The following is a 117,306-nucleotide window of genomic DNA, read 5'->3' as shown; positions in this document are numbered from 1 at the left end:
TATCCCTTTCCCAACTACCCCTGTGAAGTGAGGCACTATAAACATTCTGCGGCTCTTATGTCCGAAGTTTGAAGGAGGTTTGAATAGACCCTTTCCGAAATTCAGTGCCATCTGGTGGCTGAAATGGCGGCTTAACTTTTGCCATACGAATGGCGGCAATGAACCCGTAGCCTGCAGTATTTTATCAGGCACCGTCACTTTTGCATGTCAACGGCAGACGAGAATAAACTTTTCGCTATACAGGTTTTTCTGGATCATCTCTTCCAGTGTCGATTCCCACAACGATGCAACCAGTCAGAACGAAGTGCCAACCCAGACAGACGCCTTGATAAAGTTCTATAAGTCAATGGGTTTCGAAGTCAATTTTGTGAAACTAACAGGTTCACTGGGCTCGAATTAGAGAAATGAACACTTACGCAGCGCTTGCATTCAATTCCGGCTTCGCAACGTGCTAACGTCTAGAATGTATAGGCCTCGAATCCTCAGCTTAGGAGTATCTTAAACATGTTCCTTCATCAGTAAATCGAAAGCCGCCATTGGTATGGCACATATGCCATTCTTCAGATGATGATGATAGTGATAAAAGTGGCCAGACTGAATTTCGGAAAGGGTCTATTGGAAAACGGGGGGGGGGCAACTGCTCTCCCTCCCTCCCTCCCTCCCTCCTCCTCTTTCCTCCTACCCCTGCCATTTTGAAAATTTAATGTAAGCAATAGGAGAGAAGAGTAGGAGTGACTCGCTCACTCACTTGCATTGCCCCCCATTTCCCGAATATTTTCGACGGCTCTGGGTTTGAATCACATACAAACTCTCACTGCACAAAAAAAACTTTTTTTTACTATTTTTTAATTTTTAAAAATAAGCTTTCTATACTGCAGCCTAGATGTACAGTAATCCCTCGTTATAACGAAATCGCTTTTTTCGAACTACTGCTTTTATCAAAGCTCAGTGTGGTCTCGACCGAAACTTTTAACCGGAAGATTCTAGGTGTATCGGTAGATTGTGTACTATATTTCTCTATATTATTAGCGCTCTTTGGACGGATGTCGTAATGGTCACAGATGGCTTGAGTTCATGCGTGCCGCTCTTGAAGGTGTTCCAGCTGCTGAAAGGATACTCAACTCTCAGCAGGCGGCTATAAAGTATTCCGAGCAAAAGTGAGAATGGTTCACGTGACACTATAATTCTTGGCGCACAGCTCTTGCAAAAGCACCTTGACATGGCTGGCCTCCATTGCTGCCGGGGAACGCTTTTCTTTTTCTCTCCCACGAAAACAAGGGTTAAAAAAAAAAAAGCTTTTTCCCGGCACTGTTTCTACAATCTATCGCGGAGCGCAGATTGCTACCCATTGCAAAGGAACTTTCAACCTTGAAGCTGCGAAAAAATTATCTCGATCGCAGGCATCCGGAAAGCCACTTCGCGGCTGCCTGAGTCGCTCGTCTGCCAGCACATTCGTGACGTACGCGGGTAGGGAAAAGTAGAGATTTTTCATTGTTGCCAGTAGAAAGTTGCCTCCTGGAACCCTCGCAGCCGGCGTGACTTGAAAGTTCAATAACTTCACGGAAAATATTTATTTTTTAAAAATATTTTGGTTATCAGTTGAGAAAGGGTCATTGATGCGGTCTGCAAATTTCCAGCCAAATCGAAGTCTACCAAAAAGTCGGCGGAGTTCCCCTTTAACTGGCCTCTCAGGATAAAAAAAAAGAGGATAATTAAAATAATAAAGGCTCCAAAGAGGATCTGCCACTCTGAAATTAATGAGGCAATGGGTATGGCTCAAATGGGGTCAAAGAGGGAATTCATGAGCAACTGCTGATCAAAGAGAGCATGTGTTGTTCAATGCTAGACAACCTAATCTTGCTTTCTGACGCAAGGGGAGCCACCAGGGGGCACAACAAAGCAAAGGTAACAAAACAAAGCCAGAGCTGTGGCATACGAAGACATCAAGACGGGGTAGAACGCATCCATCAAACGGATGCGTATAACCGAGCCAAAAACGACAGCGATCGTTCAATGACGCTGGACAGCTCGGAAGAAGCAGACTCCTCCACGCACCCAAGAGGTTCTTGCGGAACGCAGCCTTACGAGACTGCAGGTCTCTCTTGGCAGCATCGACGTCTTCGAACATCAGTTTTGGCACCTGGAACATTGCAGAAGGCCACCCCGTCTCGTACTATAACCTCCTCGTTGGTGCTCGCACCGAACCTTCAGTAAATGAATCAATTCATTCATGCAAAACTCATTCCATCCTCATCTTCAATAGGTGCAGAGCCTCACGGTATGGTTCACCACCCTTCGTGGGATGTCATACACTGGTTTGACGTATGTAAAATTATTCCTATCAGTATATTATCAACCAGTCAGCCAATTAATTAATGTGTCAATCATTCGATCAAATGATCAATCTTATAGATACTTAAATTAACACTGTCAAACAATCAATGCATCAGTTATACCCATTAATTAACCAATCAATCTGCAAACTATTACTCAATCACCCAAATGATAAATCTACCAATCACTTTTATTTGTGGCCATCAACAGCAGCGACCAACAATACAATCTTGTCACGACTGCCTTACAGTTTGTGCAGAAAATCAATGCAAGATGTAATTCTCTTCTTATCAGCAAGCTCAAATAAAGCATAGATGTTTTAGAGATAATTTTAATTCCCAAATTATTAATAAACTGTGAAATGTTGGGGAGAAAATAAATTTCAGTTGGTCGAGCTCCATTACAAAAAAGAAAGTATGGTTATAAGAAGGTAAAATACAGAATGGGGTTGGACTTTAATAAACCAAAAAGATTTAATGCGACAAGCAACTCGTGCGACATAAACTGATAAGGTTTAGTTTCAAGTTCTCTAATGCTCAAAATAAGAGTAATGCACAAACAGCTTTTGTAGACAATACATTAGGACCTCTCTATAGTAAAAAGAGTGCCTCAAATGCCTGTGGTAACAGTATTACAATCATCCTTTAACTTTGCTTTACTTCATATACTTTGCTATATTAGACTTTATAAACAGGTTTCGCTGTCCTGATATTTAAAAAGACTTGTGTCCCAAAACACTTAATTTCTGAGCCTGACCAAAATACTATTTACAGTTATTCACATTCTCATATTACCAAAAACATTAGTTATGCTACATATGACAATTATTAAAAATGCAAAAAAAATAAGAAACAAAAATATTTTTTGATGAAATAAAAGCTTTACAGCGATGCATGAAGCACTTGGAGCATCAAGAATGCATAATCTAGGGAAATTACGCAAGCAGCACATGCAAATTTATGCTTTCTAAGATAGAACCTCAGGCTGCACATTTCTGACATTCTCGCACTACGATATGTAAAAAGGTTTCTAAAAAAAAATGAGTCTTGCAAGAAGCACCTCCCCCCCCTTTACTGTGTCATGGCGTCAGCATAAACAAACATGGCAGCGCCCATGGAACAGAGCAGATGCTCTTTTGAATGTGTCTGCTCTCTTCCATGGGCACTGCCATGTTTGTTTATGCTGACACCCATGACACAGTAGGGGGAGGGGGGGATGCACTTCTTGCAAGACGGTTTTTTTTAGAAACCTTTTTACATATCGTAGTGCAAGAATGTCAGAAATGCAAAGTCCCAAAGCTCCAAGAACAGACCGATGCCAAGAGTGCTGTAAAAAGCAAAAATCTTGCTTTATGCGCAGCCCCTCTCTTCGCAAGAGCTTGTGTTTGAGATTATTATTCCCCATTTGTATTGCTGGGGGCTAGGATTTCGGACACTGGTCTATACTGACCTGAGGCTTGGCACGCTTCCGCACAGGCTCGGAGCTGAAAGAGAAGGAAAGGAAGAGGAAGCCCAGGTAAGGCCTTCAGAAGAGCCCACCTCTAAATGCAGATTTCTAAGCACTCGCTCTAAAAAACAAATTGCCACAGAACAAGAATCTCCGCGAAAAACGGTATAAGCATGTCTCACAGATGTCATCCTGCCGACATGAGTTCAGAACTGAAACTGAATGCCATCAAAGTAACTCACTTCTGTCAATAAAATTCACGTGCAACTTTCAAGACATCAAGCTCCGAGTTGACAGCCAGTTGAAGGTAGTAAAAGCCGTCGTGACAATAAGCAAAATTTCCGCGCCAACGCGTAAACTGGATTTCTAACGGCTGTGGTGGCTGCACTTCCCGACAAACTTTTTTTTTTTTCCCACAGGAAGTAAATTTCCCGCCGCTGCAGTGTGCTGCCATCTGGGGAAAAAACCGAGTGACGCCGCAAAATAAAAAGGCGTCTTGACAGCAGGGTTGTTAAGAGTCTCCCTTTTCCGCTACTTTTCTCCCAGCACGTACCTTCCTTATTAATTTTTAGGAAGACACACAAAAGACTCACTCAGTTCATGCAACTATTTTGAGTAAACTCTTTTGAGTAAACCGTCCGAGTGCACACCTAATATAGCTCATTTGGACAACACGCTAAAGTATAAGGTACGTTTCGGAGTCACACCTCACTCAAAACGAGCCTAACAATGTAAATATTGCGCTAAATGTTTTTTGAAAGGGGGGAAGGGAATTTTATTTTGTAAAAATTTTTTTTGCAATCTAGCTATATAAAAAAAATTGTTTCACATTTTTGTGTTTTTAGAAACGATTCTCAAGCATGTTTTTATTGTGGATTAACGTGCCAGAATAGGAGAATTGCTCCTAACTGAAGCAGCTGCATTCACCAGTCGTGACTAACTAGCTTTGTTCTCAAGCTAGTGGCATGTATAAGTAGCGACAAGCTAAGCGTAAAATCGGCGACTAAGGAGCGGGCGACTAGCTAGTCAGGAGTAACTAACAGAAGTGACATAAAAAGGTAGGTCCCGTATGCACATACTTAAACCCCAGCGCGTGAATGGGATTTTATAGTGGAAAAACTAATATTTAAATACCCTATTAGCAAAAATAAAATGTTATGTTCAGAGACTGATTTTCTGGGACAGGGTTTCACAAAGAAAATGAAAAAAAAAAAATGCAAGGCAGAAAACACGAAAGCAGCATTGCCAGCGACATAAAGAAATACGGAAGAGCACGTAAATGCAGGCTTTCTTGTCCTCCTACGCCTTGCTGAGATTGCTTTAGCAGTATCTCTGACCTGTGAACACGTCCGTTCCCACAGTATTTGCTGCTCCGATTCCTTCTGGATCTGTCCCCCAGCGTTCCAAGAAAGCAAGTGCTTCACTAGCACTGGCCGTCAGCCGTGACAGCAGTCGGCCATGGTGCCGATCCGCTAGTCACCCGCTAAACACCGGCTAAACTAGCCGTACGCCCCGATTAAGACTTTTTTTAGTCGCCTTCGAAGTCGCTTATGGTGCCTAACCCCTAAACATGGCTGGTGAATATGGAGTGCTTACGTAGCTGCGATTACCACCTGCCACGTGATCATTTTAATCAATCACATAGATAATCGGCAATTGAACAGGTGTTAAACACATCTGATGAATACGGCTGAAGATGCGTCCTGCAACTTAAATATTGTGCTAAAAATTGTTTTGGGGGGAAAGTTTGTTTCGTGACGTACACGTCGTACCCAGACACTTAATTAACGAAAAAAGTTTCCTGGGCGTTTGGTGTTGCTCTAAAGTGAAACAGAGTAGACCCCCCCATGTGTAGTCAGTACAGAAACCTACGTTACACCAAAACGTGGTCCATGACGCGAGTCGTCCGAAACGACAACACAAATGCGAGTACTTCGCCCAGTTCGAAACTTGTGTCAGTTTAGCCGGGTATCCATATTGACGGGGTCCACGTTAAAGGGATACCGAAATAAAAATTTAAAAGTACATCTCATAGCTTGGAAATGAGCTGAAGCACGATCGACGACATCTGCAAGCAAACATCGCGAGCCCGTATTTTGAACAGGTGGCTATATTTTTCGTTCGAAACAGCCGATTCTAGCGAATGCTCGAAGAGCGGCCGTCGGAGAGCGTGATGCATCATGGAAGACTCGGCGCCGCCTGACGACATTTCGCGTAGCTTTGGGAACATCCACCGGAGCGCAGCCCGGTAGTCGTTTTAAATAAAGTTTTGATGTCTTTTCAAGCAACCGGCTGGTGTCTCTGCGGTGCTGCCGGAACATAGCCAACATTTAGACATTGAAATAGGCCCTGGAATTTTATTTCGGTACCGCTTTAACGAGACGCGACAGCATATACAAGATCATTTTTCCGAACGGTTCGGTCAGTTGGGACACGAGAACAAAGGGACTCACGACTGCGGAGGAGCTTGAGGCGTACTGTCCGTCGTCGCCTCGTCTTCCGTGGCCGCATCCACCAGCTGGCTGTTCCCCTCTCGGATCGCACAGACAAAGCTGTGCGTGCGGCGCCGCAGCAAGGGCGACGTGGCACTCGACGCAACCGCCGCCGGTGTCTTTGATTGGACCAGTGGGACGGGTCCGTTGGGGATGAGCGGAGGGACGGACCGAGGCTTGAATCGAGGCCCGGACTGAGGCTCGGAGCGATCCGTCTGCGACTCGCGCGAAAGCACAAGGGTCTGCTCTGTCTGCGTGGCCCTCGCGATGGTGGCGTCGCGCCCCGGCAACACCGGGCAGGAGAATGTGCTCGACAACCGAGGACGGTTGTCGTGGGAGGGAGGACGGTGCTCGGAGGACCTGTGGATGCATACGGGGAACTTCGTGAAGCACCGAGGTGCGGGCAACCGGGAAGACCCGCGGTTGTACGTGGGGGGCTTTGTAAGGCGCCGAGGCACAGGCCCTTTACAAAAATCACAAAAGCCCGCACGCACCACGCGACGAATAATGGGAAGTTCTTGGTACGGCCCTCCCGTCGTCTTTCCTCCCGCTACCACAAGATCTACGCGAGCAGGCGCAGGTTACCGAGGCAACAACTTTCGAGCAGCCGAGTCGGACGAGCCGACGAGTGCGCGGAAATGGGGGAGAGGTTTGTCTGGCTTGTGAGGCTACCCCTTGCTCATCCCTCTCCCCTCGTACCGGCTCTGTCGTCTGCTACACAAACGCTGCGTCGAACCTGGTCAAACCCTGGCACGGTTGCGGTGCAAAACATCTGGATTCGGTAACACCGCAAAATGTGTAGGTAAGTTACGATGCATTACGTATTTAAATAAGTGAATTGCTTCCCATGCAGCAATGCGCTTACGCTGCCAAAAACACGGTACATCGCCAACGACGTGCGATGTACCGGCGGACGGCCGGGATGGCGGATGGCTGTGACGGCTGCTGGCGGTAGCTGCTGCAACTCACGCACAGTTGCGGAAGTGCATAAAGAAAGTGTGTGATATGTACCGAAGGTTCCCAAAATACCCTGCCGTACGTTTTGCAACAGGTTTATTGGTAACTAGGGGGTGTTATTTTTACTGGAGATATCGGCACCTGCACGCAGCAACCTCAAATCCTCTTGATGGCAGTAGATTTCACAGCAAAAAATTTCGAGGCGTAGCTCCTTTCTTGTGAGAAAAACAGTGCAAAGGGAGAGAAACGCTCGCTCGAAATTACACTGGGCAGGGGGCAAAGCGAAAAACAAGCACAAAATTTAACCGCGTTTAGCAAAGCCTTTGCAGCAACACGAGTACAGCAACTATAGCCATGTGAACCAAAGCCGTCCCCGACCAGTGCGACTCACAATAGAAAACCTGATTACTGAGAAAGATGTAGGCGATTCGATTCCCTTCGGGCGACACACAGTCTTTCAAAAAGACACCTCGTGTCACCCTATATTCCTATCTCGTGTCACATTTCGTGGTGCTCCAGGCTCAAAGACTAGCCCTAGAACACGTTTTGTGCTAAAAGAAGACCAACACCTCTACATTGGTCAATAGCGGTGTCGGTCCCATCTTTTGCACGAAGGGAGCTGCACGTTGAAATTTCACGAGGTAAAATCTACTGCTAAAAGAATTCTTTGGAGAAAAGTTTTAATCCCTGCGTGTAGGCGCCAACATTTCCAGCTGACTTTAGATCAAACTCTGGAGATGTTAATGGCCTATACATTGTAGACCACTTTTCGGCCCAATATTGTAGAGGCTAATGGCAGTTTTCACAGTGCTGCAGCCCTGTACTGCTGCACGATGACGCGCTGCGTCTCATTCGCAAGGGCCCTCGTCCATGGGGTACGCCAGACGAGGCCACGCGCTCGCGTATGTACCTAGCCTCAACGCTGAACGGAGTCGCAGCACTATGAAAACTACAATAGCCTCGAAGGTTTGAAACAAAAATGTTTTATGCCCATGCTCGTCGTTGTGGTGATAGAAATACTTCAGGTGGCATAACGCTGCGCCTCCACCAAAGAGCCGTCGTCGCAAAGATCGGCATGAGGCTGTCTATCCTGCCGGCAGGGCACACCCACCAAAGCCATCCTTTCACAAGTGTTAGCGGGCGGCGGTATGCCCCAGGCTACAACGGAGCACAATTTTCTGTGGTTATGAATTTGTTTTTTGTCAGATTTGGCTTCCGGAAGCTGCCGGCAATGGAGAAGTGCTTCGTGCCACGGTGAAACGCGGGACACAGAACGTGAACGGAGGGGCCTTCCCCTTTTTGCTAGTCCCAAAGAAGAAGGCCGCCTTAAGGTATGGCGTAGTGTGATTTCGCGCAAGGACCGCCTCCTGCAGCCGACAGACTTCGTCTGCGAGAGACATTTTGAATCGAGGATTGTGAGAATATCACAGAAAGCCGTCTGCAAGGGCCACATCCTTGTAGGTGCCCCATGGAAAGCTGCTCTGGCGAAAGACGCAGTTCTAACAAAGTTTCCGGGCTACCTTGAAACACCACCCCTGCCCGTTTCGATGTGGGTGTGCATCGTACCGGCGTGCGGTCGTGTATCACTACTGCGTGGTGCACGTTGAAGGCCCCAAGGCTAGCGGTTGTACTGCACTGGCTAAATTGCTCATCTACAGCTGGGAGACTAGTCGCCCGTTGAGGCAGACCAAGTTCTAGGCTCTATAAACATACACACAACCCAATTTTTTTTTTTCCGGGCTATCCCTGCAATTTGACGAAGACTGAGAAAAAAAGAAAAGGACTCGCAGACTGCCAGTACCCTCCTTCTAGCGAACGGCCCTATTTATAGCGCATTCAGTTTTACTTTGCCTGGAAGCGCAAGAGTAGTGCACTGTTAGTTGTTGTTCACCAAAAGTTGCTTGGCCCTAAAGTAAGGGGGTGTTTACATTCTGAATGATATTAACAAATTAGTTCTCTGTTCAAAAACCAAATCCAAAGATTGAACCACATTTTTGCTGTGCCTCTGCCTCGTTGCATTTGTGCACCAAAACTAACGTTCAACGAGTTCTGTCATCAGATCAACTTGATTGGAAAGTTTTGCTAGGGATTTGGGCTTAATGACGCGAAAGAAAAAAAGTATCACGCCACCTAAAAGCGCTTTTTGCAGCGTGTAAGCGTGATCCACGGACATAAGTATTATTATATCCTGAAAAGCATGCCAAAACGCATATTTTTTTCTTTACTTTAAACTAGACTCCTTTGTGCAAACGAGGGAAGCGTTTTGCCTGCAGTGGAGTCGGGGTGTACGTAAGAAGCAAATAGCATACCGTCGCCACAACAGGGCTTTGGCGTCCCATCCAGTGCTGCCAACCTTAGGGATTTTCCCCTAGATCTAGAGATTTCCATCATCATTTAGGGGCAAAGGGAAATTTGTTCAAATCTAGGGATTGTTTTTTTAATGGGTTTCAGAGGGCTTTAGAGACACGTTCCTTCCCTTTTTCCTCCCCGTACCGACTGAGTGCAGTGAGGAAAACGAAAAAAGGCTTCTTTGTATATTGTCGAGATCAGAGATCATCTCCAGGGGTAACAACAACGATTCTGGGGTGGCCACACAGGGCCAAAGAAACAAACTTTAATGATGTAAAAAGGTTTTACAGAAGCAAATTTAACGTTTAAATAGCCACCCAACTACACAAATCTATTTTTAAGCTATTTCATGACGATAATCTATATATCGATGCAAATTAACACTTTTTCTGAAAATCTAGGGAATTTTCCGATAAAAAATTGGGGAAGAAACAGTCGCGGAGGCTGGCAACACTGGTCCCATCCCTCACGATCGATTCTGAGCACTTTGCATGCTGATAGTGCTTGCCTGCTCTGTAAACATTCCAACGTTTATATTGTTTCATAGTCCAGTGCAGGATCTGAACAGCCCAGCTCGTAAAAGTCACTCGTTTTACGAAGAAAGAAGGCACATGCCATACACAAAAACGTTGAAAATGATACCGGCCAGAAGCCCTTTTCTGAAACGGTTAACAGCCTTACATAACATCAAGAGCGTCCACCGCTGCTTCGAAGTGCTTGGTTTAACTGTTGCATTCAGTTTAAAACGAGCAAAGCTTCGCTGCAGTCGCTGAATGGTTCACCGCCCATGTAGGAGACGGCATTCGTAAACCTCGATGACCATGGCGCCCATCTGGTGGCACGCACGAGAAACGAGTGGAGTAACGCCTCCGGAGACGGCGTTACTCCACTTGAGCCTTCTTACACCACTCACAACTTCTTGTTTATACTACACTACAGGTAAACGTTTGCAAGTACGGTCAGAGCACTACCATCTTGCTCGCATGGGGAGTGCTTGGGCGCGTCATAATCCGATTATGATGCCTTGTTAAGGCGTCGTAGTCGAATTATGACGCGCCCAAGCACACCCCACGCAAGCAAGATGGCGGCGCCCCAAGGCCGTACTTCCAAACGTGTATGCAGTTACAAATACGAAACAGTGTCTTTTTGTGCTGTTTATCATTTTAACCATGTAACAACTAGTGCATCTTCATGCCTTACTGTCTGTGAAACTTACAAATTTCCACGGTGTGCGGTGGAGCACCTTGGCTTGGTGGTGCCCACAGTGTCGTACACTTGGTCGTCTGGGTGAGGCCCTGTAACGCAAAAGCTAATATCATGATCTGCATGTCACCGTCAAAATGTAACACCACTTCTGTCAAGGCTCAGAATGACATTGCTGCTGGAGCTGGATAACAGGAAAGCTTGACAAAAGCATAGCTAAATTAAACAACAACTATGAGAATAATGATTTGCGTGAGAACAAGAGAGTCAAGTCATGAGCGATTACAAATACTAACTAGTCATAAAAAATGCTCTTCCAGATACCTGACTACTTTTGTCTTTTCCTTACTCTGTTTTCGGGATCTTCAGTCTTTAACTGGGGATGACTTTGTCTTCGAATTTCTTTAATGTCTTATTAACCTTGGAATGTCAGTCTGGATGTCTTAAACAGTGGTACCTTAGACTATAAAGGTCATTGACCTCATTTTTTTTTTTTTTAATTGGACATTTTAAACTTTAGGTTTTTGATTCTGGGCATCTGGTTGGATGTCATTGACTTGGAACATCTTTGACTTTAGATGTCCCAGACTTCCGATGTCTGAGGCTTTGAACGTCTCAGACTTTGGACATCTCAGACTTTAGACGTCTCAGACTTTGGACATCTCAGACTTTGGACGTCTCAGACTTTGGATGCCTCAGATTCTGGGTGCCTTAGACTGTGTGCATCCTACACCTTAGTCGCCTAGTATTTTTGGCATCTCATATTTTGGTAGGCATGTGCAAATAGTGAATTTTGAGTTTCGGGCAAATTCGAAACAAATAGTGTTTTTGGCCGAATATTTTACATAGAATATAGACTAGCTTCTCCAAGTCTTTCACTAGAGTGTGCCATGCTTAAACGAAAATTCGGCTGAACTCATGAAGGTTGTTTCCGACCTTCCACTCATTCACTTCTAAGCTCAGTTAATTTTAATATAACTATAGTAGTTATGAAGTGTGACAGGTACACGACGGATTTGTCACATCTATCCTAATCTAGGGGTTTATAAATCTGCTTACTACATGCAAATATTCATTCCACTATTAAAAATATGAAAAAAAACACAAAAAAACATGAATGATGAATGTGGGCTGTCAAGACATCGTTGCCTAACATACTTTTTCATAATCGCGACATGTTAGCCCCGTTGAGTGCGCTTCTTGCCAAGCACCTGTGAAATGCGGGGAAGCAGTACCCACGGAGCCCACCAACATTGCTTTTCCACAGTGCACACATGCTTCGCGAGAAGCACTCAACGGGGTTAGCCCGAAGCAATCGGCACTTAGAAAAGTATGAATATCGAAGTTCACCTCAAAGCGAATATTGAGTAGCACATTATTTGAAACTACTATTCGAAAATTCGAATATTCGACACTACATTTTGGGCAAATCAGACCTTGAAAGTCTTAGCGCTTCTGCAGCTCAGCCTTTGCATCTCTCACACTTTGCACATCTTAGACGCCGATCTCAGATGCATCTCCGACGTCGACGTCTTTGACTTCGGATATCCTTTACTTTTCATGTGTCTGACATCTTCTTTCTAGATACCCATTTTCCCACTTTGCACAGAGTCCATCCTCTGAGCAAGGTTGTCCGATACCTCCTCCGCAAGTATCCTAAACTGTCCAGAGAGCCGAGGCCAGACGAACAAGAGAGAGAGAAAGAAACAAGCGGTTTCCCAACCGTCTTCAGAAAATCCACGCCGGTAGAACGCTGCCCTGCGGTCCGCGGCCGAGCTCGACAACGCCGGCCGAAGTGGAAGCCTGGAGCTTCTTGCGTGCTGCAACATCAAACCAGAGCAAAGAATTATGCCTCTGCAACTTACATCGAGCTGCCAACTATTTCATTCTAAATTTAGAAGTGTGGCGTGCATCAATACACACAAAGGGCAGGAAAGTGGGAACGTCTGGCAGCATGCAACAACTACGCTTCAACTGCGAAAAAAAAAAAAAAGAAACTACTCCACTTAACAGGGCCAGACAATTTGCAAAAATTTGGGCTCTCAAAAATCCCTAGGCAGTGCTCAATAAATTAGCAGGATCCCAGCAATGCTGCCCAAGCATCTAGTGCCTTGAACCGATCCCACACTACACCGCATCTTCCTCAGCTTTCCCAAGTTCCAGAGTTGTGGTTAAAACAGTTTTCTCGTTTGCGTTTACCTCTAAGTGATCTTTGCTTTGTGTCCCATATCTACAAAGGTATACTAAAAAGACCAGCAATATGTTACAAACAAAAAAAGCAACCAACGAGCAAAAAACAATAATACTGATCCTCTTACAAGGTAAGTGAGCACCGCCTGGCTCTTGGTGATCTGGCTCCGCAACGCCTGCAGCTCCAGCTCAATCTGCTCACGAACCACATCTTCGGGAAACGAGTACACCTGCGTGTCGTCACATTGGCAGCCGCGGCGATCAGGAATGTGCAGCACATCGAGGTCTCAAAAAAAAAAAAGAAATATGTCAACACAAGTGGGACAGCTTACCGAATCCGGACTGACATCCTCGAGCACGCTGACCAGCCGATTGTCCTGAAACGCGAGGCAGTGCGTTCGAGTCAAGATCTTGTGGGAAACGCTTTCATTGTGCGAGTGTGCAGTGCGATGCAACAGACCTTATGCGAAATTAGCTGCGTCATCCCGTGAACAGAAAAAGAAGCTCGCCCACCGTCTTAATATTAATAAGAAGCGGAGCAGATCGGGTCTGCATGCGTACACGATTGTTCTGTTCATTGCCGGCAAAATGCCCGTCTGCTGCTGCGTGCCATCATGTAAACAACGCGGAATCACAAACAGCAATGGAAACAAAGTATGTGGCACAAAGTTTGCTTTCTTAGTGGTAAATAAAGCGGACAGAAAGTGTCAAAGTCGCCTTGTGCTGCTTGTCCGGCGGACTGAGTGTTTGCAGGCACGCCAATGGAGGGTCTTTAATAGTGCGCGGGGCATAGTGCTTGCACGGAGTCTGCCTAACTGGATGAACGCACGGGTGGAGTCGTGATCCTTATTGCAACGAAAGGCCACAAATAATAGTCCATGTTTTCTCTGTGCTGGGCGACCTCGCGGCTGAGTTAGATGTTTTCAACTGGCTCCCGCTCTTGTCAAAATGGGTATGCTCGCAAAGTTTGATGGGGAATGATATAAATTTTTAATAACTTTGTGTGCCACACATGCAAACTACTACAGTGGAATCTCGTTAATTCAAACTCGCAGATAATTCAAACTAACATGCGGGTCCCGTCCTATTTGTTTCTAGGAAGGTAACTCCAGGTAATTCAAACTTTGCACATTATTCTATCTTTCCTAGGCTACCGAGGGAAGATAGAGTGACCAACGCTCGTGACCCCACGTTCAAATTGCACCTGATTGTATTATCGGGGACAACACGAGCTGAAACAGCCCTTCGTGTTTCTTTTGCCTACCTGCCAGTTCTTGAGGCAGCTGTGGTTTCAACTAGAAATTAAACGCATAGACGCCATACTTTGAACTGTTTGACAAATTTAGAAATTACAAAGCTCATGTGGACCGCAGAATAAGGCCGGATAGGACGTTTCAGCTCGCAGTGCCTGTGTAAGTTTCCATAGCGAAGGCGTAGGACTTGCACCGGCGCTTCGACGAGGTTGTCGCCAGCGGGCACGGGCCTCGAGAGCTTCGTCAGACGTTGCGGTAGGTTGTTTAAACTCTTCGTCCACGTTCCATGGTCGGAAGGCGGAAAACACAGCTGCTGCGCCATCCCCCGTATGGTTCTCTCCGATGCCTTCATCGTGCTTCGGTACCGACGACGCTTGCCAACGTTAAAATGGCGATGCTCTCGGTGTTGTCAGACCACCTAGCAATTTCACATAAAGTCTATTACCTTAAGCTTTTTTTTTTCTGTTTTTGTTTTAGAACTGATGAAGGCTGTTGTCAGAAACTACTGGTCTGGTGGAAAGTGCTCGTTCTGGGCATCGAAGTGGTGGGCGAAAAGAATGCAGAACCGCGACATGCAGTGTATAGTTACGACACTTGCCTGCTGCACTTGAGCCGATATGGAAGCCGGACCTGAAGATAAAAGTTCTATGAGAGAAAACAAAACTACCTACCCCAAAATAAAAAAATAAAAGTGCGGTAAAATGTTTCCTGACGAATGGAAGCCCATTTTCTGAATGCGTGCTCTACTAATACACAGCCATTTTTAAGGCTGCATGAAAAGTGTCTCGATTTATAAGTTCATTACCTCTAATGTCGAGTTCGAGTCTTACGTCAAAGGCTCTTCTTCACGTGGGAGCATGATGTTTACACTGACTGCCCGTCCCTCTTTTCAATTGAAACATTTGGTAAGAAAAGCATGTTGTCTGTGAGCTACTCGAACACAGTCCCCCTGAGCCAAATCCAAGTTTTAAGACCTTGACCCTGACCCAACACAAGGTGAAAGTGCCTACCAGTATGCGACTCCAAGATTCTGACAGCCGCATCATTCAACCTGCAAGCAAAAGAGACGACAGTTGCTAAATTGTCAAGTAATTTGGACTAGAGAACAAACCGACTATAGGGTTCCGTGCTTTCTGAGTTAATTTTCCGTCAAATTCAGAAGGTGTTTTTTCGAGTTCACTTTTTGCCAAAAATTTGGACTTGACAGGAGTTTATCTTTGTTACATTCCCCATTCTCTGAAGCTAAAAAAAAGAAATACATGATATTTGGGTCAAACGTCTGCTAGGTTTACAAGAATGCGCAACTATCAAATAATATTTCTTATGCTAGATTTGGCGTTGGCGCCCTTATCAATACTAATCTGTCTCGGGACAAAACATGCAAACAAGTGTTGCTTCAATAAGTGTAGAAACCTTAAAATCACTAAACTTCCAAAAGTAGTCGAGGAAAAGCTCGTTTTCGTCCCACCTTATTCCATCACCCTACCCCCGCGGCTGCACAGCTTGGAGTTACGAAGGGTTCAACTGCCCCCTTCCCTCCCCCTTTAAAAAAAAAAAATCCCCATGGGTCATAGCTTTTACCACCGTAACAAAAACACAACCCTCCGTTCCTCTAAGAAGCGCGAAAAGTATGGTTTAAACTGGAAACTCAAACAGTGACCTCCGTCGTGACCGAAAAGTATGATGATCTGCTGTCCCAAACGAACCATGACGAGATAAACGGTAAGATTCCTTTGTCCATGATCTGAGATGAGAAAGGAAACTGGGGTGGCACTTTTGAGGACCTTAACCCTTTGCACTGACCAAACTTAACTGCAGAATACTACAGTCTTCTTTCTTTTCTTTCTTTTTTTTTTCGCATTGAGACAACAAAATTTGGAGCTGTTTGGGAATGGCACGCTAACACTCTAAGATTTAGTGGCTCCAATTGGGACTGATAAATATTGCACACTACTTTTTCTGGTGCTTGGCAAGAAAAAGTAATTTAGGTAAACTTCATTTTGAAAGTGACACCAAGTATACTTGCATGATACAATGTTTAGTACAATGTGCATAGAACAGAAACACACTAGAAGCCACATGCCTAGCGTACAACATACTACAACACAGATCAGACGGCATGCATCGTTGGGCATGTGAAGCATGAGATTCCAGAAATCAAAGTGCATGATGGAAAGGCAAAGTGTGTGTTAGAGGCGCTGCTCATTACTGTGCATGCTACCGCATGCTCGGAGCTTGCTACTATAATGTAAAACCTTGCTAATGGCAGAAGTGCAAAAGTGGCACGTCTGGCAGTGTGCATCGAGCATAAAAGAGGTCTCAACAGGGCCCCACAATCATGTTGCACATGAAGGAGAATGAACAGTTGTCAAATGCCCACAAGGCTGACCTGTGTGTCCATAAATCCTAACTTCACAAGAAGTAAAGTACAGAAATACATTCTTTAAAACAGTTACTAGTAAGCAAGAACTAGTGTAAGGTTCTAAACTAGCATACCATACTTTCTTTCGACATTGCTCAACTGTGCATAGGGCTTGAAAGACTTCTAACTTCCCTCTACAAAAGCTCCACTTCAACCCTTGAAGCACGAGGCTTTGCTCGCAATGACAGAAAAAATAAACAAATAAAATGTACCTTTACAAATATGTTAGGCATTGCAAGTGATTCAGCATACATGCAAGGGCAGATTGATAGATTAGCATTCCAAGCTGCAGACTATTTCTTATATTTGTCACTACAATAGGGTAATTTATGAGGCCTTCATAACAACACAAAGGGAAGAGATATCAGTACTTCAAACATACTGTAATTTTCAACACAAAATTATTGTTCCAGTGCTTGAGGATTGGAGACCTGAAAGATGGCTTTGAACTTATTGATACGCAATGCTATATACATTTACAACTGTTGAGAAATTGTGATAAATTTAAGCAATGCAAAGAGGTATACAGGATATTTACCCGATTCAAATGTGACCTCCGTTCTATTGTGCACCCAGTTTGTATACCCAACAATAATGATTCTAGCACGACCACGATAACAGTTTCGCACCCGATTCTAATGCGCGGAAAGTTTCTAGGTATATCTAAAAAAAAAGAAAAGGCGCACATTAGAATCCGGTAATTATGATAAATGCATACCTCAATAACATATTCAATCACACAGTTATACACAAAGCACTCGTGCTGTGCCACATTAAAATTTCAGCGGTTGAAAAAAAAAGGTTTCAAGGGGTGCTTTGGTGTAAAATTCGAATGAGTTAGTAGTCTTATTGCAACACAAATTGCAAAGAATGTCTAGTCACAGTCATAATCCCATTCGGAGACAACTCAGTAAATACAAGAAAGTGCAAACAACAAATAAGTTTAGAGTACAAAGAAATGATGGCAGTCTCAGAAAAAGTGCAGCTATCATCCGCCAAACGCGTGCATGTAGCACGTGCAGCATCAATGTGCAACGACGACCGTGTCCACTAGAAGCGTGCGCACGTAAAACATGTGCAAATGCACACCTCTGAGGCTGACGAGCGCCGCACTGCGAGACGCAGCTGCCCATTGGCTAGCTCGCAGGGTGGCGACATTCATACTTGTCCCAACCCGTCGCTCGGACTCCGGTGGCCTTGACTGGTGCAAGGCAGGAGCACCTGATTGGCTGTCGGCGGTGGAGGGAGGGGCCTCTAAGCAAGGCTTGGAATGCCTTGAACACGGCTGGTGCGCAACCAGTGAGCAACCAGGTCCCAGCTTGCAACACAATTGCTTAGACACGAAGGTTGTAACTTTGGACCAAATACTATACCAATTGGCTTAGCAAGATGAAATAATGTTTTATCTACAGACTCAATGAAAGTGAACATCGCCAGAGTAAAAAGAGTCACGATATAGTAGAAATTAATAGAGTGGAAGAGTGCTTGCAATGTTGGCGCAGACACCTGAGATGCTGATTGAATGAAGGAACTGATAATAGCGAAAATTTTTCCTGAAAATATGACTTCACTAGGGAGATTCTATAGTACTGTGACTGCAGATCTTAATATTAATTAGAAATACATATACCGTATTACCGAGTACATAAAAAACAGAATATAAAGTGAGATAATGTCATACGAAATTTCTGACAAGTGGTTTACACGAATGGTGGAATCGATCAATACACACAGATTATTCGCTAAACAGTAACACTAGCATAATCTTAACATTCAATGCCACACAAATGTGGATTTCGATCAAAAACCAAAAACTGGCAATCACCCGTACATAGGAAAAAAAACACTGATCTCAACCGCCCTCTAGCGGTACAAAATTTGTCTGCTTTCTGCCTTCCTTCGCCCATAGGCAACCCAAACAATACTTATGAATATGCACGCGATAACCTAAACGAGAAATCGGGCCACATAAATTAACCGGAGTGGAACGGCACAACTCCTAGAGGCATCGTCGAAGCAATCTCAGACTGTAGCTTTAACCCCCTAATCCTGCCAAGACACGGTCCCCTGGTCCAAGCTAGCACACAAAGAATCAAGCACATCTCAGGTCAATACATTGAAAAGGAAAACACTACATAAACAAAGAACACCGAAGAAAGAAGCCAGAGAAACAAACACGCGCAGTTCTTCCCAAAACCCAAAAACAGGGCCCGAGACAATCTCCCCTCGAAACGACTCACAGCACCGGCGTCGCGCGCCAAGAGTTGCATCCGTCACTGAGGTCGCCGCCCGCTCGTGACGAGTCGTCCAATCCCCCGAGCACCAGTCTGACCAAGCGTGACCGTCGTGCCGCGTCCTCTCCGTCTTTCCTCTCAATGCTCCCGATGCGCTAACAGCCCGGAGAGCTACACAGACCGCCGACCCACATCCCGGAGCAGGATGCAGGAAGCCCAGATCCCTCGCTCCCCAAAATCAATACTGGCCGCTTTCCCCTCTCCCCTTTTGGAGGAGAGGAGCTGCCGGGAGAGACTGCCACTCTCCCTTTTCCCTCCTGGGGAAAAAAGCACCTGGAAGAGGGAGAACTTCTCCCCCTCTTGGGAAAGAGGAGATGAGGAACGCTGCCGTTCCTCCTCTCCCATTTTAGGGAAAAAGAAGCAGCCGAAGGAGAGGGAGCTCTGCTCGCCCTTTCCCCTTTTGGAGAAAAGAGGCAGCTAGAGAAGTTCTTCACCCTTCCTCCTGCTGGGGAAAAGAAGCAGCTGGGGAAGGGAGTGCTCCTCACACTTTTCCCTTCTGGGGAAAAAAAAGCAGTTGGGAAGAGAGAGCTGCTCTCCCTCAACCTGATACAGAGGAGTCTACTTCCCTTTTCCCCAGACTTCCTCCCCTCCCAACACGGAGCAGAAAAGGAGAATCCTCCATTTCTCCCCAATCCCTTTCCCCAGCAGTCTCGCAGTGTGAAGAGAAGAGGCAATTTCTCCCTTCCTCTCAGTACATGTTCCTTTGTCCTCTCTTTTCTTCCCTTCCCAAGAAAGAGGAGTGCCTTCCCTTTCGCACCCATCCCCCTCTTCCTTCAAGCATTGCATGTGGAAAGGAGGACAACCCTCTCTCTCCCTCTTTATTGATTAAATAAAAACAGCTTTGCTCCCGAAAAAAAAATGAGGTTGCTGCGTGGGACAGCTCCTGTGCCTAATGTCCCGTGCGCCGGAAAAAGGGATGTTGTGGAGCACTCTTTGGGAAGTCTTGATAACAGTTTGGGAAATAGTGTGCAGAGGTAATAACAACATTAATTAATAGGTAATACAGCAAATGTCAAGGCAAGTGCGAGCAGAGACATGCAATTATAATATTCAGAGGTTACTGCAGTATACTATCTAATTTACTAAATGACTGAAAAAGGCTGTTACTTTTATTACAATTGTAATGATAAAACGACGACGATAATAAGTCATCAGTGAAAACGAACCCAAAGCAACATTTTATCTTAGGGTGACAGGAGAGGTGTCTACAACAATTGCTTCCAAGACATTTGAGACTGCATACAAAATTTCTAATAACAATCGAACAGCGAGAAAAAAAGCATGTGGTTTCTTTATACAAAAAAAGATGCAGAAAACACGACATAAAGTTTAAAGAGAAACATATTATGAATAACACATTTACAGAGAATCATGTATTGAACGCCAATTGCATGCAATAAAACATACAAAAAAAGACAGAAAAAGAAATTAGGCTTTTGCCTAGCTTCGGTATCCTGTAAAAACAAGCCATTTGTGGGTAGCATCCAACATTTTCTGCGTTTGCTTTTCAAAACTCCATGGTTTAGTTTGGTTCCCACTTTTTCACACATGTATGCAATACTTCCAGAGACCTACTATCAGAGGTGCGTGCAAATCAAAGCAAATTCCACCTGAATAGAAATAACCCGTATGGGTGTTTCCAAGACATTACAAAAAACATTTTAATTAGTAATAACATTACTAGTACCATAGTTAAGTAGGTAGGACAGATCTTGCCATTCCGGCAACTCACTGCCCTTCCCTTACAGTCACTTACAAACAATCTTGCTAAACGCCAAGAAATACCTTTAAAAACTTATCGAGACATATTAGGAAAGAAACTCAGACTAACTTTGGGGATGGTCACAGACAAGTAGATTCATTTTGAGTCAGAACAGGTAAGGGGTGATAACCACAGAGAATGTCGCAGCGCCGTAAGAAGATAAGACGGCTCACCTTTTGAGGACTTGTCTGGCTTCACAAAGCCCAACGAGCAGCAAGCACAACATGCCGGAAAGGAACCTGAGATGACGCTCCAGGCCATTCTGAAGTTCCTCTTTTTCACGGAGCTGGAAGTAGGTGGACGTCGTCGTCGTTGGCACACGAGAGTGCGAAAGTCAGAAATTTTGGTGTCACGCAGTGTGTAAGTCAGGCGATTCGAATCATTTCGAATTCACCGGGGTGTTTTTCGACAAAGGAAGAGGAAAACGGGATCGTGGGTTGCCGCGGGGGAGTTTATTTCTGACAGATGAACGGTAATGAAAGTAATAAATTAGGGTGGTTTGTGTTCTTAGCAGCTCTTACGTTTTGTAACGTGTCCATAGACTTGCCGAATCGTGAGCACGAGTCAAAATGAACTTATCGGCGACCCAAGGTGCCACTTATTGAGTAGCAAAAGATACGGGAAAAGAACCTAACTGCAGAAAAATAAGGATTTTTCTTTTTGGTCCCAGTAATTTCACACGTTGAAATAGTGGAAAAAAACAAAAAACATGCACCAACCATCAAATTACACCTTCGTAAAATCTTACCAGCTTGAAGAGTCAAGAAACGGAAGAACGCTGCAAACCAATATAGTAAAGCGAGGAAAGAAAAGACGACCGACCGAGCCTTAAATTCGAGGGTCCCAACACTTTTAGACCGACTTGACCTCTTCTTCAGTTGGCACTGTTCTATTAAGAAACACGGCTTACTCATATTTATGGAGGCAAACTGTATTTTTCTATTCATCTCTGTCACTTGATGCAGCTTGTTGACATAAAACTAAAAAGCAAAGTGCCAAGGGGCCTATTGACGGTTCTTAGAGTGGCCCATAAGTCTATAGTAGTTGGCACATAGAGAAATTTTGTTTTCTTTTGACATCTCTTGGTACAGGTAATGTCATGTGCTTCAACTTTTGCCTTTCACCACCACCGCTAGCGCTACATCCTCACAGTCAACTTTCCACAATGCGTGGTTTATTTATGCGGGCCGAAAAACCAGCGATGGGTTCCCACGTGGATGAGCGGCCGGTCAGTCCCGCTCGTCCACGCGGGAACCCATCGCTCGCGAGTGGCTAACGAGCGCTGTCCGTTGTTCGACCGTATTCAGCAAGGTTCGGTAGCGCCATCTGTCGTTCTGCGCCAACGGTAAGTGTTGGGGTCTTTGATCGCGGTTTTTATTAAGCAAATCTGTGACGCATGAATGTAATTTTGGGTTTTTTAGGATGCTTAGAACTTGTAGATTGAGCTATGACCATAAAATGAGGAACTCAAGAAACACCGTAGTGCCCCTTTAAAAAGTTTTATTTGATTTCTCTTTCGCGTTCTTACACAATTGCAATCGGACATTACTATTCTTCTAGTCTTCGTTTATTTTGCGTTTGGATTTTGTTGCAATAGGATGTTACATAGCTGACTAGTGGAAGGTAGAAATCAAGCTTAACGCTCTGTACATCGTTTAGCTCTCCAATTCAGCCTTATAAAAATCTTCTTGATGATTCTTAGGTTTAAATCCAAAACAAATGAACATAGAGTAGACAACCAGAAAATATATATACTTTCATGATTGCTTTGGTGGAAAAGGTTTGATTTCAATCGTCACGGTAAAACTGGTTTCATTTAAATCACGATTTAAACCGATTTAATCTACAACTTAGATTATATTGATTTTTAATGTCCACCCTGTCTGCCGGTGACCTTATGGCAGAACCCGCTCACCTGAGACTCAAGCTCTTGTATCCGAGCGTTGCTCAGCTCCACCTCTGCCTCTAATTCCTGGAGACGGTGCCGGTAGTCTGCCCCTGAATCGTGGAGCAAAATGCGACGAGAAAACAAAGTTATTATAGGGAACATTCCCATTCGGTTGAAGATGTGTCAACGGTTATGAGATAAACAAGCTGTTCTCACAAGACGTCGCACAGGTTTCATTAGAAGTTACAACATCTGTTTGCATGAGCTGCGTATAAGTTGCCAGAGTTGCATCAATAGCTGAGCGAGTTGAACCAAAAGGCACTTCTAATGCAATCACGGTGCATTACAACTTGCAAGTTGCACTAGGAGTTGTACAAGTTGTACAAAAAGGTGCAAGATGCACTAGAGGCTACACCAAAGATTACAAAGTTGAACTATACGTTGCACAAACATCTCGACAGGGCAAAATAGAAGTTGCAAGAACACTGCATCAGAGGTTCTACCAGAGGTGGCAATAGAAGTTGGACTTCTATTGCACCCTTTGACAGTAAATGTTGGACAGCCATGTTTGAGTGAAAATATCGGTGTGCTGGACTTGGATGCAGTGTAGCTATCTCTGATCCTGACTTTTGTACTCTATGTATCGATGAGTCTGTGTTTCCTTAGTTGTCGTGCCTTAAAATCCGAAACGTTGCGAAAAAATCAGTTTTTGTCAAAACACTTCTTTAGGTTTGTTGTATACTCCATATATTACCTCCTCCGTAATTACGAGCACCTGATTCACTGAGAAAATATGTTTAGAAAAATCTTTAGTGGGTCTCGGCGGCTTCCAAATCGCGCTCAATCCGCGAAATCGAGCCGGACTTGGAGCAATTGCCGCTCCCATTGAACTTGGCGGACGGTTGCCATTTTGGTGTTGTTTGGAGTGGAGTTCCTTTTCTTCCATTTACCGCCCCTTAAAGGGGTACGGAAGTGAAATTTGAGCACCTACCTCTCTGTGTAGACACGGTCTCTTTTAAGACAGCAGCTCACAAACAGCAGTCTTTCGTCCGTAAATGCGAGAAAAGCAATTTTAAAACAAATAGTAAAACAATTTCCCAGCACCACCTGGTAGTTGGGGGGCCCAGCTTCGTTAGAATGTCTGACGTCACGGGTGCTTGGCACACCTCTCGGTTCTAATACACCATAGCTCGAGTATTCCAACTTAAAATAAAGTAGAATATTCCTCCCAGGATTTCTTTGGAGTTGACAAAACGTCATTTTGCGATACAAATTTAATGAGCCCAAATGAGGGTAATGTACTTTGAAGTCGGGAGCTGTACTTTCCTCAGAAAGTACCAGAAAAAAAAATACTTCAAGTAAAGTACAAGTTTATACTCGGAGAATGTACTTCAAGTAAAGTGAGTTTCCTAAACCTACTTGAAGCAACACCTTTAAGTACAATGTGCTTAAGGTACCTCCCAACACTGACAACTGCTCCTAACATAGTGCAAAACCTGTCACCTTTGGTGTCCACCATGTTTTTCGGAACAGCAACGATTCTTGAGGGCAAACTGCAAAATATATATAGAGTCGTGCCCATGTAGCAACCAGTAAAAGATTGATCCTATTATTGTTTACACACTGCCATATTATAACTACTATACCAGGTTTCCAGTTCCTGCAATCTACACTTTATACAATTAGGAGTCAACCATTGGCATTTATTTCAGTGTTACAAAACCGGCATCTGTCAGGTCAGCACGAGCAACACAAAAGACGAGCAAAAAACATTTTAATAAAAAACCAAGAAAGCAGCATATAAAAAAATAAAACCTTACTTGTATTGTGATGTTTATCCCTTTCCCAACTACCCCTGTGAAGTGAGGCACTATAAACATTCTGCGGCTCTTATGTCCGAAGTTTGAAGGAGGTTTGAATAGACCCTTTCCGAAATTCAGTGCCATCTGGTGGCTGAAATGGCGGCTTAACTTTTGCCATACGAATGGCGGCAATGAACCCGTAGCCTGCAGTATTTTATCAGGCACCGTCACTTTTGCATGTCAACGGCAGACGAGAATAAACTTTTCGCTATACAGGTTTTTCTGGATCATCTCTTCCAGTGTCGATTCCCACAACGATGCAACCAGTCAGAACGAAGTGCCAACCCAGACAGACGCCTTGATAAAGTTCTATAAGTCAATGGGTTTCGAAGTCAATTTTGTGAAACTAACAGGTTCACTGGGCTCGAATTAGAGAAATGAACACTTACGCAGCGCTTGCATTCAATTCCGGCTTCGCAACGTGCTAACGTCTAGAATGTATAGGCCTCGAATCCTCAGCTTAGGAGTATCTTAAACATGTTCCTTCATCAGTAAATCGAAAGCCGCCATTGGTATGGCACATATGCCATTCTTCAGATGATGATGATAGTGATAAAAGTGGCCAGACTGAATTTCGGAAAGGGTCTATTGGAAAACGGGGGGGGGGCAACTGCTCTCCCTCCCTCCCTCCCTCCCTCCTCCTCTTTCCTCCTACCCCTGCCATTTTGAAAATTTAATGTAAGCAATAGGAGAGAAGAGTAGGAGTGACTCGCTCACTCACTTGCATTGCCCCCCATTTCCCGAATATTTTCGACGGCTCTGGGTTTGAATCACATACAAACTCTCACTGCACAAAAAAAACTTTTTTTTACTATTTTTTAATTTTTAAAAATAAGCTTTCTATACTGCAGCCTAGATGTACAGTAATCCCTCGTTATAACGAAATCGCTTTTTTCGAACTACTGCTTTTATCAAAGCTCAGTGTGGTCTCGACCGAAACTTTTAACCGGAAGATTCTAGGTGTATCGGCGGCCGACCACACTTATTACGAAGGCCGCGCCGTTGAAAGCACGCAAGCTTACACAGAGGTGCATGGGAGGCCCTTGCATTCCCTCCCCCTTCTCCACCGAGGCAAACAGACAAACAGAGAAAACAGAGTAGATACGTAACGGAGGGCAGAGCACGCAGAGCTGGCAGAGTGCCACTTCGGTGTCGATGCGCTGATGCAAGGACGCGGGCAGAGAGCATCGTCAGCGTTCCGATGCTACTCACGGCGCCCGCGGTAAGTAGTACGCTGCCCGACTCCTGTAGTGAATCGGATCAAGGGAGCATAAACCATGGATGAGATCATCCCTTTGAGAGCCCCCTACGCACATGCCTGTAGGTACTACACGCACACGTGCGTCGTATGGGAGACTGGGAGTGTTTACCAAAAGTCGCTCGAGGTTCAGATAAGTGGCCGGCCCAAGTCCGAAATTGCCAAAGAATTCGACATTCCGTCATCGGCTGTTCGACACTGTCCACTATTTTGCAGAACAAGCAGTTTCTCATGCAGAAGAAAGCGCAGCCGCGAACCGAAGATGAGAAAACGCCAACTACTTTGCGCACGTCGGATTTTCTCTCACGAGCATGCTTGCCGAGCTGGCGCACGATTTCGATGGCTGCAACAATCTCTACAGGAGTGTGTGAAAACATGTCGGCAAAGCCACCGAGAATAACTTTGATCCTTTTGCGCTTGTCAATGCGGACATTCCCGTTGTTGCTCCTGTCACAGATGCTGCGACCGCAGATCTTGCGTGCAGCCAGAGTAAACTTGAAGCAACTTCGGAGAGGCATTTTGAGAAACTCCAATGACTGCGGAGACGCGAAACATGCTACGGCTACTTCGAAACAAAGCGGAGTGCAGCAGCAGCGACAGTGTTCTTCCTATGCCTGGAGCAGTTCGAGAAAACTGATGCCCGGATGAAATCATTAGCAAACTCAGCTTAATTATTTTTTCACTCGGTAAAGCTGCCGTGGGATGTTCATAACCAAACTTTCTTTAATTAAATACACGTTCAGTGTTCCGCAGCATTCCCATCCCCCTTCAAAACTGCTAACTTCTTTTTTTTTTTTTCTTTATTGTTTTTATTGAATTAGTGCTTATATCAAATTTTTTCGCCATCTTGTTGACTTCGTTATAACGAGAGATTACTGTACGTAATACCTTTCAAAATAAAAAAAAAGAAGAACTTCTATAAAGAGCAGCCAAAATACCTATGTTCAGGCTCCATCCACGTATCAAAATCAATACTAGCCATACTTGCTAAAATGACGAAGCATCATAAACAGGAAGCAAAAAAAGAATTCACCTGCTATGAGCCGTTGGACACGGCAAGATCCCGTCTGTCACGTCCTCCTAAAAGATGAATTGCAATTGATCTTTTATGCAATCACCATCTATACCGTGTCAACGGTGATTACAAAAGTCGTTTACAGGGATCCAACTGCCAACTCAAGCCACCAAAAAATTCATCATAAATAAGTGTTGACAGACGATGAAGTAGGTGCCTTTTCTTCACACGCAAACTACATTAACCTACACACATTCAGAAAAATAAAATAACTTGCAGTAGCACCTTTAAACATGTCTTCAATCCCGTCTTCACTCCTAAAAAAGTTGCATTTCAAACTGCTCCCCCCCCCCCCCTCTTCCCAAAAGTCATTTCTCCGTGTAATGCACTCAGTGGCGTCACAAGGGGGGAGGCGGGGGAGAGGGGGGGGGTTCGTGGCAGATTACCGTTTTGGGTGCCACTGAATGCACTGCAACATGCCATCGAAACAATGTGCAATTAATTTTTTTAGATGATTAGCCGAGAAAAACCGAGTCTCTCTCAGCAAACACATGGCAGAGACATGCAATGGAGGAAAGTCATGCGAGTAGCATCACACACCGCAATTACTAAGCATTCTAAGGTTTTATTTTTCTTCGGATCAACGTGTTCTTTGGTGTTTGGGCAATCACGCAATGACATCTTGCAGATTCTGACATTATTACGAACAAAGGGGTGGCTCAGAGAGCTCGCAACTTTTTAAACGTTCCAGTCTATTGGCGTCGTCGCACGTAAGTGAGAAAACGAGAGGCGGGAAGCTTCGAGCAGTCCCTTCTAAAACCTATGTATTGTTTTATGCAAGATACGATGCAATATTGCGGCGCAAATAATTCTTTTCTTGGCAGTCAAGCTCTCGTAGCTAAGCTTTTGTAAAAAAGCTAGCACCATTCATAAATACCTCCTTAGAAGCCCTGTAACACATTGTGCACCGACTTAAATTAAACCCTCAGTTAGATTTAAACGAAACAAAAAATAAAAGTGTATGTTAAGTATGCGAGGCCTGAAATTCCCTACCTCGTCCAGGGCAGACACCATGTCCCAGGACTGAGCCCTCAGAATCCCGCGAAACGGAGTCCTGAGCACAGCCCCTCTTTGCATCAGCTGCAGTGACAATAGCATAAAACAAAAATTACGAAGACATCATTACTACAGAATTAGAAAAGACATAAAAACCCCGAAGAGTTAGTACGCAGGTTCTTCTCTCTTTTCTTTTCTTCAGACACTTCATTTCTATGTCAAGTGTAATATGATCCACAAGGATATTACAAATACACAGTATGATTTCTTGGAGCCGAGCTCCAAGAGACAAGGAAAGAACTGTTCCAGATACTTAAAATTCTACTGATCAGAAAGCAACAAGTCGATTCAAGGACTCATTATGAACACTATACTCCGTTTCACCTTCAGCCCGAGCGCAGCGGACTGAAGCGTGGAGAGAGTGTCATGTGCCCTTGAGCTCCCTGTGTCCCTCTGCCCAACCGGCAGGTCACGCGATTTTCTCCCGGCGCTGGATCGGCTGGGATAGCCTGTGGCGTCCACTGCACTCAGACTGAAGGTGGAACGGAGTATAATACTAGAGATCCACCATTCCAAGAGTTCTTTGATTCCAAAAGTTCCACTTATCAGAGTTCCAAATTAATAGGATTCTACTGTAGCTAAGGCTAATAAAGATCTCTGTTCAATATTAATTTAAAACAACAATGTTTAATTAACATCAACAGCTACAAGTGAACTGATTCTGTCACTAGCTTCAATCCTCCAACAAATATAACGAATATCCAAACCAGGTCAACAGTAGATAGACTGACGTCCTTGTTTCATGGTTAGTATGTAACTGACATCATAAGACAAATACGGGTCCGTGGAATTTTATGAAGGAGTAGACGCGACGCATTCGGCGGCTTTTTCCATGGCGGCTTCTCCAAAACCATGTTCCGCTCCCGTTCTTACCCCCCCAGGGCGATCCGTTTGGTTGACTCCTGACGTCGGCAGTGTGCCTATAGTGTTTTGGTTTGTCATTAGGGGAAACTTGGATTTCGGTCCCTAGAAAAAAGGGTGCTTCAGTTTATCCCTAGGAAAAACGGGTGCTTCAGTTTGTCCCTAGGGAAAAATTTCCCCATAGCACGACTAAGTACAGTGGTACCACCAGAGAACAAAGGAGACTCGCCAGAGTGCTGCTGTTGGTGGAATCCTGGCAACGCTTGCTTCCCAGCATTGCCTCTTGGCAAATAGGCAATGACGAAAGACCCCCCGGCGACGCACACCGCTCGTCGAAGACCCCTTCGTCGCTCTCGAAAGCTCCCTCGCCGTTGCAGCCGCACGCCGAGCCAAGGAGGGGATCCGAAGGGGACGACGAAGAACTGCCCGTTAGGGTCGCCGAAGTCATCGAGGTGGTGAGGGAGGCTTCCAGGGACAGCAGGTTGTCCCTCAGGCTGAGCGGAAAAAAAAGGTATCGGGGGAAAAACTTGTTAGCAGCCCTTACCCGCAAAGTGCTGCGATGCATGAAATGCAGTGGAATGAAATACCATTTCAACAATTTTCGAGGGGCCACAAGAAAAAGTTTGCTTCGGTGAAAGTGCGCTCGACTGCGTGCACTGGACACAATGGGGGGAATTTTACGAAAGTTTTGTTCATCCGAATAGTTTGTTAAACTGGAGTTTGTTCAAATGATATTTCACGGTTTAGAAGACGTCGAACATATGTCTCGGCAAGTGAACGAGAACCAACGTTACTAAAACACTCAGTTGGGAAACTCGCCGTCGAAACCTGGGCCGCTGGCGTCCACCGAGACCGAGCTAAATGCGACAACAGCGCCACTCTTTATCATATGTCTGTACTGTGGTCACCTCGAGCTTTTTGAAAGCCTGTTTTTGCGTAAAAACAAACGGAAAAGACTCTTTTTGTATGAAATTTATTGGAGATTAGTACCAAATGATGGGCGCGTGATGTTTTTATCATCTTTAGTTCGCAAGGTTTTGCGGAACAATTAATATTGTTTTTATACAACCATGCCTCAGCGGGCCTTTCAGGTAGCACGTCCCGCCCTAGGTGCATTTTAACTTCAATAGCTCAACGCGGCGCGTCCGCCGGGGAGACGGGGGTGGCACCCCTGTAACCTCTACCGCTGTATCTGTTCTTAAAGCCAAAATAGAAGTCACGTGCAGTTCCTCGAGTGGCCGCTGCGGGAGAAATGGTGGCGTTGTGTTCGTCATTAGCTCGGTTCTCGGAGACAGTTTGGGGCCACTTTTTCAAAGCTGCCTCTATGGGAGTTTCCCAACTGAGTGTTTTAGTAACGTTGACGAGAACACATAGTTTGTCGATCGACACCACGTGATTGCGTCGCAAGATGCCAGGTCGCACGATGTGACATCACGGCGTCAAGTCATAGTGTCGGATGATGTCCATTTCCCCGGAAAACTTAGTAGAGAACTTGACATCCTATTGTTGCAGTTGGAAAAAAGGATGACAAACATAAAACTAAAATAAAGGGTTTAATTGGCAGACTTGTGCCAGAAACAAAAGAATGAACGAGCGTCGAGGAAACAGCAGCAAGCGTCGAGATGACAGCTGGCTACGCGAGAGCCCGAAAATGAGTCGGCGAGGCTGTCTGGGCTCCTTATCTATAGCATTCGGTATATCAAACATTCTGCCTAGAATGTTCAAGACTGATTCGGCAAGGCCATGTTGGCCTCTTATCTTCTACACTCAACATCTTGAACCTAGAATGTTTCAGTGTTGATCGCTTCGAGCAAGAGTAAGCATGAATCATCCAGAGGTATAAAGCGTTCCTCTTGACCATCCACGTGGCAATGACATACACCGATTCAATTTTACAATTAGATTTAGCGGGGAAACGATTCCCACATGACCAATAACAGGTGACGCGACCTGAATGGGCGTATAATTGAGCACCGATCAAATTTCTCGCTAACATTTAGCAGGGAATCACACGGACAGATGGATGACGGACGGACAGACCACATTCTGGGAGTAAAAAAGTTCCTTTCAAAATCTTTTTTTTTTTTTTTTTAAAGGATTTTAGTCAGAATTTTTACCTTAACCTTGCTTTTGAAGTATTCCAACTTTTTTCAGGTTTTCTATCTGAGCCATTTTGGGTGAAACTCCTGAACCAATTAGGTACTCGAAATCCAAAATGCCTGATAGTTGTCAATGATGGAAGTAGGCAGGATCTGTTCATAGAGAAGACTGATTTTAAGAGAAAAAAAAACATTGAGGTACACCTAAGCATTCCTTATGAGTTGTGAATGCGAAAGCATGCAAGCCGTTCATCCGCTCCCTTTTTCGTCTGCTGCGTACTCTTCGTCGTTGGTTGGCGCGTGTGCTCCCCTGGTGACCTTGGACGCTCCGCGCTGGTGGACACACAGCGCCATGGGGTGAGCGGTCATGGAAACTGATGAGCGCAGCGGCCAATGGAAGCCCCGTCGACGCGTGCCAGCCAATGAAACCGAAGGAAACTATGTGCCGTTTTCGCGCTTCAGACTGATGACGTCAGCTCGCTCCATGAGACAGTTAATGCTTTCGCATTAATATAAAGGTATATAGTGAAGCAAGGTTGAAGTATGTCTGTAATAACTGGCACATCTCTTTGAAGTGTTAATACAGTGAATATAATCATATTGAAGATTTTCTCCCACCAGTAAAAAAGCTACATTCATTATAGAGAGGTTTCACTGCAGTCACATATTGCAAATGCTACTTTTAGTTTTGGCACACCTGCTTTTTACACCACAAATGACATGTATTTTGGAAGTCACAGAATCTTCCTCAAATACGACAACTTGTAAGGCCAACAATTAAGGCGTACCAGCGAGTGGCATACAAGTGGGACGCTGTCACCATTACTACCAGATTAGCAGTACCTACCGCGAGTTCTCGCTCTGAAGTTTGCACAGTTTTCGCTCGAGTTCAGCCTTCTCTTGCTTCAGAGACTGTAAAGCACAGGCAAATGTATTTGAGCCAACAAAAAGAAATTTATTCAAATAATGCAACGAAAAGAATTTAATACTAATACTACCTTGATAGACTTAGAGATCTCGACCACGGTCAGGGCAGTGCTCTCAAGCTTGGAAGACTCCTGCGCAAACAAAGCAAAGATGTTCCCCGATGAGCATAGAGGAAACATGAGCCTGGGTGGCATGAGAACTGATGACGGCAAAAACAATAAATGAAAGATAAACGGTCGATAACATTCGTAGGAAAAACAAAAAAGCGATTGGGCTGTTATCGTTGAGGTGTACAACCGATTCGACACCGTGTGTGGGTGCAACATTGTAAAGCTCGGATACTGACCCAAGTCAATCTGAGCAAGTACCTCATAGATAAAATAGTAAGGGTGCAGGCCAGCTGGTGAATGTTAACCATGTTGATGAACATAAAAGTCGAAGGAACAGAAAGGGACAGGACGACGTCTCAAACTCATAATTTCTGCCCCAGTCTTAGGTTTATTCAACATGGTTAAGTCCCTCATTGCTACTTAAATAAAAATACAAAAGTATTACCAAAATGATGACAAGCAGACAGAGCGGTAAAAAGTCCGTCAAAAATATGGCGAAGCAAAAGGTATCCATAACGACGAGTGATGCAGCAAAAATAGAAATACAGTGAAGCAAAGTTGAAGCATATGCTTCTAATACAGGGATAGGCACTTGAAGTGCTAATATAATTACACGAGGGCACTTTAGACGGCTTACATGTAGGAAGGCGAAAGCAATATAGTCGCAGAGGAGAAAGTTTTAGAGTAATGTTTCTACACGTATTAAAGTTTAGGACGACGTATAGGGCGACGTTGACGACTAAGTAGAGATCGACGACAAGTATGGCATCTAGGACGACCTCTAGGACGACTTCTGGGACGACGTGGAGGTTTTGACGTCAAGACGGCGTCTAGGACGGCCTCTCGGACGACATCAAAGACGATGCCTCGGACAACGTCTAGGACGGCATCTAGCACAACCTCTAGGATGACCTCAAGGACGATGTTGAGAACGATGTCTAAAGGACGACGTCTAGGATGTCGAGAATGATACTTAGAGGACGATGTAGAGGATGACCTCTAGAACAACGTCTAGGACGACTTCTAGAATGACTCCAAGAATGACGTCTAGGATGAGATCTAGGACGACCTCTAGGACAAATTTACAGACGACGTCGAGAATGCTGCATAGAGGATGACGCTGAGAACGAAGCCTAGAGAAGGACACTTAGGGAGGCTGTGGCATATTTGCGTGGGCGGCAACGTTTGCCTGGAGAAGCCACCGTAGATGTAGATGCTGTTGCCAATGTCAAGGCCGGAGACAGAGACGCAGTCGCCTCACAGTCCATTGCAGGAAGCACACAACGAGCACAGATGAAGTCCGAAGTGCACATTTTGCACACGGCGTTCCGGTGGTGACATCGCGCTCATGACGTATGATGACGCTTGATGACATCATGCTGATGACGACTGATGACATTTTTATGGCCATATTTCGGTCACAACGCCGACGACGCTAGTTTTTCACATAACGTGACAAGTGAGGTCGTCCTAGAGGTCTAGGGCTCCTAGGACGACCGCAAGGACGATGCCAAGGGAATGGGACAAGTAGGGTCACCCATTGTGCGGCACATGCCACTCAATCGTATTCGTATCGCTTCATACGTTTTTTCCCACAATGGGGCAAGTAAGGCTTCTGCCCTAATAACTGATAATACTGATATAGCAAAAATATATCAAAAAAAAAAAAATGGGCCCTAGATTAGGGATGCCGCGTCTACTTTGTTTAAGCTTAATTAAGTCCAGATGCAGCCGACGCCATGAGGTAAGGGGACCAATCAAGCAACGTCAAAAGTGCAAGTCATCAAGCCTTTACTGTTTACGATTTGTTGAGCGATGATAGAAGATGTAGAGAAACGTCAGCTGCGTCTGGACTGAAGGTGAAATGAAGCATACTAGTACCGTTACCGGAAGTAGAAAACAAAGAGAAGAGACAGACTCACATCGCTGAGGAGTTCCTGCAGCTTGGTGTTCTCCTGCTCCAACCTCATCATACACTCCCTGTTTCTGAGGGCCTCCCGCCGATGCTTTGACTCGCGCTGCTCCGAGAGCGAAAGCTCGTTCTTCAGCTGGTTCACCTGCGACAAAACCACATGCGTAAAAATCAGTCTCGAAAGGTCACCTGAGCCGCGATAAAGTTAAATTGCAAATGCAGCCATCCTCTCGCAAATGTTTTTAGTTTTTGTTAGGGTCCCTCGCAAAGAATCACCAGTTTACATTCCAATGAATTTCCGAATGTCAGACGTCGAGGCGAGCAGAGATTGTCGACTGACGGGTCGGTTCTTGAGGCCGGACCGGTATTGGCACAGGCCTCTCTTGATTCGGTGCTCTCCTCAAGGGAGCAATTGCAAGTGCGAACTCGTGTACCTGTCAATGCAATTTCAGTAAATACTTACTGCGAGAGAATTTACCAGTTAGGCCAGAAACGTAACTCCGCCACTGTTACAGTTCCTGAATCTTAACTGCAAATTAAAGAGTACATTGTAGTTACACTGAAATTTGAACTATAATTATTATTTACTGTAAACTTCGACTCATAATTTTGTTATTTTACAGTCAGTCCTCAACAGAACCCCTCTCACCATCATTTATGTTAAAATCCTAAAAGGGGTACCTGAGATATGCGTACTATTGTACCCGTGCTGCTACCATGTACTACAGGTGTGGTAGCAGTATGGATACAATAAGTATGGTAGCCAAACCAGCAAAACTGCGAGCATGGTTACAAGACAATGCTCTGCTTCCCCTTAAGTCGGACAGCAGACGAAGCTACGGGGCGTACCAGCCAATCCAGGGCTGCGAAGGTGTTGCGTGACTATGCGCCCCATGCAACGCTGTGTTAACCCCGAAGGTCACGCAACACACTCACGCAGCACTGGATTGGCTTCCGCAGCTCCTAGCATCCTTCGCGGCCCATCGTAAGGTGAAATAGGGTATAGCAAACTGTCGACGTACAACAATCGTCTGTCCCTAGAAACTGACTCAAATATCTCACAGCACCAGCCCAAAGCCAAAAAAAATTGCGCAGGCAGTCAGACGGCGTCGGCTGGTGCGACATTTCAGCGATACTGTGTCGCAATTGACTGGAAATTATGGCGACGTTCTGTCGCGCTGTGTCCTGCATAAACCATGACCAATCGCACACGGAACGGCTGGCACCAAACACGCCCTCGCGGACGCGCCGCACAAATCGCTCGGAGGCACCAACGTGTCCACTCTTTCCTCGGTGACGTTTTCTCCTGTGGGCCACTTCACGTTCATGCACAGCACCATCTTGACATAGAATGCGTTCCATCCTAACACTCGGGGTAAGAACGTCGGCACCCACACGTCGAGGACGTTCTCTTTCAAGGACACGTTTACGGCGTCCAGCAGCCACCCGTTCTTGCGCGCATAGGCTTAGGGCACCAAGGGAACGGGCGACCGAAGGCGAGAGACAGCAGGTGGCGAGGAGCGCTGCGCCTCACCTGCGACTATTATCGAGGAAAGGGCGAGGGTACCGCTGTTATACTCGCCCTCTCCCGGCCAAAGCCACCTGCGACAGACGCGCGCCGTGGGAAATTTTTGGGGGAACAAACTCACTTCCAGGATGTGCTTCTTGAGCTCTTCCTCAATGACGGCCTTGGCTGCGTTCGTGCGCTGGACCGCCCTCTCGGAACGCTGGCAGGCGGCGTCGCTGGCCGCCAGGGAGGCCCTCGTATCCTCCAGTTCGGACGAACTCACCTTCCAGCGCTCCATCTCTGCGCACAGGCTGCGGAACGTGGAAAATCGATTGGCTTCTGCGATGAGCCCTTTCGTTATGGTGCCCAGAACGTGTCTACTACTGGTGCGTGAAGCGTCCTTCTAATGTTGCCCGTTCGTCAGTCTTTCAAATGACGAAAAACAAATCAGCAGCGACTTTTATAACACATGAAACGCAGCGTTCAAGAAGAGATTGTTTAAATTTGTTTCGAGGACGTTGCACATTACGGGACATTAAGGCATCGATTCGTGCTGTCACGCGAGCCGTTGTCACGTGACGCGACTTCACAACGTCACGTCCATAATGTTGCACACTACCGTGAAGTCATGGTGTGACGTAACAATTCGTGCTGTCACGCAAGCCTTTGTCAAGTGACGTGACTTCACGGTGTCACGTCGTTATGTTGCCCGATACTGTGAAGTCATGGTGTCACGTAACACTGTGACATCCGACGTGATCACGACATTACATCATCAAGTCGTGGCATCACCCGACACCGCGATGTCACGCGATGCGGTCACGTGACAGCACGTCACGTTACAACGTGACTTGACAACTAACTGGTTGCACCGACATGCCTTGCCGTGACATACGCATGAACGGATCGACGGACAAATTTCTGTCGTGGAGCGTTCCCGGCTTCCGTCGTGGAGCGTTCCCGGCTTCAAAATATATCGCAAGAGTCGCTGGATGATGCCAAGGGTTGTTGCAACCCTGGCAGTTGGTCATTCAAGCGTCGGTGAAGCAAACGAGTGGGCACGGGCCTCTGTTGCTGGCAAAACCACTGTGCAAACTGTCATGGAATCACCAAATTAATCTGCACTCTTCTAAGGGGTCATGTAAAACGCACCTGCGAATGCGCTCGAGCAACCTGGAGTTCTCAGCCGCCATCGTCTGGTTGGCGTCGTCTGCCTGGGTGATCTGCTTGAGGAGTTCCCCTTTCTCGCGAGTGAGCTTGAGCACCATGTGCTGAAGCTGCTCCACTTCTTTCGACTCCCTGCGCAATGTGCAAAACAAACGTGGCGCTCCAGAACGTGGCGCTCCACACTGCACATGGATACCGATTCAGTTTCCGCGCTAAATTCAGGGGGGAAAATGACGTCACATGACTCAATGCCACGTGACAAACACGCAAATTCGGTTTTCCCGCTAAATTTAGAGGGAAAATTGACACACGACTCGCCGCTGCTCTTTTAATCATGTCTGCAAGTGATTGCTTAATAGTCGGTTCTGCATAAATTTTTTTCCTCCGGAAATGTGAAAACAGTTCACAACAGAGCACGACAGGGTCACCCGAGCTTCCGCAGTGTTCACCAATCGCGCCTGCTCTGTGCTAGGCACCAAAATGGCGCCCACAAGTAAACCGCAGAATGAGGTGATAATACTTTAAGCGTAACTTATTCAGAGGCTCTAAGCGTACCTGCCTATCGAGCTTGTCTGCTGCGAGAGCCTTCGGCGAGTCGGTTTCCCCGTCACGCGTCCTTGTAATGCGGTGAAGCCGGCGCGACGAGACTCCAATCTTTTTATGCCGTTTTTACTTGCGGATTTATTTATTTGGTACTTATAACTACTTTACCCCGTAATGCCCCCTCATAACCTTCCGAAGGGTATGTAGTGAAACAAAATATAGTGTATTTTCCACAGTGCTGTTGCTGTTGTAGCCCCACACTGCATGAATGAATCCTGCACCTCATCCACACTTGCTCTCGTGTGAAGAAGGCACCAAACGGAGCCACCTGCTCGCGAAATTACCCACAACACCGTAGAAACCGTGTTAGCATAAAAAAGTTGAAGTCAAAAATAGGTAGCACCTGGAACATTTATTTGGTGTGCAGTATGCAATAAAAAAATAAATAATAAAAAAGTGAAAGCCGTTTAGGACTCCCTGTAACGCTGAATTGGAGCGCAGCTCTTGAGGTGGAGGAGGGAAGGGTACTGAGGGAAGGGTAGACCCCTCCTCCTCTTCCTCCTTCTTCCCTTTATTCTTTAATATGCTCCGGGGGGTCACCTGACCTCGGGGGGAGGGGGTCACGTGACCTCGGGGAAGGTGTCACGTGACTTGGGGGGGAGGGGGGTCACGTGACCTCGGGGAGGGGGGCCACATGACCTCAAGGGGTCACGTAGGGGTCACCTTGGGGGTCACGTGACCTTGGGAGGGGTCACGTGACTTTGGGAGGAATCACGTGACCTTGGGAGGAATCACGTGACCTCGGGAGGGTCACATGACCTGGGGGGTCATGTGACCTTGCGGTGACCTTGGGAGGGTCACGTGACCTTGGAGTGACCTTGGTGACGCCGACGCCGCTCAAGCCGGAAACTGGCACCCAAGAGCTGCGCTCTAAAAAGAAGAAAGCACTTACTGGAAGCTGACGTCGCCAGCAATTCCTTCGTGGCTTCCGAAACTGAACAGCGATGCACCCAAGGCCGACAGCGATTCTGGACAACAAGGAACGTATACGGGAGGAGAAGAAAGAAGGACAAGCGTACGAAGCCAACATTAGGACGTACGTTTTTTCCTACCAACACGAGGAGAAGCCAAAAGACAAACAAAAGCGATCTTATTCAGATAAAATTGCATGCCTGTGGAGCCATGGCATTTCCAACTCTAAATTAATTTATGTGCAATGTTAATGAATACTTGGGAATAAGGCCAGCTGAACATGAAAAACACAGAGAAAAAATATGACATTCGCACCGCTGGCCCCATTCACAAGCAATGAACCAACTTGCTCAGCTAAAGCCTGTATATATGAATACTCTCCATTCAGTAACACTTTAACCTCACTGCTAGTGTGTGTGGGTAAATTTGATTAAATGTGGCCAGAAAACAATTTTTCTGTTGAAGAAAATCCCTTGCGGTGCCCCCCGAACTTGTGTAGCGAGACAGCAATAATAATCTTAATTTGAGGGGGATATAGAGGATGAAAATGTTTTACTCGTTTATGTGTCCGCAAAGCCAAGCAAAGAGGGCTCGGCTTGCAATGATAAATTGTCACTTTCTCCTACTTTCTTATAAATCTAGCTTTTTTTTGTTTTTTTTTTTCATGTATAGAATATATGAGAGACAAAGCGACTTACAAGAAATGGTGCCCAACGGAGTTTAACAACCCGTAAAATGAAGCCATAAAGCAGACAACTACCTTAAGGCGAAAAAGTTTTGACACACACACAGAACTCGGAAACAAAATGCAAAGAGTCAGACTTAACAAGAAAACTATAGTAAAACTTAGGTTTCTTCACAGACAACACTACAGCATGTCAACTAACACTTTTAAGTAGGGTTCTGCGAATAGTGCTTCGAATCGAATAGCACTGCATCATTTGTAGCTTTGACAATGCAAGGAAAAGCCAAGACGACCGGTTCTTTCAACAATGCAGAAGCTATAGACGACGCTGCGCCATTCGATTTGAACCACTATTCACGCACCCCTACTTTTAAGGCCACTTTAGATGGCCCGCAAAAATCAGTTTCTTAACGTATCGCATTGCGATTTACAACAAAGGTGCAAGCAGGTGGTAAAAGTTTACAGTGAAAAAATCAAGGAATGAGCGCAGCGTCCAGAGCTGGCCGATTCGGGTTCTCTTGCGGGACCGTCTGCTATCACAGCCTGAACCGTCTGGCACTCCCTTGACGCGGCATACGGAATCTGTCGGCAGTTCTTTTCATTACGCCCGCATCGTCTGCGAAGTGGCGGCATAGACTGGCCAGAACAGGTTTCCGTTTTGTTTTTTTTCCTCTTTGAACGAGGCAAGTTCACTCCTTTATTTTTCCTCTTTGAGCTTCCACCACCTGCTTGCACCTCTGTAGCAAATTGCAGCGCGATACGTTGAGAAACAGATTTCCGCGGGCCATCTGAAGTGCCTCAAAAGCATTGGTTTACAGGCTGTAGGTCTAAATGCTTCTTCGAAGCGCTATGCCGACTAGCCCCCACCGAAAAAAGGCCAAAGCGTTAGTGCTGCCAGGCACACCCGGAGAAAAGTTATTTCCAGATTGTGAAGAAGCAGGGAGGTAGCCAAATGCCATGCTCAAAAAAGCAAGTGAATCAATATGCGCAGCATTGAGCAGCATGCAGCCCTTTAGTTGTCATGGCATAGTATACTTAAAAGCATACAATAAAGCTGCTGGATTCAACCGGTATTACTAGAATCGGGAATTGAACCCACTTTGCAGCTTTACGAGTAATTTTGAAATAAACCGAGAAAAATGTTTTTTCCTGAACATCGATAAACTTGGCAGTAACAGTGGCAGTTTATTCTATTTATTAGGCTCTACGCAACATTTCGACCCGATGTAGAACTCCCGACTTCTCCCATAGGAAAGACATGTTTTTCATTTGCTAAAGCTTTGAAAGGTAATACTGACACCTACAAAAACTCGCTTACTTTTTCGCATCAAACACTAGATATTGACGTCAAGACACTCCCCAAATTTCCTTTTACCTGTAAAGTCACATCTATACTCAAAAAAACTGAACAAAAACTGCATGGCAAATTTCTAAGGTAATTGTGTTACATATGTGAAATTTTCCAGCAACGCAAAAGTTTATATCGTCGTTCAACAGCACGTCTAGCCTGTTTAGCCAGACGCCTCCGTTCGCGGCGCTCTTCATCGGATTATTTAATGCGTGGCATGCATACACTTGAAATGATATACCTAATGACTTCCCAGAACCTTTTAACCCACTCTTCCTCTCCCACCTCGCCTCCTTGCCTACCTCTCGTCCTAACTCCACCCCTGGTCACATGACCTTCCCGTCGACCGATCACCACCGAGCATCTCATTCCTCCTCTCCCACGCATCAACCGATCAGTGTCGAGCCTCGCGGCCAAGCTTTTATTAGGGCTTCACTATTGGGCTTCACGAAATGCCGAACACCCAGTCAAATAACGTTTTATATTAACATACCGAAGCAAGAGGACGTGTGTGGTGCACTATGGCATCAAATTGCACAAGAGTCACGGGGAGTTACTCCCCGTGGACGGGAAGTCACTCTCCGCAACCCCGTGCTTGGAAGAGCTTTAGAGCAATGCGCTTTTGGTGTTTTGGTGGTCATTAAAGGATATCCTCCATAGATTCTGTTACTTTTAATTATGAATACACGACTCAGATTGTCTAGAACTGAAAAAATATTTTCTGCAATTTTCGGATAGAAAAAGAGCTTGATTTACAAATACGTTTCCTGCCAGGTGCAAGGATCAGTTCCAGCAAACAATCTCCCCCTCCCCTGAAAGCATGTACAGACAGTGCTAACCTCTAGGGAATGATAACAGCACCCAACAAGTTCACTATTAGGGTTTCTAACTGCACCCCAAAATAAAACATTGACAATTAACGGCACCCAAAAGTAGCTCCCAACAACACTCTTGAGTAATACAAGACCAACGTCACACCAGCAGCCATTGAGGTAGTCTTGGTGCCGAGCACACACCACCTTCTAAAGCACACACTTCACACCACTGAATTCTCTCTGCTCGGCAAAAACGAGTGGGAACGGCCACCGTGCAAGGCACTTATAATTTTCGACAAGAGCAGCAGAAACAACAGTTTTGTACAACAGTTACACGCATGGCCTTTAACGACAGCACCCAATAACCGTACCCAACAAGAGGGTCATTGCAGACCATCGTATAATTATTCTTTGTAACTGAAGAAACAAGTTTGCGCTAACGGCTTCAGACAAGTGTACTAAACGACCATGCTGAACAACATACTCAATCGAGTTCCCGATAACAGCATCACCTAATAATTCTCGACACACAGCAGCAGAAAGAAAAGTTCCAGATGGCAGTGTTCGATGACGGTACCCCGCGAAACACTGATCCAGCCCGTTGCAACGTGTAAAACAGGTGTCAATCGGCGAGGGATGATTATGGCAATGATAGGAACATCCGGAACCTAGAGCACGGGTTCTCAAACTGGGTTCCTAAGAACCCAGGGGTTCCCCGGAGTATTCTCGTTGTTCACCAGAGTAGCCTTGGAGTTCCCCAGATCGCCCTTGGGGTTCACCAAATTGCCCTTGGTATTCCCTAGAGTCCCCTCGGGGTTTCCTGAGATCCCCAATTTCCTCAACCGTCCCTAAGTAAAGTGTTTTCCTTTTTTAGACAGAGACACTTTTTCTTTATGAGGCAGAAAATACAAAAAAAATAAAAATGTTTTTGAAATTGTGCTTCAACGCGATAGCGTTCAGGAGCTCATGTCGCAGAAAATCTGATGTCGGCGCCAGTGGGACCAAAAGATTCCGTAATGCAACGCACACAGTCACGTGTGACGTCACACGTGGCTGTGACGTCATGACCCTATCGACCCGCCAAATTTTCCCGCCAGACTTAGCAAAAAACTTTCCCACCAAATGTAGCAAAAAATTCTCCCACCAAATATAGCAGAAATTTTTCCCACCAAATTTAGTGAAGAATTATCCCGTCAAATTTTGCAAAATATTTTCCCGCAAAATTTAGCAGAAAAATTTTTGCCAAAATTAGCAGGAAATTTTCCCGCTAGATTTAGCAAAAACCCTTTTCTTGCCAAAATCAGTGTAAACTTTTCCGCTAAATTTAGCGCGTCAATAGGGTCACGACAATTTTACATCACACGTCACGTGGCATGACATCACACGTCACGTGACATGACGTCAAACTTGATGTAATGTGAAGTCACATGACACGGGACACGTGACGTTACCGACTAGCCTACAAACCCACGCATGCACGGCTTGTAGCACTGATTTATATGAGAAGGCTTGGCGAACGGGGCCCGATAACACTATCGCGTTCCACTCTTAAAGGCAAAGCCCCCAATCTTTTTAAGATTGACAGGCCTGAAGTGCTTTTGTTAGGTAAGTCTCTTTTAATTTAAAATATTGACTTGAATGAAAACATAGTAAAACAGGTCTGCGCATGTTTTGACTATTACTTCAGAACGAACTATTTGCATGCTTTGCTAATTCATGAAAGCCATGTATACACTTGCACACATTCAGTCTTCATCGTTTTTAAGGCAAAAGCCTTACTTTTCCTATTGAGCGAAAAAGTGGCATATATGGCCATAAAAATATGATTGAGTGAAACGCGCCGCTCAATCATATGCTCAAGGACGACGCTGTCCTCTGCATCGTCCTAGACCTCAAGGACGATCTTCTCCCATCACATGAAAAAGCAGCGGCGTTGTGCCCGAAAGATGGCCATAAAAATATTTCATAAAGCACAACGCCGCTCCCACTCAAGTGCAGGAGCGTGATGTCATCGCTGAAGCACTGTGTGCAAAAGGTGCTCTTCAGACTTCACCTGTGCTCGTGTGCTTCGTGCGATGGACTGTGAGGCGACCGTGTCTACATCTACAGCCGCGACATCGGCAGCCGCGTCTACATCAACGGCGGCTTCCGCAGGCAAACGTGGCCACCCACGCAAATACGCCACAATCTCCTCAAGTGTCCTCCTCTAGGCGTTGTTCTCAACGTAGTCCTTAAGGTCGTTCTAGAGGTCATCCTAGAGGTCGTCCTAGAAGTCGTCCTACACGTCGTTCTTGACGTCGTCCCATAGGACGCCATCCTCGATGCCGTTCTGGATGTGATCCTAGACATCGTCCTTGAGGTCGTTCGAGAGATTGTCCTCGCGTCGTCCTACATGCCATACTTGCCATCGATCTCTAGGACGTCGTCCTAAACTTCAATATGTGTAGGAACAATATTCTAAAACATTTTCCCGCGGGACTGTAATGCTTTTGCCTTCCTACACCCCATAAGGAGTCTTGAGTGTCCTCCTGTAATTTTTTTTCTCTGGTGGGTGCATGTGCGAGGCATCCAATAAGGAACATACCGGTACATGTGTTGAATAAGGTAGCAGTTTTTTTTTTTATAGACGGCTTTATAGTTTGTGCAATAAATATTATTAAAACTAAAAAATTCAAACGTCTAAAAAAAAATTTGTAAACTGTCCCAAAGCTTTTATTCATAGCTTATTGATGTCCACAGTTCTTTCAGTTTGCCAAGATTTGTTTATCTTCTGATTCAAACGTTTCCATTTGTCTTTGCGCTTCCTATAATTTTTGCAGACGAAACACTCCTAACATTAAGGAGACTAAATTAGACTACATCAAAACCAAGCACATATTTGTCGTCCAATTATAGAGGCAGATAAGCTACGTAAATTTAACTTCAATTGGATGCCAAGTTATATCACATAAAGCCCTAGAAGCAGCGTTGCCCCTTCAGCATGCCCCGTTAGACGAAATCCGGGTACACCCTCCTTCTTGATGCATTACTAGGAGCCAATCACTCACTCCGTTCGCCCTTAAGCCGAGGCTGCAGTGGAAGATATCGGCCCCCCGGACCAATCTACCCTTTTACCACCCGGCCCGTCTCTTTGCACGTGGGGTATGGGCAGGAGCGTCATCATGCGACCAAAGAGAGACGTACGACTTGTCCAACAAGAGCCTAGCTTCAACTGCAGGGGGCCTCGGCTTAGGGGTGAACGGAGTGTAGTATGCGCATCGCTGTTGGAGGACCTTTGGAGGTCCTGCACCGTTCTAATGCCTCAATACTGAGACAGGGAAGAGTTCCCAGGACGTTGGTCGAGAGATACACCGAGGGTTCCGCAAAGCCAAAATCTTTGAGAACCAATGACCTAGAGTCCCGTCCGGGGAGTTAGTGGGTTAGAGTAGACCCCTCACCTGAGGGGGAGCTGCCAGAATTAGCGGCACGCGAGGAGGTACGGACGCCGGCGGCACCATCACCGGCATCGCCGCCACCCACGTGGCCGACCGGCGACACCACCCCGCACTCACTTGGGTCCAGCAACAGCGGCAGCCCGACGTCGGACTCACTGCAAAGGGGGAGACAAATTAGGAAAACGCAGTTTTACCGCCGCGGTCGCAGGCTGCGACGGAGCCTGGACTGCACCTTAAGGGCCGACAAGCGGCCGGAAAGAAGGAAGCTCTTCCTTGATTCCTCCTTCCCGATCGAGAAAGCGGCTCAGGGACCCGTTCAAGTGTCGAAGGGAGGAGAAAAGAGTGAAAGAGGGAACGGAAAAGAGGAAACTGGGAACCAGCTTTCTGCTGCCCAGCAGATTCCGCAGGTCGGCCTTTACGGCCAGCTCAGGCGGTTGACTGTGATCGACTGCTTGTGACAGCTTAAGGGGGGATAACACACTGGCACTAGTAACTATCGGGTAGCCCTGTTACACTTTATATCTGAAATACATTTTACGCATCCTTTTGTGTACCATAGCCGATCACAGTCAAGCGCATTGTTCGTCAGGCGCATTTAAGTTGTTTGTCTTACCAAAAGGGATGCAGAAACCACCTCATTCTTTTGCAAAATTGTGATTCCGTGGCGTAATAGAAAAGCAAAGAATGGAAATATTTAGCGATTCGCAGCCGCGGGGTGGCACTTGTGGGGACTAAAGCGTGACGCACACCTCGGTGCTTTGTAATAAGTTGACAAGATGTGCCATTATGTGCTCAATCTAATGTGATATTTTATGAATATTGTTGTTTCAATGTGAGTAAAAGCATCAGAAACCTCGCACCATCAACAAAATAAATAAATAAATAAACAAAGTTGTACTAAATTCAGTTTTAGTGGCACCATCTGCTTGAGATGAAAAAGCTAGGTATCCCTCCTTTGAGCCTCACCCCGTTGCAATTACTACCTTACAACGAGGCAAGCGCTTTCCCGCACTTTCCAATATGGCGTGATGTAACTAACGGGGAGGTTTGTGGCTCTAGTAGGCGGTCAAGAAAACGGAGAACACGAGCACTCATGTGTCGGGTGCACGGGCCTGATGAATGCCAGGCCAGATCAAGCCTACCTATTTGGGTATTGTCTCTCACCTATACCTTCAGTATTTAACAATATTGCACGTTACTTTTGTGTTAATGAGTGTGAAGTGGGCTTCCACAGCGTTTATTTCACAGCATCCAACTTCTTAGTACAGTCTCATTAATTCAAAATCCTGGAAGCCATAAAGTTTGTTTGAATTATCGGAAGTTTGAATTATCAGCAATTCATCTAAATATGATGCAAGATAAAATTATGATTTACCGTATGAATGGCAACACATACAAAGTAGTAGGTATTGAATGATCTTCTCTGCATAGGCCTACTGATCATAAGCAGGTATGTCACACATGAATCATTTGCGAAATGCATGACATATGTTTATTTATCCCTCAAAAATGCTGTTTATTTTGTACTCCTTAGACAGCACATGTCAACTCAAAACAAAATTAAGTTTGTTCATCAGGTCAAGAAGTTGTCTAATGGGAACTATTAAGCAGGGAACACATGAGCAATGAAAACGGGCACCACGCAGCAGTTTTCATAATGACTTGCGCAGACGCTGTGATGCGGACCTGTGCCATGCTGCCATGTCACAGCGTACTTGCAAGTTGCCATGGAAATTTCCACGTGGTGCCCGTTTTCATAGCTCATCTGTGCCCTGCTTGAGCCCCGTTGAGTTCACTTCTCACCGAGGACCGGTGCAGTGCGGAGAAGCAACACCCACAGAAGCAAGCTCACCGGTGTTGCTACTGCAACGCACCAGTGCTCGGAGAAAAGCGCACTCAATGGGCCGTGAGAACAAAAAGGATGAATAACACGAAAACGCCGCTCAAATTAAGCGGTCTATGAATACATTAAAAAAAACATAGTGGGACAACCAAAATTTTGAAATTTGTTTGAATTAACCAGAAGTACAAAATATCCGAGTTTGAGTTATTGCGAGCCCACAATCACTTGGGAACAAGTTCTACTAACGAAACAAAGAACCTGTGCCTGCCGCCAGCATCGCTTTTTCAGTGTTGCCAGTCATAGCGTCGCGAGAAAACAAAACATATTTCTACATAATACTTCGGTTACAGGTTCAGCCCTGTCTATTGATGTGTTTAGCCAAATTTAAGACAAATAGGAAATCACGAAAAAAAAAAAAAACGACAGAGTAGTACTTGTTAGAGCAGAATGGACTTCACATGTCACAACCCCGCCCCCCCCCTTAGGGTGACAGTTTTTGTCAAGAGCGAGTGGAGATTAGACTAGATGTCCAAGTCGCTTCGACTCACTCCAGGTGCGCCTCCTTCTGGAAGTGGTTCAGGAGCTCCCGGATCACCCTGGACGTGAGCACGTTCACCAGAACATCCTTGCGGCCAGACCCGACGTCTTCCACGAGACCCTCGGCCTCGCTCTCGCGGCACAGGGCAGAGTGCACCCAGGTCAGCGTGCTCTCGTCCTGGGCGTCACAAAGGGGAAGGTGACGATGAGTCGAGGTTCCCTGTTCGGTCCTTCGTCTTTTTTTACGCAAGTCTGTTGGATTGTAGAAAAGCATGTACTTGGGCTAGTTAGCATGGCATACTCCGAGGATTACAGCTTTTCGATGCTTGAATCCCCAGGGTAAGGTTGCAAACCCGCCATCGGACAATCGCTGGGAATATAGGGATTTTTGTTGCGATACCTACAGACGCTTTTCACGCATCGGTTGCTCGAGTTGCCACCAGCCGGCGCGCCCTCCATGCCACAACTGCTGATCTCCGTGTGTCGTACTTGTTTCTGACCCTATCCTCGCCCTCAGCTCATTTTATTTCTCTTCCTAGACATGAACCAACTAGCCCGCCAAAAGGTGTCACTAATCTCCAAATCTGATCGCACCTGCTCTTCCAGCCTGCAGAATGCAATGCTTGTGGCCACCAGCGTGCTACGGGCTCACACAATGGGGACACGTATGCCCGTCCAGTCGGAAAAACGTGGTTGGTGGTCGCTCGCAAAAACAGCAGTGGTGGCATTAATGACTCGTACCACACTGTGTGCACTAAACATGCCCCACTAGCGCCCATAAACTCTTCATGCTTAATGGCATGTTCGATGCACCGACTTTCCAGTGGCATTTTTGATGCACCGATTCCCCAGTGGCATTTTCGATGCACTGATTCCCCAATGAAAAGAAGAATGAAGAATGGCATGGACAATATTGCTTCAACACGTTAATGGCCGTGCCATCGAAGTACCGATGGTAAAGCGGAGCTGGTCAATCGCGAGCGATATGACTAATTTACGCATTTTACGCCGAACTTCGTCTGTCGCCTGTTTTTACAAGTGAAGAAATCGTCTGCACAAGGAATTGTGAGGGAAGTACACATTTACTCTAATGCCCTAATAGTTTTTGCAAGAAGCATGATTGTTGCACCATTCGTGCCAGCTTGCTTACTGTGCTACATCCTGCTAAATTTCAGCAAAATGTGAGAAATTCGCACCAAAATTGTTTCTTAAGTCAATTCCACTTCTTGTTGTTGTTACACGGCGGATTGTTGTGGTGAGGTAATGCAAACTGTCAAAACTTCTGATTATCACTCATTGAATATCAGATCACATCCTTGTGGCATCGATCCAACTAGCAGTTCAATCCCATTCAATAAATAAAAAAGAAAAAGCTAGATACGTCTTTTTGCTGACGACATAATCATGTACACCAAAGTAAGATTGATCGCAGATCGAGAAGAACTCAGTGCTGGTTTAAATAAAGTGAATAAGTGGTGCGAGGAGTGGCAAATGTTGTTAGACTTCAATAAATGTGTATATATGCATATAACGTGGAAAAAAACCACTTCCCTTTTTAACTACAATGTGCGTGATCACCCCCTTGCACTAGTTACGTCATATAAATACCTTGGAGCCATTATCACGAACGATCTACAATGGAGCTCCCCATATCACGCATCTCACACGCCTTGTATTAAATAAACTTTGGTACTTAAGAAGAAACCTGAAATCTGCATCATCCACCGTTAAATTAGCAGCATATAAAAATTTGTTAGATCAGTTCTTGAGTATGCTGATAGAGTATGGGACCCATTTACAGCATCTAACATTAATTCAATTGAAAAAGTGCAAAGAAGAAGTGCTTTATTTGCAATAAGTACTCTCGCACTGACTCCGTAACAGAACTCTATGCGATCGCTGGCCTTCAACCCTTGAAACTTACACACAAAATTAATGGACTAAAATTTTCGTTTAAAGGGGCCCTCCAAGGACCCCTTTAAACAAAAAGAAGCTGAAGGAAAACAACAGAATCCTAATTCTCCCTGCTGACAAAGGAAATGGCACAGTGGTGTTGAACCGCGCTCTGAACTGTGAGAAGAAGGTGCACAAACTTCTGAACACCAAGGTGCACACGATGCTACCAAAAGACCCAACATCAAAAATCCAAGGAATCTTAAAAAAAACACTTTACCCTCTCTTCAATAAATATCCGGAGTCTCTCAGGCCCTCTACCTGAATTTCATCCGCTGAAACGGCTCTACCCCTGCGTTCTACGGCATACCGAATATTCGCGAGCCTGGAATCTCGCTCTGCCCTATAGCCGACTTCACGACGCCACCAATACGAGAGCCGTCAAATTATTTCCATCATCTGTTCCTTCCACTCGTGGGAAAGACCAACATGCGTGCCGAGAACACCGTCCACTTCGTCGAACTCGCTTCGGATCTGACTTTAAACGATGCTGAGAGCCATGTTTCCTTTGACGTGGTATCTCTCTTCACGAGTATTCTCATTTGACTCGCGGCGTCCGTTGTCAGAACGGAGCTTCCCTCAGACATGACCCTGCCTGAAAGAAACCACCTCTCGGTCAATGAAACATGCTGCCAGCTTGAACTGTGCCTCACAAACAAATACTTTTCTTTCGCTGGTCACTTCTACGAGCAGAGTTGTGGCACAGCCATGGGTGCCGCTGGGTCCATCACAGTAGCCAACCTCACAATGGAAGCTGTAGAGCAAAAAGCCATAAGCACTTTCTCCCACGCAGCCACCCTATTTCTATGTTGCATGGATGATTGCTTTTGTGTTGTCAAGACCAGAGAAGTTGACCGCTTTCACAAACACCTCAACTCCGTCGAAGCATACATCCAGTTCACAGTCGAACGCGAGTCGATCGGCTGGCTTCCATTTCTGAATGTGGCTGTGAAAAAAGATAGGAAGTTATTTAACTTTCCGGGTATACAGTCCCCGCAACTCGACTTGGTCGTCTGCGTTGCCGTCCGCCATGGACTCTGGCAAGTTTATGGCCATATTTTTTCACAGAAAGAGAACTACACTTAGTAATTTTACAAAAAAAAAACCGACCTGTGAAACACACCTTGGACAAAAAGGTTAGATTGCTTTGCGGAGGCGCCGATTTTTACGATCCATTTTAGATTGAGCCTGGTGACTTCAGACACCCTATAGACAGAGAGAAAAACCAGAATACATATACACCTAGACAAGGCTAGTTAGTATAGGATGTAAGGACGTGACACTAGTTTTAAAGGGAACAATCTCGAATTTTTGCACGGGATGGAGTTGGGGGCAGGAATATATGCATAGGCACACGGACAAACAGACACAAAGACACGGAAATGACAACTGGAAAACATTTAAACTGAAAGACAACCGCCCCTCTATGCTGCTTTTTTTCCCCTTCTGTTTTGACAGCTACATAAGCGTGTTCCTATATGCGCTCCAGGATATATGAACATGAGAAGAAGCGTAGCTCGGAAACACGTTGCTCGTCCGTTCCAGCTCGTATAATCCATGGCGCTAGGCATACGGAGGTACCTGGTTCGAAGTGGAGAAACCATTGGTCTCGATGACCTCCATGAGCCTGTCCAAGGTTACGACGCCGTCGTCACGGCCGTCGCACAGATAGACGATGCGGTGCAGCGCGTCGTGGATCGGAGACGCCAGGGGCTTGGCGCCGAGTGGAGGCGCCTCCACGGTTCCCTCGCCCTCAAACAAGTCCTCTTCCGAGCTCGCATCCTCGGTGACCGGCGGGGGATCCAGGGAGAAGACCATGTCGTGCGAAGTCGTCTCATCGCCTTCCATCCGTGCGAGACGCGTGAAAAGGCCTAACCCATCGTCTGCAACGACAAGTAAGACCTGTGAGAGGGATGGCGGTGCAATCGCTCATCAGAGCCGCATCAGTGTCCGAGCATGACCGAGTGTGCTACTATGGCTTGCGACTACGTACGAGAGAATACAACTGGCGCCCTTCCTCATAAAGCCCTGGAACAGTTCCGGTCAGCGCATAACTATAGGGTGTCTTGAGCAGACCTTCCGCCGTAAAACGAGCTGGAAAGATCGGCGCCTGCACATATGAAGCTCAAACTGTCAACGATGTGCACTGAGCAGGTCAGTCTTGATGCCTAAAAAAAACAAGAGCAACAAACTTGTCGAAGTCAAGGTTGGGCACGTTTGCAGACGCCCGAGTCATTGATGCCATTTACCTGCGGCGCCATCTCTTGATGGGCACAGCAATCAGACAACACACTCTGTTGTCTGCTCACCGCGCTTGTTCGGGAGATGGTGCCACGAGTCAAAAGTGTCGGTAACTCAGTCATCAGCACAAAAGGGCCTAACGTGGACTTTGGCAAGTTTTTTTACAGGAAGGGAACCACACCTCGAATTTTCATGCGGCAAGACTGACCCGCTCGGTGCACGTTTGGCAAAAGCTGGAGCTTTCCAAGCGCAGGTGCTGATTTTTCTGGCTCGTTTTACAGCAGAGAAAGTCCACTAGAGACATGCCGTATAATCGGCGACAGGTTGAGTTAGATGTTTTGCCTCAAGCGCCAGCCTTCAACCTCCGATAACACTTATGTTGCACGCGCAGCCAAAGCCTGGTAGAAGGCAATGAGCACATGCTGTAGGCGGAACAACTATCAGGTTCTCAACTTGTCATCGACTATACCGACCGATGGTTTTGTGCAATTTCCGAAACCGAACATACTATCGCGAGAGTTACTCGGTTACGACATTGCCAGAAATATATTGAGCCCACAGTGAGGGAATGATGCGTAAAGAATGAGAAAATATGTGCAGATCTGAGGAGTTTCAGTGCTACCTGATAAATGGCACCAGCGTACACAAGTCGGTCACAGTCGTGCGGAAATGTCCGAGCATGTCGCCAGTGTCAATAGTGACAATTTCAAGCACTAAATATGGCTCTCAAGTCACAATGAAATTTCAGTTACTGCAACTGTAAGGGCAGGCTCGAAAGCCTGCCTTGGTCAAATCATAATGTGACTCAATCTTTTCTTTTTCTCCAGATTAGACACACTAGCTTGTTACGGAATACTTTAGAAGCTTTATAAATGTAACTTGCTTTCTCATATTTTTAGCAATATTTACTCGATGATAAAAACACAATTTTCATGTAAGTGAGGTCGCAACTTAATTACGTTGTAGCTCATCGAATACCGCGACTGTGATTTATATCAGTTACTTCTAAAGAGCAACTTCTATACAGCTCGGCATCCTTTGGTTATTCTTGCTTCGTCGCACCTCAGAGATACACCATTTCGAGATATATCAGATAGAAAACTAGCTGACCCCCAATGCAGTACCCACGCCGACACTGATACTTTCGTCTTAGCTTGTTTGCATTCCAGAAAAAGGAACGCGGTACAGATGAAATTTTCTTCCCACGCCTGCTTATATAAATAAGGTCGAGCAAGCCAGCCGTCCTCGAGTTCGGGATGCTTGGCACCCGCTTCTTTTTCGCACCACAAGCAAAATCAACATTCAAAACAGGCGTCGATTCTCGAGAGCACTTTAGGAGCCGACGCACACGCTCGAGTTGGAAAAGCGCCGCAGTTAGCTGCGGTTACCGATGTCGAACGAAGGCGATCCGCGTCAATACAGCGACGGATAAAGATGACCCGGAAGTACGGCCGTACTCACGGCTAATTCCCAGGCAGCACGAAAATGACACCTGTCAAAACCTCGGTTCAAACGAGCAAGAGCTCAAGCAAGCAACGCGCTTTTTTGTCTGCTACTTTGGCGCTTTGGCTTTGGCTGGCTGCAGGCAGCTTTCGTTCACCGGCCATTGACTTTGACTCAAGTCAGTTTCGGATGAAAAAAACACATACATGCACGCACACACAAACAAACACATAAAGCGGCACGAACGGCTGTCGTTCTGAAGCTCCAGCGTAGTGTGTCTGTGTTGTTGGCGTTTTGTGGTGGCGCGTTTAGTGACGACGAGTAATAAAAAGTGAACGTTACCGTGAGAATGAAAGCACCGCCGCCTCGCGATTTGGCGGGTGGCAGGAATGCGACCTCGAAAGCGTGCTCCTTTGCCGCGCTGTTTTCTCCCTTTTTTGTTACTAAAACGGAGTAGTAAAAGGGACAACAAAAATAAACGGACACGGGCGAAGAGAGATTATGCGGGGACCGGTCCTGCTACAGACCGCCGGCCATTTCACACGGCGGACAAGGAGTTGACCGGCAGAAAAAATATCGTCTGCTCCGGCAGAGTTCCCTAGGGTTCCCTAGGACTCGCCGGTATTCCCTATCTTGTCTTGTTTCGGGGAATACAAAACGGTTTTAGGATGCTTGAATGAGTGCGTAGAGGTACGATGTCTGGAACGAGCCTCCGACTAGTCTGTTTACCGTCCTAATCTGCCCATGCATCGAAAGTGTTCCCGAATTGGCAACAAATGACGTCATAAAAGCCAGAGTGTCACGCTGTTGGATGTCATGATCCTGGCGGTTGGTCGTAGAAAGGCTGGCGAAAAGTGCGAGCGAAAGTGCTTTTCGCCAGCATTTCTTCGTGCGAAAAAAAAAAAAATCATACGAGTGTCATTCAACGTTTTATAAAGCTATCTTTTAGGCGGTGCATTTATCAAACTCAAATTTTATGAGAGTTCTTAGGGAAAAAGATCTCAGCTTAAAACAAAATCTTGTGAATTTTTGTGTGTTTTTCTTTTTGTGCCCAGAAAGGAAACCGGTAAAAACTCACAGGTAGCACAACATTTGAAGCGAAAACGTGAAAGCTTCTTCAAGATTAACACCCGAAAACAGATTCAGCAGATCGTATCTGGTATCACCATTGAGTAGCTGCGTCAACCAGTAGGTTTGCTTCTGTTGTTCCTTCCTAGATGAATATATGAAAAAAGCGAAAGCTTAAATTTTTTTCCTGAGCCCCCCTTATCATGAAATTCGAGTATGAGAAATGCACCACCTCGAGACAGCCTTCTGAAAAGCTTCAATGCACTTTGTTTGTTGGTTTATGTAGACGATTTTTCTTTTAAGCCAGAGTAGCGCTCGGGAACACTATATTGTCATAAACAATTAAGATGGTTTCTCCTTAGCCTCAGAATATGAGTACAACATAAGACGCGAGTTAATGCTGCGGCACAGCATACAGTCAGTCAGCCGCGCCAAAATAATGTTGGCTGGACCCAGTGGCGGATTCAGAGAAGCTGTCTGGATGTCCTAACCCCACCCCCCTTTAATTCTGCATGTGTAAAATTTTAGGGCGGGGAAACGAGGGGAGGGGGGGGGGGGTTCTAAAAATGTAATACGCTGACCCCCCTTTCCCTTCCCCCACCCTCTCTGGAAATGCCTGCGTCCGCCCCTAGCTGGACCCGTGCTTAAAACTATCCCGCAGAAATAATAAAAAAAAAATGTTTTGATATTGTTCGCATTTTATTTTATGTTTTCTATGCGCATTTGTGCTGTAGTGAAATAAATGCAAAAAATGAAAGACGTTTACAATCACGCGGTTATGCCGACGGCGACGGCGACGCCGCTCAACCCGGAAACGGGCGCCTAAGAGATGCGCTCTAAAAATAAAATGAAAGACGTTTACAAATCTCTGTAATGCGAAATTAGAGCGCAGCTTTTGTGGAGGAGGTGGGGAAGGAATGCCCCTCCTCCTCCTCCTCCGTACCATCTCTTCCTTTCCCCCTCCTCTCCCCACTCCTCCTCCCCCTTTTCCCAGTTTCCCCACTAAATTTAGCTGAAAAAATTGACGCCACGTGACCGCAACAGCAATTCAATTCCCCACTAAATTTAGCGGAGAATCGAATCGTCACGTGTCACGTGACGTTAATTTTCCCTCTAAATCTAGTGGAGAAACTGAATTTGTTCATAGGTGACATGACACCGAGTTATGTGACGTCATTTCCCCCGCTACATTTAAAGGGGAAACTGAATTGGTGTTCAGTTCACGTGACGTCAATTTTGCCGCTAAATCTAGCGCGATTAAGCCGACGGAGACGCCGATGCCGCGAAACACGAAAACGGGCGCCTAGGAGCTGCAATCTAAAAAATCACCAAGCAGGAACCATTTAGATCGGGCTGAACACGTGCAAAACGTGTTGCTCTTCGAAGCACATCGGATTTCTTTCTGCATTCCACTTCTATCGTCACTTAGATAACGTCCTATTGCAAGCAAATCAGAACGCGAAAGAAACAAGCAAAAACTAGTAAAAAGTAATGTATGATTGCCAGCGAATGAGAGCGTGAAAAAAAGCTAACTAAAAAATCGAGTCATAAAACTTGTGCGTGCGCAGCAAAGACGAGGGCGGGACTGGACACAAACGAAGCGCAACTTCCAACCGATTTCTGTTGGAACGTGTCCGGTGTTTGTAGTCAACCCTCGTCACAAAATGCAACACAAAACAACCATCACAGGGAATGCTCAAGGTATACAACATTATCTCGATCTCAGGAAAGGAAGTTCCTTTTCAGACTGCGCCATCGAAGGCATAGCGATGCATGTATCGCCTAAGCCCTAAGTAATCAGTGCGTTCGGTTTCTACAATTTCACGTGTTAATTTATCGAACAGTGGGGCACAACCGCATGCTCTGCAGTGTATGTCAAGAAAGCCACTGCTGTATTTTTGCACGTTGTTACAGTGTTTGCAAAACCAATAGTTTGGGCAGCTGTTTTTTGTTGTTTTTTTTTTGTTTGTTTTTTGTTTCTATGTAGTACGGTTAGGGTTACACGAATAAAGAGTAGTTAATTAAACTGTACTTTAAACGATAATTCTTTTGTTCTGCCTTGGTATCAATGATCGGAGGGATTGATCAATCAATCTGCCATGTTTAAAAATACATGTGGTCCTTTCTCTAGCTACAGTAATGAAAATCAAATTAGTCTGATTTAAAGGGGTCATGAAACGATTTTCCTACTTCTTCATCCTTAGCTTTAATCCTCAACTCAAATGCGAATCGTAAAATCACGTGGTTGTGACATTCCTTCGGCACCGGTGCGATGACTCCTAGCTTCCACCGTGCTTGTTATGGTTATGCACACCATAGAACTCGTCATACCCCAGTGACGATGTGTTCCGTCAGGGCACTCATTGGCCACGAACGCGAATCCAAATATTCGTCGACGGATTGATTGTTGACGAGCGCATACGTCCCAGTGACGCAGTTCTCGTGTCCAATGCGTGAGCTGGGCTCCGCTGACGTCAGTTTGGCGCCGGTGACGCGCTTTTGGAACCGCGGATGTATCATAGTGAAAAGGCGGAGAGCTTTCGAAGGCATGAAGGTACAAAATAGTCCGCTATATTTTCAAATGTTCGTACCGAAAAGCTGGCTTTTGACTTTCTAGCCTCTTTCTTTTGGCCAACTAAACGATATGCGATTAGTAAAGTCCCAATTCGAAATCATTCATCCCAGCCCAAAATTCGTTTCATGGCCCCTTAAAATAAAATATATATTATTTTTAAATCATAATTTTTTCCACTTTGGTTGAGACGCATGCACGTCTGAAATAAAATGATGGCTGAATAAATTATTATTGTTATTATTATTATTATTATTATTATTATTATTACTATTATTATTATATAAAACATAACCGATTGCTAACTTCAGGAAAGCGCGATCAAAGAAAAAATTACGCAAGCTTGACGCCGCGGACAGACCATGCAGGAGCTTAGAAGGTGTCCCGCAGAAAGCGCACACTTACTTCAATATTATTTTTATAGGTTTTTATCCCCCGCTCCCTCCCCCCCCCCCCCCCCCCGCTTCCCCCGGATAAATTTAGCGAAGAAACTGAATCATATCATTCGTCACGTGACATCGGGTTACTACGGGACGTCGATTTCCGCCGCTAAATTTAGCGGGGAAACTGGATTTGTGTTTAGGACACGGTACGCCAAGTCACGACGTCAATTTCCCTGCTTACGGTTAAACTGTGTAGCGCTCCCAGCGTGTCGCTCGTTCATGAAGGTCTCTTTTTTTTTTTTTTTTTTCTACGATAACGAAAGAAGGATATTGAAAACAGACTTACCGACTTTCGTTTCGTTGAAAGTCGAAAGCTTGTATTGTTTGTTTGTCTTTGAATGTCCCTCTTTCGTTATCGTAAATTAGAAACCAACACGCTCAAACCATCGACTTCATGTTCGTGACAATTTACCTACTCATAGAAAACGACCGATAAAACACATTCTGCATTACTTGTAGGTCATTTTCCTGAATCACCAGAGGAGGAATCGTAGACACCCCAGAACTTCCCTCACGAGCGCCGGACCAGCAATGAAGTTTATTCTCTCTCTCTCTCTCTCTCTCTCGTTTTCTAAACAGGCGTCATTCAGTCATGGGAGCAACATCGTGCACGGGCAGAACGTGGGTTAGAGCGTTCGTTAGTAAAAGAATAAGTCACAAAACTGCATTAAGCACATAAAACATCCGGTCAGATGGGAACCTTGGGTTCCCAACTATTGTCTACACACAGAGCGCTGCTGATCTCTCCAAGCCGCGCTCTTTGTGGCAATCGCGAAGTCCTGCACTCTTCCCCTTGCGCCCGCAGCATCTACCACGTCACACTAAACAGAGCCTGTAGCGCACTTTCTCGCCTGCTCTCGCCCGCTTGCCGTGGCCTCCAATGTGGCCTCTGCCGTCTGCTACAACGAGGGTGGGAAAAATAATGCATTCGGTATTAAAACTAAAAAAAAAGATCAGATGTATTTGATATAAATCAGATTTATTTGATAAAAATCAGATTTATTTAATTTAAATCAATGTAGCAATTAAAAAGTGATTTATTTCAAACATGGCAGACTGATTGATCGATCCGTTCGATTGCTGAGGAGAACGCGGAAGAATGAGTGTATGCCTAACAGGTGAATTAGCAACTTCTTATTGAAGCCTGGATAAAAGCGTGGCCGCGAGGCCCGACGCTGATTGGTTGACGGGTGGGAGAGGAGGAGTGAGGTTCTCGACGCTGAACGGGGAGGTCGTGTGACCAGAGGGGTAAGCGAGGACTGCGTACTTGGGTAGAAATTCAAGTACTGAAGTAGAATTACTGTAATTTAATTATTTTCTTTGTAATTTTTAATTGCAATGAATTACTTGCGGCCAAAACCAATTTTATTTATTTATTTATTTATTTTTATTTAGAGGATACTACGAGCCATTGAAGGCCCAAGTAGGTGTGGGATACAACATATACATTCACACATACAACGAAAGCAAATAACACGACATTAAAAGGTTTACAACTAACTTACAACAATTATAATTATAATTTAATTACTTTCTAGCGTCAGTAATTGCCAAAATTCCAGGCACAATTACAACCGTTTTGGCAAGACTTTGGGGCGCCGACGGAACCTCTCTGAAAGCCTTAGCGCTCGCACAAGTGGCCTATAGACCTTTTTCTCAAGGGCGCCACCATCTTGAACTGTCGTTACTTCCAGTATGGGCGAAAATATTGTTTCGCCGACGCCGCGCCAATAGAAGACACTTAGGATGTAAACGTAACCGTCACACATTCTCATTTTGCCTCCCCTCTCTTTTTTTAGTATTTGCAGGTTGAAATGTTTTATTATTTTTTCGTCACCCATACCGGATATGCCTATCAGGTGGCTGGGGTGGAGAGTGCAGGAGAAAAGGTCTATAAGGCTCGTTGATACACTCGCACACATAGACATGCACTCACACACATGCACAACAGAAATAGCGTAGCGTTGTTTGTTATTTTGTAGCTCACACTGCGGGCTGAGAGACAATCCTCTTTAAAGCCTACCTCAGCGGCGCCGTGTGACACCGTCTGCGGTGCAAGCAGAAAAAAATAGTTAAACATAACAAAATATTGAAAGGAACAAAATTAAGCTTCAGCTTTCAGCCGCGGTTGGGGATTTTAATTGTCTATAAAGTTCTTATTTTTTTTTTTATTTTTTTTTTTTTTTTTGTTTGCCAGGTTTTATGTTTTCTTTTAGTACATCGCATATTTGTTTCTTTGGTATTTTCGTTTATTTCCTGTTGTTTTTACTTCGGATATTATTTGCATAAGCATTTTGGAGCCTGACCTTGAACCTGTGAATATTGTCACCATTGATTCGGAAGCCCCGATTCGGTTCTTGTATATATGAGCCAATATAATTTCAACTCAATGTAAATAATTTACAATAGCATGAAATGTTTGCATGTGAATGTGGTCGTATTAGCGCGTGTGGGTTGTAGTCCTATACATTCACTGTTAAAATATTCAGATATGACTAATTGACGCATTTTTATTTGCCTGGCCAACAAAAGTGTGTCAAACCCTTTTTTCAAAAGTGCGCTCCTCCTAGTAGCCGATGCGCGACAATTATCGGAGTCTGCCATTGTTGGCGCGGACTCTGAGCATGTATTGGACACGAGCGCTGACGTCAGCGTTCGGCTAGAAGTCGGATCCAATCGCACGCTTCGCACCCGAGAAATAACGACCGCCAATATCACTCGATGGGGAGTTTTGAAAGAGGTGCATTGCCGTCGGCATTTACTTTCTCATCTGCATTTAAAAGAACCCTGAAATTAATCCACGCTTAAACTGGACCGCTGGGCGAAGCACGGCGCCTGGATGGCAAATATTTTTGTATGGGACTGGCCTCATTTAACGCGACCTCGTTCTGTGCAAAGTCTTTTGTTCTTTGCAATCGTTTATGCCAGCTGCATGTTAAAACGCCGCCTGTGTGGTCCATTCGCATACCTGCTCGAGATTAGATAGACATCGTCTGCTCCGATATTCAGTGCGTTCACCTCTCCGGAGAGCAACCGTCACGGTATCGTTTACCCTCATACAGCGATGTTACGTTGCTCTGAAATGACCCATATCGAAGATGCTTCGCCGCGCCAAATAGGAAAAACAGCGGCAGCCGCATTAACAACAACATCAACAACAAAAGTCGACCGTCTGCTATGGTCTGCTCTTTTCAAGAGCGAATGCAATTAGGCGAGACCAGCGAAACACTGCCACGGACCAGCGAGTCCCGATAAAGGGAGAGCTCGTCTCGCGGAGATTTCCTCGCACGTTTGACGAGAGCCATCCTTCGCGGGCACAACTCTCCTTTCATTGGCCGCGTGACGTAACTAGCCCACGTGACCGAGTGGGCCCTCCTGGTTGATCGGCTCCGTGCGCTCATTAGTCCAGTTGTGCCAGAAAGATAGCCGTTGCATCGAGGCGCCCACGAGGAACCCCAGCAGAGCGGAATGCCCCCTGTTGTTACTGCTCTAGTTCAAGGACGACAAAGCACAGCTTGCCGCGGTTGTTAATTGGGACCGGACGGGAGGAGCTACGGTGATGAAGGATTGACGTAATGACGGTACAACAAATGATTTTTTTTTAAACACGCGGCGCAGATTGGAACGAACGTCGTCGATTGAAGTGGTTACCTGGAGATCCAACTTGCCGTGTGTTTTAGGGTGTCTAAACTCGAGCAGCTTCGACAATAAACAAGATGGCGGACTCTGCTAAACACAACAAGATAACAGACAAAACCTCAAACGTAGCTGCCTTTTTTTTTTTTTTTTTAAAGTCTTTGCCCGCGTTGCTTTTTGTCCGTTCTGATCTATCGTTTTGCCTAAGTTTATTATCGAATTCTGTAACGCTGTGTCATGTCCCTTCTTGCCCTTTCACAGTACAAGCTCAGTCTGCCATACTCTTAAAAGGTTTTGCTTGATTTCTGGTAAGCCACAGCCGTAAAACAACCAACCCAGTCTTGATGAAGAAGCGCGTTTCGTAATAGTTGTCCTGCGCATGTTCTGAAACGCGCTCTGAGAAGAGCGCAGCCTCTGCAAATGCATTCACCGTTCAACAGCTAGTGCGATCACCTAGGTATGACGTTAAAGACGTAGCCTGTGACGTCAGAAACATGAGCTGGTGTAAGTCATAGTCTTCGCTGCACAAGAGCAATGCGCTCAATGGAGTACGGTCGAGAACGCGTTGATTCCGCACACGTGCGGAAAACCGACTTAAAATCGGGCAAATACCGGAACATATAAAAATCGCTTCACGCTATTAAAAAAAAAACCAAAAAAAAAAAAAACGAGTTTATTTTTTGTGCGCAAACCGCAAGTGCGTTTTTCCGATTTCTGTACCGCAAGTACTCACGCCAAAGAGAGCATGCAGGCGGGCTTTTCTACTATAGACGCAGACACCCCACGCTCCAAGGTTAAAATATCGGAGTAAAACAAAATTCGTACTTCAAAAAAAAGAAAAAAGTGCCAACTATTTTTTTTTTTTTAGTTCAGATGTTAGGTACATTTACGGTCCAGGAGCTTTTGCAAGCTCCTGGACCGTTGTGCATTAACACAAACTCGGTCACTGAACCGAACTTCGTGTAGACTCTATCTATCCGCACCATCCCAAAAACGCGCACCCGCTAAAGAAAAAAAAAAAAAGGGGCGTCTGGTCTGAAGAGACATTGCTCTATTTCGAGAACAATGGCGGAAACTGTGACGTCAAGCGGTGGTCCATCTCGCGGGATCCCTTCAATGACCCGAAATAGAGCCGGATAAAATAGAGAGAGGGGGAGAGGGGGACGAAATTGTTCGGGTGGCGCTTTTTGAAGGGAGAAGCAATCATCGCGTTTTGAAACATCTCGCGAATCGTGCGGGCCATCGCACCCGAAGCGTGACACTCCGTACGAGACTCCGAACTAGCCAAGCCAAGCACGGTTTCGGACACAAGGATGATGGCCGCCGCAGAGAGGGTGGCCGGAAAGGGTAGCTGAAGTAGGAGAATAGCAGACGACAGAAAAGAGAAACAGAAAATATACGCCATTCCAACATTTCGTGCAGATCTCAGTACGCATGCGCCGATGGCTGTGGTATTTCACCTATCGTTAACACCTGCTAATGCCACATTGGATTTTGCTTTTGCTTTTGAACATTCCTTATCTATCCGTGGAAGCGCGCCTGTGTCCGGACTCCTATTCGCAAGCGTCTCAAGCGATCACTTGATTTTTTTTTCTTTCTGTATGCTATTTTATATTAAAACTTCAAAGTCTAATATCAAAAATATTTATTTATTTAGTTATTCCTAATACCTGATAATACCTTTATGACATTGCATTAGGGGGGCTGTATAGCACTCGATGAAACGTGAATAGAAACAGGGGTGAAAGTAGTAGACATTCTTAATAATGGAAGAGGATTTATTGGTCACTACGTTGACTCGCATAAATACGTGTAATGAATGACATAACAAAATTCATACTTTTAACACGCGCAACTATCAAACAGGCACCAAAGACATAATGTTAGTAACACCCCAAATGTTTCACAAACAAAGCTTAAAACACTAAAATAATTTAAAAAAAACACCAATATTTGTTTTGTCTTAAAAAATGGTTGCTACTTCAGGGTGACAATATTTGAAATTGGAAGTAGCAGCGATGGTCTCGGGAAAATTCTCCTTAAGTTTCATGGCCTGTGGCCAGGACGAACCCAAAAAGGAAGCTTTTAGTGTTGAAATTAAAAGCCTTTCGCTAAAAGCTTCTAGAAGCAACGTGGATGCACATTCGAACATGGCTGTTACATAATTTGTGAATTAATCATACAGACTAAAAGGTATTACACCCTTAAGGGTGTAAATCAGCTTATTCCAGGGCACACCGTGCCCCAGGGCTAAGGCCCCAAGGGTGTTCTAGGCACCTTTAGGACACCGAGGCTAAAACTCAGGCTAAGATCCTAGAATCTAAAGGTGTTCACCAACACCTTTAGAATGCGAGTGAACACCCGAAAAATAGGATGCTGATGATCTTAGAAGCATTATAGGGATATTCGCAAGTTTACAACCAAGCACCACATATAGTCCTCACATACAAGTAAACGGCGAATACTGACGTAATAGATCGCGCATGATATGAAGAGTCGTGACCCTGGTGACTGCTCCCCCGCCTTCTATTCTCGACAGGGGGCTGGCTGAGTGGGCTGGCGCACACCAGCTCGGAGCACGTGGAGCGAAAGCTCGCGCTGCAGAACCCGGGGATCCTGAGTTCAATCCCCACCCCTGCCCGTTTCGATCTGGATGAGCATCGTACCGGTGTGCGGTCCTGTATCACTACTGCGTGATGCACGTTAAAAAAAAAACAAAAAAAAACTGTCAAACGGTTGTACCGCACTGGCTAAATTTCTTATCTACAGCCGGGAGACGAAGTCACCCTTGGAGGTAGACTAACTTCAGGGTGTATAATCATACACACAGCACAATCATTCTCGACAACTCGGAGACACTCATTCACAGGTGCACCGCATCCGCAACTACGGATTTAAACGTATGTGAATTTGCTCTCGTCAATATTTTGAGCAAAGCATAATATCTAAATTCAAGGAATGTATCTCCATCTAAAAATCATTGGTACAGAAAGGAATTATTTGAGATTCGCTAAAGCAACCTCACTAAAGCGGGTGTCAGTGCGACGAACACTCTCCGAAAATGATGTTTGCCTCATTTAAGACTTATCCACACCCTTTTCACACCCTTTAAAAATAAAGGGTGTTATACAATTAAAAAAGGTACGTATATTAGTCCAAAATTAGGGTGCTGAAAGGGTGCGGTTACGGGTGTAAGTCTCTGCAACAGCGTTAAGGGTGTAATCTTTTTAGTGTGTTTAGACGCGAGCTGTACGTTGACTTGGCAATGTGCAAATTGAAGTAATTTAGTTTAGTTGGTGATGCACTGCCAAAACTTGAAAAAAAATGACGAGATCAAACGGACAGTAAAATTTCGAATAGATTTAACTTGGATGATCAGGTAGGTTTACGTACGATCTATTTTGCGGCGACGGTGAGGGGGAACATAATTTAGATTTCGCTTCAAGTAATAGAGTGTCCGGGATGCACTGGCATTGTATGTGTTAGTGCGGGAACCGAAGGAAGATGCGGGGTTAGTTCAACACAAACATATACCGGTACGCAGAGACACAAGTGATGATTGAATGGTTCGGAGAAGTTGCGATATCGATATTGGTGAGTTCACGGAAGGAAGAAAGCAAGCACCAAGCCCGTAAATGCATATTGTTTTAGTACGACAAAAACAAATGCATAATGCCGCGCAAGAAGTATTTCGCAAGAAACGACGAACCAGAATCGTGAAACAAATAATAAAATAAAAAAAAAAAAGCTCAGACAGCTGCATGTCTTAAAGGGGGGGGGGGGGGGGGGGGGGTGTCCAACGATTTTAAGATGAAAGGAATTTGCATCTCGTAATGTTTACGTCGTTTATAGTGTCCCGGAGGTTAGAGAAAACATCTCCTTCATTAAAAAATGTCGCGATTCCGCTACATAGTCGCAAAGCAAAAGTCGAGCTTTTTACCCACCTGCAGCCGCGAGTGGCAGCCGAAGGAACTACGGCGACAAGATTACGTGACCTCGCTCGGCTCTAAGCTGCAGCCTAACGCCCGCGAATGTCAGCAGAGAGAGGAAGAGGAAGCGTCCTCCGAGAAAGCACGCGGGAAGCTACACGGCACTCTGAATGACGTCACTAGGAGGGGGACCAGCTGTGACCGCAGACTGGGAGCGAATTGAGGGGTGCCACAAATGCCAATATTATATATATATATATATATATATATATATATATATATATATATATATATATATATATATATATATATATATATATACAGGGTGTTTTTGTTTTTTGTTTAAGCTTAACAGAATTTTTAAAAAGTAACCATGAAAGCTAGATTAATGCGGTCTGCGCAGGTGAGTTATACGGCCAGGGGGACATAATAGAGGAGGATAATAGTAACAATCAGTCGGCTAATTAGTTAAAATTCGTTAATTAACTTTTTAATTAATGAAAATAGGCATATAGTTTCAATTAGAAACTTATTGGGCGTCATCGAAAGCCCCCTAAATCAGTCATTTTATAAAGATTTTGAGCGCGTGAGAAGCGTAGTAGTGCACTAAAATTAGCACTCGTGGAGCACGTACAAAGCTAGCGCTTGCGATAAGGCGCCCCCGCGATTTTTCCGTCTCTTATCTAGCCCCAGCCTTGTACCTGCTCCACGAGCGGTAACTTTAGTGCACAACTACGCTTCTCACGCGTTCAAAGTCTTTCTGAAAAATACTGATTTAGCGGTTTTCGATGACGCTGAGCAAGTTTCTAATTGAAACTATACGTCTATTTTCATTAATTAAAAAGTTAATTAAAGAATTTTAACTAATTAGCTGACTGATGGTTACGATTATCCTCCTCTATTATGTCCCCCTGGCCGTATAACTCACCTGCGCAGACCGCATTCATCTAGCATTCATGGCTTCTTTTTAAAAATTCTGTTAAGCTTAAAAAAAAAAAAAAACCTGTATATATATATATATATATATATATATATATATATATATATATATATATATATATATTACAGAATAACTAGGACAGGCAGGCGAAATCGGTTTTCTGTTCTTCATGCCTCGTTCACACTTGCGACCCGGCGGCCGGAACCACGAGAATTCTGACGCCCGGCGACGAAAGCAGGCAGAATTTCCAGCGGAGAGCAAGATCACTCTGGGACCACTTTTGAACGCCGGAAAAAAGCTTTCTTTTGCCGCAAGCCGATCAGAACGCACGGGGAAAGTGGTGCTTGCTCACGTCCGATCCCCGCTGACGAGCTGGCGACGATGTCGACGAGACGCGCACGGGCAAGGAGGAGGTTTGGGAGCTCCCTCGTCTGTTCGGGAAACTGCGAGACGCTCGCGCCGCGCATCCGCACGCGACAACAAATGGGAACGGCCCGATCTTTTTTCGGCGAGCGAATCCAGTCGGCGGCGAGTGCGTATTTCGCGAGTGTGCACGAGCCATTACTTCGGAAGTTTCAGAGGGCAACTTCCACAAGTTTTTGACCGAAGACCGGAAATTATTGCACCCCCCCCCCCCCCTTTTTAAATATGGAAGGGAGAGAATGACGTCCCTACATTCCCTAGATTTGTGCCCTATATGTTTCCCTAGATTTGCTGACCGATATCGGGAAATTCTACGCTCAAATAATTGTGCCAAACATGATTGCTGCTCATCTATATACTAAAAAAAAAAAAAACAAAAAAAACAGGACTACGGAAAACAGAAATCAGGCGAGCTAATGTACGGTACCAAAGAAGATAATATTAAAAATAGAAAAAAAAAAAAACAGACAAGGGTAAACGAAAAAGAAAACAAACACAGAATTTGTGATTAGCTACGACATGATTAGCTACCACCAGCTCGCCTGCACTCTCACCGTCTTTTCACAGAATTTCCTCTTTTCTTTTTTTTCTTGTCTGCGGGTTTTCTTCTGTACGCCAGCTCGCCTGCACATTAATTCTCATTTCGCAAACTTTATGTCATTGGCATCTTCGACTTGCGTATCGAGAAATTGGGAAGAAGCGTCTCCAATTTCACGTAACTGACAGGCTCTATTTCACGTGCACACGACAATCATATAGTTAAACTCTAAAGCAAGAGTACTAAAGTGTGCAGTTAAGTGCCACTGCCAGTTGGTGCCCTGCAGCCCTTGCGCGGACCACGAAACACATCTGGATTCGGAGACAGGAATCGTTAGTTGCGCCTGTTTACCAACGCTGTTCGAGCAAACAATGGAAAAACACGCGGGAAAAGAAGAAGAAGAAAAAAAGAGGGAAAGGCGATTTAAAATATGATACCATTGTGGCAAGCACAAGAAAAAGAAAGGACAGAGAGAGAGAGAGACAAAGAAAGGGAGAAGGCCAACTTTTTACTCCCATGCAGGTGTGGTGGTTTCAAAAACGCCTTGGGTAAATGTCAACCTCTTAAGTTTAAAAAAAAAAAAAGTATTCGTGTGTGTGTGTAGCGTCATCTGAAACCACTAAATCAGTCAATATTTAAAAGATTTGAGGCATGTGGAAAGCGGGGAGTGCGCTAAAGTTACCACTCGTGTAACAGGCATAACGCGAGGCAGTGCGAAGATCTCGCGGGTGAAAAGATGATCATCTGTGTTTCTGGACTGCACGTTAAAGTATTAGATTAAAAAAAAAAATGTTTATAGAGAAGTGTATTTGACGTATCGATTTCTTGGCGAAAGATGTATCCGTTAGTTTATATCCTTTGTTGTGGATGCGCGTTCTCCGCGTGCATTCGTATACCGGTCTTGTTCCGGTCGTTTTTCCTCGGTCTTCGTTGCCCGCCTTTGAGTCTCGGTCGCCAAAGTGCCAGGGCCGACCGGGCTCGTCAAGGTGTCAAGCAGCGGCCTTTGAAATGCACGTAGCATTTCTAGGGCCAGCCCTTTGTGCTTTCGTGCACCCTTGACACGTATAGCCTCGATGGTGACGTATACGCGAGAGTTATGCGACGTGACTTGCCGTCTTCATGCCACGCAACGTCATGATGTCACGTGACACCTTAAGTTACGTGAAATCGTGACGTCACAGAGGACAATAAATGAAATGCTCTTAGAGTGCCTTTGGAATGCCCCAAAAGAGAGAAGCAGTTTACTTCTTCATCGTTGCCCCTTCTCAATGATGGTCATCATTTGGATCATCATATCGATTTGCAAGCAGACGCCACTGTGGTTTTGTTATTCAACCGGTTCACACCATGCTGTTTTCTTTTTAACTACTACAACTTACTACTACTTTTTTTTTAATATAGAATCCTGACGATTTTAGTTTCTACCGATCAACCAGAGGCCGAGAGTGCAGTTTGCCGCTGCCTGTACGCCGAAAACTGCGGCAAGTTTTTAACCGTCCCGGAACGCGTGGCTTCGTTAAAGAGTCCTTTGTCATTGTCCACCGCGCGCCATCATCGCCATCATCATCGCGGTCCGAGTACGATTAACCTTCCCTCCCCCTTTGGTCAGCGTTCGGCTGCGCTCCCCGATTTATTTATTACGAAATAAAGGTACCGTCCCAGTGAACTAATCCGAGCGTCGGAGCGAAGCACGTGACGACGTACTTTCGGCGCACACTCCTTCTTATGAGACCTGGTCACGTGCTTCGCTCCCTCGCTCTGATTGGCCCATAAGGACCCGTAGCGCTCGCTTTTTGCCAAGTTGCGCTGGAGCGGAATACGCACAAAGACGGCGGGTGTGACAATGACTTCGCAGACATTCTTCTTTTTCTTGGTATGGCCTTGCGTTGCGTGAACAGAAGGACTCAAAGCCTCATTGGTCCGGTTTCGAGAACAATTGGAGAAAAAAAGAAAAAAATATAGTAACGAAGAGTCTGTGAGAAGGAAGATTTTTAGGCCAATGAGAGTACGACAATCCTTTATCCTGAAAGCTTAAGAAAAAATAAATATAAGTGCGTGCGTGATTTTCCAGGAAACGGCGTCAGAGCAAACGCGTACGTCTGACTCGATTTTTTTTTTTTTTTACCACATACCTTTTTTTTTATTTTAAAAGCGTGATTTTTTTAAACTTTAAAGAACAGTTTTGAAACAGACACGGAATTAAAGCGCTTTGGTCAAATTAAAGTTGTTTGAAGATGCTCGCAGCGGTGGCGAACGCTCCCGGCAAAAAAGACTAATCGGTTCTCTTTTTTCGTGTGCGTGTATCTGTGCGTGTGTGTGCGCGCGTACCTCGTTGGTGTGCGTGTGTGTGTGTGTCTTAGTCTTATAGGGCTCAAATAAATGCCATAGAAATTGCCTTGGCAACATAAATACGTAAAGCCTCCACATCTTGTTTTATTTTCCTTTTTTAATATCGCGCGCACGCCGACCGGCAGGTAGATCAGCGCCTCATTGCGGCGTGAAACACGCCTAGCGCCGAGCCTCGCTGACTTGCTGTTTTACGCCGCGATAGGGCGCTGATCTACCTGCCGGTCGGTATTCGCGCGGTATTGTTAAAAAATCTGGGAGCTGTACACTCTTTTTAGCGTGTCCTTTTAATTCTGACACGAGGGTACGCCAACAGACGTCGAGTTATAGCAGTTTTTGTACGCAATGCCTGTCTAAACTTCCCCTGTCGAGCGTCATGTCAGCATCGAGCTGCGATTGTCTAGTTGGACCAGCGGTTCATAAAATATTCTGCAAAAGCTCGTTCCCGAAGCGGTTACCAAGAATGCGGTACCAGCGCGGTTCCGCTCCCAGTTTGAACAGGTATTTACGTGGTTCGTGCTGACACATCTTTTAGTTCAAACGCATCTTCCTGGACGTCGGCTCCTTCCCGCCTCCCCGAAGCCGCGAAAGACGCCGCGGCGATTTATTTACATGTCCGCCGCTTGGCAGAGCCGTACGGGGTCTCCTTTTAGCAACTATGGAGTTGGGTTGACTTCGTAGCGATTGAGTTCGTAGCGGTGGACTAAAGCGGCTATCCCGTCATCGGAGTATTCGGCATTCGGACACTTTTAAATCGAAATTTCATAGCGTTGACATTACGTCGCTCGGACACAATCCCTAAGCTATCCCGAACAAGCGTTGCCGAAAACAGCACCCGAAACTGAAACCAATGGTGGCCAGCTCTGCGGTGACTTTCTTGACCAAAGCGCCTGAGTACTAGGTTCAGGCCCAGGTAACCCGAATGAGTGAGTGTACTTCCTGTTGAGGCGCTGCTCTTACTGACATGATGTCGTCACGACATTCCATCGTCGCAGACATCCACGAGGTGGTTTTTGGTTACCATTTAATTCAGTTTAAAATATGTGTTCTCGCGTTTTCCTACAAAAAAATTGGTATTGGTGAAGTCCTACGTTTTAAACCGCTTCATAATGACGCAAAGAGATGAGCTCCGAGATTTGGTTTCTGTGCCCCTTTAACTGGAACCATCTCCCAGCCTCTGTTGTTCTGACTACCGACAGTGCTCTTTTAAGATGTATACCTAGTTACTAATATGTGTTTCCCGACTCCCTCTCTGTAATGCTAGATGCCTTAAGAATAAATAAATAAAATGAAATGAAACACAAAAAATTTTCACCTTTTTACTTTGACACTGAAGACCAACCTTGGTTCAATAAAACAATTATAGTTTTCCTTTGTGTTTTTTTATTCAGGTACGTTCTTCCCTCGCTATTTTCGCAAAACAGCTTCATCACCTAGCCCCTCCTTCCAGGCAAAATCCATTAACCTACCTTAAAAAAAATCTTGTTTTCTATTTATTTAAATTAGAAAAAAAAAAAAAAAAGATTCATTCGTTCTTTATAAACGAATACAGATTCAGTAGGTGGCATGAAGGAGCGTTCAACCCTCCGACCGCTCAAGGACCATCGAACCGGAATCGACAAGCTTCGCGTCAATATTGCAGGGGCGGTATCTTGGGAGATAGACGGTCCTCGAAATAACGAATAAAAACTTTCTTTCCGATAGGAACATCCGCGTGGAGTCCAATGTTTGCTTAGGTAAACTGAAAGAATCGCGTCGGCAAGGAGTGGGACACTTGGGAACTTATCGGTTGTGAAAGACTCACTTCAAGAAAGTGTATAGATCTCGACCCTTTAAGAAGGGAAGACATAAAATGCCCAAAATGCGGCGAGGCGCATTGGGAATTTTGAGTTTAGGGTTACGAAAGAATCGGTTTACAACGCGGAAAAGAATATTGGTTCAGCTCCGTTTATATTCACACTTAGTTACAGTTTAAAGGCCGACGACCAGACTCGAGATTCTTCAAGGCAGAAGATCCTTCTCACCATAGGGGAGGGGGGAAAAGGCAACGGTGGACAGGGCAGAAGGGGAAGAGGAGGAAGCGGGGGAAAAGTGGAAAGTGCGAATTGGTAGTAGGTCTTTAAGTCCAGGCGCGGACAGCGCTACGAGCTAATGGAACTTAACAGCGTCAAAAGCGTAAGTCACTAGGCTTTCCCTCTACATGATTGGTCCAGCGATGTTAAAACGCGCACATACACATGGCGAACACCATGATGGTGCACTTTAGACGCTGTCCGATTGGTCACATCAGCGTGTAGCGTCGGATGCGTCTGGACTTAAGGTAAAACGAAGTGTAACACTCTAGTTGGAAAAACCCCGAGACTGCGGGTAAACGACACAACACTACAAAGTCTCTATGTGTCGTTTACCCGCAGTCTCGGGGTTTTTTCAACCATGTGGAATGTACACCAGCTCGTTTGCGCCCTTACATTTTGTAACACTCTGTTGCCACAATAGCTACTCTCACAGTAACGAAAACACGGGAAAGATGACGCAGTTGAAAAAAAGAAAAAAACTGCGTTTGGACGACATACATCGCCCAGTGAGGTCTCGAATTGAACCCACATCAAGGTGCGTCCACGTATATGTGAAAGTAACATTGAGAAGTAACCGTCGCCAAACTAAGTGATAAGTTGAACTATACCTAAAACTGGATCACGGTTAAAGTTACTAGTATTTTATCGTGAATTAGAAAATATCTGCTGAACTAATAAAGTGGAACTTTTGATTTGCTATACCAAGTGTTTGGTTAAAAAAAAAAACAAAAAAAAAACGTGTTTTTTCTCGACGCAAAAATAAAATTATGTATCAATTAATCGTCAAATGCTGATTCTCAGCCGAGATGTAGCGCTAGCTATTGGGACAGGACCCCAAGTTTCAGAACTATACCGTTCGATGTTTAAAACGTGCAGCGCACAAAGTCGGGATCGCATTGCTCCAATTTTCAGCGACATATACCGCGCACGTTAGGACAGAGACCTTTTCAGCCTTTTAGACGGTTCAAACGTGGTTGAACTCTTCAGGTATGTGGATGACTTTCTCGTTATTTTAGATAATACCAACCATGACGCCAACCATTTGACCAACCGTTTGACCAGCTAACCATGAATTGGTTAGCTGGTCAAACGGTCAATTAGGTTAATTCCATGCTTGGCCCTAATATTATTGGTACACGAGCTGGCTGCAAATGGGTTCATGCGTTTCCTGACGTCCGTCTTCATCTTTCAGAAGACAGCGTTTGTTGTTCGTATGAATCCCGTTGATTGAAACCGCTTTTAGCTTTCCAATCTGTCCATTCCAAATGGGCAAAAAGGGGCATTTTGAATTTGTGCTTCACGAATTCATTACAAAGAAGTTATGTTCCCATTTTGTGCAGGCCAGCGTCGATGCTCAAACTTTCCGTTTTCGGATGGCGGAGCATTCGGAACATCTTCTGACCTCGGCTGCAGGCACTTTATTGAAGAAAAGTAAAATACAAGGCGGTGTTAATACGGTAGACGTTCCCAAAGAAAAAAGAAACAAAGTAGAGGGTAGATGTCAATCTTGTCTTATCTGCCCCTAACAACTTTTCTATGCTTCGTAGAAACGTTAATCATACTGCTAGGGTGTTTCTACGCTGTATCCTATGAGAAGCATCAAAATCGGTTTGTTGTATGTGCAGAAGAAGCGGTAAGTAGTACATAGGGCAAACTGACAGATGTCTGGACGATAGATGAAGGGAACGCTATTACGATGTAAGCAGGGTTGTATTGGGAAACTTGGGTATTCACTGTCGCGATGGTGGGTGTGCTACCGATTTAGGAAAATGCTCAATCATTGGAAGAAGCGCCGCAATGCTCTGACCAGAGACATCATCGAAGCGGAGATGATTGCGCACCTAAACGAATATTGTGTGGGCGCTCCATTTGTTTTGTTATCATGTAAGGAATTACAATTGCTTGCACGACGAGAGCGACCGCGATAAGGGTGCTGGAATCTACTGGTGCATCATTTGGCGTGATTGTGTTTTTCTTCCTTGGTCGCCGAACATAAGGTGGCGCCTTGACGATAAAACTTCAGTTGTAAGTTCAGCGATTGTGCGTCTTCTTTCTTCTGTCCAGTCTTTGTGCGATGTATGTTTTAACCGTCGTCATGCCTTACCAACACGCCCAAGTTTCCATTTCGAAACTTACCGTTATTCGATTCAAACATTATGAGCAATTTTCTAACATATTCAACAAGAAAACAGGGTCCGTTCCAGGTAGCAGGAGGCCTTTACGCATTTGCGGGATCTATTGGCCGCCATTTTCTTATTGAAAACACTCCAAAAAGGCTTCCAACTTCCTAATCAGATAACAGAAAGTTCTAAAACTTTGGCATCTAGTTCCGACCGCCTGGCGGTATGTATTCTGGCGGATTCTGAACGTCTGTATACGTGTGTATAGTTTATCTATATGTATATGGCGAGAGAAAACACTGTTCTAATTTCATCCTAACACCCCCATACTTCACAACTCTGCTATTTATTTATTTATTTGTACTTTTCCGGTGCACCTAAACAGCCCGGGAGCCTATATACATAAGGGTGCACCGTTTACACCTACACGCAGTGTTGCATAAAGGGCAGGCACACAAAAACGCGTGCATATTACGAAGAAAATGAAAACGTGATATAGAAATGTAAAAGAGGAAAAGTGCATGCACTTAAAGGTAACACTTTTTGCTAAAATACATACGAGAAAAGACACCTTATAAAAGCATTATCAGAGACTGCATACTAAAACTCTCCCACAAAAATATATCCACATCGGGCATGTCCATCACAGCTGACGAGTTAAAATTATGCTATAGTTTGTTGAAGGTTGAAAGAAGCAGAGTCTACCCCTTCCAACTAAGCTCTTTGGTCGCGATGATTGATGGCTCGCTCCTATCAACTAGCGCCCTCTTCAGCCTTCGCTCTGCTGAAGTGGAAAGAGAGGAGGGCTTTGCTAAAGGAACTGCTTCTGCTTTCCTTAACCCGCAACAGACTACCGGCCAGGAGGTCAAACTATAGGGGTCGTTTTGTTTAGTTTGTTTTCCACGGATCTCGATGTTTACCGAAGACAGGTTCCGTGAACTAGGTCCTCGACGTCATCTTCATCGGCTCAGCTGAGCGAATAGACGTTTGCAAGTACGGCCTCTGGGGGCCGCCATCTTGCACCTGGTGTGGGTAGATCGTCTGATAATCAAGTATTGCTGAGGCCGTGGGTACGCCTCAGCAGCGCTCGACTATCAGACGACCTATTCCCACCATGCAGCAAGATGGCGGCACCCAGAGACCGTAGTTGCAGCTCTTCGACGTCACGTCGCCACGGTGGCGCTGCTGTCGGCACTGCGCGTGCGCACACCCGGTGTGGGCAAACGAGGGTTCCTTTATGAACACTGTGTTGGCGTATAGGACACAGATTAAAGTACACGAGCGCAGCGTTAACGTTCGGCTGGGTCTCGTGTTTGTGCTTCTCTGATTGAACGTGAGCTACGTCCGCCTAGAGCTGCGTCAGAAACACGAACCAACAATTCATGGTGTTGTTGTCGCCATGGCTATAGTTCTCAACTTCGCCGCTAGAGTCGCGACGGTCGACTATCCAGCCCACGATGCGCTGTTGCCGTGGGAGCCCGTGACGCAACGCCTCGAGTGAAAAAGAGGTATTAGTAAAAAAACATGACAAAGGGCCGCCGTTGTGGAGGAAATTCCTGCCGGCTCCCATGCAGGGCAGAAACCTCGCTCTGTAATGTTTATCTCACGCTAATTGAGCGCAGCGAAAGTGCAGGGCGGGAAGGAAGCGAAATGGATGCTAAAACGCGGCTCACGGCGTTGTTCTTTTTTTTTTCTTTTTCCAGCGCCAAAGGAAACCGACGAGTCACGCGTGACGTCATGCGGTACGTCATCGGTGTGTAAATGTCCGAGAACGTCGTCTGCAAAGGAAAGTGAGCGCGCATATTTTTATAACATTTTCCTTATTCATGCTCACGACCTGTGGGTTCGTGAGCGCTACGGGAAAATGAGCGTTCTTTGGTCACAGACGTCAGTATAGGAGGTATTCACTTATACTTACTGGGCGCCATATTTGAGCATTGTGTTCACAGCTCATGCTCAACACGAGCCCCCACTTATCTTCTAAGAACAAGTATGGCTGGAAGGCACTTTGCGGAAGCGTTGTGGAAGGTCATCGTAAGCTCGTGCTCGGCAGCAACGGACTCAACTAGGGTTACCACTGGACGCCATATATGAGGGCGCTGTTTAGAGCTCATGCTCAAAGCGAGCTCACGTTAACAGGCTGTTAAGACAGGCATTCTTGATGGAAGGCACGTTGCAAAATAAGCTCGACATCAGCACGCCCTGAGCATTCGCGCACGCAGCTATGGCCGCTGTCAGTGAATACTCCCTATAGAGAGTATCCCCTGATAGCCATAGCTGTGTGCGCGACTGCTGCGCGCGTCCTGACGGCAATCTTCCACAGTTCTTTTGCAACGTGTATTCTGCACAATCACGATTGCCGGTCTCAGTAGCCCATTAATGTAAGCTCGGTCTGAACATGCGCACTAAACAACGCCCTCACATATGTAGTAAAATGAATACTCCATTTAAGAAAGTTTATTCAATAACGAAGCCTTCTAGAATCGACGTCAGTTTGAAGACTTTTTTTTTTTTTCATAACTAAAAGCCTACGGCATTTTTTTTTACAGGTAAATGCACACTGTATATACTTTTAGACATAATTTTTTAAAGACTACGAGAGCTGTTAAACTGGCATATTCCGAGCCTCCTGTTTCGGTTATTGTTATTGAGATGCAAAAACACTCTACTTAAACAAATAACCCATCGTTTCACCGTTATGGTTAACCTTGAGGGGACGAATATTTGTTCCAACAAAAGCAAAGATTACGCGGCGTTATACGTAGCAGTGTAATTTGCACAAAAAATAGTTCCTAAGCGCTCACAGTTACTACATGTTCTTTTATAACAATAATGACCTTTATTTTCAACATTTAAATTGTACATAATCCGGCCCGCGAATGCACGTGAGTGCTTGTATGCGGGGCCTTGTGCCAAGATGCTGCATTTACTTAATTTCTAAGCATGACTGCTACCATGCAAGTAATAAAACAAACAAGGTAAAAGAGATTTTAAAAAATCTCAGAAATCATAATCAATGTAGGTGTATATAAGCTCGACGTGACCCCATTCTGTTAACTCATATTTTACTCGCTTCAATGAATCTGAGTGGTGAAATAATTCTGGTGGTTCTGGACGAGTCAGAACATTATCATACGTTCAAAATGTTGTGGTTAACGATGCGTGTCCACGAAGCATCCATAAAATTGGTATAAACAAAGCTTCTAGCATTTTCGCTACACTGCGGTCAAGCTAGATTAGTGTGTAAACGCTTGCGGCTGCTCTATTTTGACGCTAGCACGTGAAATTGTGAACGTAGACTTAGGAAGTTAAATGTAAAGATAAAAATATATTAGCCTGGGGAGGACTAAAAAGCATGAAAATAACTAGAAATGCAGTCGGCACATTCAAGATGTGATGAGTTCAGTATTTTCAAACATTGGAAAACCTGCTTGAAACTATTTCCCGAAAAGAATCAATAAAAGTCAGAACGATTCCTAAACTAAAGTCTAAAAAAAATGAAAGGGAGCCATTATTTTGGAAATTGGAGTAGAGATGAAGTTAATCGAAGTGGCACAGATACACTGCATTATAATAGAGTTAAAAATGATTACTGAAAGGGTCAATTGAAAAGTTATCGGAATGACCGGTTTTAGCAGTAGTTCCACAGTAGATAAAGTTTCGAAGTTAGATAAAGCAAAGATAAAACTAAATAAAGTTTTAAGTTTCTATTAAAAATAATAATTCGCAGTATATTTCTCGTTTATAAGGAACGTTTATGTTTACAGTCGCAGCAATTAATGCAGGCAAAGTAAATATTCTGTTTGTTTTCTTTGTTTAAAATTCTTTTTTTAAAAACAATATGCAGAATGGGTGGCATCGTATTTACTCTTAATTTTTAGGACGTCACTTATGACTAGTACATGGCATGGAAGCTCAGCAAGACAATACCAATACTGAAAATTGGAGACGCTAAGTCAGTGTGCAATTATAGGCTCATCGCGTTAATATCAACATGGTGCAAAATTCTAGAGCATATCGTATCTAAACATGTCTGACAGTTTCTATCATCAAATAACGTCCTTAGCCAGTACCAACACGGCTTCCGTGAACGGCTACGCAGCTAGCAGAAACCACACATGACTTTTCTTTGATTGTGGATAGAAAGGAACAAATAGTCATGATAGCTTTAGACTTTAAGAGGACATTTCATTTTTTTTTTTAGATGCAGGCTGGGGAAAATAATCTGCATGGACAGCTTGACGGTTTAAATAATATTAACTAATAAATAAACAGTGAATAAAGAAAGAGCGGGAAATGCCATACAAGTGTAACTCTAGCATAACTATTTCACTCGTAACTTTGGAAGGGTAATTTTAAATCCCTGAAGGCAATAATTGGAGCGGGTGTTTTCAATGAACCAGGGTCCAGAATTACGAGTTGAATGAATTGAAAAGGTTAACCATAGAAAACTCTTATTTAAATTGTTTTCTATCTTGGGAGATAACAAAACTGTTCAACAGATTGAGGCCTTAACTAATTGTCGGCAGGTTGTCAGTATTGAAGGTGTAAGCTCTAACAAATGTGACGTAAACTCTGGAGTCCCGCAGGGTTCAGTTTTGGGTCCTTTGCTGTTCTTGATTTCTGTTAATGATCTCATTGAAAACTCCCCCGTCAAAGCCAGATCATTTGCGGATGTTTGTCTTATCTATACTGAAGTTAAATCTGCTAATGATCAAATTATACTAAACGAATATTTGTCTAAAAGTCAACGGATGGTGTGTTAAGTGGCAAATGTCATTAAACCTGGATAAGACAGTATTTGTGTGGCGATCACTCACAAACGACAGCCGCTAGAGTATGGGTGAACAGTGCAGGGAAAACCTCTGAGCCGAGTATCAGATTACAGATGCCTTGGTCTTACTGCTTCAAATCTAAGTTGGACCCCATACGTTAACAACATAGGCGCTCTCTTAAACTTGCTTCGTCAGTAACCAAGATTGTGGCATACAAGACGTTAAAACGGTCTTTACTAGAATACGCGTGTGAAGTCTGGGACCCGCATACTAAATATCTAGTCTCAAATTTGGAGCAGGTGCAACGACGTGCATTACGTTTTATCTATTCTTGTTATAGAAGGCTAGACTCTGTGTGACCTCTTTATGGTAGAGCGGATCTGCCCCTCCTTATTATAAGAAGGAAGAATAAACGTCTTAATATCTTTTACAACAAAATAAATAACCTCGTCCTTAAAATAAACAACAGTATATAAATGAAAGCGTGCCGCCTATCACCCGCAATAAGCACACTAGATATCTGAAAGAGCGAAAGTTTTCCGATGATTGTTTTAATTACTTATTCGTCTTGCAAACAGCGCGAAAATGGAACGAGCTTCCATGCAGCACATGTCGTGACTGCTAGAGGTAGGGATGAATTTAGTTCTCTTATCTCAGACATTTCTACCAGAAGTACCTAGATTGATTCGCTGCGCTGTATCGTACTTTTGTATTGATGTGTGTATTTTGTGCGCATGATTCCATGTGATTGTGTAATAACACTCCTATCTTGGTCCTGTATAGGACCGATAGTATTCCATACAAATAAACAAAGTCTGATCGCCTCGTTGAAATTGCAATGGGAGTTCACACACACAATTAAGCTAGAATTAAAATAAAATTGCAGTCGCACAAATGTATGACCATAGTCTGTAACCGCACCAAAGAAAGTAAAAAAATATTAATGGCTTGGTGTTGGGGGTCATTAATTATAAGTGTCTGAATAGGAGTCATATCTTTGAAATGCGCGTGAATGCCTGTTTGCAGAATTCAGCAAAATAGTCAATGAAAAATATTTGCAGAATGGGTGTGCCGACCTGGTCAAAAACGAATAAAAAAGCAAGTTGCAAAATTTGACCAGCCCCCACAGAGGTGCAAATAACCTTGAGCGACTATTTGTGACCGATGATGAAGCCTTGAAACAAAACAACGGTCAGAACGGTGAAAAGATTATGGGTCTTAATCGTCAAAGGAAGCCAGGTCTGTAAAGTCCGTTTGACAGAGTCCTGGTTTCGGTTTTTAGATAGGCCAAAAGAGTTCAAAAGAGCTCTATTTGTGCTCTTGTTGTTTTTCCAACTAACCCATCAACTCATTTTAATGGAGAAACAATCCTGCTAAGTGACTGTTTCGTAGCTGAATCAGCCGGTACGGGAGAGTATTATGCCATTTTTGTCAGAAAACCAATAAAATTGTAAAAAAAAAAACATTATTGAGTTGACAAAAATATCATCTCCCATGAAGCCAATCCTGGCCCTTACACAAACGCTGTCATTTCAATGAGAAAAAAAAAAAAAATAAATTAAGATACATTTTGCTGTCATACATTCGCTTTAGTCACCATACATCGTCGCTCCACCAGACTTGAACTTATTCCCACACCTGAAATCATTCCTCTCAGGCCGGGCAGCAATTATATTTTATGTAGAATTAAAAGCTGAAGTTGAGAAGCAAAACCCAGCAGACATGATATGATGCAGAAATAAAATTTGGGATTGTTTTGCACTTTATCATTCTCGTCAAATTCATAATCACGTTATATCTTCTTTTTTTTATTTCTATCGTATAACACTTGGGCTATAGGTACAACGCGGGTGTGCCGTATGTTCAGGACAGCGTCACTGTGAAAGGTATACGCGGTACAGAAGAGAAGCAATTCACATAAATGTACCACGGGAGGTTGAATTAAACTTTGTTAAGAAAGTAATACCACCTTGTCAATGAAATAATTATTGCCGAGACAAACGTTAGACAGATTCACGTGAAGTATAATATTGGTCAAGCCGGAAAACCGCTGCAGTTTTTTTTTTGGCATGACCAGTGTTAGATTTGACATAAGTCTGCCTAACATGCACTTGTCTCGACGTGGATTACTTCCTTTGCAAAGTTTCAACTTGAGAAACTTTCTTGAAAACGTTGGGTAAGAACTGCAGCAGAAAATTTATGAAGTTTTCTTACATGACCAATATTAGATTCGACATAAGTCTGTTTAACATTTGTGTCAACGTAGACTACTTTCTTGGTGCAGTTTTAACTCGGCAAACTTTCTTGGGGAAGTTTTAGCTCGACAAACTTTCCTGAAAACGTTCGAAGAAAAATGCAGCAGAAGACTGCGGTAGTTTATCGTCATGACCAAGGTGTTTCTAAATGCTTCAGTTAAACAGGTCTTACAAAAAAAAATACTACATGTATTTTTAATAGATGAACTAAAAATAGCTATATTAGCAAATGTGCTAGAATCATACCCATAATGTACAAAACATATAATGCCTTGGCACAAAACAAAATCAAATGTACACGGCGATTGCGGGGGATAGCCCTAATAATAAAACAGTTATACGTGCCTAATCCGGGTATGCAAGTGTATATTTGTATTCGAGGCGGGGAATTTCTTCGTATTGGCATTCGTCTATAAACGTTCAAAATAAAACGGGTAAAAAAAGAACAACAAGTGTGTCAGAAACGGGATCGCCAATATTCAAAACGCAGACGAAGAGAAAAACCTTGGCCGATATTTCAGGTCACGAGCGGACGATAATCTCGACGGAATCTGAAACACACGCGCAAGGGGTACGCACTGCGAGGCTGACACAAACGCTCAAACGCCCAAATTCCCGATGCGTCATTGTCAAACGTGGTCTTTTTCTCGACTTTAGCGGAGTACAAAACAGAAACAGTACATTTCCTTCTTGTGTTTTCATCGACTAATTTAACTTGTACGCATGAAAAAAAAAAAAAAAGATTATGTATTGCTACTTTTAAACGGTATACGAAGGCATTACACAATATGTTCGTTCAAGTTTAGAGCGGAGGGAAAAACAAAAGCAAGAAGAACAGAGCAGACAGAGTACAACAACCTCTTTCTCGAGTCGGAAGCCCTTTTGAAGGAAAGAATATATAAAAAAAGAAAATGGCATGAAAAAAAAACGTATATAATGGACACTTGTTTCCGCGTGCACGAAAATTCCGTGAACCAACGAAGCGTAAAAGAAGAAAAAAAAATCAAATATTTGCACGCTTCGTTTCTTGAATTCTCGTAATTCAAAAGAAAACAAAAAAATATATACTTAGCTTCCTGTGGGCCGTTTAAATCGTTCGTGGCTTAAAACAACGAACTGTTAGATATCTCGTGGCACGTAAATACAAACGCTAATCTATCTGGGTTAAGCCTGAAAGGGTAAATAACCCGGTCGCCTCGCGTACGCGGGAATGATAACGTTGATATGTATACAGAATATTCTCCTTGCTTCTGTCATTCATGTATCTCTAATGGGAAATAAAATGTATTATTATTATTATTATTATTATTATTATTATTATTATTATTATTATTACTATATGGAAATTAGTGAACGTACTTCTGTGGACTGATTGAATCTGTAATTATCTGCATTAATGTTTGTCTTAATTAATTTTGTGGGAAGTGACTTCCTGTCGCTTTTTGTGCCTTTTTACAACTTGATTTCCCTCCCTCGTTTATTGTCTTTGTCTGAGTATTTTTCTCGTGTCTTGACAAAAAGGACACTGACTGTTCTTGAACGCGCAATAAACATTATGATCATCATCATTATTATCATCATTACTGACCAACCCTTGGCTATGATGTCACGTCGCTGAGCTGTTACTGCCGTCGGTAGGCGCCAGCGTAGACTTCCTATAGATATCCAAAATGACGATAATAATCCCCGGGGAAGGGGAACAAGGGGGACAAAGGACAAACACAAATCTCCAAAACACAGCTAAAAAGTGGCTGGTGTGCGACCGAAAAAATACGCCTGTTCCTGGTATCAACGCCGCTAGGGACCTCCCCATTTCCAGTGAAGCGCAATGCCAACTGCAGCTCAGTGGAGCCAACGGGTTTTATCCGCCTGGCCCCGGTTCGCTAGCAGGACCAGGCGGATTTTGCCGGTCGCACACCATGCAGTCACTTAGCTGTGTTTGGAGGTTTGTGTTTCTCCTTTGTACCCCTTGTTACCCTTCTCCTGGGATTATTATGGTCATTCTTGTCCAGCTCGCTTGCACATTTGCATTATGTGCATCATCATAATATCCAAAAATGCAAAGCTAAATTTAAAAAAAAATAATTTAGCTTTGATGAAAGCTAATGATGAAATCATTAGAAAACAAACAAACAATTTATGTTAGGATCGAACAATAAACAACCAATTGTGAAACCAGTTTTTTTTGTTTTTTTTTTCGTGAATGTGTGAAAATATTTGTAACTTTCAGCGATGGTGGTACCGCGGTGTGAGAATCATGCTCCCAAGCTGGACGATCGGCATCAAGCAGGATGAAGGTGCTTATACTTACACCTTTCTGAGGTACGGCTCAATTATATCGCTCGTATTTCACAAAATTAGAATACTGCCGTTTTACGGCAATCATCCAGACGACGGCCATTTTGATAGGAACCATAGGGCGGCCTCTATAAACCGTAAAAGTTGCGAATACATTTAAAGAAAAATTACGCCAGAAAACTTTCTGAGGAATAAGCCAGAAAAGGTGCTTCTCTCGCGCTTCTGATCTGACGCATAAAAAATTAAATAAATACGCGTTATTATATAGACCAACACGCGGCGCTGACGTCGTGCAGCTGCGGTGGCGCTGTCGACGGCACTGCGCATGCGCAGACGCTTCACGCGAATTCGGTTTCTGCGCACGCGCAGTGCCCACACCTGGTGTGGGCAAACGCGGGCTTGTTTGGAAATGGCCGTGTCGGTCTATATATATATTTATATATACACCGAAAAAGCCACATTAGTAGTGACGTAGATTAAGACGGGGGCGCGTTTACATTTAAAGAAATACAAGGCACCATAAAACACGCAAAAAAAAAAATTCAACAGATGGATGGAGGTCAGGCGCACGGCCGCACGATGATGATGATTGTAAACGCCGATAGGCAAATCTCGGTTTGCGCCGGCTGTCTAGCGTAACGGGAGGGTCGCTCAAATAGAGTGCCTAGAACTTTAGAGTGTTCACAACTGCTCGATTGGGGGTTGTCACGTGGTTTATGGCCGCGTAGGGTTGCATATTTTGGGCACTTCTGTTCCTTCGTATTCGGGGGTTACTTATTGGTGTTTTACTTTTCCCCTCTTCGAATTTTGCGTGTCTGTGTCTAATGTCAACGTTGGAGAGTTTTTCCGTGTCTAATTTCAACGCCGGAGAGAAATCGGGGTTTATCGGGCTTGCGTTGTAAAGCGACTCTACAATTGCCGAAGAAAGTATTACAATTTATGAGTTATAAATTATAATATTTTATGGAGTATAACGCTAGTAAAGACGAGAGAAGGGAATGGGACAAGAAATGTGGTTCCGATAGGAAGGAACAACCCCAAGGACAGTTCAGTGCCACTGTGTTCCGGTCGACAAGAAAAAAAAAATTAAAAATTAGGGTAGAAGTTTTTTTTTTTCCACGTAAAACTGCCGTTTGTTGTTGTTTTTGAATGACAGCCTACATTTTGGGGTTATCGGTTTTCACCGATTCAGAAAAAACCGCCTCGGGGATTAATTTTCGGTGTTTATCGGTGTATACCGCAAACAAGGAACCCTATTTATGGGTCGCGTTTGCAACACGAACTGCGAGGAGTGGGACGATAGGGTCACTCCCGAACGTCAATAACCGAATAAACTTGCCTTAGTTCTAACTTCTAAGCAATGGCAGTCGGCAAATAAATTCGAAAAATATGAGCATCGTTCATCCCTGCAACTCGGAGCCAGTAGAAGCGGCCACTTAGCCAGGTGCCTATCCTATGCCGCCAACGTTAATCATAGTTACGCGCTGGGGTTGGCAAACTAGAAAGGGCGTGTTCAGCTCCAGTCATTATTAGGGTGACCATATTCCTCAACGCAGAAAACGGGACATCCCAGCCGCGGCGGCGGGAAAGGGGGGGGGGGGGGGGGGGGCGGGGGGGGGGGGGGAGGGAGGGGGGAGGGGAGGAGGAGGGGCGTACTAAAGCTTGAGTTAGGAAGAAAAAATTAATGAAAGAATTTGTCTTATTTCATAAAGTTCGCATATTGCACTAAGCCCTAGGAAACAGCCACACTCACACTTCAGTTGCACGCACTCATTTGAAAGGTCCTGCTTCGGGTCCTTCGTTGGTGTGGGCGTAATTTGTCAACGACGGAAGTTTTCTAAGCAGGACTTTATCCTGCAAGACTCGGTTGTAAACGTCTGCGCACTTTAGTGGGAAGTTCAACCGCACAAGTAGCGTTGCTCGCAATGTTGAGACAAGAAGGCGAAACGTCTCGCATGTTCACATGGAGTTCATAATTGAAAAAAACGCGCTCCACTGGAGACGTGCTTCCAGAGTAGCACAGAGCCATTTCCACGACCCGGGAAATCTCGGCGCCAGAATGCATTCTGTTTTCATCTCTTTAAAGACTTGCACTCATCTCTGAGAGACCTGAAGAGTTCCTCTTCTAGTTTCTTTTCATTGCTTTTCTTGACAAGGGTCCATTGGTGAACACACACGTACGTTTCGTCGGCATTTTCGAAAGAGTGAAGTGTAGCCAAACGAGATTCTACATGCGTGCTGTATCCAGTACCTAATATATACACTTACGCAGAGAGAAAAAATTTTGAAATATATATATTTCTACACACGCGTCTTCGCGAGAGAAAAAGTGTTTGTGGACAAGAACATTTCTAAAATTTTCTCTCTGGGTAAATATTTTAAAGTACCTACGGTTATTTTTGTAGAATATACTTGTAACGAGTAGGCATATTTTCGATTTGCTTCAACTCGCTTAGTGCCATTTTCGAAACTATGCACTTCTACGAAAACGGGACATGATTCATTATTGGGACAAAAAGACGGGACGGCAAAAGCGGGCCTCAAAAACGGGACTGTCCCGGCCAAAACGGGACGTCTGGTCACCCTAGTCATTATTAAAATTCGGCTATTCTCATCACCGCAGTAATTGGACATCTACCCGAGTGTACGGCGAGGCATTGATTGTTACGAGCCCAAGTCGAGTGTTCACGCAGTTCTCGTGCCCAATCCATAAGCCGTGCCCGACTGTCATCAGGCGGTTGGTTTTGATCCCACAATTACGTCATCAAGCTTTGCGAAGGCAAGACTGAAAGAAATAGTCCCCCTCGCAATTTCGCCGCGACCAAGAAGCTAGCTTCTAAATCAGTGGCGGTCAATTTGCGAGTATACTTGGTCCAGACTAGGACCAGTACGCCTCTGTATGAAGTTATGAACATTCCAACCCGATATCGTTTCGTGACCCCTTTAAGGTAAATGTAGGTGCATCATAAATTGGATCTATGTTATTTCATCAAGACGCACAGGTTTCAAACGCCAAAAGCATCGTTTCTCCCTTCGACAATAAAATCTTGTGAGAACTACTTCACGCAGCGCATGAATGCAGCGCAAAACTTCCTTGGGAGGCAAACGCGGGGCTCGGATTGGACAACGAGCGCTGCGTCAGCGCTCGGATGTGATTCGTGGCCAATCAATGAGGACACGTCTGAGCCGAGCGATGCGGCACTCGTATCCCACCCGTACCCAGCGTTTGCCTCCTTCTGGTTACGTCAAAAATGCAGCTCTCTACGGCCTTGATATCTATCTCGGAGGTTTTGCCCCGCCTGGATGGATTTATAGACGGGTGGACAGACACTAACGTCTGTACCCTCCATAACGGACGGTAGCTTGCGTCACCTAGCCTAGAAACCAAAAGAACACCACCAAAAAGTACAATTCCTCCCCTCCAATTTCCTTCCAGACGGGCAGTGTGGGATATCGCAAGGATGACCATCCCTGCCCTCCCTTTTTGCCCGCTTTCTTCCTCTCCACATGACAACGCTAGATGGATGGATGGATGGATGCTAACTGATGTACCCCTTATAACGGGCGGTAGCTTGCGGCACCTAGCCTAGAAGCAAAAACAAAAAAACAAAAAAAGAAGCAAAGGTATGGTTCCGCGTGCACGCTAGCGATTGATACGCCCAGGAGGCGACCGCCATTAAAGAGCAAACGCTCTCCATGGTACAAATATGGTGTCCCTCTCAAATCTAGACTCTCCCCACACAAGCGGCGAGAGCGATCCGACCTTGAAGACCGCGCGACAGAAAGAAAAATGCGCGCGCATGCATTCGGAGTGCGAGAAATGGAACAAAAGAAAAGAAAAATAAATTAAGAGTAATTTAGGATCCTACCGGTGAATATGGTAAACAAGCAGGATAGCTTGGGCTCTTATCAGACTGCATTACTCGAAGAAGAGCGCCAAGTTTTGCACCTCCGCGGCGAGGACGAAGACACTTAATCTTGGAGTGGTGTTTTGACGTAGAATAACGACCGAGTTGTCGAGCAACTTGGCTGTACAACGAGGGATATGCTCAAAATAAAACAATAAAAGTTTGGCTTTCGATACGCCGTCATGTAATGTTTGCACCGAGGGGTGCGCCTGGTGGTGTGGGCATATAATAGAGTCGTACGTAACAAAACAAAACAAAAAAAAAAATACACGAAAAGCTTTTTTTGAGAATAAACAAAAAAATTGCTTAGAATGCCTCGGCTTGCTTGAAATTATGAACAGTTAGCAATTCAGTATGTCTAGTTTTCTACTCTAACGTGTCTCTATCTCTCTCTCTCTCTGTATATATATATATATATATATATATATATATATATATATATATATATATATATATATATATATAACGAAAGTGGAGGAGATCCAGGAAAGGCCTTTCTTTACTGCACCGACGTTTCAAGCGGGGACCGCTTTTCTTCAGGGTGAATGGTTGTGAAATGTCCTCTTCTTCTTGTTGATGTACGTGTGGAAGAGGAAGAGCTACTATGAAGAGTATTAAAAATATTCAGAACAGGAGCAAAAACATTATCGTAAATCTTTGAAATTAGTAATTATAAACAATGTTAATCCAATTCAATAAAACGAAATAAATTGATTTGTAGTATTTGGCACAGTCTTTGTTACAGCTCCTGAGCACAATCACCCCCGAGCAACCGGAGCGCACACAAAAGTAGCAATGAGGATGTGTTCGGGATTAGCACCACTTCGGGAGCGGAGATCTAGACCACGCAAGGGTGCCGTGGCGGTTTTTTATGAAGTATTTATGTCATATTTGAATGATGCTTACGCGCCCAAGAATTTAACGCAGCGGAAGGATTACCACGGGACGCGTGCTCACGAGGATGTTCACGAGAGGCGTGGAACGAGCTCACGATGGCAGGCGCCTTTGGTTCAACAATGTCATCGACACGCTCGGCTAGTACAGTCCGTGCAAAACCAAAATAATTGTGTGGCCTCGGCCCTACACACAGCGTGGCAGCCAAGTGAGCACGCCTGGACTTGCATTAATACCACAAGCAACCGAATTGAATTTGTGAATGAAAAAAGCCTCCTTCAACTCTCTGTCGTGATCAGAGCTAAATCCAGATTCCAGAAGGATGACACGTATTTTTTCAATGCTATGCTCTTTAAGATGCATGTGTTTTGAGAAGGGGAGCGTGGGTAAGGACTTGATATGAGACTTGTGATTGTTGAAGCGCAACCGAAATGAAGTACTGGTTTGTCCTATATAATCCATGTTACATAGTTTACAGCGTAAAAGATAAATAACGTTACGCGTACCGCAGTTGAGGTTACCAGTGATTTTGAAAGAAAAGTCAGAGTTCGCGCTAGTGACAAGATTGGTGGTTTCGACATATTCACAAATTTCACACCTGGGGGTCTGGCAAGGTCTACAACCAGAAACGTCAGAAGTTCTATTTGTCGAGTGCACCAATATGTCCTTAAGGTTTCTACCTCGTCGATATACCACGCGTGGTGATACCGGAAAAAGGGTGCGTAATTTATCGCTTTGCTGCAAAATACTGTGATGTTTCCTGAGAATATTGTTTAAATTTGGAAGGCGGGCTGAATATGTAACCACCAGGTTGGCGTGCTCGTTTTGTGACATTTTGGGTTGGGGTTGATTGATAACTTGCTCTCGGTCGAGAGCACGTGCTTTTTCAATGGCGTTATCGACAATGGCGGGTGGATAATTCTGCTTGGATAGCACGAGTTTCAGATTGCTGGCGTTGCGTTCGAATTCATCTAAACTGGAGCATATTCTCCGGAATCTGTGAGCTTGAGAATAGGGAATACTTGTTTTGCAATGTTTAGGGTGGGAGCTCTTGAAGTGCAGGTACTGTTGACGGTCCGTCGACTTCCTGAAGAGTTTTGTTGTAAGAGCATTCCCGCTGATCTCGACTGTTACGTCAAGAAAATCAATGCTCGTTTTAGAATAACTGTGCGAAAACGTAATACTGGGGTGGAGACCGTTGAAATCCCGAATGAAGTCTGTGAGTGCTGACTCCCCGTGTGCCCATACCATAAATATATCATCGATGTATCGCTTATAAACCAGAAATTGCAGAGAGCGACTAGACAAGAAGCGTGACTCTAAATCGGCCATAAAAAGATTTGCATAGTTAGGGGCCATCTTTGTGCCCATTGCAGTTCCCCGAGTCTGTAGAAAGTGTCGTCCTTCGAATTCAAAGTTGTTGTGTTCTAAAACTAACCTGAGAAGTGTTGCGAGGACGTCGTTGTTGACACGAATTGTTGGAGGGTCATTGTTATACGCCTTGATTACTGCTTCGATGCCATCCTGGTGAGGGATGTTTGTATATAAGGACGCAACATCCATGGTGACCAGGATTGCGTCAGTAGGAATTACAAGTTCTGTTATTTCTCGAAGAAAGTGATTTGTGTCCTTTATGTATGATGGCATCGTAGGGGGAAGGTTCATAATAAGGAAATTGTCAAAGCTAGAAATTCTCTCTGTCACCTTGTCTATTCCGGATACAATTGGTCGTCCTGGATTTCCTTGTTTGTGAATTTTAGGTAATGTGTAAAAGCGGCCAGCCTTTGGATAGGCCGGCTTCATTGCTTTATGCATCTCCTCCGAAATGTCTCCATTATCCAGCATTAAGTCCAAAGTGTCCGTTATTAGTTTAGTGAATTTTTTGGTCGGATCTGCTTGAAGTTCTTTGTAAAATTGTTGGTTCATTAGCTGGCGAAATCCTTCATCTAGATAGTCTTGCTTATTCATAAAAACTATGGCTCCTCCTTTGTCAGCAGGTTTAATAATAATATCATCTCTTGAGCTGAGTTCACGCATAGCGATGCGTTCAGCAGGAGTGAGATTGTGACGTAGACATTTTCGTTGTTGATAGTTTCTGATCACATCACGCTGTACCGATTCGATGTACAAATCAAGGTACTTGTCGCGTTGCTCTTTTGGAGTCCATGACTTATTCGAAGTATTAGGAATGCGCTCTCTGGTGTCTTGCGGATGATCGTGGAAATACTCTCTGAGTCTCAGGTTTTCTTGCGAAGTTATCGAGGTCCCTATATATTTGGAATTCGTTGTATTCTCCTGACGTGGGGCAGAAGCTGAGGCCTCTGGAACACAATGAGAGTTCTGTGGCGGATAGAATAACACTGGACAAGTTTATAATATTCAGCGATTGGATGATCATTCCTCCGGTAGATGAGCACTCAGTAGGTGCAACTTGTGTGCATCGTTGTGGTTGGTTCGAGGTAGTGAGTTGTGAACGGGGTTGAATGTTAGTATGGTCATCTGAGATATGGATCATGTCCGTACGGCGAGTGACAGTGTTAGAAGGAGCAGCCGATAATCCTACCACATTGTCGCGTGCCAACTTTTTATTTTTTGTTACGTTAATTTCATTTAGTATTTTTCGCTCGTATTCTTCAAGCGCGTTTTTCTCGGTGTGAGATAGTAATTGGCTGGACTTGTAACTATACTCTGTGACGGCAAGGTCACCGGCGCGTCGTTCACTATGTTTGACAATAACATTAACTAAATCCAGAGATGCTCTTTTTAAGACGTTATTCCACTCATTCATTTCTCCTTCGTTAAGGGTATTCATGGAAGGAGTCAAATGTAAGCTTAGTCCCCTAGGCGCGGTGCCACAATTAAGATAGCTACGGAGTGTTTGAGCATGAAGGTGAAATCGTATTCTCTTATCTATAATTTTGCGTGCCTCCATAAAACATCTTGAATGATGTTGCTCGGGGGTGATAGTACCTGTTGTCCCAGCGAGTCAGAACGAACTCCGCAGATTGTAGGGGTGACGGGGCGTCGGGTCAGTTGTCGGAGCAGAAGGGATTCCCGACTTAGGCTGGGATGAAGATGGAGGCAGGCTGGGAAATTCTTCCGAAGATAGGGCAACGCATGGACCCGAAGGAGCCCGCGAAGTGGAAGGAAGAGGGCTCTGCGCTGGAGCACTCATGGGCTCAGACTCGATTACCCTGGCCGGTGTCCGGGGACCAGGCTCCGGGATACTTGGAGCCGGATCGTCGGGGTTCCTTCGCGCGGCCGAGGCACTGGTAGATGAAGATTCGGGTAATATGCATTGTGCCCGCAGTGCGTCAGGGCTTCTTCGAAGATTTGTACCCCTCACGGCCGCAGACACAAGACCAGCGGGCTGTGCCTGAAGAGCGCCAGGGCTTGTTTGCGTTGCTGGGGGAGAACCAGATGGATTGAAGTGACTTCTCGAGCTAGGCGAAGCAGCAGTTGGAAACCTGTCAAGCCAGTGAGAGGTCCGGTTGGTTCTGCCATATCCAAGCACAGCCTTGAAGTGCTCCGACAGCAGTGCGACGCCTTCAAAACTAGTGTGAACCCCATCGGCCGCAAGAAAGCGCCATGGCGGAAGTTGGTGAAAACCGTGGTCTATGAAGTACACTCTCGCGAGATCTTCATAGCATAGTCTCTTCATCTCCTGGTTGAAGTTACGAGCTTCGTAGTTAAAGGAGCTGTGCAACGATATTCAATTGGAATGTTTTTCTCTCTACACTAGCTTACTGGCACACCTCGGACTCAAGGATACTCACACGCAACACCATTGGCCAAGAAACTCCTTTGTTGTGGTGTAATTTCAAGGACAAAAGCGATCATTTTCATTCAATCTCTCCTTTGCAAAATTTGATGACGTAACTCGGGGATCGCAGTACACCCAAGTGACGATATTTGAATGCGGTTCACAGATTGGACCCGAGCATTGCGTGGGCACTCGACTTGGGCTCGTGACAATTGCTAGCTCGAGAAGCATTCGGGTTGTGACCCGTGTCCAATCGCTGCAACGACGACAACAGCCGAGCCATAACAATGTCTGGAACTCAGCGCGTGTCCTGCGCTTTGCCAACCCCTGCGCGTGGCTATGATCAACACTGGCGGCATATAATCGGCTCCAGATCACGTGGCCGCTTGTTCTGGCTGCGAGTTGAGGGGGTGAACGCCGCTCGTTTTTCTTAAATTTTTTTCTGGGACTTCTATTGCGTGGGGTGAAAAACGAACGCGTGTTTCCTAGGTCATTAACGTTAGGGATCCGATTTAAGCGGTATTTGTGCACAGTACAAAAATTGTTGCATCGCTCCTTTAAAGCGGCGAACGAAGCTTCTATTCATGTTGCCCCTGCGGCGACTGGTGTGGCGAGGAAGCACGAGGCTCACGTGAATGCAAGTCCAGGCGTGCTCACTTGGCTGCCACGCTGTGTGTAGGGCCGAGGCCACACAATTATTTTGGTTTTGCACGGACTGTACTAGCCGAGCGTGTCGATGACATTGTTGCACCAAAGGCGCCTGCCATCGTGAGCTCGTTCCACGCCTCTCGTGAACATCCTCGTGAGCGCGCGTCCCGTGGTAATCCTTCCGCTGCGTTAAATTCTTGGGCGCGTAAGCATCATTCAAATATGACATAAATACTCCATAAAAAACCGCCACGGCACCCTTGCGTGGTCTAGATCTCCGCTCCCGAAGTGGTGCTAATCCCGAACACATCCTCATTGCTACTTTTGTGTGCGCTCCGGTTGCTCGGGGGTGATTGTGCTCAGGAGCTGTAACAAAGACTGTGCCAAATACTACAAATAAATTTATTTCGTTTTATTGAATTGGATTAACATTGTTTATAATTACTAATTTCAAAGATTTACGATAATTTTTTTGCTCCTGTTCTGAATATTTTTAATACCCTTCATAGTAACTCTTCCTCTTCCACACGAACATCAACAAGAAGAAGAGGACATTTCACAACCATTCACCCTGAAGAAAAGCGGTCCCCGCTTGAAACGTCGGTGCAGTAAAGAAAGGCCTTTCCTGGATCTCCTCCACTTTCGTTTTACGTCCAACCGGCCCGTTGAACCTTCTTACCGTATATATATATATATATATATATATATATATATATATATATATGCGTACTGTCGGAGTTACTAATTCGAAGTTTATTACGACGTTTCGAGCGGGGACCGCTCTTCATTAGGTAACAAAGAGCGGTCCGCGCTCGAAACGTCGTAATAAACTCCGAATTAGTAACTCCGACAGCACGCATCTTTGACTTATTAACTTTTCCCGGTACATTGTTTTTATATTTACCTTACTTTACCTATATATATATATGTGTGTGTGTGTGTGTGTTTGCGTGTGTGCGTGCGTGCGCGTGTGCCTGTGTGTGTTCATTTTTACGCAGTACCGGCACGAAACTGTACACAAGAACAATGACGCGACAACCAGCGCCTCTGCACAAGTTCTCACACTGCTCCTATCTTTAACTGCATCTCTTTTTTTCTTTTTTGCATTTTGCTTTTAGAAAGTTGCAAGGACTTTTTTTATTTTTCTATCAATATTTGATGCAAGTTTAGTTCCCTTGTTTAGGTAGGTTTTTCATCGTTTCATTCAGTACAAGAACTAGACTGCTGATATTTGCAAGGCTAACGCTCTTGTTCGGGCTCTGGATAAGTTGCATAGTTTCGCGCGCACCATAAAAACGGTAAATCGTTGTTTAGGAACAAAAATAAACGAATGAATGAATTTTTTATTGAACAACCTCTTTTCTTCCTTTCTTTTCTTTTACTTTTCTTCTATGGCATTAAACGTTTTCTGACTGACTGACTGAGCGTGTTGGCACGGGTCGAGATTAAAGAGGAAACATGACAAAGAGAACACAACCTCATCTTTCAACTAGCAACAGTCACATATTAGAATTCCAACAGCGAGCAACCGATTAAAGGCGGAAGAATCGAGGAAGGGGAACGTAACTAAGAAGAGAGGAAGAAGAGAAGAGACTCTAAGATGAAATGCTAAGTCAGTTCGACAGAGACATCTCTGATTTGAGAAATTCAACTTCAGTCATCGTCGGAAACAGTGAGGGATTAGGAACGTTATTGTTTGCGCTGTTTATGACGGATGACTATAGTCTCCCGCCCGTATCTACTGTTATATCCCCCCTCCCCCAAATTCTTCTCTTCAAATAATTTATTTTTAAGCTTTTAAAGTTCATAATAGGTTCCCAGATGCCTAAATTACAGTGAACAACAAATAAAAAGTGTATGACATGTACTAAAGCAGCAAACCCTACAAAAAACGTTTAGTGGCGGGGATAAATACCAGCGCTAGACAGTAAGAAAAGGTACACCAAAAACTTCGTACAGCAAAACGAAAAAAAAAAAAAATCCTAAGATATCGGCACAGCATGCTCGTGACATGATTAATAAAAAAATGTGTTCCGTTGTTCTGTCTTGTGATTGAATCGGTCATTACGATAACATTGCAAATAGACGTATGACTCGGCCAACAAGCACGGCCGCCATCATGTGGCGTACACCGGTGGCAAGCAAGGCACACGAGAAAGCACGAGAGGCGCTTCGGTACCCCTGGCGGTGCTAAGGAAAAGCTCTTAGCCGAGAGGATACAAAAGACGGCGCACCAGTGGCCACGGGCTTTTACCCCTGGGCGTCGGCGGAAGCAGGACTGGAATTCTGCAGCAGGTCGTGAGGGTATGGTGCTTCGACGGCTGACATCAACGGGTGTGACGAGTGTCGGCCCGTGGGTCAAGCACATCCCTTTGCGAACCAGTTGTCTTGGCGCCATAGTTAGCCCAAGCATTATCGTTACACATAGCCAACGTTACTGTAGAACAACTCAGTTAGGAAACTGCCATAGAGCCTGCCATTGAAAGAGTGGCTCAAATCCGTACTTGTTAACCGAATTAAAGGCGATCCCAACGCCGCCATTTCTCCCGCAGCGGCCACTCCGAGAACTACACTGCTGAACGTATTAGTTCAGGTCGATATGCGCAAAGGCCGGTGGTGCCATATCGCAGTGGCTAGGGAATATTCTAAGCTTAAATGGTAAAACAAAATGGCTAGGTGGCGTAAGCTACCGCCCGATCCAAAGGGCTCAGCCGTATTCATCCATCCATCCTAGTATATAGACAAACTTCCATGTGTGACTCGTCGCTAAGGGGCGTTGCTGTAATCGTGTCCAGTTTGGCCTTCGGTGGACGCGGGCAGTCCAGGTTTCAACAGCGAGTTTCCTAATTTAGTGTTTTAGTAAAGTTGGACATAGCTGAAGTTGCGATGATAAAACGTTCAATAGACCCCTTTCGAAAGTTTTCCCTCCGTGGGCAGCTGTGGAATTCTTGCACAATAGCGGGCTGAAACCGCAACGTCACGGTACACTTTATTCCTTTACTCGGATCAGAAGGCACGAAGACACCCCCACAGAGAAAGGTGATTAGCGCAGTGGCGTTGTACTTTCGACGCTGCCTGTTTGGCTCGTCGGCTGCTAGCGTTGGCCGCGCCCCGACGTTCGCTATCTTATGGAATGACTTGCATGTTCCTCGATCTCAGTAGTTCCACCATTTTGCACTGGTTCCGACTAGCTCCGACCCTCTAATAATCGGCGGGTAACTTTCGAAAGGGGTTGGCTGCACCATCGCTTCGTGTGTCTCTCTTTTCTTTACGGACGGGCCTTGGCCGGTCAGCTAAATTGGTTGGTGTCACTCGACGTAGCCAGGTGACGCAACAGTTTAGCGTGTCCCGTGAGTACTCACATGACATGGTATCTTGTGACGTTTCGTCACGCTGATGACGTCACTTAACACGGTCATTAGCGTGACACTACATCTAGCCAGACAAATATGTTGAATTCGGTGGGCGTGTAACGGTTTTTCGCGGCGTCACACCACATTTTCGTCGGATGCCCCAGCCCTTAAATGCATTCTGTAGTTAAAAAATGATGTGTATTTAGTATTAGATAAGAAACATGCTCGTATGCGCTCAGCGATTAATTACAAATTCAGTCTTCCGAATTGCAGGAGGGTAGTTTCGGAAGCTGGTGGCCTTTAATCTTTGCAGGACCGGTAGCCTCCAGTCGGGTACCGAGCAAGCAGAGATGCCAGCGGCAAGCAAGCCAACCCCGGTCTGCAGAGACATCGAGGGGCTCGTCCTCAGCTACTACTTCAGCGACGAGAGCGTTCGCTCAGCCCTCGCCTACAAGCCGAGGTCAGACGACGTGTTCATCGTCGGCTATCCCAAATGCGGTACCACCTGGATGCAGTACCTCCTCTTCAACATCTTCAGCGGCGGCGTGCCCCCGGTGGACAGGGCGGACTTCGAGGCCAAGACACCCTTCCTGGAGTACAGCGGAGCTCAAGGCCCCGACAGGATGCCCAGACCAGGCGCCATTAAGACCCACCTCCCGTTCGACAAGCAACCTTACTCGAAGGAAGCAAAGTACTTCTATATCACTAGGAACCCTTACGACTGCTGCGTCTCTTACTACCACCACACCAAGGCCTTGCCCGCTTACTACTTCGAGGACGGTACCTTCGACCAGTTCTTTGACGTCTTTGTCGAAGGGAAAGGGGAATGCGGCGACTTCTTCGACCAGCTGCTGTCCTGGTACAATCATCGGGATGATCCCAACGTCTTCTTCGTGACGTACGAAAACCTCAAGAAGGACACGGAATCCTGGGTGCTGAAGATGGCCGATTTCCTGGGCGTTGAGTACGGCGAGAGCTTGAGATGTGACCCGACGGTACTGAAACGCATAGTGGACGTATCCAGCGTGTCGAATATGAAAAAGGCGTTTAACGACGCGTGCAAGACGGTGGGGCCTCATGTCCCGGCGGCATCGGTCGCTGACGGACCGCTGAAACTGGACAAAGAGTCGCTGGAAGCTGCAGTCAAGAAGCCGATGACCGGTGATTTCGTTCGCAAAGGCGTAGTGGGAGACTGGAAAAACTTTTTCGCGCAGGAAATGATCGACAGAATGAAGCAGCGCATTGCGACGAAAACGGCAGGCAGCAGTGTAATGCAGCTGTGGAATGAATCCGAGCTTCCATGAGTGGACTGAGCTTGTACAGTGTGTTTCTACAAAAGCGAATCTTCGAAGCTCTTCTAATGCCCAGGGATTCATTCAAAACCGCAATCATTTGTAAAAAGAAAATCTTTTTTTTTTTACTTTGCCACGTTTGCGTAGGTCCGATTGCTCTTCTAACTAGTTGACCTGAATGAATACCTGATTGGTGTTTTCGAGTGCCCCATGGTGCGGGGGCTTGCGTGCGTGCAGCAAGGTTTTAACGAAGAAAGGGTAAAAGCACAGGCGAGCTGGTGAAGAACTTCCATCAACTGGTCTCAAACACAGAAGCTGTGTTTGAGACTTGTTGTTGTTTTGTCCGTTTTTTTATTTTTCCGTGTCTCCGGTTTACGATGGAAGCAAGGTTTTGTTATGTTTTCCTACTTTATGAATAATAAAAAATAGCACATATGCAGAAACTATTCTCGAACATTCACTTGTCCCCGTCAAGTCATGGCGTTGGGCGAGGGGGGCGATGCTATTCTCATTATCGCGGAAGCTTAATAATAAAACAAATATTAATTATGTTTTATTATTACGCTTTCGCGATAATAAATCTTTGGAGACTTTTAAAAAATATATATACTTGGTTTAGAACTCTAGGAAGAGATTTCCCAAGTTTCGTACGAAAATGTTGAGGAGATCGATCTGGCGAGGAGATCGATCTGGAAGTATTTCGTTTTATCCGGCTCGTTAGCCACACAGCTCGGCGTTTACCCAAAAACAAGGCCCGTGCGTTCGATTCTTGACATGATCTACCTCAATCGAGCACAAGGCACAGATTAGTCGCGAGTGCTGCGTCAGCGTTCAGCTGGCAACCCTGTTCTGTTGATGTCAAAAAGGCGCAGGCGGACGCCCCTCCCAGCATTCTGTGACGTCAGGGAAACACCGAGTCCGTACTAAGTGACGTATTGACACCATATTTCTATTGGAGGGCAAAGCCTCTTTTGCTGCACGTATACCATGCAGCAGATTTTAAATAACTTTTATACATGCATAAAAAAAACAAAAAAACGTATGGTTCCCAGTTACCGCGCTTAAAACCCATAACGTATATACAAGTGTTTAGCGGCTCTATATTTTATGCGGAGAGAAAGATCGTCCGCTTCTGATGATGTCAGAACGCCGAGCTCTTTTTGACTGATTAAAAAAAAACATAGTCGGTAGACCTCGAGCATAGCCTCCTCTATACTCACAAAGCTTGACAGTTCGACGACGGAGCCATAGCTATAGTGTGCCCGGTCGCAGATTTGCAGCGCGAGGATTTGGTAACACAGAGCATCAAAGAGCCATTTCTCGGGGAACCTGGAAGTCAGCGCACAGTTCTTGCAGCGGAGAGGACCCGAAATACACTTGTTCGCTCGGGAGAAGTATGTTTCGGCGTCTCGCCACAGCGGGGCGCCAGTCACGTGGCTCTCCTCTCATCCGTTGTCTGCCGCTCCACCTTTTCCAGTTCGGCGGCCGCTTTTCCTGGCGATCTGCCAGGCTTTGTCAGGGAGGCTATGCCTCGAGGCATCTGCCATCAAGAGCTAGCCAATCGGAGCTTGGCGTCGTTCTGATGTCACCGGAATTCGTGCGCAAGAAGCGGACAATTCGCTCTCCGCATTGTAGCGTCGCCATCATTGTGATGATGATGCTAGCGGCGCCATGCATCCGTGGCGCGAGAATAAAGACAAGAAGTGTCTGGCATCTCGAGCTGCCTGCACACGCACGCTGAGAACGATGGTGTTCATTTCTTCCTGTCCCCCGATTTACTCGGGAAAGCTTATAACAAATTGGCGACGAGGATGGGATACAGCTTCTACTAGCGATGGAAACCGCGAAGAACGATTCGAACTTGCTAATGAAACAAGGAAAATGTCAAGTGGCGTCCGATGGGTATCAACGTGGCCAAAGAAGCTTCATCGAAGAGCATCACTTGCTATCGTTGCGGAGGGCCTCATTATGCGTCTGTGTGCAAGCACTTCAGGTTTTTTGTTTTTTTTCTTTTTTTTTGGGGGGGGGGGGGGACACAGTTTTTAACAGAGCTCATCAAGAGGCATCGTACGAGGCATGTGTATACGAGTACAAAATGAGGGAGAGGAGGAGACGAGTAGTCTATAGACCTAAAGCCACAGCTGCCCTAGTCTCCGATGCTATCGTGGAACGCACTCGAAGGCGAGAGCCAAAGGCCAGACGACAGCGTTCGGCGTTCTAACGGCTTCCACAAGTGAAGTCGAGACAAAGGCTGCCTTTGCCTTCACTGCACTCGTCGAAGGCGTTTAAATGCCAAAGCCAAAGGCCGGATGCCGGCGTTCCGCGTTCTTACGCTTTCGACGAGTGCGTTGGAGACACAGGCACCTACCGGGTGGCCCGAAATGGCGGCCAGGCTCTTGAAATCGACCGTAAAATTCGATTTCTTAAGCTACAATTTTGTGCAGCGGTGCCCACAAATGGTGCACAAAAAAAAAGAAAAAAAGATATTGGGCCGTGGACGCATGCGTGACGATTCTGCAGAAGAGAGCAACTGCGCATGCTCAGAAAGCGTTCCACAGCCCAATGGACGAAGATGGCAGCGTGTACGTCAGACACTTTTAAGTTCCCGTTCAAGCCACAGTCGCGCCTTCGCGCCTTTTCCGCTGCAAACAGGCTCCGAAGGCTGACGGACAAATCATCCCACATCGGCAGTTTTTCTTTTCCTTCTTTTGTCCAAGGTCAAATATGCGGCCCACTTGGAGAGACCGCATGCACTCGGCGAGCCGAGGTCCAGCCGGGACCACTTCCCCGAGTGCTTATGTATTGTAATAGCGGCCGCTTCGCCCACGTCGTCACACACGCATATACACACATAAGATTCGCGATGAATAGGGCGCGGTGAAGCGTGAAGTTTGCGCGGGGAGGGTGTCTCTCTTCACTCTTAAAGTTCGACGCTCAAGGAAATGTGTGTCGCGCTCTCGTCCCGCTAGTTACGCCATAGGCTTAGAGAGTATCGACATCACAATTTCCGAGGGTCTTGCGGGCACCGCTTTTTTGGTGCTCAGTGGCGAGCGGGATTAATTCGCAAATGCAACGCTTCGTGAGCTTTGGGGGTGTACGCTGTCAGGATGCTGGGGCAATAATGTTTTGCTCAGTCGCGGACTGTTCTAGCGGGAGTCCCTGGAATAACGGACGCAGTTTTAGCGCACCTTAGCGCTAAGTTTAGAGCTTACGTTACGTTGCGCTAGCGAGATTTAGAATATGGTGTATCCGCCGCAACGCAGAAACACAAGTAGCTCGCGCTTGTGACGTTACCAAGACACAGTAACCATTTTTTTATTTTTATTTTTATTTCATGTTACAGCATTTCAACGAAATGCTGTAACTGGGAGAAGAAAGCATGTCTTTGGTCCAGAGTGACCTTTTTAAACTTGTTAATGTCGGCAAGAAAGGTCTCGTGTACTGACCTTCGCGCGTCGTAACCAGCAAGTTGCCGGCGATCGCTGCCCACCTTGCTGGGTCTCCCAGACCGTTTGTGACGTGCGGCCTCCCGTACAGGAGTGCAAAACGGCATCCCGTATTGAAAATGGCAGTCGGGATGATGCGGCCGGGCAATCCTTGCATGGTATGCGGTAGACCAAGCCTTGGGCCCTTTCTTTGGGGGGCCGATCCTTCGGGAGGGGGAGGTGATAACCGATTGTTGACACGGGCTTCATACGTCATACGGCCTCATACGTTGGCGAAAGTAAGAACTTCGCAGAGAGGGTTGCGCGACACAAATATGATGTCCGGAAGAAGGATGTGGAGGCGAGCGCCCTCGCGGAGCACGCAGAAGCAGCCGGCCACACTGTCGACTTCGAGGGAAGCACCGTGCTGGCCTTGGAGAGGAATTGGCGAAAGAGGCTCTTCGTTCAGTCCTGGTTTATGCAGCACACAAAGGGGAACGTGAATCGTTCTTCGGGCTCCCTGCCCAGCAGCTACGTCTCGGGACTGCGTGACGTGAGCAAAGCCCCCTACGTCCGTATGTGCACTTAGGCGACACGTGTTCTTTTCTTTCCGTCACTCACCCGTGAACAAGGGACCGAACTGGTCCCGAAACGTCGGGTAAATGTTTATTAATTTTTTGGTTAGAGTCCCCGTTTTTCGCTTCATGTCTACTCCTGACCAGGCAGAGGGCTGCCGAACGTTCACCTTCATTGTGCCCGTATGCGCGTAAATTAAAAACGGAATGGCACCATGCACCTGCCGGAAAGGATCTGGAGGACTGTCGTCAAACTAACTAAATCAGTAAAAGTTTATATATAAAATCTAAAACACATAAAAAAGTAGATATGCTTGATTTTTATGTGAATAATGGTAATTATTGCTTCGGTTCATCCACTGCGTAAAATTAATTTTCGTGTTAATTTTCGCTCTACCAGAATATTTTTTTTATATATTCGTTCACCATGCAACATTTCAACCCTTTCTCGGATACAGGCGCATTATAAGTGTCGCCACTACTGATCTCGACATCTGTACATCAGCCTCCGGGTTCCGCGGCTTGTTGAGTAACTTTACTTACAAATTAAGAATTGCGTGTGTTTTGTGTTTTATTTGTATTAGAGTGTCTTTAGTGTGATTTTTTTATATATTTGTTTTTATGGCGTTTTTGTAAAAGTGCATTAATCTAAAGGCCATTATGGTTATTTTTCGCCCTTTTTAAAAATATATTAATATTATTATTATTTTATAATATATAACACAGTTCGATAATTATTATTATCGGACTGTATTTTCCACTCAATCTGCAGTAGTGTATGTATTGTCAATGTATACGCTGTGTTTTTGTATTGGTGTTTTCAGTTTACGCATAACTGTCCGCACGGTTGTTCCTGGGCACATAGTAAAATGTATTCTTGATTGTGTAGAATTCAAAACAGACATCTTTTTTTTCTCGGATACTTCAGATTTTTTTTTTTTTTCGGAAATTGGGCAATACTGTGTAAGAGTTCGAAGTTCGTCGAATGTTGCCTAAAGTTCGAAGGTTCGCCGAATTAGTCAAACCACAGGCTCGACCAAAGTTCGCGACATCCCTATAAGTCGCGTTCGTTAGACGAGGTGTTGAACGTCATGGGTCTTGCACGGTCTTGAGTCTGAGTATCGAGAGAAGGCTTTTCACCGTGCTGAATATGTAACAGAAAGGAAAGGAGCCAGTTGAGTGACGAAAATTAGGGAAATCTACTCGTGACTGTGCCCATTTTACGACAGGTGAACCGAAGCGATTGGTTTCAATGCATCTTGTTTCTTTATGATGTCATTGGCGTGCGTGAGAGTAACTAAAATGCGGGTGTTGACTATATAGTGCCAAATTGTTTATAGTTTTACTTTCTTCCCCCCTTTTGGACGAAGTAGTTTTCACAAGGGTGCCGAGAAATCGGCAAATGATAGCCTCAACAAAATATGAGTTCTTAAAGCCTCCGAATGTATATTTATAAAAAAAGATTGCTGAAAACCACCCGACAATTTGGAAGAAATCAAAACTGAAAACGCGAAACCCTTTTTATACTATTGACACTGACTAAAACACTGCCCATTCGTTTTTAGGTTGTTGTCCTATATTCAAACGCAAACTTCGTGCAAATTTATGTCTGCGCTATAATGCACAACAACCACATTATAGCAGGCTCTACTTCTACATGGGCTTGCACACTAAAACGTAACTTTCTATTCTTTGAACAATGTTTTGTTATTACGCCATTATGTTTATTCTTCCTGCTGTGCCTGCTGATTCAAAACTAAAGTTGTGACACCACTCTTTATATGTATACACTTTAAAATAAAGTTCTTGACAGGTTTTACGACGCCCCAAGCACTCTTGCAGCACGTGAAGAACGGTTTATCCTGAAGCATTATCACCCCCTGGTGCACTAGAAAGGCAACTGGGCGATGAAGAACTCTTTCGCATAAAGAGCTTAAACCTGCCTGCCCCCCCCCCCCCCCCCCCCCCCCCCCCACTATAGGTTTTTCACGAAGAAGTAATCCTTTTTGGGGAGTGATTAAATGCGAAGCACCCCTAAGATCTCTTTTATAACCAGATTTATTTTTTAGGGTGTACGCTCTAAGAAATGCCTGCACGTTTACTTCCCCGCAAAACACTCAAAGAGCCAATCTCTGCGATCTACGAAATCAGCTCAGCGAATGATGAGGCGGAACATCCGTTTAGACCTAAAAATAAGGTCTGCGCTGTGGCATTACGCAATGAAAAACGTCATGCTTGCATTGCGTAATGTCGCAAGACTTCGTTTTTAGGTCTAAACGGATGTTCCGCCTCATCATTCGCTGAGCTGATTTCGTAGATCGCAGAGATTGGCTCTTTGAGTGTTTTGCGGGGAAGTAGACGCACAGGCATTTCTTAGAGTGCAGTATACCCTCGCCACAGGTGCTATAATATGCAGATTTTTTTTTAGGCTTTACATATTGGTTTTATAAAAGCCGTGGAAGCTCGCTCCACGTGCTTCCCACGTGCTCCAGGTCCTTCTAAAATTGACGGATTTAGTGGTTTTCAATGACGCCCAGCAAGTTTCTAATTGTAACAACAAGATTGCTTTGCATAATTAAAGAAGTTTATTGACATATTTTAGTATTAGCCGACTTATCGTGTTTCCTAACCAGCTAGCCTGCATGCTTTCACTCCCGGCAATTATCGTGCTAGGATGAGCCTCGTATATTATGTCCCCTTGGCCGCGTACTCATCTGCACAAACCGCTTTAGTGTAGCGTTAACATTTTCTTTTTTATAACAAATCTTTAAAGCCTAAAAATAAACACACGGCGTATAAGTGATTGTTTCCTCCCATTATGGTAGGGTCATTACCAGAGGGTCATTTTCGTCATTTTCTCGGGGTTTCGGTTTGTGACTTTATGGCTAAGTTTACGGTTAGGGAATATGTTGCTGTTATTATGCCTCTTTAATTGTCTTCTGATGGTCGCGGTTGCTTTCAATCTTACCGCCCTTGCCGTCTGCGGTAGGCAAGTTAAAAGGAAAATGCCTACAATTTGGCTTCAGAGATAAACACGTTTAGTTATGGAGATGGAGCGACTTCTGACTTTTTATAACTAAACAACTTTTGTTATTCTATAATAACCGAGTCCGAAACATAGTTTCTGTTGCGTGGATCATATATCGAGGCAATGCTTTGTACAATTCTTTAACGCGGCTACGATACACGGATTATTTTTTAAACGTTCTTTACAAAATATTGGCCACAACATTTCGGATGGAAAAGGTCTAGTAAGCGGGTGTCCAAACAGGACACTACAAAACGCACGACTCCGACAAATCGTGAAAAATGAAGCGGACGCGCCCGCTTCAAGCCCGCTTCAATTTTCACGATTTGTCGGAGTCGTGCGTGATACATAATCGCAACAGGAACGCCCGTTTTTAGGTGAAATCTTCTGTTTGCCTTTTGCGTCTCGGGGTTTTCATCAACTCAATCACATTGCAGTCTCTGAAATCTCCGTCCCCCCAAACAAATCTGCCACCGTGAGGGCTGATCAGACACATCATGAACTAGCTGATTATATGCCATTACATTAAGCATACCGCGTGTTTACCACTGCTTTCGCAGCGACGCTATAAGCACTCGATACCGCAGCTTGTTCGATCGGACAAGAGAGAGTCAAGGCCACATATGTGGGCGGTTTCATCTCATTATTTTTCTTTCTTCCTTTCCCTCCTACTCACGTCTACCATTGCCACATAAAGCACGCCTAGAATGCCATTTGCGTCTGTCTTAGGGGTGGGAATGACGTCACGATCCATTTTGTGTTATAACTTCTTTTGGCTTCTTTGCTCATGACACAGGCGTCTCCCGGCTCGATCTCTTTGTTTTGTAGTGAAGTTGGCTTCACCCTAGACGATGGTTCACACGACCCCGCTTTTTTACTTTACGTTACGTTATTTTATGTTACGTTACGGTACGGAAAGAAGCTTATGTCGAGAGTCACCGAGACATATGTGTGTTGCGTGAAGTGTGGCAACCAGTTCAAGCAGTGTAGCCCTGCACTCGACATTCGAGGCACGGATGTTTCGGTGCCTTGTAACGACGTCACGGAAGATAACGGAAGCAAACGCTCTTCTGGTTCATCCATTCGGGCAGCTCCGATATTGCCATCGCCACGGTGTACGCGTCGTATTTGCGCGTTCGCCATCACAGGCTTAACCATTCACAAACAGAAAAAAAAAAAAAACGCAACTTTGAACTGGTTTATTTGTAAGCATAGTTTTTACGTCGTACATGTATTTTATTCCTCGTTTTTTTTTTTTTACTCATAAACGACATTATTTGCCACCAGGAATTCTCTTATAACTCGTAGTATTTTTGTTTTACTCATAAACGACACCACTCGCCACCAGGAATTCTATCATGCTTTTCTTTAAATTGTGAAAATAATATTGAAAGTTTATTTGTTCTTCGATTTTATTTAACAAATTAGGAACCTTGTAAGTAATTTGTTGCTTTCCATAATTACTTCTAACTTTAAGGGCTTTTGAAAAACTTTTCTCTCAGTGCTAACATTTTGCTAGAATATTTTCCGAGTGATAAATAGTTTTTCTTTGTGTATTTGCTCAAACAGTTTAAAGTAATAAAGTATATTTTCTAAGAAATCCATTCGTGCGTAATTCTCGCGGGTGTCCGGGAAAATGTTCTAACATGCGGAGGATTCCTTTTTGAAGGACTATTCTTTTACTACAATTCCTTCTTCTTGTTGTTCCCCATACTAATACATCGTATGATATTTCTGAAAAATGTGACGAGTAGTATAGCGATTTTTTTTAACCATTTAGGGAGCAGTTTATTAATTTTATAAGTACAGCCGATTATTTTTGACAATTCAGAGCAAAGTTTGTGTTGATGTGTCATCCAGTTCAATTCTTCATTAAGCCATACACCGAGGAAGTTTTAGAGCACAGGTCGTAGGCGCCCGTTTCCAGGTTGAGCGGCGTCGGCGTAACCGCGCGTTGCATTATGGGACGTTTCTCATAATGACGTCAGGTGTGACGTCACGAGGGTAAAATCTTCCCGTAATATTTTGCGGAAAAATTTATCGTTAAATTTTGCAGGAAAAATTTCTGCTAAGTTTAGCGGGGAAATTTTCCCCGCTAAATTTTGAAGTTAGCGGGAATATTTTTCTGATAAATTTAGCGGGAAAAAATTTCCTGCTAAATTTAGCAGGGAAATCGGCGTTACGTGACCTAAACACCAATTCAATTTTTTCGCTAAATTTAGCGGGAAAATTTTGGTAAATTTGCCGGGAAATTTAGCGGGAAAAGTTGTGCTCAATTTAGCGGGAACTTTAGCGAAAACTTACCGCTGAATGGGAGGGGAGCGGGAGAGGAGGGTACGGAGGGGGAGCAGGGACATACCCTCCCCTGCGTACCCTCCCCTCCTCCTCCTTAAGAGTCTCTCATTTTTGTCTTTAACTTGTTCTAAAGGCATTCCGTTAAAATTAATGACTACAGTTCTTTTTGTCTTGTTTATTGATAGGTTCAAATATTATCTGTTTAGTTTCCCTTGCGTTAAGCTTCAGTTTGTTACATTTCAACCAATTTGAGAAGTTCGCCAAGTAAATATTTCCTATTGGTTGTAGTCAACATTTAAACTAAGCCCTAAAAATACGTTTTTATTTTGTCATTTGCGAGAAGAAGCTCTGGTGAGGCTTTTATGGTTGTTATATGATTTACGAAATAAGTATCAAAGGATCTTGAATAGATCCTTGAGGCACTCCATGTTTCACTTCTAATTTTTCATAGGCTATTTCATTAACGTATTCATGTTGGTATATTTCCTTCAAGTAATTTTCAACAAGTTGTAGAGTCACACCACGTATTCCATAGTATTGTGGAGTATTTAATAATATATTATGCTGTATCATGTCGAATATTTTGGTGAATTTCAAAAATAAAGCTAACGTGTAAAAGTTTTTTTCAGTGCTGTCAATTTTTCTGTCTTTGATGTGGAGTAAAGCTTACTCTGCAGATTTATGCCTTTGAAAGCCATAATGTGCTTTGTTTATAATGCTATATTTGCAACAAAAAAATCTAATCTTATGTTCATTACCGCTCCAAATATTTTTTTCGAAAAACTAGGCAGAATCGAGATTGGTTTATGTTTATATAAACTGTTTTTTTTTTACTCTTTATGTATTGGATTTACTCTCGCAATATTCAGCTCCTTTGGAAATTCCCCGGTCAATAGCGTAATATTTTCAATATAAGAAATAATGTGGCTCATTCTTTCGGAGACTTGTTTCACTGGCAATGACTTGAATCCATCAATGCCGGCTGCAGTATTTTACTTTAAACTTACATTAACCATCCCAGCAATTTCAAATTGTGTGGTTGGCTCAAGCATATATAGGTTTCCAAGGACGCAGTTCCGTCTGTGACGTAAGCGACATAAGTTTCTCCGCCATTCTCTCCTTCAATAGTTGTACCAACACTTACAATATGTTCGGTCATAATATTTGGAAGGAGTCTTCCTATTGGTTATTTCATTAATTGCATTCCACACTTTCCTCGGCTCGTTTTTCATGTTGTCAAACGCATTCTGATAACAATTCGGCCTTGTTTTTTAAAGCATGAAATGCTTTTTAACGCTCCCCCCAATCCCAAAATTTTTTTCCGTCCATCCGTTCGTCTAATTCCCGTTAAATTTAGCGGGGAAATTGATAATACGAGAACTCCACACGAATTCAGTTTCTCAACCAAATTTAGCGGGAAAATTGATGTCACGTGACCGATACATCTTGGGGAGATTGACAGCACGTGACCCATACGTCTTGTGTCCTCTGGCAAAAACATCAATTCAGTTTCCCCGCTAAATTTAGCGGGAAATTGAGGTCACGGGACCTATACACCTATTCAGTTACCCGCTAAATTTAGCGAGAAAATCCACATATTGTGACCTCGAAACCAATCCAGTTTCCCCGCTCAATGTAGTGAGAAAATGCACGTCATGTGACATACCAATTTCCTAACCAATTCCTTATAATGCATTTTATGCATTATGGAACTTTGAAGGTATTTCATATCTAAAGTCATCCACTTATTCGTGGCTTTCTAATTTTTAAATTTAATTTTCTAGGTTGAACGTGGAGGAAGCCATCGTCATAAGATTTCTTAAAGGTCTTTGAAAGCAGGCTAAATGCAACGTCGGTATTTTTTTCTTCAAAAACATTGCTCCAGTCATCATCACTGTCAATAATTGCAGAGAAATCGGCCGGAGATTTCTCATTTATTTTTCCATAAGAGTATGTACTATATCTTATATATCTTCTCTTATTGATAATAGACACGATGCAGAAGATAGGAAGGTGGTTACTAATATCGGTGGAAAATGACGCCGTATGTGTTATCAGTATCGTGCATATTTGTGACAGATATGTCAAGTAAGGATGTGCGTCGTGGAGTAATCTTGGGAGGCAGTGTTGTCGTGTTCGAGTATCCGTAGGCTGCTGCAAAATCAGTTGGTTCAATAGAAGTTACGTTACTCATTCTCATATCAATGTTCACATCGCCCATTATCACAAATGGAAGCGTACCCAAGATAAATAAACAATGAATCCAAAAAGTTTTAAAAAGATGCATGCCTGCCTTTAGTTGGTGGTCTATAGATAGCAACAAGTATAACCTTACGCGCCTGGGTAACCAAGCATTCAACATACGAGTTTATAACAGAAACCGTCACAATAATAAATTATATATATATATATATATCTGCGGGTAAGGTTATACTTGTTGCCCGGCCTTCGTTAGCAAGAGTCCGGCCTTCCGGACGAAGGCCGGACTCCGGCCGAAACGTGGAAGATTAAATCGTCCGTTGTTGCTGTTGAAACTAAGGGTTCTTTTCTTCTCAGTTACATATATATATATATATATATATATATATATATATATATATATATATAAAAATATGCCCCACAGAGGACGGAATTGCGGCAGTGATGGAAGCGTATGAACACGCTCATCACACCCTTGACATCGATCGGGGACGTCCTTTCAATTCTGATGAAACTGGTTTTGGAGAACAATCACTTTGAATTTGGGAATATATACACTTCCTGCAGACCAATGGAACCGCTATGGGAACTAAGATGGCGCCAAATTACGCTAACATATTTATGTCGCAACTGGAAACCACCTTTCTCGCTGAACGCCCCACTCAACCGCTGTTTTACACTTGTAAGATACGTCGACGACATATTCATGATCTGGGCCGGTGTTGAAGACGAACTCATGAAATTTATCGCCGCCTTCAATTTAGCTCACTCATCGATAAAATTTACTTACTGCGTATCACAAAAGTGCATAAACTTCCTGGATGTAACTGTGGAAATTGCCAATAACAAATTAAGTACGAAACTTTACAGAAAACCTACCGATAGACAACAATACCTCCATTTTAACAGCTGCCATCCTCGACACTGTAAGACTAGTCTGCCCTACTCTCAGGCGCATATGCTCAGGCAACAACGACTTTGAACAAAACGCTCAGGAACTGAAACGCGTACTAACCCAGCAGAGGTATCCAGCAAATGTAATCGATGACGCTATAAACAAGGCAAGAAACCTCGACCGCTTAGACATCATTGGCAACCGAATAGAGCGTCCTCAAGAAAGCAGACGGTCTAACCTTATTTTAACGTATACAGGCAATCTTCCGAACATCAGCAACATACTGAGCAAAAATTACAATCTTCTGTCACAGAGCGACCGCCTCAAAGAAATCTTTCCCGTCGCTCCTCGGGTCGTCTATCGACGCGGCAGGAATCTTCGGACCGTCTTAGTAAAATCAAAAACTACCACTCCCGCAAGCCTAGGTTGCCGACCATGCCGAAAGCCCAGGTGTAAAGTATGCAAGCACATGTTAGAAACAAAGAACGCCACGAGCACAAATTCAGAGTTCACCTGGAACATAAGGGGTAGCTACGATTGCGGCACGTCTAACGTGATTTATCTCCTGCACTGCAATGTCGGTAATAAACAGTACGTCGGACAGACTAATCTGGCTTTCAGACTACGCTTTAACAACCACAAATGTCACGCACAAACGCTCCCCGACCTTTTGCTCTCAAAGCACCTGTCTCTTTCTAATCACTCAGTCAAGCACATTTCTGTTGTAATTTTGGAATCAGGCTTCAGCACAAAAATTGAAAGAGAGTAAAAAGAATCATATTTTATTTATAAGTTTAATACGTTCCACCAGGGCATTAATGAAAGTCCGGGAAGGCTGTTTAGTTTGCAGCTGGCTCGTTGGAGAGCTCAGCTGATCCTCTCCGCCCTTGAGCTTCTCGAGATGCACACGCCGAAGACACTAGGAGGTCTTTAAACTTAACAATCGATAGTTAAACCACATCCTAATGCGCTTAGGTCCGAAGAGAACCTCCAAAACGGATAAATGCGGCTCAAGCGGTTAATCTCAGGGTGCAATACAATACAATACAATACAATACAATACAGGCATAGACTGTCACATCCTACCACTCCTTATCCAAGGAAAAATCGCCCAAAGTGTTAATCCACCTCAAACTTCGATCTTCTAGCACAAAGGAATGTCTCGGGATTTGGGCGCGTCGGTGGTCACATGTGTCCTATTTCTGGTTTGAAGACGAGCCACCCCTTCCCAACCCAAAACTTTCAAACACTTTTTTTTTTCGTTTTTTGTTGTGCGAGAGTAAATAATCGCTCCACCAACCGGTTTTTTTTTTTTTTTTTTGCTCGCGAGCGTAAATAATTTGTTTATGCCAACATTTTTTTTTAATGCATTTGCAAGTTTTGGTGCCCTTTCCTTTCTGTGGTAACTATCTGTTTTGTCAACGCTGTTTCCATTTCCTACTGCACTTTACTCCCTCTAATTGTTTGCAAGTCCGGTCTCAGGGCGCCGCCATCTTCCTCAGTGGGGTGCGCTCTCGGGAGCGGCCATAATCCGATTACGACGCCTTAGCAAGGCTTCGTAATCGGATTATGACTGGTCCAAGCGCACCCCAGACAGGCAAGATGGCAGCGCCCTGAAGCCGGACTTGCAAACGTGTATATAAACATTCGCGCGTTGTACACTCGCTACCTGATGAAGAGCGGTCCCCGCTCGAAACGTCGTAATAATATGTATATATACATATCAATTGCAACACCACCTTTTCGCTTTTCCATCCTTGACACTTTCGAGATGAGGTACCTGATCATTTTCCCCAAGTCAGGTCTCAGTGAGCATAAATGCATCAGACCGTAAACATAACGAGTCAAAGAATAATAAAAGATTGTCTCGCTTGTGCTCAATACTTATTGTATTAAAATGTATCGCAGAAAACTGTCCTTTAATATTATGAAAACGTTTATTGAAAATTGTGTTGTTATAATGACCAGATTCGGTTAGCTTATCTTCGGGGAGGCATGCGAACTTTGGGCCTGCCATGAAAATGGAGAAAACTCCAACTACGGTTCACTGGCATCGGTTTACGTGATAACTCAAGCGTAATAAAATCGACTTGGCTTTCGATCAGAATAGCTCGCTCTTCATCTCGCTTCCGCAAAAAAATCTTTCCATTTCTATGCCAGATATGCTAGGAAGCCTTATCTGCCGCTCACCGTTTCGCCGACCACAGGAGCTCTCAACTCTGCCGTTTAAGGTTTTCTAGTATACAGGCGGTTGATTGAGTCCATCTTAATCGGCGACTTCGTTGGAACTTCATTCCCTAAAAGCCTGCTTGGTAAATGACTAAATTGAACCATAATCTCCGGAGTCTTGTCTGCTTTGGCTGGAAGTCGATGGACACCGCCCACATCACTGTTCTTCAGGGTGTTTATGTCTAACCCCTTCGCTACCGTGTTTACCTCACATAAAAGGCTCTTGTTTTCACCCAGAGGAGCTCCGTGAATATCTAGATGTAACCTCCTGCTCTGACACTCGAGCTCGTTGACCTCACCTTTCAGCTGTTTCACCGTTTCACGGCAGTCACCTTTCACTATCTTTCTGACTCGCGGGCTTTCAAACTGTTTTTTATTCCCCCGTCTTGCTGCTTCACCTTGTTCAGTTTTTCATCATACGTGTCTGATAACATTTGCACTGCGTTTTTGATGCCTTCAACCGAGCCCTGTAAGATCAAGAGGTCAACCTAGTTCCGGTGTACGACCGAAATCTAGTATACAAAAAGTCGCCGGCGGACACTGTTAACCATAGCGCAGTTTAAAAACACATTGTTAAATTTGAAAGAAAATCCGTATTTATGCACATATATGTGACCAGTTGTAGCGAAGGCCATAAAAGTAAACTATCCGTGGGCCCCAATTAGCGCAATTTTTTGTTTTAAATTCAAGAGGAGCTATGTAGACGCTGATGCCGTAAAAACAAGCACATTTGGCGCGTCTTGCAAAATTCAAATTATAGCCGCGCATATACGCGAACGCCGTTTTGCAAAAAAAGTTTTATGAAGTATCAAAAATATTGCAAAAACGGCGGCCGTGTGCGCATTGGTATGCGAGCTTCCTCCCAGGTGGGCATCGTTCATATATTTCGCTAAAATTATTATTTGCCGCGGTTATCTTGCTCGTCGCCAGCCTAGCTACTAAACGTTCTGAGTGTTAAATTTTTTTTCTTCCGTTTAGCAGGTTACCCGGGAGGGAATTAGTAAACCAGTGAGCAAACAACGAACAGGCTGGTATAGGACAATAAAATACACGGGCGCCGTTCGTTCTTGCCTTATTATTATTCTTTTCCCTTAATATTTCATCACCTCTCAGTTGTGCTATTAGACATAAAACTTATAGTGGAACGATGTTTATGTGTCCAGTTTCAGGTACGCGCGTTTGGAGTTCGAAGTGCCAAAAGTGCTTGTCCTTATGGCCTCATCCTGTACATTCAATGATCAAAAACTGCAAGTAGAGCAAATGAAAAATCTGTCCGCTCCCTTCTTTCTACGCACCCCTTGCGCCACCGTCAGAGTTACAGTGCGGATATGCTATTGTGGGCACAAATATGATTGTCACGTGAGTTGCCTTTGTTAAACTACCTTTCACATCTGGCGAGTAATAAGAGCACATGCAGGATTTTAGACATCATGTGATATGACCCAGCTGTGCAGTTCCTGTGTTTGTGTATACATCTTCTCGTACATGCACCTGGTCGGTCTCCGAATTCGATAAGCTCGTGCGACGTGTTTTCAAATACCTTTACTTCTCTTCAGATACATTGTTGTATCGCTTTCTCTAATATTATTCTAAACATCAGAACACTACTTTCTTCTTTTTTTTTCGCCAGAGACACGCGTTCGGTATTGAGTCAGTAAGGTGTTTCTTGTAACAACATGAAGATTTCCTTTTGGTGACAATGAGTGTTCGCTCTGTGGCCGCCACTTCTAGACTTGGCGCACCGCGTCACCGCTAATTAAATATCCGAGATGACATCTAATGATGGATTGTCGTGAACGTGCGCTATCCGGATAGTCATATAAGTATAAAAATCGCCACAGAAGTGCCTTATATGATCGTTTCTAGTTCTGGGTGGACTCCGAAGCCCGAGATTCAGGCACTTAACCGTACGCCGACTCTGTTGTAAGCATGCCGAACATGCCCGCCTTTAAACACATTGCAAAAAAAAAAAAAAAACGCTTTTAGATAATTTAGCTTGGTCGGAAATCGTATTCACCGAAACCCTGTTCATGTTACTCTGCAAAACGTGGTACGTCGCCGAAGATTTCTCGTTCTCTTTGCAACACAGGCATAACTCGCACATATTGATACCTCAGTCATGTCAGTAACCCTCGATCTCAATAATTTCGCAACGCAATATACGAGCGAGTGCACAGCTAATAAATATGTCCAACAGTAAGTATCCCACACGCTTTCGGCAGATGCAAATCCTCCACTTAGCGAACGATACACCGATCGCAGACGTTCCATCCCTCCTAAAACGCAGCGATATTAAATTCATAGCACACATAGCGATACATCAAAAATAGGGAGCAGAATTGGGCCTCACCTTTGAAGCGACGGCGATGGTAAGCAGAAGTTGTTGAAGCAAACGTGCACTGAAACTTCGCCGACGTAATCCGAGCAAAAATAAAAACGCCGTCCCGGACGCCGCACAAAACGCGAATGCTACAGCTGGAGCAGTGTCCTAGGGAAACCAACGTCAACACGGCCTTTCCCTAGACGTCTCGGCCTAGGGATAAATCGTCTCTTGCTGGGGACAAACGCATCCTGCGGATGCTGGACAACCTTCTTGCATCGGGTTACGCGGTTTTGCGTCCACGTCTATTACATTCGCGGTTTTTGTTGCGGAAGAGGTACGCCTACGATGGTCATTATATGGTGAATACGAGATGGCTTGGGCATATGGCTCGTCTTGCTACACCTTTTATTCTCTTCAGATTGAGCTCGCTACAACATTCACCGTTGCGCGTGCGACTTGAACGTGAAAAAAAAAAAGGGGGGGGGGGGGGGGGGGGTAAGAAGCAATTCGGAACCGAGAGACGTTGTATATACTTACGCATCTATGAATGCGCTGAAAAAGATGATTGTGTTCATTGCATCAGTGTCACAAATGTTTATAATCGAATTACCGGTAAACACGTACATAATAAAATAAAAGTTTTATAAATATCGAATGAGCAGTGCCTCAGTATCTTAAAATAGGCTAAGTTTTTATTTGATAACAAATATTGCTGTTCCCGAGTAACCAATAAGATGTTTCTAGCTGTCTTCAAGCCGTTCTAAATGTGAAACGTGAAAAAACTTCCACGTGACAAGAGAAAAATTTAGCTTTGACAGCGCTACAATTAAGACCAAACACACGTAACTAGGAAGCACGTGTCGGTTATAAATTACTTTGTTCTTTGAGCAATCGGTTAAAAATGGGAAAAAATATTTGAAAACGACTGTGAATGGTCAATTTGGAGTCGGGTAATATTCCCAAGCTGTGTTCTGGGAATGCGCTCATTATCATCAGTACGATTCAAGTATAATCGAAATAAAGGAAGTTTTTCTGTTTGTATAAATGCTATTTATAAGGGAAAAAAAGAAAAAAAAGAAGAAAAAAAAGTGTGTTTGCATGTTACCGGGACTCTTTCACGCCATCACCAAAACTACCGTCAGTTGTGTAATGAGCTTGATGCTACTTGTGAATGGAAAGATGAATCTGAATATTTTGCAGTTGATAATACGCATAAAAGACAAGTTTTTAGCCTCTAGTGTAAGCGTATATAAACAATTGTTTTCACACTAATAAATTTGTTTCCCCAATGTGTATAATATACTGCATATTTTCTATGGACAATTCCAAAGGCACTCGTGCGATATTTCTCATTATAAAAAGAAACATTCTTGGTGTTTTTGATGTTCACGATTCCAAAGCTTAGGATTCGTTCAGCCAATAAATCTAGTGGTGTATTAAATTTCCTCAAACGTAACTTCAAAACTGCACCAGTGTCTCTAAAATAAGCAGACTTGGACGTAGTTCAACTTCTCTACTCAAACTACTGTAGTTTAACTACTTTTCCGAGTAACTTGGTAACTTTCAATTACAACTTTATATGGGTAATTAGTAGTTTAACTTAACTAGATTTCCCAGGTAACTTCTACTCAAATTACTAACTACTTTCGAAATCTAGTGCTAATCTTGCTCACCACAAAAGTTTGAGCAATTGGAACGTATTGAAAATCGTGCAGCTCGTTTTGTTAGTGGCAACGATAATTGCAGCTCCAGCACTGCAACTTGGATAGAATCCCGTGTACCAGCGAAGGACATTCCTACGTTTCAAATCGTTTTACAATGTTTTTTTTTTTTTTTTTTTGGGGGGGGGGGGGGGGGAATTGATTTAGCATTGATAAAAACACTTATATGAGGGCTCCACATTATTCCTAAAAAAGAAATGGTCATCAGAGGAAACTTCCTAAGGTTACCAGCTGCCACACATGTTTGCTCACTCTTTCTTCCCCCGTGACCATTAGAGAAGGGAGCCGTCTGGAAAGTAAAATTTTCAGTTCACCTCCTAACATGTTTTTCTCGATTTTTACGGGAGGCTCGGTATCGTTAAGGCGTCTGATATTTGGTGTTATTTTCCTAAATGTACATTGTACAGTCTGTTCTTGTTTTTTTTTGTGATGGTCCCCTGTGCGATGTATACGTAGTGCATACACCATAAACTCAATAGGATTGTGCCGTTACAAACTCTAGGCTTTCAAGTTTTAATATAAATGAACAGGCCGTTACTATTCCCCCTGTGACTACACTATTTATAAGCTAAAAGCATTTTCGTCAGAAATGCGCCTGCTTCAGTGATGATGACCAAAAGGACAGCGCGAAGTGAAATACCGTTTGCGCCTCTCTCCTCAAGCAAAGAAGGTTGCTGAGGGAGTTTTGGCGTTCCGGAAATATCTGATAGCGTCACTCTTTATCTTTTCAGCGTCGCGAAAATCTCGCGTAGCACAAGGAATATAATTCACTCTGGTCATTCTGCTAGCGCACATCTACATAACGCCAGACTTACACGTACGACGGCCGGGGACTGGGGACTCAGCAACTTCCAAGTCTCGCAGTCCAAATATAATTTTACGCATCGTGCATGCTCGCGTATACGCTTTACGTGCAAGTACAGTGCGACGTGCAGGCTGCGCAGCAGTTCGCGCCAACCTGAAAACAATTGCCCGAAAATAGCAGCAGACGACATACAGAACTAGAAAACAAAACATGGGGAGTTTCGAAGTGAAAGCCATCGTTTTGCTAAAAGACTAATACTCCCGTAGACAGTGGCGTACCAACTTCTTTTTGAGGGGGGGGGGGGGGGGGGGCAAATCAGACCCCCCCCCCCCCCCCAGGGCCGGGGGGCGGTGCCCTTGGTATGTCCCCCTTGCCCCCTCCCCCCTTTCCCCCCCTGGGTTGGTACGCCCATGCCCTTAGGTAATGCTAATACAAAGATCCTAACTGATCTGCAAATTTTCTTTTGTGCTACCAGCTAAGGGTTTAAATTAAATTTACATTAAAACAAAATACACGTAAATGTAAGAGAACAAACACACGGCAGTGCAACTAAGATCCTTTTATTTCAATGACTTTAAATAAATATTAAAACAACACACACACAGATTTTAGCTTTGTGACCAAGTCATACAAACAAAAGCCTCTTTCAACAAGGAGCGGATGGCGCGGCCGACGCGCAGGAGCTCGGTTTCTGACATCTTCGCACGCGTTCACTAATACAGACAGCACCACACGAGAAGCACAACATCGTGCATAAGTACTTCGTCACGATTATCGCCTGGTCGCGTTTACTGAATCAGCATAAATTATGGCATTACAAATTAAAAAAAAAAAAAACTACATACAGTGGGTATTTATAAACACATCTGATTGCTACAATAAAAAAATAAACACAACTAAAGATGCATTTCACATTTTAGAAAACGATAGCCAAAAAACTAAAACGTGACCGGCATCAGTTAACTGACCACCGTCCGCAAAATTTGGCGGATTTCATTGACTCTCGATAGATATAACTGTTGTACTTATTGTGCGTGCACGTAGAATAAGTACAATAATACACATTTTTACAAAGACGTCAAAGTTTGTTCTGAAGGATTGTGCAGGATAAACGCGCTGAAAAGACGACGGAGAAGTTAAAGGACGACGAACTCGTCTTAAGGGTATCTACAAGATCAGAAATGGCGAAGCCCCGCAGCTTTGCGATGAGCTAAATTATGGTGAACGCCCTTTTCGTGACCCTGTCTTTCCGTTGACGAGAAGACTCGAGTTGTATGAGACTGTTCTACCTTAATGGCAGTGCACAATCAATGACGCGAACGCGGAGGCTTACCTTTGAAAAGTACAACCACAGCACTCGTGCTCGAACGGCGAAAACGCCGCCAGAAAGTCCAACAGTTGGCACGGGAACACTGTCCCAAATTTTGTTCCCTTTTCTGCCACAGTTGAAAAGGAATCTTCAAAAATACTATACGGCGGGTTGTGCACATGTGATTAACTGACTTTAACGTTAAATTTTTTTTTTTTTTGGAGGGGGGGGGGGGGGGGGGGAGGTAGGGGAAGGTGTGGTGTCAGTTTTGGGCAGTGAAGATATTCTTTTCTATTTTAGCGCTTCACGAATTTTCTTGTATCTATACAAAGGAGCAGAGGGATTTATATTACCTTCCGATTAAGAGTGGAGTTACTTGGGAATCGAAAAGAATGACCGTTGTCGCTAACCAAATGAAATCGTTGGCCGAATGTCTGCTTCCAAACAGACGCGAGAGACGGTGCCATCGTCGTTTTGCACGTAATACGTTAACATTCTTTCTACGCAGGCGGATGACTTCCCCTATTTTAGTACACCCTGGCGAAGTTGTGAAAAACACCCGAGAATCATCAAAGCTCCGTGAACAGCCTCCTCTATCAAGCTCGGCGATTGGGCCCAGCCAATATCCTTTAGAAGACAAAGCCCGCCGCTCAGAGTCTTCCGACGCATTGACTGGACACGAGGTGCAGCCGAACTTATGCAGCACTCACACTGTCGAGGCCGGTTATAACGAAGTCAACGGGAATCGGAACTCACTTTGCTATACCCGGTATTTTGTTATAACCAATTTCGGTTATAACGAAGAGCAAAAGGGAACGGGAAATCGTGATCGCTTCGATATAGCCGCTATTTCGTTATAACCGACTTCGGTTATAACGAAGAGCAAAAGGGAAAGGGAAATCGTGATCGCTTCGATATAGCCGCTATTTCGTTATGACCGACTTCGGTTATAACGAACTGCAAAAGAAAACGGGAAATTGTGATTGCT

General features: G+C 44.7%; 2 protein-coding genes across 2 annotated transcripts; one reads left to right on the top strand and one right to left on the bottom strand.

Moving 5' to 3' along the window:
* Positions 1-1,816: 1,816 nt before the first annotated feature.
* Positions 1,817-112,587, bottom strand: LOC120838938. Its single transcript, XM_042293743.1, has 25 exons — positions 112,511-112,587; positions 50,136-50,437; positions 46,613-46,779; positions 44,225-44,376; positions 37,920-37,995; positions 36,410-36,556; positions 35,400-35,568; positions 33,761-33,895; positions 31,800-31,859; positions 31,649-31,713; positions 28,932-29,196; positions 27,779-27,865; positions 26,744-26,790; positions 24,094-24,143; positions 22,618-22,700; positions 20,876-20,988; positions 15,235-15,275; positions 14,823-14,854; positions 13,304-13,348; positions 13,100-13,201; positions 12,505-12,601; positions 10,795-10,873; positions 6,234-6,632; positions 3,784-3,817; positions 1,817-2,140 (listed from the first exon to the last, which is right to left on the bottom strand). Exons 2-25 carry the CDS (start codon positions 50,400-50,402, stop codon positions 1,817-1,819), a joined length of 3,036 nt encoding a protein of 1,011 aa, XP_042149677.1. The 5' UTR covers positions 50,403-50,437; positions 112,511-112,587.
* Positions 94,573-95,526, top strand: LOC8040503 (sulfotransferase ssu-1-like). Its single transcript, XM_042293495.1, has one exon. It carries the CDS (start codon positions 94,573-94,575, stop codon positions 95,524-95,526), a length of 954 nt encoding a protein of 317 aa, XP_042149429.1.
* Positions 112,588-117,306: the final 4,719 nt, after the last annotated feature.

The sequence above is a fragment of the Ixodes scapularis genome, unplaced genomic scaffold (assembly GCF_016920785.2).
Source record: "Ixodes scapularis isolate PalLabHiFi unplaced genomic scaffold, ASM1692078v2 PGA_scaffold4__175_contigs__length_147842914, whole genome shotgun sequence".
Lineage (NCBI taxonomy): Eukaryota > Metazoa > Arthropoda > Arachnida > Ixodida > Ixodidae > Ixodes > Ixodes scapularis.
Note: the sequence above shows the minus strand (reverse complement) of the source record. Positions and strands in the feature narration are given on the sequence as shown.

Coding starts and splice junctions, on each gene's coding strand:
- LOC8040503 (XM_042293495.1), top strand. CDS start 94,573: ATGCCAGCGGCAAGCAAGCCAACCCCGGTCTGCAGAGACATCGAGGGG.
- LOC120838938 (XM_042293743.1), bottom strand. CDS start 50,402: ATGGAAGGCGATGAGACGACTTCGCACGACATGGTCTTCTCCCTGGAT. Junction 26,791..27,778: donor TGGTGTCTGCCCTGGACGAG/GTAGGGAATTTC, acceptor TTCATCTTTTAG/GAGGACGTGACAGACGGGAT. Junction 12,602..13,099: donor AGGCGGTGCTCACTTACCTT/GTAAGAGGATCA, acceptor TTGATGTTGCAG/CACGCAAGAAGCTCCAGGCT.